Source organism: Prorops nasuta, unplaced genomic scaffold (genome assembly GCF_024137725.1).
Source record: "Prorops nasuta isolate Cenicafe-Biocafe unplaced genomic scaffold, Cenicafe_Pnas_1.2 PNAS00005, whole genome shotgun sequence".
Classification (NCBI taxonomy): domain Eukaryota; kingdom Metazoa; phylum Arthropoda; class Insecta; order Hymenoptera; family Bethylidae; genus Prorops; species Prorops nasuta.
Window position 1 is genome coordinate 3,392,276 of NW_027116802.1, and position 108,925 is coordinate 3,501,200.

Below are 108,925 nucleotides of genomic sequence, written 5' to 3' on the forward strand. Positions count from 1 at the left end.
CCTGCCTGCCCTTCCCCCTTCCCCGATGTCCTTTTCATGAGCTCCGCCACTTTCTATCCACGCTCCTCTCCCAGCCACCAAATATGTTTTATCGGCTTTTCTCATCGGATTAAATAACTACCAAAGTCATATCATCCCCCTATATAGCTGCCTCTTTTTCCATCTCTTATTTATATATATATGTATATGTATATGAAAATATCGCAACAACATTCAACTCCTATACACGCGTTCCAACTTCAACTTTACTATCTATTACAAATGGTTTTATTTTTAGTGCTCAGCTTATGGAATTACAGAGGTAAAATTCTTTCCCGGATTGTAATTCTAGAGTAAGGGTATCACGTTCTTAGATGATGGGTCGTAGATCGCTGGCACGACGAGTATAGTAGCAGCAATCGATTCGAAAAATTGTCCATAGGGTCTCATTTCTTGGAACGCGACTAATCCGCTTTAGAGAGCGGCCGTAAGCTCGGTGAAGGGAAGACAGGGGCCATTGGCACGTCCACCCCCGAACTGCGGAGACGCTGGCTCGCAATCAGAACTATGGCACGAGCCCTTCCAAAAGTAATCAATGTTCCGGTAAAGACTTATCAGTGCTCGCCAACCGCATCCAACCCCTGCTTCCATTACCTCTTACCATCCACGAGCATGCACGAACACACGGGAGAGCCTTGGTCTTGGTTATCCTTAACACCGACCAGCGAAAAACCGCTTAATTCCACCTATAATTCTTCCAGCTCGCCGCTATAAAAACAGTTTCGCTAATATAACTAACGTGTCCCTATAGAAGTCCTACCATCGCAGAATTTTTCCACTTCTCTTTCAACTTAATTTCTCGCTTCAGTCGCTTTCCTTTTTTTCTTTCACTAAAAATACCTCCGCTACTCCGTTTTCTCATTTTATCGAAAAGCGTTATTAATCCTTTTCAGTTTCAAATGGGAACTTGATGAAACTAGACTTAAGGAGCGGAACTTATTGACTGAATTTACGAGAGGTCACCGTGGAGAGCACGTAAAAATTACGAAGATTCGAGACCTGGAAAAGTCCGCAAGTAGTTTGGAGTGGAGTGGGGAGGGGAGAGTTTAAGGGGGAGGAGGGGATAAATAGGGGCGAGAAAAGAGGAAAACAAGATAGATTGGCGGGCGGGAGGGGAAGTGGAGAAAGGACGGTGGGAAGAGTAGGGTTGGGGTGGGAGGAAAGGGGGTGGATAGATTGCGAAGCCGCGAGGTGGGTTCGGTGAGTCGGGGTCGCGCGCGGCTTCCCGTTTGTTTCGCGCCGGAACAAAGGAATCTCGGATGACAAATGCCAAGCGTGCACGCGGTCAACCGGATTTCCAAGTAAAGAGAAAGAGGGGTAGGGGGTAGGGAAAACTGCGGCGGGCTGATTTCAAACAGCCACCACCGGTTCACAGAAATGCCCAGGAAAAATATCCCCGTTCTATTCACAGATGGATGCAGCTATTTGCGAATTATATCCTTCTGCATTTATATCAATTGTCACCGAAGCTTAGCGATTCTATACAAAATCAATTCTCTCGAAATGCGCTCATTTTTTCAAAGCCTCGAGAGGTCATCGGCAGTGACCATAAAAAACGATCAACCAAGTACGACGATTCGTTCTGCGAAATTTCTCCAATTGAAGAGGATATTGAAAACAAGTGGAAATGGAGGAGCCAGCCGCTAGCATGAAAAATGTAGATTAGATAGGGCAAAATGGAAGTGGCGCAGATTGATCCTTCTAATAGGGAACGAAACTTAACTCTTGAAGTGACTTTTGGATCGGTTCACGAGGAACGACCTCCGTCAAGAAGTCGTCAGATGCGATAACGTCGCCATGACGGATGAAACCCAGACCACGACTCCTGCTGAAGGACGTCGACGAGCCATGAGTCACTTGACCTAGTCCACTCACCGAAATCAGATGAGACCGCCATGCTCCATCTTAGGTCAGGTACGCTTCCTGTCACCAGAGGCTTTTATTATATCGACTATTCGATGCAAATAGAAATTCCACTCTACTTTCTTCCAACAAATTCATGCAATTGAAAATTCAATCTGCCTGCAGTATTTTCAGTTATGTCACTTAAAGGATGGACTTAAATTGTAAGCTACTACTTGCGAAGGAGTTCATTTCCGGTCGTTTCTATACGCAGGAATAATTATCAAAACTGAAGCAGTAGGAGTGCAAGACAGTAAGTGACACGCGAAAGTACCCATTTAATTTCCGCCATCTTCCTTTCACCCGGGCAACTTGGTCGTCTTGTTCCACCGCCTCCCTTTCATCTTATATAAAGTTAATTACATTCTTAGGAGAGCATCATCCTTCTCCTAGAACAGACACCCTTTACTCTCGTTTTGCAATATTTTCGTATTTCACTGTACAGAAAGTCAAGAGACAGTACTGTAGTAATCCTTTTTAGACCACTTATTCCTCATTATATATCTATCGAATAATCAAACTTTCTTCATCGTTTTCTCCCACTTCTCTGTAATTGCTTCAAAGCTTTCTCGGATCTCGATAAAAATCGCTCCCTACTGCTACTCTGTGTCGGCGTCGGAAAATTATTGTCGTGCCCTTGACCAAATTAAGTAGTAAATATATAGTATCTATATATAGAAAGGTAGTATATGTTATAGACTTTCGCTCGACGGTAATATATAATACAGTAATAATGTATTAAGAGTAAAGAAAAGAGGAAGGAGAGCTGATATGGTATAGGAAGGTTGCTTGAGAAGCATTCAAGGATGTGGAGGAGAAATGATATCAGCATTCTGTGCAGGTTATTTTAAGGAAATCCGCCTAATCGTATAAATCTTAGCGAGTAGGGTGCTCGACTAACGAGTAACCCGATATCCGCTCTGGGATCTAGTAGTGTCTGGTCTCGTCGTTAGACTCATGATTCAATAAGGAGTGCTCTGTCCACCTCCCGCCCATCCGCGACCAACTTTGTTTAAGTCCCACAGGGTCGTCTGCGATAACCTTCGGGATAAGGTATTTCCATCGAATAACTATTTTACCCACAGCGAAACGATAAGGACCATCCTTTTTCTCTTCCTCCCAGCTTAAGCTTCCGATAAATCTCATTAACGACGGTATATCCAACGACTACGCTTCTTCTTCTTCTATACTTCTTCCTTCTCTTTCTCTCCTCTCTGTCCTTTTGTTCTAGGCGAAATATTATTTACGCGTTGCTCCCCTTGCTCATACTAATCGTCTCGAGTGAGTAAGAAAATTTTCAAAGTCCTTAAACATCCTTATCGACCCCCCAAACCTACATCCCCTCCCTCTCTCTCATCCCCTCTTCCCAACTGCAGGCAAAATTTGTAAAGAGTTTCCCAAGAGAAATTATTTATAGGCAATTACTTCACTGACAAAATTTATTCAAAATAGAACGAAAAGTTCCAGTTAATACTTTTAAACTCAATTGATATTCCGGCACGGTAGAAAGGAATAAAACTCAATGAAAGATACGATAAAAGATTTGTTGGGATGGCTAAAATAACGCACATTTCATTCTTCAAAAGTTTCTTGACTGTTTTTGAAGTATAAGAAGTATAGAGGAGCAACAGCAGCAGCGATAAGAAAAAGGAACAAGAGGATGACGTCTTTTAACCTGATTCCTGCAATTTTGCAGTTTAAAGTATAGCAGTGGCTGAATGCTTCAAAAAATAATGTTTGCAAATGGTTGAACCTTTGTCAGTTATAACGTTTGTTTCCGGAAGTGCCATATAGTCTTGAGGCGGCTGCAACCGACGCTTAAGGGAGATATAAAGATCACTTTTCGTACAAAAGTCTGCTTTTTTTCAGTAGCGATAGAAAATCGTATCTTATACCCTACATTATACAATATGGCAACCCTATATTTTCTTTATTTCGACAAAGCCAAACTGAGATAAAAAAAGAAACAAAAGAAAGCCTGTCAACTTTTTAAAATATCGTTTAAAGGTAAACTTAAAAATATTTAAAAAATTTTTTAATTACGAAAAATCTGCCGCCGCTATAGTACAAGATTTTGTATAATTTGTAAAAATGATATATTACTCATCAAGGAAACTGTTTTATCGTCCCCATTATTGCGCAACTCGGTACTGTTCCACTAGGCGGCAGGAATTACCGGGTAAACGATGGCAGATTGCGTATAGAAAGATTAGAAAAGATCTCTTATTGGTTGATGGAAAGCTGACAAAAAAATCGATAGGATAAACGAACTAAATGTACGCGGATTTCCATTTAACACCAATGGAAATTCAGTCGGCAATAATCGTAGAGACTATGTCGTAATAGGTCGTTTATGAAGCGAGCCTCCCGTAGAAGGGAAGCTTGTTTCCATTTCCGGGCTGGTCATCTGCGACACTCAAGGGTCTCATATTAGAAAGTAAATGTCCTTTGGGTCCTCTGTCTAGGTTTTGCAGTACTCGATAAGCCGAGTACAGTATACTGGTTCAATAAGGATAGGTGAATGAACAGGGGTGGGAGATAGAAAGAGAAATTATAGGAGAGGTTAAAAAAAGGACAATACTGTGTTGTCGTTTCCTTTCGAATAGCCATGGTCAATGGCTGCAGTAACTATACTTTATTCTTTTATTACTTCGATAATTCCAAGAATTTGCGAATTTAATGTGGAGTAAATTCCCTGGTAATCACTAATTGTTCCACGATCCACTGCCAAAGCATCGTGTTTTCGTTCGAATGAATCTAACAATAAACATGTATAATTAACAAACGGTGAACTTATGATGAAACTTTGACATAATTCACTATATCGTCGATTATCTACCGATATACCGAGCTATTCCTCTCACGATTTTCGTTTGATGAATTACTCTTGATTATCGAATTTCCAAAGTTTCTCAATGTATATAGATATATGTCACTTTTACCACACGCAACAAGGGATTGCGTGTATGCTGTATAAGCAGAATGTATTCTTTGAGAGCTGTACAGGGTGTTCCAATATCTGGCATAGTTTTACGCCTCGAATCAATTGATATAATGAAAAGATTAATTAAACTAGAAACGAACTGGTTAGTGGAAGCGGAATTAAGCGAGTCTGTAAATCTGCATTTTACAGCGCTTGTCCATCTGGACAGAACGAAATGCAGATAAGCGAGTGGTGGACCGCGGAGGACTTGCAAATGGTAGTCGTCTGTTTCGGCGATTTTGCCTGGATTAGCCGAGTCCCGGGGTCGTCGCGACACACACAAACGCAATAAATTAACTAATGAATTTAAAGTACCGCCAACGGAAAACCAAAAACCCCGAATAAAAATAAAATGAATTCGGCCGCAATAATTTTCAGCGTTTACACGAATTTTCTGTTTGGTTCAATGGAAAATTGGTCTATTGTTAGCCTCCGTTACCTCTAATTGGAGAAATTACTGGCACTACTCCTCAGTTTATTGGCATTATATCCATCAGTCATGTATATATTAATATTATAATCAAACACAGCTGATCAATTTTAAGCTAATAATCCGATTACTCGAATAAATATTATCGGTATAATTAGTTTTATCCTTTGGACAAAGTATTTTATCGGAATAACTTGTTTCTGGAAGAAAGCGGTATAGTTTTCGGAGTCGTCAATAAAGTTCAGGAACGAGCTGTCCTCCGGCCTAATCGAGTGAAATGAAAAAACGCTAAGGCAACTAGGGTGCCAGAGTCTTCTCCCGAAGCTTCATAAACTTGTCTCTTGGCTCAAATTTAGCAAATCAAATAGCCATAAAGTACACGCGGTATATTTAATCGCACGCAGCAAGAAGTTAATTTACGAAAAAAAGACGGAAACAAAACGTTAGGCGTCGATGAATATAAAACGAAACTGACGCGTTCAATAAGTTATTAACAAGTATTTATTTACCTCCTGAAGCTATATATACAGACATTACAAAAATAGTCTAACATTGATCGTCTCGAATATTTCCTCTACGTCATTAAGATTAACTAAAAAAAATGAATATAGAAAGAAAAGAATTTAATGTAAACTGACTTGGCTGCCCAGACTGATCGTTCACTATGTATACTTACTTCAAAAAAATTTGTTACATTCCTGCATATATATCAAATATCAAACAAGAATCATGTTCAATTATTATGACAATATACTCGAAGGAAAACTATAGATTAGTCAACGAGGTAGATTTTGGGACGAGGAGATATGCAAGGAAAGAAGGGCGTAGCTGTTAGTTTGTTCTTTAGGTTGGGTAGCAGCGGATCAAACGGCTATAAAGCACACTCGCGGACAAAGTTAATGGCGCGTGTTGCACACAGAGAGAAATTTACACACACACGTATACGTGAGAAAGGAGCGGTGCTGCGTGTCGGTGCACATATTTACCGCGATGATTGATCTCGAAACAAAAGCCGTAAGGTCAGCCCAAGAGGAAGGTTGTGCTCCAAGGGTTGGCCATAAAATGCAAGCCGCCGTTTCCCCGGTTTGCCGGCGTGCTGGCTGAACGCCTCACTCCGCCTCACCTTGCTCTCCCCACGGGCTATTTAGCGCATCTGCCTCCAGCCGACGCCGAAAGTCGCTTTCCTTATACGTGAGTGAGATACGTGCTTCGCAATTCCTTTTTGTATCACTTATCTCCTCCTACCCTGCCATCCCCCCTTCAACATCCAGCCCCCAAAGCCATCAGGCCGCACGAAAACCCATTGCTACCCCAGTGCCGTAACCTTTCAACGTCGGTACACGATATAAACTATTGTAAAATCGTTTATTAAATAAACGAGAAAATATATATATATAATAAGGGATAAAACAATATATAGCTGTGCTATACGGTGCACTTGTTCTGTACTAAAACGATAACTCGCCGACGAAATGGCTGAAGGTGACAGGGCGAGATAGTTTTTTTGGATCGTCGAAGGAATAAAAGTGGCGAATCGCGGAAGCCGACAAGGGCGAGCGGTGCATAATTTATACCATCATAGATGTAATCGCACTTGAATATTCACAACTATGCGCGTCGGCGGAGCTGGTAACTTTATAATTACCAAGTAAATTACATTGCTGGCCCCACTGACTCTCGTGCGAGTCCAATCCCCCCCCCCCCCCCCCCCCGCCCTCGCCCTCGCGGCGGTTAGCTAAATTTATTGAAAATTAAGTCCGATTTTATCGTGTGGAAAGTTTCCAATCTTCCACGCTTACTTTCGCGCTCTCTTTCAGCGTCAGAAGAATTCCTGAAGGAAGTGCCGAAGAAGTACCCGGCAACCTTATCCAGTTCTCCCGTTTCTTCGTCTCTCTCTCCCTCTCTCGGAATCATTGCTAGCTAATTGAGTACCGCACTGTTCAAACCTCCAGTCAAACCCCTATAATTAAAACCACTAGCAGTTTTCGATTCGTAATCAATTTAACCAATGCTCGACGAAACCATAACTGATTCATTTACCTTTAAGCACGATCGCTGAAAGTGCCAATTCAGTTATCAAATTAATTAACTTTGGCCAATTGACAAACTTCGGTCATTGCTGCTGCGACATCCACCTGGACAAATTAATCCACGGGTTCGTTTAATTATGATGGAGTAAGAGCTGGCAGGAGATTTAGATTTCATTAGGGATATAATTAAAATTAAAGAAAGAAAGCAGATTTAATGAATCAGTTTGCATAGGGATTACTCCCCTCTATCGGACAGTATGCTAATGGTGGGAGTGAAGGAACGAACGGTAGCCACCCCTGTGGAAAGAACCTCCAGACTAATTGTCCACGCACTGGCACAGTATCGGATCACTTGTCACTTGGGATCCAATAGCCAGTGGACGTACTTCGTTTTTACGGTGCTGCTACATTTACGAGAAGAGAATCTAATTTTACTGGACGAAAAAACAACACGAACAAACGTAACAGAGAAAAAGTAATAAGGAGACGGATTAAAGTTGCTCGTGATGCAGCTAAAGTATTAATTTCGCGGTCCCCTCTCGACATTTTTCAACATTTTCGTAACTAGCTTTTTCTCTCATGGCAAGGTATATACATATACATATAAGCATACACATTTTTCAAACGAATATAACACATATACATATAAGTGCAGTGATATAGCTATATATCAACAGGATAAATTCAGTTTGCTACTGGATCGTTGAAATATGTGCGTTGTTTAGTCTAATTGGAGTGGTTTCGGGCTCAAAAGAATATACCAACGAATGGGTTGTTAGAATTGAAGGTGGGCCACAAGTTGCAGCCCTTTTGGCTTCCCAATCTGGATACACGTACCTTGGTCCGGTAAGCAATCATCTCGTGTGTACGTATATAATAATATCCTCCTCTCATTTTATCATTCCCTGCTCTATATGTATAGTTCTAGTATAAAATAGCAAAAAATGTTTTAATAAACTAAGAATTATCGTACACGTATGCAAATTTAACAGTGGCACGAGATAAGTAAGACTCGAAGTAATATGTTTGGTTGAAACAAAACAGCAAGCTGCGATAAGGGTCTGTGTGATACTCGCGCAGGTAAGTGGAGAGTAAGAACGTCTACCACGGTCGACACAGAAAGCAAGTAGCTGAGATGCAATTAAAACTTGAACAACTGCTTAATAACTTATTGTAAGCCACTTGTACAACGTCCAATTCCAGTTTAAGTTCGGGGGACCGTAGCAGGCAGGATTATAGCTCAGCCTCCATGCTTGTCCGAGAAACAGAGTAAGGGAGCTTTTGCGAACAAACTTCCTATTACGGAAGATCGCCGATTCATTGTTATAACCCGTGATAACATCAAATAATTCTTGGATAAATGTAAATCCTGGAAATTCTCTCCGCTGCTCCTTCGTAGTTCAGAAACTTCATTAAATTAATCATAAGAACGTAAAAAAAGCTTGGAAGCGAGTAAACAGCGAATATAATTCTGCAGATTTTGTATATATAAAGAATATGAGACTACAATCCTGATTCGGGCGAGCTTTCACATTTTTCTTATTAAAAACGAGACGAATAAATTATTTATGATTTGAGATAAATTATGATAAATGCAGATTAATTATTATAATAAAAGAGAAATGAGATTAAAGTGACTAATGCAGTTTTTAGATTAAAGCTTATTTCACTCCGCAGGAGCGTAGTACAAATGCTAACATTTGTCCCAGTGATAATCCTGTGAAAGTTAATCTATTTTCGAGTGTTAGCCAAACATGGCGCATGTGGTCATCCATATATATCAGGTTTGACGTCAATAGATTTACGAGAAACACTTTATCTCTGTCGTCAAACGATATGTTAACCTGCTCCATTTTATGACACGTGTTTCCTTCTTAATAATTTCAATGTTGGAAATGGAAAAAATAATATCACGTTGAGGGCAAACCATAGAATCGCCTGTATTACAGCGAAGTCACGGATTCAACTCTGACTTTTAACAAACAAGAAGCTTGCATTTTATTTCCTTCTTATAAAAATGTTAATACACTGCTACAGCTATAGGTCACGTATCCTCGCGAGGAACAAATATTACAATTGTTGAATGAAAAATATGTTTATCGTGGGATGTGAAAATTGCATTAATCAAAATGTTAAATATTAGGGAAATTTAACGAGACGACGAGAATTGTATAATTGCATACTAGCAGAATTTTAGACAAAGTAATAATGGAGATGAACGAGATCTTTGGCGAATAAGACAAATAAATATTTGAGTTTCTTTCGCGTTGTAAATAATATCGACAGTAGGTATCGATATACATATATATATATAGTAAAAGAGAAGGGGGTTAGGTTCAAGAGGCAGAGAAAAGGAGTGGGACTTTTGGTAAAAGGAATTTATGCAAAAGGAGAGATTTTAGTGGAATTCAGAGCTTGTGGGGTCATCGTATCCTGTAATAGCAAAGCTTACCTCAATTTCCTATGAAAGGATATTCAAGTTTCTCTGGATACCGCGCGCAGTGCGTGTAATGAATAGAGAAAAAGTCTTATCTCCGAGGAAGAGATTTTTCTTGGGATGGTCCTTCGGCTCTTTGAGAAAGGTCCTTGTAGCCCTTCTTTCTGCTTAAGCGTTTTACGTAGTTCTTGAAGGATAGGGTAAACGTATTTCAGACTTTCAAGAACTACCGATCCGAGATATACACGGGAAACACCCGGCCAAATCGTTTCCTCCTATACACGAATGTCTGCAAAGAGATTATCTCGGTAAGCAAGTCTCACAAACCATTCGCTTGTCTCTATTTTTGCTTTTCCCTTCTTCTTCCTCAATATTCCCTCAAATCGCTCAATGTTCCTATTCATTTTCCATATATATTTTCTTACCTTATCTTTCTATTTCGATGTTCGGGAGGAAATAGGATTATTACTCGGTAGAAACCAGTTTATTCATTCTGTATTACAACAATTTAATAACAATTCTCTTGAATAATACTTCTCCTATATTGCTGGATACGTTTGCTAAAGGTTTCTGTAGAACTAAATTGAATCACTTGTACTTCCGGTTCACTTTACTCGAATTCGGGTAATATTCTCCTTTCTCGATTAATTCTTCGTGTTATCATAGGATTTTAAGTGCTTCAGAAATTGGTGCAAAAGAACTATAATTTCGTTGCATATAGAAATTGAAAGTAAAAGCTGAAGTAAATGAAGTTGGTAGCATTTAAGGAGAAAAATTGATTAAAGAGGAACAATTCGCAAAAGAGAGCGTTTCGGTCCTTGGGTAAGATCCTCTTAGGAGTATCAATCCCACAGTCGTCCTTATACGGTACTTCTGGTCGGGAAGCTGCAGCAGCCAGACCTGCTGCAGCTGCATTGCTGGGCTTGCGGTCGGCCGCAATCCACGCTGCTCCGCATTGCGTGCCTCGTTTCTTACCCTTCACATCCCTCCACTTCCAACCACTTTCCTTATCCATTACCAACCAAATCTCATTCCTCTTCTTAGGCCAACGCGTAATTATTCCATATAATTAAACTACATTGAACGCAGATGACAGTATCCAAGTCAAATAAGGGCAACCTAATCAATGTATATTAATTAAACTATCCGCAGAGTCTGATTATTATTCAACGTTGTACATAGTCATTTATAAACTGATATCAGAGCATTCTTGAAAGAATACTTGTTATTTAAAATGAAATTCTATAACCGAGTATAACTAGCATAATAATTACAGATTTTACTAAATGCTTAAAATAATTCAAGAAAACATATTGAACGGAGGCATTAGCGATCATCTTATCACGTTGCTGGTATAATGGACTCGCGATGTGTGCGCAGCAAGTAACCAATATACGAGGTGCAAAACCTGGTAAGTGGTTCAGTAACCCAGTACAGAACTTTCAAAGTCTTCCTCCGACAATGTTATCACGTATCTTACACGAGAAGCCTATATTATAAAATGACTTGATTGCTCAATCAAGCTCAGCCGCGAGGCAAATTGTAACTCGATTATCGATAACCTGTTACGAAATTGCTAAAATTAATTTTCGATGCCTCTGCAAATCATTGTCCTTCGTCAATCTGTTTAATAACTATATCAATATACTTCAAGAAAAGTATAATTAGCTATAAAGTAAAATTAAACATCCAACTTACAAATATAATTATACGAAAGCAACAATTGTATGAGAAAGAGAATTATTTAATTCAAATAGATCTCTCTTGCTTTGAATAGTCGCAGTGGTATATCTACTTGATGTTAATAACATAATTTAATAAATTAAATTTATTTTGTATAATTACAATGATTTTTGTTCTCGGTACAATAAAAGAGCTGAGCAACGTTGCTTTGAACAGTTATTATCCTTCAAGAATGAATCGGCGTAAGATATCAGAAATGAAGCTGGAACTATTTTGTACAAGCAAATCGCGGATCTGTGTATTCATATCTGGTGTTGCGCATATGGTCATGTTTTATTCATAAAAACGTTAATAGACACGCGAGGGAAATGCGAAGGTTAGATTAAAGAAGAAATATCTCAACGACAAACCTAGATCGATTCCCCAGGAGCACGGAGTACCAATAACCAGGTTAATGTAACCTACAATTTCTTGATATAAACAAAAATTCACAACGGAGAAGTAAACATAATTATTCAAATTAAACAAGCATTACGATTAAGCTTTAATCATTTCTGAAATAATTTCGATTTACAGCAATCCGATGATTACGGAATAAGCATAAATATTAAAGTTTTAGAAATAGTCGCAGAATTCCCCATTGAATGATTAGAGTAGAAATATTGAGGCAATGGAAATCTTGGGGGTTGACAGGAAATTCTTGCAATCGGCGTTTAACGACGTACATTGGTAAATTATCGCAACCGATATGGAGGTTCGCTGATTCAGCTTTAGCGTTTGGCAGTAATTGAAATAAATGACGTTGCGTCCCGCTGAACTCCCATAATGAACTTCTCGTTACGCCGGTTGACAGATGTCACAGCGACCTGCAGCCTGGCACGCTTGCTTGCCTTCGTTAGTCTCCTTCGTGGCTCAACCTCAAAAAGGTTTAATCCGAACTCGTAGCTGCTCCTACGGTTTCCCACCTTCTGCCCTGACGCTACCAGCCAGCACATTTGCAATTAACTTTGCCACTTTTAGCTCTGACGCGCGTCCCACGTAATCCATTTTCTCTCAAAATTCCGATTTAGTAGATTGTCTTCACTGTAACGAGATCCCCGTAGCTTCAAACTTCCCCATTCCAGCCCATCTCCATTCCGAATCGTTCGATCCTTGTTAAACCTACGCCTGATCGAACCTTCCCTCCACGTATTTCATCAAACCGCATAAATCGTTTTTTTTTAATTTCGTTTCATTAGAAAAATTAATTGGCACTCGCGATATGTGCTCGCGAAGCAGCATTATTCCTCCTCATAAAGCTGCTCGAATTGTGTACTAGTATGCTACGCTCCCGCGGACTGTGGATTCAATTATGTACGTTAAATTCAGTGTGGAGAGTGGAAGTTTCGCAACTACACAAATTCATGCACAGTTTCTCAAATATCTGTAACTCGTGTTTCAGGGAAGCAGCGTTCGTTACACCGGTACATAATGGCAAACCGCTTAAATGAGAATGACATTCCTGGCTAATATCCGTCCTAGTGTCTAACCGTGGAATCTCGGAATTTGATAGTGGAAATTATTTGATATTTTTTAAGATTAACGTCAAGGATGTTTGGAGAGAATTGCTAAGAAGTTTTGAGATGGAGAAAGAGGAGGGTTTGCAGAGGGATGGATAATGGCTGGCAAGGGTAGGATAGGGACGTTAGGGTTTTCATTGGAAACTGACGACGCCTGCGACAGTTGGAAATCCGATCAAAACAAATGGACTGGGAAAATACTCTATTCCTCCCCTCTCGCCTCGAGGCTTCGGTTGGCCAAGAGTCGATGTTACCGAGAGCGTTATCCTTCCTCCCCCCTTCAATCCTCTCTCTCTCTCTCTCTGTATATCGACCACATCCGTATCTCTATCTCTCTCTCCCTCACTCTGTTAAGAGAACGCACGCTCTACCGATAAGACAGATCACTCGCTGATCGCGAAGTAATGACCGCCACTGATGTCTTGCCTCTATCTTCGGTTAGCCACCTTACATCCACAGGGACCCACGAGAATGCATTTTTTATCCGTATAATGCTTCCTCCTCGACTCCTTTCTCTCCCCACTCCACCTCAAATCTACCAGGCCATCCTTTTCAAACCGATTCCCCTCTTGCATTCAGCAATTACGGTTATTACTCATTGTATATCGCTAACTGTTCTGCTTTGTCGCGTTAGCCGGAAGATCGATAGGATGGAAGGTTGATGGAAAAATAATGACGAGAATCGATTTGTCATTCTGACTTTGCCAATGGCTCTATGCAGGCATTCCGAATAACTTTGTACCTCGCAAGCAAAAACACACCAAAAATACCTACTGGCTCGACAATTATAATACGAGTGGACGAAACGCCATTATCACGTACCCGACGAATTCGAGTTTGAAGCATTCCTCGTGAGGAATTTCATGGTTCCACCCCTCCTCCGTGACTAGACCATCCCTAAAGGACTCACGTACGTCACGAGTCCTTCCGAGGAATTTTCATCGTCAACGAAATTGGCCACCGTGTGAATGTACCGCCCCGTATTTACCACTACCACTGATATTTCTATTGAGACAATCATTTCTCCTCCACAAATTCATTTTATTCTATTTAGAAATCTCGAAAATTCTTTCCAATTGCCACGTGGAAGCATTTGCAAGTAAGATAACCCTCAAAAAAATACTGCAAGGTACGTTAATTCATCTAATTGCAGAATACGAATAACATATATAAGCTATTTTTGTTATTTAATAATTGACGTACCCATACTCGAATTAGAAGTAGCTCGTGTTGATATAATCTTTGGAGAGTAGGATAGAAAGATCTATGAATGATAGAAATGAGAGTATTAGGTTCATTGAGAAATAGTATTTAGTATGGTGCATCTAATCGATGATTAACAGGAGTAAAAGTTGGAAAAGGAAAATCAAGAGGTATTAGAACCAAGTGTGGCACGTGATCTGTTACGGAAATATCATGGTTTGGCTTCCCCCAGCTGAGTATGCTCCACCAGGTGGTCCCCCTACCACTCCTCGTTTTACCGTGCGCCAGAGACATATACAGATGCCGTACAAAAACGAAACCGAGCCGTCACGTGGCAGTCTGCGTAATAATAACAACGCGATACCCTATTTTAGACATTCGGCGGATCCCTAAAAGACTGAAGCACTCGTTTCGTACCATACCAGCTGTCCTTCCATGTTATCCTGGTCATAGCGTCCCTTCGTCATTCTCCAAGGGCAGCCCCGTCGCGACGTTGCGTTTCATCCCTCGACAATTTCTCCCCATAGAAGGGTGACTTTAGCCCCAAAGATTAGGGTGTATCCGCAAAACTATTTGCCCTATTAAATTCTTGTGATCATTATCATAATTAAATTGCTCTTATAGGAAGTGAAAAAAAATTAATATTAAAATGTTTTAAATTATACCTAGGTATTGGGATTCGACGAGACTTATATATGGTTAAAGGATAATCGAGGTATAGGCAATAAAAAACGAGGCGGGGTCCGTTTAACAAAGGCCTTAAATTCACACAGTAAGGTATGTTTGTTTGCATTATATTCATCGCAATTTATTGTTATTTTAGACTAAAAATGATGAGAAATGTTCATTTTTTTTTACTGGATGCTAACAATGTTTCAATTTCTGTTTTTTGCATCATTTATATTTGTTAGATCATTTGGGCCGACGAGCAAAAAACTGTTGAACGTCATAAAAGAGATTATATAATAGCTGGTTCTGAATCGGAAAAACCCTTAATTAGGGAAAAGCGCTTGCCATTATCAATCTACGAAATTCAATCTAACGGTAAACAACAGAAGAGCTGGTGGAATCGTATATCCAACAGCGAGGATAATAGACTTATATTTAATGATGAGCTTTGGGATCAGGAATGGTATATGGTAACCAAGCTTCACTTTCAAAAATATTTAATATTCATTATTTAAGTTATATTTCAAAAGACTAATCAGTAAGAGCAACCACGTTAAATTGAGTGTGAATAATAAGTAATATTTAGTACATTAATATTATTTAAAGTAATTTTGATGGATATTTAGTGTATTTGGATCACTTTGTTTCACCTTACAGATCAAATAATGCACTTTCCTTAAATTGAATGTAATATGTTTCAACTATAAATGTTGCTTATTGTAGTCAAAAATTGAAATTAACTTACAAAAATTCTTTTGCCTGTGTCAAGTTAATATCTTGGCATTGATCCTACTTAAATGTCTCTTTTCAATGAAATCTTAATCGCATAATTGATTTTTACTTCGCAGAGTGTGTATCTGTATGTATTTTCAGAGTATTATTTCCGGTTAGAATTCCTAATATGTAAACTGGAGACATCTACATTAATAACTGAGCATTTTTAAGGATAGCCAGAACTTTCTTACCCAAAAGCTTTTATCTTCTGTAGCAAGATACGAGAACGGACAAAGCTCTACCGAAGCTTGACCTCAATGTGCTTCCACTTTATCGACTGGGGATAACCGGGCGCGGAGTAAGGGTTGCTGTTCTTGACGATGGATTGGAACACGACCACGATGACTTAAGAAATAACTACGTATGTGGTTTAATCATTGACTGGATTCGTAAATAATTTTAAAAATTCAATATTTTATTTTGTTATAATTACTAGGACCCCGAGATTAGCTATGACGTAAATGAGGGGGACGACGATCCAATGCCACGTTACGATCAATCAGGTGAATACGATTGATTATTACTCGAAAAACGCATAGAAATAAATTATATAGATTAGATGAAAAAAATTTAAGAATTCTATAGACATTACATTGGATGTAGCTTTTCTTTTTATATTGCTACTGCTTTCCCAGGTGAGATGTAACGTAGAAACTACGCATGAGGTACTCCCGAGTAAACTATGGCAAATTGAGTCGAAGCCACATGGTAATGCATTTAAACTGAAGTAAGGACTAATTTAATTAGTTTGGCAATCACAAAGATACAAATTACATTTGAGCTGTTTGCCAACGATATAATTCGTTCAATCAAATCCACGTTTAGCCTTAAGGTGTACGTTTCGTTTGTCGCGTTAATCTATAGCGAAACAATATGTTAAACGTGTCAATCCTGGTGGTAATAATCGATTCATCTTTATCGTTAAAAACAATTATAAACCTGTTGTAATTTAAATTTGCTTGAAAATATTATATTTTAACGAGTAAGGAAAATTTGATTGGTGAAAAGTGGTACAGAAATGAGGAATTATAGGGAGAAATGGTAAAAGGAAATTCCGCATTGCACTTACTTAAAAGCAAATTTCGATTAAACGAGGAAGCCAAGCATGTAGTTTCCATAACTTTTTCAAGCAAAATTCAAGTATTTTCACGATCAGCCTTGATTGTTTTTAAGGTATGAATGGCCACGGGACACGTTGCGCCGGGGAAATCGCTATGGAGGCGGACAATCGTAAATGTGGAGTGGGCATAGCTTTCGAGGCATCCGTTGGGGCTATCAAACTTCTAGATGGAATTGTCAATGATCGTGTGGAGGGTGAGGCGCTAGGATTTAAACCAGAACTTATAGATATCTACACAGCTTCTTGGGGACCCGCGGATGATGGCAAAAGCTTGGAAGCGCCAGGAAGACTCGCTGAAGAAGCGTTAAAACGCGGTGTTACCGTCGTAAGTATCTTTATACGAGAGTTTTCATTACTGTCTCAAGTGAAATGTACCACTATATATAATTATTACTATATAATAAAACTGCGTATATATGCTTATTACAAATCTGGCAACATAGTCATTGCCCGCTATGAACTTTATCACGGTAACCGAACGGATACGAGATGACAATTTATTAGCGAGTAACTCTTTCTCTTTAAAAAGCAAAAATTATATCATATTTAAAGGTAAAAGCTTCGCTGCAACGTCAAACATTAGAGGATTGAAAGCCTAGGCGTTACTAAAGTTGCGAGCGAGCTTGCGAACAGCCGTTCGTATAAATTTTTAACAAGGAGAGATTTATGGGTTTGCCCTGAGAGTTCAAAGGGCAAGCGGAGGTCAGGCGAGTGGAAAAATAGAGCTACACGTTCAGCGTGGGTAGTGCGAACATTTACTTCGTATATAATACAAAATACAAAGGTATATTTCTTAAAAATCGTTAGAAAACGTTGGAGATTCAATGAGGAAGTATATACTTATAATAGAGTGAAGAAAAATTTTGCTGCCACACAGACGCGATGTAGAACTACATTTCCGCAATTTTATTCATTTCCAGGGTAGAAATGGTAGGGGTAGCATTTACGTTTGGGCTTCTGGAAATGGCGGTTCGAAATTTGACGATTGTGGCTGCGATGGATACGTTGGAAGTATCTACACCGTCGCAGTAGGATCGGCCAGCCAAACAGGAAGATTCCCTTGGTACGGAGAGAGATGCTCCGCAACTCTAGCCACAACTTACAGTAGTGGTGCTTATCAAGATCAAATGATAGTGAGTCTCTTTTTAGAATTACTCGTCTCGTTTTCCTGAAAAATTTCTTGAAAATCACATATTCCTGTTCTATATAAAAACAAATAAATATTTCTAAATCACAACGCGAGGCAACCAATTCTTATTGAATTGAAACTAACGATTGTGCAATGCTATTTCTATTTGCAGTCTACCTGGAAATCCATAGCAAAAGTCGTTTATTATTTCATGTCGTTGCTTTGCAAAAAAAACCTAATTAAATTTGCACGTTTGACCGAAACTTTTATATATTTCAATGGAAAACATTAAATTCTTAAATTTTCATCGAAATCGAGCGAAATATATCTGATTGCATTTAGCTGGATGATCGGGATGCTATTCTATTTCCAGGCTACCACGGATTTGAAAAATAAATGCACGACGAGGCACACGGGAACTTCCGCCTCCGCCCCTCTGGCTGCTGGAATCCTAGCGCTCGCCTTGCAAGTTAAGTAGGTTTCTCGTCAATATAAAAGATAAAACAGAAAAAAGACGGCGAAGTAGAACAAGAAAAATGAAAAGAGAATTTTTCACGAGCGAACAATTCGACTTAATGATCGCTGTGTTTCCAAAGCAAAGAGCTGACTTGGCGTGACGTACAGCATTTGATAGTCTGGACATCGGAGTACAGTCCACTCAGGTGAGAAGTCTCTCGGGGTGAGGAGCGGCCAACCAAGAAAACTGGGTCGACACTTTGGCTATTATATAGTATACCGTGAAAATGAAAAATCCCAACCGGCTCAAACTCCATTCAATAAATTAACTTTTTTTCTTCCATCTATATAACATTCAGTCTACGAAGCAAGTAAAGTAGTATTTGTGCATATTGAGCAATAAACCAGTAAACTAGAGAAGTGTTTCTGCTCACCGTTTGTCTTTATGCGCGTCTAATATAGCAAGAAATATTCTCGCTGCTTGTTAAACAAGGCACTCATGTTCTCTACCGAGGCCTTTCATTTTCAGTCTCCGTCTAGACTGTACTAATGAAATTCCTTAGACGAAAAAAAGATGAAGAACGGCAATTGAATTCATTTATATTCATTCTAATATAATGATGCTTTTTTATGATTAATTAATAATTGAAATTTGAATTTTTTAAACACCTCTACGATGAAGATCTTAACTCTGTTTATTTCTCCTTCGTCGAAATCAGCAGAATTCTAAAAGAGTTTAAGTTTAAGTTTCAAGGAGTTGACTGATTCGTTTTATTAGTGTTATGGAAGATTAATTTTTTGAAGGAAGTTGGGTAAAGTGGGAAAAATGTGGGTTCATTCATCGACGATCCACACTTATCGAGTTTAATGGAGACTAGTCGAGACGGCAACAGCACGTGTTGCCTACCTCCAATATTAGGCGCCTCATTGATTTTTAGCCTGACACAAAGGTATATCGACATAGCATACAATCTTGATTGGCCGATCACTTATGCCCTTGTTTCAAAAATACTTGCTATTAAAATTGTCAGTTCAAACTTCAATAGTGAGATATATTCTTACCTGTCTTTGTTTGACGATCTGAAGCTAGCGCTAATGCATACCCCTTCTTTACTGCATTATTAACCCTTAAACGCCACCAAGGGCTAATTTCTGTCCCAACCATTTTAGACGGTAATTGCACCTTTTCCGGTTTATCATCCTTTTCATTTTTTTTTGTTTTCATATAGAATCTAATATATTCATTATTTAATCAATATTCAGCTTCAAAATATCACTGAACAACTGTTATATAATTTATTCAATTGACTAGTTTGGTCATAATATTAATTTTTGTTCCCGGGGTCAGGAGTGGCCCAGAGTAGCCATTCTAAAAATCTGGCAGCTAAGACATGCTTCATAAATAATTTTAGCTTCTTACGAATAATTAACGTATCCATTAAAGCGAAATTCATCATGGTACATTTAAACCACCTTCTCTAATTAATACTCAAGTCTAATTACTCGCTTGCTGGTAATATTCTATTATTATCTGACAAGAGAAATTTATTCTTCTTCTTACGTAACTTAGCGTTTTTATGGACTCTTTGTTCCACAGTCTTCAATTAATTCACTTTCTAAACGAAAATTTCCTGTAGCACATATCCAAAATAAATCTTTCTTTTGCCCAGTTTTTGCACATAGATGCATAAATAATTTACTTAGCGATAATTTGCTTCACCTAACTTTAGAAACAACCCCGGATGGTTCATGAACGCCGCTGGATTCTGGTTCAATTCTCGATTTGGGTTTGGACTGATGAATGCAAATTACCTGGTAATGTCAGGCTTGAACTGGACAACTGTACCGGAGAAAAATATCTGTCGCATAGAGGCAGAAGATCTGTAAGTAAAAGCCAAAAGTCACTCTAATCGAGATACATTCTCTAGAATTAACAAAGAAAATATGAATGAGAGCAAAGAAAAGATTACGTCGCGTTAGGTTCTTTGAAATGAAAATTAAAAGAACCAGTGAAAAAGGCATCGTTAAATTCCCTTGGCGTTTGGTAAAGAGTCGTTCGAAATACACAGTACTCGGATGGAGGGTGAAACAAGGGAATCTATATTTAACATTTTTCCATAATAACCATCGAACACTTAAAAAACATCGTTCATAATATTGATCAACAATGTTTAACCTTAAGCAGCCATACATAAGTCTGGTGGACCCTAATGATATTCTTAGCCCATGTCGCAGAAATTTTCATATTTTTTACATATATAGCAGTTCTTTCTGCAGAATTTAATTTCTAAACAGTAATTTTATATACTTTTGCTTTCCTCTACACCCACTTTTCCAATTTTGATGTTCTAATATATAATTCAAAATATGCATTTAACCCAAACTAAATAGGATAATAAAATTGGTAGGTCTCGTAGGCAAGGTAACTAGAAATAGGTATATATATATATACCTATAGGGTTAAAAATATTTTATTCTGACAATAAATATGTTTACCAATGTTATGAATGATTTGTAGATATTTATTAATTATACTTTAATCAATACAACAAAAATGAACAATTATCGTGTAAATAAACGAGATACGTTGACTAATGTTGAAGAATCTGTGAAGGTAATTATTTTTTTAACGTTTTAATTAAATATCTTTATACTTTTATTTAAAAAAAAAATTGAATACACATAAACCATGATTATTATAATAATTTTATTTTTATCAATAATACATTTATATATATCATTAATTTTATAAATATTTGCAATAATAAATATTACAGCAGTATTTATACACGTATTTAATTACATATTACATATATAACTAGTGTACATTAATAAATGAATAAAATAGTTAAATGATATGAATGTATAGTTAGTTGGCTCTATAGAAATGATTATTAAATATATATACATAATTTGATTTTAATAATAAGATTAAGTGACACAATAAAAATTTTTATGGATACTATATCCTTTCTTTATTAATTACGTTACTAGGATCGAGTAAAGTTAAAAGCCTATGTATATAAGAAGAGCGTATATATAGCATGAAAGAGAGAGAGAGAGAGAGCGCGCGCGCAGAGGCATCGAAAAAGTAGAGCATCTCAAGGGTGCTCGACGTTTAGGTACATTTCCGTTTTGCTCGCAGCAAAAGATAACGAGACTAAACTGCGCTTTAGCCGAGTGTCTGATCTTTCAAGCGTTAAATCTCGTCTCCGCCACTCGCGGTGATATTTCTCGCGAGAAAAGCCCAGGAAAAGTCTCGTGAAAAATTTATGGTAAAGCTTCGCGTCATGCGGAGGGAGATAGATTTCCCATTGTTCTATTTTCCAGCTTTTGATGTTGAGGCTCATTATATTTTCAAATAAGCTATGCCCTTTCATTGTAATTGTTAGCTGCTGGCAGTATTTTACTAATAATTTTTGTGTATCTTTCCTATAACAACTAACAACCATGTCTTCATTATTAAAATTCAAATAATATCAAATCTTTCGAGTAACAATTATGTATAAGAGCAATATAACTCTCATTTTTCTCATATACAGCTTTGTACAAACATTACTTTCAGTAGTATCTCTACTTTTTCACGATGAGTTTTCATATTTGTAGCTTTTCTCGTTTCGCTTTTAATATTAAAATTAATATTTCAAAAAAAGAGAAAAAATAAAGATAAAGAAATGTAGGCAACATACACACTTTCAGATATTAAAATAATGATTAGTATATATATATATATAATATAGAGAGAGTAAGTTGTTAAAATAAAACCGTGCATATTTCAACCTATACTGGATATATACCTAACTTATTTGGATTTTTATTAAGTCCAGAATTTGTTATTATACGACCACAATGCAACTCTTTAAACATTTCAGAGAAATAGATTTCTATCGATCCAAGTCTCCCACTCTGCTTTTCAGAGATTATCATTTACGCAGATTTCTAATCATGCTAATGCTGGGAATAAATTTAATAGAATAAATTATGTTTTCTTTCTGTTATTATAGAGACGACAAAAGTTTGAAGTATGCAACTTTAAAGAGGCTGTACTTTCATGTTGGGAACAAGTGTAAGGAATTTGGGCAGGAAGTCAATTTTCTGGAGCATGTACAAGTTGAGGCGAGCCTTACTTATACAATGCGTGGCTCTCTACAGATGAATCTCACAGCACCATCAGGTATTTTCAGTAAAAATATCCTACCTTTCTCCACCAAGGCGAATCGCGAAATTAAAAAAATACAAGAAAAGGAGAGTCTATGGAATATGTCTGGCGTGAATAACACAGTATCGAAGATTAAAACTGAGCTGAATTTGCCAGCATTTGTTTGTATAGAGAGCATTTCAGACAAAAAATATACAGTAATATGAAACTATTGCTGGACGATTTATTCTTTACCCTAATCTAAGCAGATTACAGGGGATTCCATTAATTGAAAATATCTTATTCTGTTATGTGTGCATATTTTAAATGAAGAATTAAGTAGAATTTAAAAGTTTTTTATATTTCACATAATCAATATTATACATGTATATAGGTATTAGATAATTTCTCGTGGATTGAATCACGTGCCGGAGATTAAATCCATTAGATTGATTTGAATAAAAAGAATTTCACTTTTATATTTCGAAATACATTTCCTCTAATTACGGAGATAAGTGTGTTCCTTATAATTATTAGATTGCTAACTTTTAAAGAATAAACTTTACGATTTTAAAATATTAAAATCTAAACGGCATAAAATAAAATAAGATTAATTATAATGATTAACAGGAACGAAAGTTCAGATCTTGGGTCTTCGAAGATTGGACGACTCAACTATTGGTTTAAAGAAATGGCGATTCATGTCTGTGGCAACGTGGGGTGAAAATCCTAGAGGTATATGGATGCTCGATATAGCAGATAAGGTAGCTGAAAAATATTTTAATTTAACATTAAATAAGTTAAATGATCCTGAGTTAAAAACGAGAGAGAGAGAGAGAGAAATAGTACTAATCTTATATTTACATTCTTCCAAAGATTGGACCTAAGGATAATAATGGAACCATAGAAGAGTTTGCATTAATTTTACACGGAACTAAAAAAATCCCTTATTATAGGATTAACGGATCGAGAGTGTACAATCGTGAATATAATCTCATGAGACAAGCCGTAAGTGACAGCTTTTAGAGTTTCATATGTTCCTAGAAAACATATTTCATATTCAATTCTTTCAGGGAGACGAAGTGAATTATAATAATTTGGATCCTCTATATGACGAAGATATTGAAGTACCTACATCAAAGTTTCATATAAGAGAGTGGATTCGGCGTTTCTTTAAGCTATGATAAAACATCATTCAAAAGAGAACTGGTTGAAAACAACCTTTTTATCTTATATTCAGAACCAAGAGAAAAATTTTAATTTTTAAAAAGAAATACACTTTGGGTATCTTGCAAGAAGGTTTATTAAAAGAGATTTTGCTTGAGATAAAAAATCTTTATGGAATCTTTTCGTAATTCAAATGAAAATACTAGATGTGGCGTTAAACCGTTTTTTAAAGTTACAAATATGTATCTAATCTTTCCTTAATACATTTATATGGTTTTAAGGCTAGTGAGCATGAAGCATTTTATCAGTTATTAGTAAAATATGTACCAACATAAAATTCTATTACGTACCGATCCTTTATTCATACTAATACTGGGTGGTTTTTGTGGGGAAAAAGCTCCTTTGCGATTTATAAACGAGTAAAAATGTTAAAAGCTAACAAAACTGTTTTACGATGAATCGATTCAGGATTAGATAAGAGAGAGAAATATCTTCTCGCGTGAAAATGTCTTCGGTAGGTTTCGAAGGGAAAAATAAAAAAAATGTCAGTGAGTAAAAGTTCGTGATACGCATAAAATAAGGCATCAAGGGAATGCTCAAATGATCATTGAATTTGGTATGAGGTCGTTTTCGGTCAAAACTCCCTGGTTTATCTGGGCTTCAAAGTTCAAAGAAATATGCAAAGCTGATCTCAATAAAGGCAAGAAAAGCTTTCCCTGAAATGACTACGAAGAGATGTGATAATTCACTTGCTATGCACAGATATCGATCTGCATTTACAAAATTTTCCCTTAAAGTATCGGTGCCCCTCAACCCCACTGTTTATTCTTAAAAATAAATAATGACCTTGTTGTTGCATTATATTTTATAAATAATTCACGATATAGAAATAAACAGTTATTTTCATGATCCAATTATAAAACCTTAACTTGAATCTGATTTGGAATAATTTTAAACAAATCCTTTAGCGGTATTAAGTTTGGATTAAAACGCTTAGTTCTTGAAAATGGTCTATTTGCAAGAGAGAAGATGAAAGTAAATCAGAGAAAAATAATATTTGTATCACTTAACATAAATCCTGAGAATGTTGCTTGATAGAAGTTGAATTAAATGGCATCTGTAAATAGTTGAATTGAAACTGAAAACTTTGGAGCGTATGTAAAGGAGAATGAGAGCAGAAAAGGCGGTATATGTACAGAGTCTCTTAAAGTTGTGTGTCTTTTTTCATAGGAGAGAAAGTAGTGGTGGGCTCCTTCACCTGGCTGCGCTGGCGTCGCCGAGTTTACCACGCGCAGGGGGTTGACACAGGGGTTGAAACGAGCTTGGTCAGTAACGTGCCGCCCTCCGTTTTGTTAACATCGCCAAACCTCACTTCACTCTTTCTTCGTAACTTTTACCACCCCCTCGAGACCATTGCTAGCTGATAGTGGGGGTCAGACTTCCACACGTATTCCTCACATTCCCTCGGGAATCGCGCGTCAACGACAACAACGTAAGTATATACAGTAACACGTTTCACCATTCCACGCGATCTCACCTTTTCTCGAAAAAAAATAGCCCTCCAGTGCTCTATATCACACATTCATTGATAAATTACACAATGAACCTCCACTGAGACTCTAAAATCGTCTTCAATATATTTCCTTCTCCTTTTCACTTTGTTCGTTTTTTAATAATAATATATAAATAGTTTAATTATCACAATAGATATTTGCATGTTAAAGCACGATAAGATGAAAGTAAATGGATATTTGGTGTAAAATTACCAACAAATTATGACTCATTTCTAGGTTGCAGGGTATTTATCGCGCTCTCAGACAAGTTGAGTTTCCATGAATTTCAGGGTTTTCCTCAAATTGCATATCTGTGAATATCTTACCGTCTACTATATATTAACGCTCTTGACTAACAATATTTGACCCTAAGCTATTTTGATATTTTAATATTGCTGAATTTTTGTTATTCTTTTCACGTTAATAAAGCTACAAAGCTTGAAAGCACAACTCATTTAATTTGTGATTTAAGTTTTGTGTAAAATAGTAGATTTAAAACAATTTGTAAATTGGTTCACTCAGTGAAAAAATTTCTAAAAATAAAACGAGATTTCGAAATGATTTGTTGGTAATAATAACTTTATCATGTATTCTATATCATGGATGGGCCCAGCATGCGTTAAGTGTCACGGGATTTCCGGATGATTCCATCAAGCTTCATTAATAAGAGCTAACCACGCTAATTAACCTCTCTAAAGATTTCAACCAAACTCACATGCGTGAAAGCTGTCTCGACCACTATCAGTCAAGCATATACAAACTACTATACATAGGCACATAAGTTTGAGCTTTTAAGCTGCCATAACTTCAAGAGGAGAATCAATTAGGAGCTTTCATTATAACTTTCTATCGGAAAAAGCATATTGCACAACTAAAATATTCAATATGTAAATATTTATATCTAATTAACTTATTTAACATAGTATACAATTGAGATTTACTATTCTACTATGAATCAAATTTTTATCAATCATATTTTAACCCCAGATTAAAGTCACATTGAGTTTCTTTGATATTGTTATCGTAACCAGATCAAACTTTGCTTTTCCATAGCAAGGATGAAGTTGTCAAAGGCATCAACATTGAAGTACACGTTTGAATTGCAAGAGGATCGTGTTTCATCACGTATACAGCACTTCGGGATATCGTGTTAATCAACACGGGTGATTCCCCTGCTTAATCCAACATCTATGGAATGAAAACCTGTTAAACTCTTCGACGTTAGAGTAGTCGTCAAATTTATGGTTCTTTACCCAATTAACTTTACCTTGAAACTACTTTATTATGATTAAATAGGGCATTGAACTTTTTTCTCCACTTATACAAATTTAATTAAATTTATTGATATATATATATATATATATATATATATATATATAAATTAGGGTGGCCATAAAAAAAGAAAATTTTTTCCGGTGCTTTTATTTTATTAAGAATTATGAAAAAATAGGAATCGAATTTTTTTAGATTTTTTTGAAGCCGTTAAATGGTGCCGATATCGTTTTTAAAGTTAAAAATCCGATGTTCTTCCACTTTATCGAGGTTAGATGTAAACCAAAATTCCAATAAGCTTTTAATTTGTCAAAAATTATCAAAAAAAAAGATCCTCGAATTTTTAGAATTTTTTGAAGCCGTTAAATTGTGCTAATATCGATTTTAAAATTAAAAATTTAGATTTATTGAAAACGATTTAACGAAATTATAAATTAATATTGTGCTTTGAAAAGTCCTTTAGTTAAATTACAAGAAAATGTAATAAAAAAACACTAATCCAACATAATATTAATTTATAATTTTGTTAAATCGTTTTCAATAAATCTAAATTTTTAATTTTAAAAACGATATCGGCACCATTTAACGGCTTCAAAAAAATCTAAAAAATTTTGATTCCTATTTTTTTATCATTCTTAACAAAATGAAAGCACCGGAAAAAATTTTATTTTTTTATGGCCACCCTAATATATATATATATGTACGATTGAATTAAAATTTATGCCCCAACATGATGAATTTTTTGGTAATCTTATGACAATTCGTCGAATATCAAATAGAATGAGACATTCGTCAAAGTACATCACTTTATTTTTCTTATTCCGGAAGAATTTTCTTATTGTTTTTCAAGATAAAGCTTATAATACGCGACAGATAGACGTGAAAGGTTGATGCTGAAAGTAGAAGTATTGACTGGTGCTTCGATACAATTTTTATTCTCATTTCTATGTTCGAGAAGTGCTGGACAGTTGGAAATGAGAAAGAAAGGAAAAAGATAAGTCCTGAATGAACCCAATAGGATTTCAGGTATACCAGTTTATTCCACAAAACTACTTTGATAAATTAACTGTCTGGGAAGGTTCTGTTGAAGGACTAATTCGTTTTAATACGTCAGATATATAGAACCAACTAGTTTTAGCAAATCCAAATGCCACTAGCACTACCAATTTTATTCTCGCTTGTCTGATGCAACTCTATTTTTTCCTCTTTATCTTTACTCGTAACTATATATAACACAATTACTAACTGTGTTTAAATATTGTTTCAAAATTCATGAAAAAGTTGTTGCAATTAGAATAGAAACTATGAAACCAAGAAGATAATAAATATTTTGACACCAAGTACCCTACTGCAAATAATAGTAGAGAACTATAAATAGCCATTAGATGTCCTTTCATTCGGAATCTCGGTCATAACTTGGAATTGGAGCACGTGAATTTTGGAAGGGGTCGAAACATTGACATATAAATAACGCATCGCCACTAAAATCCAATCGATGGCGCAGTGAGATGAATATTTTCAGACGGACCTCGACGTAGTTTTAATCGATGAAGTTCCGCAGGAATGATCGTGGCCAGGATAGCCTCGAGTTGCCTCTAAACTTTTCGATGGCACTGGACCCTAGAGTGCATAAGTCAGGTGTGATAAAGATTTATAGCCGCTTCACCAATCTTGGTTCAATACTCTCCTTATAGAGGCCCCCAGGCCGAGCGTGGCTGCATCTTGCAATACATATATAATACAGACGTACCACTAAATTCTGATCGTTGTATATCGATCCTAGAAATTCTCTGATATCCAGAAATCAACCATTGGGAGGATAAAACAAAATTAATCAATGCACCACTCTTTCTCTTAGATAAAAAAATGCCTAACATTGCAAAATCATTTAAATTCAATTCAAATTTATTGATAGTTATTATTTCATTTCAGTAAAAATATAATGATGGGTTTAAATAATTTAAATAACAGTTTCAACATCAACGTATTATTAACTATTTTAGTTATTCTGCTTATATATTTAAATAAACGGTCTATTGATCAAAACTAATTTGTTTGCGTTACAATTATATAATAGCAAGTAAAGCGTATCAATATATATATAATGTATATTCGTACTGTTTATTATAAAGTATTGAGTAGAAGAGTATAAGAGAAAAGAAAAGCCGTTACATTTGATAAAACTATTGGTGTGTTTGACAAAAAATATTAACGATTGACGAAATCTATGCTCGGAATCTGGTCTTCTTCAAAATTCGTATATTTTCGTAATACAATTCATTCTGCAACGTTGAAAAGTATTTGATGAAGAATACATCGACTTCGAGTCTTAAGAAAGTTGATTAAATAAATTAGTTGAAAGGTAGATTGAATGTTTAATTATCAACCCTATGCTGTGTGCTTCTACGTGGTGACTTTTTGTTGTTAGCTTACCAAAAGCAACGTATGAATCAATGAGAATGTTTGTATTTATAACTCTACTAACAAATACCTTTTCTTTTCGTCTGCTTCATTCTTTCTCATTACGTTTACTATATTCCTTTATTTAAATTACCTATATTAGCGTCAAAATGGTTTTTTCATTTTACGCGGTCGACTTTATCCTATTTTGTTTTGGGCATGAAAACTGCATACATCAAGAAACAAAATATAATTCCGTACTCCATGACCAAGAGAAGCAAAACCACTTTTATAAGATATATGATATAAACCGGACCTACTTTGCGTAAAACCAATTATTTCATTTAATCTAAAAATGTAAACTAAATCTCTTTGTTCGTTGTTTTTAATTACACATAATATTATCGTAAAAGCTCCGTTAAAAATACAAATTGATTTACAAAAGTATTTTTAATGAAAAAGTGTTCAGACCCAGCCTAAAATTAGTAAGAAATATTTTTCTTTTTGAATAATTGATAAATGTGAAGAACGAACAGTGTGTGTGTGCGTTTGGTAGTAAATTTATTTCATAGTGCAATTCCTTTAGATGCATGTTTACAGCCAATTAAGAATGTGCTAAATTATTTCAGCCAGAAAATTCAGTATTAGTAATGGTAGAAGTTTATAGTAGAATCTTCGAGGTATAAACATTAAATTGCGCAATTTTGTAGAATACTCTGTTGGTTCTACAACTGGTCTATATAACAAAGATTGCAGGAATTGAATTACTATCATAAATCCCTGTTGAGCATACGAACCTTTTTGCCTTTTTATCCGGCGTTTCTTGTTGAACAAACGCTTCATTCGACACCAATTGGATTCGCCAGGAAACGAAGCTTGTTAGAGCCTGTCTCCAGTGTCTTCTTTTCCAATGAGTGGACGCCAACAGTTTGATGTCCAAAACCAACAAACTGTGCACTGGAATATTCTATTCCAAAGATAGAATATTTTTGCCAATTATTTTAAATATGCTAGTTAAAAAATTTCTTATGAAAAAAGAGCTTGTTAAATAATTCTTCAATCATACAAAAGAATATTTTAAGGAAATAGAAAAGGAAAAATTGCAAATGAAATGAGATTCACTGGAAGTGGTTCGTTTTATTTTGTTTAAAGAAGAAAAACATTTACCTCATTTCAAATGTATAATGGTATGGATTTATCTGTACAGTAATGAAATAATGGTAGCGCACCGGAACTAACAAAACTAATTTATAAAATACCTACTCTTATTAGAAACTATTTCTATAATGTATTATATTACATTTTGCAAAGAAACTAAAGTTTAAAGTAGAACGCTTCGAGTTGATACGGGCTCGCGATTGTTTTACTTATTAGCTCCATATAGTTTGAAATTGTGTTTTTTTGTTGCTGTATAAAAGTTAAGCTTGAACGAATTGTTTTAATAAAACGATATTTGAAAAAAAATGCTGCAAAATAAATGAGGCATAAGGGATGCACGGGAGCATAATACACTTGGGAGATGTCAATTCACTCTGTAGAGATGCATTTACGAGGGTTTAAAATCGATTTTCAATATACTATATTGAATTAGTTTGGTTTCGCATGGATTTTAGATTACATCTTTTGAAATGAGAAATTCAAATTATTCTCCGTTTCTCATACTGATTAAATTCGTTCGCAGGCATGGTTGTACAGTGTTCGCCCTATTTTGGTTTATAGCCAGCTAGTTGTTTCGGTAACAGACGTTATCAATATGCAAAGGACTTGAGAGGGCTCGGATAGCAGTCCTAAAGGGGAGGATGTAAAAAATGGAGGGGAAGAAGGAAGAAATTAGTAGTGGACAGTTTTCCGCATCACTCAACATTTGCGATGCGATAGAGGACGAAGTTCTGAATGAAAAGACTGCTAGAAGTAAGTAATGGAATAATGATTCTTCGAAAGAAAAATCCTTCGCTTCGCGACTGAATTAATTTCGTTTTAATTAGTTTTTAAGAATAACCTTCTGCTATACGAGGCTGTGATAAAGAACGAAGCGGACGTAGTTCGTAAAGTACTCGAAGAGACTGTCGATGTAGATTCGAGAAATAACGTAAGTTTTCAAACCTTTTATCAACGAATATGAACATCATTCTTTCATTTTGCCTTATTTTCAAGTACGGACGCACGCCTATTCACTGGGCAGCATCTAAGGGAAACACGGAAATCATCAAAATGCTGATCCAAGCAAAATGTGACATAGAAGCAAAGGATAAGGTAATTCCTGTTGTGATATGTAACGAAATTATTATAGATTTGTTGAATTTGGTTCGCTGATTTAATAGTCGAGAGCATCGATTCCTGCAATTATCATAAAGGAATGCGTTGAACTCTGATAACTCGATTTAACGCAGTAAACTAACAATAGCGGATGGTCAATTAACTCGATGGTCATCAGGCACTCAGATATCGGAATTGACAGAGTAAATAATAGGAAATGGGTTGGATTTTCTTTTGCTTTTAGTTTGAAATGCGTCCGTTGCACATGGCTGCCTGGTACGGTCACAGGGATGCAGTAAAAATGTTGATCAACGCAGGTGCAAATATAGCTGCAGTAACGAAGGTACGGTCTCCGTGATAAAGTAAAGAAGTCGAGTAATTGAGTTTTGGTCATGTTGTCTCTCTTAACAGAAGCAATATACGCTGTTGATGTGTGCTGCGCGCGGTAGCAACGTAAATCACATGAACGTGGTGGAATATCTCGCAGAGACCGTAGAGTCCCTGAATGGAGAGGCGACCGATTGCACCGGTGCTACTGCACTTCATCACGCGGCGATTACCGGCCATCCAGCGATCATAACGGCACTCAGCAATATTTTGCGTATTGATTTAAACGCCAGGGACAAGGTAATTGTTTCGTTCGACAAGCTATAAACGGTCCGGAAAAAAAAACAAATGTTGATTGACCTGTGGCATTTAAAAACGTAGAAGGTCTAGTAATGGACTGCACACTCTGATTTCGACCCAAGCCTACTTCTTTCTCCCAGGGATAAATAAGAGTCTATTGATTTCAACTTACCTGCTATTGACGCATTCCTAAACAAACACTATGACTACAGCAGCCAATACCTATACGTCCAAAATAGCTTAAAATGTTCCTGTAACAAAAGAGAATTCCTTTCTCCATTCCACTCTTGACAGGTGTCGATTTCATCAATGTACAATTGGAAATTCTACAAGATCCTTTTCCTATTACAAAAGACATTAGCAGTAGTAAATTGTTAACAGAAATTAATTTGATATATAGCGTCGCTTTAGGTATTGATTTGACAATATAATTACAAAGTAAAATCGTTGCAATCGTAATACTGAATTTCCTCTTTACTCTAGAACAAACATTAGCTTTGACTCAACCACTCTGTTCGGGCTATTTACGTTGTTGCGTTGGAGAGAATCCATGGATAAAGCACGAGTTGTACTGTGATTTGATTAGAGGAGAGAAAGAGGAAAATGTTCTTTTTCTTTTTTTTTTTTTATTCTAGAAGGGACAAACTCCGATGCATTACGCTTGCGAGAAAGGTCACTTGGAGGCAGTCGAGGCTTTGATAGGATTGGGGGCAGACATGGATGCTCAGGATAACGAAGGCAATACACCACTTCACGTAGCAACAAGAACCAGGAATACAACTGTCGCGCAATTACTTTTGAAAGCCGAAGCAAATATGGAGCTTACAGATGATGTATCAAAAATATTCGTTACAATTCTTTACAATGAATGAAAATTTACTTACGAAAAATACCGATTTTTTCTTCAACTTAGAGTCTTACAACCTCCATAAATATACACGAATCTGACACGATTTCAAGCTTAATAAACAAATCGATACGCAAGAGGTAGATGTGTTTTTTTATAGATGGAGTATACCCCTCTTCACGTGGCAGCTGCTCAGGGTTGCAAAAGAATACTCGAATCAATGATTCAGCACGGCGCTGCTTTAAACAAACAGTGCAAGGTAAGCTATAAGCATGATTCATTGTTTGTCAATTTTTCATTGTAAAGATTTATTTAATATTAATCGCAGAGTGGAAACACGCCTCTTCACCTTGCATGCCAAAACAACGACGTCGACACCGTAGAAATGCTGATTAAAAAGGATGTTGATTTAAACTGCTTAAATCTCGTATGTAAAAGGAAAAAGAAATAATGTATCTTAGCTGAATGTCAAATTTTCTATCTATTTAAAGCTTACCGTTTGCGAATGGTAAATTTTTGTCTAACGTTGACTCATAATTTCCAGAGATTACAGTCGCCGATGCATATAGCAGCTGAAATGGGTCACAAAGAAATTTGCGAGCTTTTACTAGCTGCAGGTGCTAACATTGAACAACGAGAGCAGGTGAGCAATGAAACCCTTTGCAATGCGATCTTACAAAGGAGTCACACGTGTTTTATAACTATCGCTATATATACTTCTTACCGGCACGTTTGTTCTTGGAAGGACAAAGATTACTGTGAACCGAATATAGGATATAGCTTTTTATGCATCGTAAATTTAATATGAGACTCCTGTGAACTTCTTCTGTACTTACAGAATAATAGGACACCACTTTACATTGCTGCACGGGGTAGTTTTACAGCTATCGTGGATATGATCATAAAAACTGCGCGAATGGACTATCCAACGCCTGTAAGTAAATTTTAAAGAACGAATCCTTGCATCAACACTCCATAACACCAGACGCATTGTACCGTTGGAGCTTTGGTAATTGCTTAATAAAGTAAAACGTTATATTTTCATCGATATATAAGAAGCGCTGTGTCTGTTTGGTTGGCTTTTTGGGACGAATGTGTGAAATTGGTTCGCTGGCTAAATTGGCGGAATAACAATTATGTAGGTAGATACGAACTCGAGCATCGAAGCGGGTGAATTAACACCTGCACGCCGAAGGTGGAGAGGAAGCAATCGTAATGGGAATGGGGCGAATGGCATTTTACCGGAAAATCTGCACTCTATTCTGTGGAAGCTGGCGTACAAACAGCTTGGTCCTGGAGACTGGAAAAGCCTGGCTTTGCACTGGGCCTTCACTTACGAGGAGATCGATGCCATTGAACACCAATACACGGGTAAAGTTTCATTTGATTTTATTTCGCGCTTGTGGAGAAAATCGTGATAAGCGGCTTTCGTTTCTTTGGCGCAAAGAGAGAGAGAGAGAGAGAGAGAGAGAGAGAGAGAGAGAGAGAGAGAGCAGCTTTTGTGAAACGGTCGATAAAGTCACGTTCGTAGGTCCGGCCAGCTATAAGGAGCATGGTTTCCGAATGTTGATGATTTGGGCATCCAATCTGAGCTCCGAGGTCTCGCTTGTCAAAGAGCTCTGTGATTCACTGAAGGCGGTTAAGAAGAAAGCCATTGCGGGTAACAACAATTTTCTTCTTGTTCAAATTAAAATCCTACTCTGTATATAGTTATATCATTATTATTTTACTCTTTCCTTTCTTATATTGCAGAAAGTGTATTCGATTATTTAATCTCGGAATAAGAACAAAATCAAATTGAGAGCTTTGTATTGAAAATAGTAAAAAAATGTTTAAACTCGCTCTCTAAAAAAAAAATGCAAATTTTTTCATGTTTATTGTGAAATTACTTTTACAGATTCCGTTCGAAAACACTTGGAGCAGAACGACGATAAAAACTCGGACAAAAGACGACGTTGCCACAACTGTACGATAGCCTAATTCTATATTCATCGGTAGAAAAAGAAATATCAGTGCATAGAGAAAAACATTAAGTTCGTTCACAAAGTTTCAGTTGCAAAGTAACGTTATATTCTTACTTAAACTTGAATGAAAGAAACTTCGATTATTGTACAAGTTATATAAAAATATTTTATTCATTACAAAAAGCCAACGAATCAATTTTTAATGTATAATGCAGCAGCTTTGATATGATAAATAATTAGTTTTTGGTAAGATTAATATTAGCTTATTATAGAAAGAGGATAAGAGAAGCCTGTGCAAAATTTCTAAAAGTAACCGAACCGTCCCAAAAATTCCTCGCTACCATAATAAGCTTAATTTGCAACATAGACTAAGTAATTTTCTTTATCCATAAATTTCATAACACGACAGAAAACAGCGTCCACGTATATTCTTCAAAAAAATCAAGACTATTGTCAATTTCAAATTTAATAATATTAAAAGAAACCTTCGTACTAACATTTTCATGCGAACAATTTCGTGCTTTAGGTCTCTAGTTTCAATTGGTCAATAAAGTAATGCAATCTACAAAATTTCAAACGTAATTTTTTAAAATAGAATCATAGCGCAATGGCCATTTTTCACTAATGAACGAATTTTACGACGTAAGCAGTGCCAAAGTTACGTTTAATAGAAACTTTAAACTTTTATTAATAGATTAGAGAAATAGATTAAATAAAGATGCAAAATCTTTCAGCGGCTCATAGAAATGAATATAACAATATGTAGTTTAGTACACGTGATTTTCGATTTAAATATTAAAAGTACTTACCGATGAATCCTGCGTATAATTTTCACAAATCCGCATTATAATGAAAGTACGAATGTACATACTGTACATATCCGGCACTTAATACGTAATAAACATATATCTAATAACATTTACAACAAAATTGCTTGTTACTCTGTAAGCTTCCTAGAACATTGTGAATATTAAAAGAAATAAAATAATATAATATATTAAAATGTGATCATTTATTTAATAAATAATTAATTTTTGGCAATATCCTGCTCAACGCTGTATCTAAACAACCAAAGTTGCAGATACAATGATATAGAATAAAATAAAATTGACAAAACAACAGCCAGTTGGAGTAATACTAGAATTTCACACACTCTACGGTCACCCTTTGTTACGAGCACAATACTATATATTCAAATATATTCTCTCGAATACGTGTGACCGTTGTGTGCCATTCAACGTGTTAACTTACCGAAGTGACCTAATTTGAATGAGACTCATCTGCCCGTATTCTTGACTTTTACGTAATATTCGACATTTGCTCGTTCTCGATATTTATTAGTCATATGCGTTGACTTTTTTTCTAAACATTTATTAAAGAAATTAATTCTATAAAGGAATGACGATAACCCATGCATTAATCATAACAAACAAGAGGTTGATCAAACGTAAAAGCATGTCATGAATATTCGAACAAAGAAATATATGGAGATTAGTTTGTAAAGTATTTATTTGCTCCCCTCCTGTCGCGTTCAGCTAATATTACAAACTGGTAAATACACTTGCGTTTTTCTCACGAAACTATCAGGCTCCTGGCTCGTGCGCTTCGTACCCTTGTTAAATTAAACTCATATGTGCACTGTATACATCGAAACGGACACAAACATATATAAATAAAATCAAGTGTTTAAACAATAGTGATTTTATGAAAGACAAGCAAATTAAGCAATTGTTTAACATATAAAAATGATTTAACGACTTATTGTTAGGTGTAGAATACTTTTCACTGGTAAGACTACTTATAATTTCTATTCCTTGGTCTATCTACTCTTTAATTTAGCAAAAACAAATATACAATGTAGATCTCAAAGTAGAGAAGGTATCCATGCAGGGAAGTCGAACTTGCAGTACTTCATTTATAAAAGATGACCAAGTCAATGTCATTTCTCGGTACTTGGTCTCCTATAGTATAACCCTGGATTAAGTAAGCGCTTCTTACGACGACGTATTTAGCGCTAGTTTTCTGGCGTAGAAAGGATTGTTCAAGTTGTTGTTTTCAATCAATGCAGAAGAGATATCATCTTATCTTTTAGCGGCGGTAAGGATGATAATTGTTGGAGTTGGAGCCAATATAAGCTTTTTGAGGTCCGCCAGGGCTGTAGTTGTCATTGGTTCCTGGTGCAGCAGGAACGCTTGATCCGTATCCGGTGCCTGTTAGAATCGCATAAAAGAACGTAGTACTGTGTGCCAGGAAATGAGAAGGATTTATGAGGCACGCGGTTCATGCGGAGCTCGCTCCTGGCCGATTAAAAATTTGTCTCTATTAACCACCAAGTTAAATCGCGAAAGCAAAAATTCGTGTATCGATTGAGAAATATTTCTATTTTTCATTAACAATGCCTTGTCTCTTTGATAATCTTTGTGTACAAGTGCAAATGAAAAAAACGATGAGAGATGAGAGAAGTCGGTAATCCAAAATTCGAGTATTTCCGATGGATTAATTTGATCGTAAATATCAAAGTTTATTGTTGATTTCGATTAAAAGAAAATAGATCATTGTTATAAAACCGATCTAGTTTTTCATTTTGAGATTGAAAATTAAGTGCGAGTATAACTGGTTGCAATAAAAAAAAATAAAAAAAATTGCTCCTCATGGAAATAGAAGAGAAAAATACTAGAAGAATAGTAACATTTGCACAGAATGAATAAAACTGATTATAATGCGAGATTGTGTAAATATAATTAATATAGTTTATTTTTGTCTGCCGATGATAATAGGGAAAGTAACGTGTATGAGTTATTTACGAGTGTATTTTTCGAGCTAATTTTATCGACCTAGATATTAGAAAAGATTACATCTTAAGAGAGTACAAAGGACAAATGTAGGGCTGAGGGTCGGGTAGGGGGTCTGCAGGAATTTCAAATGTTAGGACAATTTTGATTCATCTGAGCTAAGAACGTTTCCTTTTAGAGAAATCTAAAAATACATGATACCGTATAATTAATTGTTACGTAAAATTAAGTATTCTACGAATGTCTTACGATTAAATTTCTATTAAATTATATGTAATCTAACATAATGTTCATCTATTTACTAATTACATTAACAGTATTGAATTATGCCATATAGATGGAGCCAAGATTTCCCTTATTATCGTTTAATTCAACATTACTGACAGTGTATTTGTATAATATATTAAAAAATAGCGCACACTAAAGAGTATAAACTTAACGTTTAAAAATTAAATAATAAAAATCCAATGGGGTTTTATGTCAATGAAATCGCATACCTATCAGAGTAGCTGACTTAATCTTAATTTTTACTAGTATTTCGTGTCTTTATTACTTTTTTTTTTCTTCGATACAGTACGCTATTAACATTCTATGATTAAGCTTAATAGAATCATATGGAATAAATAATTCGTTCTATGTCCTTATTAACCATGAATAAAAGCAATCCCGATAATACTACACGATTGATCGTTTCTTTATTTTCCGAAATTCCTAAGGGCTATCTCCCCGCTATTTCTATCCGTTCAATTTATAAATCTTTATTTACAATGTGAAAAATCTGTTCATAGCATTCCTAACGCAAAACCGTATTCTGAACCCATATATTTGTTGTTTCCCCTCCGAATGACAGATATTTATATATACAAATCCAAATGCTCTGCTCTTATTCTAATCTCTTAGAGTCTATAGAAAGGATGAAGTAGTAGAAAATCTAAAGATTTCCTCTTGCACAAAAAGACTTTCGATTTTTATAATTTTGATATAGCTACCCTTCTCCGTTAGCGATTAATCATTATATACAAATCCTGAGATCTTGATTTTACCATTACTTAGCGCCTATAAGGATGATAGGTAGAGTGTTGAGTTAAGGAAAATCGTTGGGGACCAGGAGCGTCACCATTAGGGATGAAAGAAGGACTTCCGATTTCCGTGTTTTTCATTTTGGGTATGAGAGGAATATCTGCAGGAAAAAAAGGATATAGCATTACTAAAACTTCAGAAACTGTTTTTGCCAGACTGAAGTTGTTTCAGCAAAGAAATATAATAAGATGCTTGGAAAAGCATATCCTACAGGATAGGGTATGATAATGCGGCTCTGCGCTTACTTACATTACTAAATAAAATCTCTGTAAGCCAAGCTATAGATATATACTTATGCTAGCGAAAAAAAATTGTGATATCAGTCGAAACTTGGTCAGTAATAGCCTAAGCTTAAATTTGTGCTGTTTTAACTCTTAACTGATTAGGAAAATTATAGGTGAGGCTCAATGATTTATTAATACTGAAACAATAATCAACTCGTTAAACTTTAGTCGAATCGGTAAAAAGCAAGGGTTTTCTCGTAAACGGTATTATTCAACGTTAAAGAACTCCAAGTGTAGGAAAATGTGTATGGATTCAATAGATAAGATGCAATATTCTTCATTGATGTTATTTTCTATTTAATCATTCTCATAATCTATACCAGTATATTATACGAATAATGATCCATTTTTTCTCTATAATATAATTACGTCGTTATAATAATTATCAGCATGTCAACTTATCATCATTATATATTTTTTTATATTTATATATCATTATAATCATTATTATTAATATTAATATTAATAATATATAATATATATATGTATATCTTAAGTATCAAGTAATCAATTAATCCACTAGAAACACCGTTAAGTATATTAATATATATATATATATGTTTACGTGTCGTGTATGCATATGTCATTTTGTCTCCAATGAATAATATCGATATAATAGTATAATAATAGAGTAGTAGTAGTTATATTAGTTGCAATTATAACAGTAGTGGTACTACTAGTTTTCCATACATCGTTGAGTAAAAGATGAGAGTGTAGAGATAGGAATTGTTTTTGGGATAAATTGTTGGCTTAAAACAAAAGAAAGTTTTACGTAGTTATCGTGTACCTAATTAAAAAGAATCAACCACACTTCCCAATGATAAATTCACAGTTTTTCAATGGTTACCACTCACCCTTCGCTATCCGCGATCTTTTTATTATAAATAAACTACGCGCCAGTGTTTTGACATTTCTCCAATTAGCGCCTCATGATCAAGCACTAATGGCAAGTCCATTTCACTCGTATTACTAACTTCGTGTGGTTATCTTAATTCATCTGATTAATTGTAATTCTTGTAACCAAGTGTGTTTATCGTTAAAGCGTTACATTGCTAAAATTAGATAACGAACGTCAATTCACACTCAGCTAATTGTTCTTTATTTAACATGCCTCTTCCATTCTTTGGCACGTCACTTCTTCATCTTGCTCTCTTAAATATGATCAAAATAATTTATCGCGTTAAATAGGATTGTAAAATTGGAATTAACAAAATGTTATATAGTCCACTACTGTGATAAATCTGTTCTCATCTGGCAAAACTCGAGGATTTGCGATTTGATTTGGAAATATTGCGACGGCACTTATCATCACATTGTCGTAATAAGCACTAATGGTTTAACTAGCATTGTTATGCGAATACTTCCCTATGCACTATATGTAATTTACTTTGTGTCTTGTTTCTTTACTTATCAATGAGATTTGGCAATCTTTACACGTGGTTTGGCGCGGTGTCTCGCCGGTACCTCGTAAAAATTATAGCTCTTTATCACTAGGATTGTGTGTATGTGTGTGTGTGCGCGCGCGCGCGTCCACGCGTGTTTATGTGTCGAAGCGTGGAATCGAGTTTTTCTTCATCGCGCGTCCCTCTTAAGCCATCTTTTATCCACACAGTTCGCTTAGCTTCAACACGTAAATATTTGCTTCCGGTCTCATTCATTTCAATTATTCATATATTAGCCAATAAATTACACCCTGCCCAATCGCGAGCTTAGCACTCGATTGTATCTCTTTGCCTTGCTAAAAATAGAGAACTCCAAATAATATTTTATTGTAAAAATACAATTGTATGTTCCTTTGGTCATTATTGCTATTCCGTTGCTGGAAATGCAGCGGCCTCATTTACGAGTTACGATAATTTTATCGGGAATTAGACGGGTTGGCAAAATTACTAAGTTAATCTCACGCTTTAGGAAGATATTCGCAATTATGCGTTCACAAGCAGTAAATCAACAAACCCATATACACACAATATTCCGAATTTCTCTCGCACGTAACACACACACACACACACACGTAGAAGATATCTCAAATTTTAGCTGATTACTTCGCGTTTACTAGTTCCATTATCGATCATAAAAAAAGAACATTAATTGCAATACTAATCAACGACTTAAATACGCCTTCTCTTTACTTAAAAATTATGGAACAATTATGATTCTAGCCGGAACACAATAATTGGCATTGTTGTTTAAAAATATTATTTCCTTGCTACTTTAGTACTTTACTATTAGCGATCTTACGTCAATTTACGCGTTAATTAATTAAACAGATAATAATGAATACCTTAATTCTTGAACCTACCAGCCCCGTCCGTGGACAATCAATCCCGATCCACCGGAGCCAACTAGATAACGTTATGTTTATTTAAGTAAAAACGAGTCAAGCTAATTTTAATTTTTTTTCTGCACGAAGGTACTTGGATATAATTGTTAATTTATAATATACATTTGTACACAACTTATCCGTTATAGTCAATAATTAGTCAATTTATCTAAGGTGGTTTCTAGAAAATAATCTCTCTCTCTCTCTCTCTCTCGATCACATTTCACTCTCTCACAGTCATACTTCATCTCTCAGCTGGACACAGCAACGACACTCCGAGTGCCGTACGCGATTTTTTAAAGACACATTCAAAAAGCTTGGGAGTTTTTAAAGTATTTAATTAATGTATACGGTAAAGAGTCAAAGCAGGCACGTGAATTCTTATTAATTTAATTTCAACGAAGATAACTTCCGGTGCTTTGCAACATCTATCCGAACGTTAATCCTTCAATTAGTTCATTGGTCAAAAATCGTATATATTTAAATGTAAAATTATTGTATAATTACAATGGTACAATGCACTTACTGGTTTTCACTGTTTTACAAACTCTCTCTTACACTCATTGCCTTACATTCACCTTTCTCACTCGCTCTCTCTTTCTCTCTCTTTCTCTACCCGTCCCTTAGCCAATTATTCTTATTCTCCCTGATTTCACTTACACACATGCGGACATTTGTATTAACGCTAAGCTTCGCCTTTTTTATAAACTTAAGCTAGATTCATATAGGAGTTCAATACTTTGTAGCCTCGAAAAAATGTTAAGTTCAACAAAAATTTATTCGTACCTTCAGAAAATATTAAAGTCATTACTCGCGATTGATAAAGATCAATTAATTACTTAATAAAATACAATTATGAAATAATAACAACAATAGCACAAGTTTGCTCGTTAAATGATTTGAGTCGTAAGGGTTAATGATAATAGTTTCGTGATAATTCGTAGCAGTATTTTGACACCTTTTGTTATTTTTAATAGTCTCCATTTCGTTTTATCCTAGGCTTAAGTGCTTTTGCAATATTTCCAAATCGAGCAAGCGTATATCAAGGGGGAAGGTAAGCAGGAGTGATATAGAATATCAGGCAGGGTCTCCGGCGAGGTGACTCGATTTTATCGTCTACCTACCTAAACTATACCAAAGAGCAACTGTTGAAAGGGACATTCCGGAGGTTTTCCCTAGGAGAGGGGCAGTGGTCGTTGGACGTATTTCAAGAAAAATAAAAATATGAAATAACGAATATGAGAGCTTGAGAAGCAACCCAAGGCAACGATGCTGTCTCTCCTTCGTCTTGTAACTTAAGTTTTACCTCTACCAAATTTAATTAGAGAATTACATATATACTCTATGAAGTATCAGTCTCGTCAGGACCATTATCTGTATTCATTTATTCTTTTTTCTAATTTTTTTTTTTTTTTTTGTTAAGAATAGCAAAACGACTGGAATGAGCAAAGTGACTTGAAATTTATTCTAGTTAAAATTACGCACTAAAACTTTGATATTGAGCACAGTTGATGGAAGTGTATAAAGTACCTATTTATATAAAAAGAGGAAAGCTATATAATTAAATTAATGATTAAGAACGTACGAAAAGTTCTATTGAAAAATTCGTTCCAACCACCATCGACCCTGAAATCGGTATTATACTAATTGTATAATTAGTGTACAGTTTATTGTTTCTTCTCATGTACGAACATACAATAATGTATGTTGAACTCACGTCGAACATTAAATAGTAATCACGATAGTGATATACATATACAATTACGCTATTAGTTTGTGTGTGGATGTGTCTGTTATCCTGTGTGCGTGCGTGTGTGTATATGTGTATACAAATCCGCAAGAATAGTAATCACACTTAGTGGGCACGTTTGCTAATAAATAAAGGTGTACTATGTTCTTCTAGCAAGAGTAGCAGGATTAACCAATGGAAAAGGCGTATATTTTTTTATTTTCCCATTTTCTCCCAGAGATGCACTTGATTAAAGGCATGGTCACGTTCTATCTCGTGCGTGTCGCATTACGTTTCGAGGTGTATCAATGACCGCGTACTTGGAAATATTATTTAATCATCCTGCCATAAACGCGGCAGCAAGCTATCATCGAACTCGAATTAATAAAATCGAGCAGCATTCATATTCACACATACTCGGGATAGACGTTTATTCGCATAAATCGTCAATCATTTATTAGTCGTAGTCCCTTAATTAATTAACCGTAATAATGATCTAATAAGTTCTGTTACCCATGCGTCCTCTGGATGCGTAATCTAATATTAAACTTTAGATCCTAGATAAAGAGTAAAATAGCGTTTTTAAGGCTCTGTTTATGGTTCTTTTCTCGCGCGTACTTAATTAAACATCTGTCTCGTTCCTTCTCCTCGAAGCCCCATTGCGATGTTGCTGCGGCTCTAATATACTGTACCCCCCAATCTCTCCATAAATATCTCTAGAGATAATTATGCACTAACTAGCACGTTAATTGAAAAACTCTCTCGGGCTCGGTGTGACTTAAAGACTTATTAATTTTACATTTTACCAAAAGCTTTTAATATCCTATTATCCTTACTACGATAATTTTTCATCAAAATTATGTTCGAACCTGATAAATATTCACGATATTTTCGTACTTTCTTTAGTGTATTTGACTTCTTAATCTGCTTCTCTAATAGTAAGTTCCTGCAATTCTCTGTTTGATTTGCGTGAATTTAGTGCGCGAGGTGCCGCAGCTCACAGCCATACGATATATAGAAAATGATCGCTTTACGGTAGGTATAGCTCTACCTATATACTATGATGCTGAATGCGATGCTCTTCGCGACACTTTAATCTTACTCGTTAATCTCGACTCGAATCGTGTAATTACAATTAGCATAGCTCCAACAAAAATAGGATCGATGCGCCGTCGCACGATAGTTCATTACCGCGTATTAAGATATAATAAATATATATATATATATATATATATATATATATATATTTATAAGAAGAATTCGCAAGTTTATCGCGAGAAAGAATGACGTAGGAACCCCAGGAACGAAGGAGAAATTACGCAGAAAATACGTGCTCTACCCGTCCGCGGTCCGACCGATGCTTTGCTGAGGTATAGTATTTTCGAGAAACTCTACTGTAATAGTCGAGGTCGTTACTGCGTTGCTTATATAATCCGTCTCGTGTTAAATCTAAAATAGCCTAGGTCTCTGTAAGAAAGGTTTATCGAAAAGCAGTCCTGCGGCAAAAGCCTTTGTATAGAGGAGCAAAAATCGCTAACAAGCATCCCGTATTATTGGTATTTGGACAAACGCATCGCTCCGCGCTTTTTTACTTATTCATTTATTTATTTATCTCTCTCTTTAATTAAACAATTCATTCCCAAACTCATTCCATGCACAAATTCTTGTTTGCCTCACGGAATACATTCGTCCGCCCATTTTCTCGTATACCTCGATTGCGAGCCACAGGCCGATGATACGCGTACACACGCATACGTTCCTCTTGACGCATCTCAACCACGATTTATTTTAACGAGCACGGAGAAGAGAAGTCTAACGATTGGCGCTCGCCGTAACGATAATTACGAACATGGAATGAGTCGAGAAGATCGTGCGTATCAATTGACGAACGTTCTATTTCACTACTAACGATTTAACATTTGGTCTGCATTGTTTCCTCGAGCTTGTTCACTCGTCAGAGAAGTGATATATCCATGGATTTTGTCGGCCACGAATCAACCGTCTCGCGTAATGCGACCGCACGTGTGTCACTTGTTCTTCCAGCGCACGAGAAGAAGCTCAGCAACGACGATTGCGCACACGTTAAAAGTAGACTTTGATAATGGACGCGTGTCCGAGGAAGTTATACTTTCATACTGTGTCATCATCAGACTCCTAATCTAGCACACGCGATAGAACGAGCTTCCAAGTACGTCTAACCTATCGTCTAATATACAAGTAGTCCACATTGGATGTGTAGCAGTAACAGAACCGTTGATGATAATATACTAGAAGCATCCAAATGACGATATACCGCTGGTAATCACCAAACAGCGATTACCATTCAAAGTGGATCTTTAATATTTATTATAAAGTTGCGAGAATACTTTCATCCACTTTATACCACTTGCTCTTTACTCGCGCCTCGCGTTACCTATCCTCGCCTTCTCCTCGAAATTTCTCTTCATAATTATGTGAATAATAATTTTCTGGACAAAGTCGCTCGTGAGCGGAATCTTCGATAGAAAAAAGGCCTTCGCCTGCACAGTACTGGCAATGATATTCTTTCGCACTCAAAGAAAGCCCTGCTTAAAAACCCGAGCCCACGATGCTTTTACCCGAATAACACTTACGCTCTCTCGCAGTGTTCCCACTTCCGCTGAAAATCAAGTGATGTGTGTCTGTGTACTGTATACATATACACGTATGCGTGTACCCGAGCATACGCGTGCACGGACGACTGTAATTGTAAACTACATACCTTTCAAAAAATACCATTTAACGTGTGATTCGATATATATTTTTTAAAGGTATACACTTACACGGACAGATATACGAGCGCGTGTACATACATACGTACATACATACATATATATATATATCATAATGAATAGACAGATACATGATAGGACTTCAACATGTAAATAGCATTTTCTCAACATCTCGTGCGTATAATCATCGTCATAATCGTTCAGTAATTATCCTTTTTATTATTGTTATTATTATTATTATTATTATTAATCATTAAATACTATTGTTAATCATTATTATTATTAGTAACGCGCATAGTAAGGTCATCGCGACAAATTCTTTTCGTTATATTTTTTTTTCCTGCGATTTTCATTACTCATTATACTCATGATTTTGTTAATATAACTCCTAAATCCTTCGTTCTTTTAATCCTTCTTACTCTATCCTGTTTTTCAACCTTGTTTTTTTTTTCATTTTTTTTTATTTAACCATAAATTTATCGAAAATACGGAGACAATGCGCTCTTGGCCTGGAACACGTATCTCAAACCTAAGTTATCCGACTGTCAATTGTTTTGTTTCGCTTTATGCGCCATAAAAAAATCAAAGTGGATTACAAGACTGATTTTGGATTTACGCGTCGCATTGATCGGAAATTCAGCAGTCGAATACCCTAGTTTTGTACAATGAAAGACGATGGACAATTCTTTGGGCACTGGGAGTAAGACGAACAGAAAGCATTATGAGTGTAAAGATCATCGGAATCCCATGACGCTGGGCTTCTACGGGACCAGCGTCACGCGATGGATGACAAACTGCGGTTTGTTTAATTATTCTCAATAAATCTATCGACTCCATTCTTTTTTCTTTCGTTTAAATCGTTTTCACTAAAATCTATTTCAGTTAGCTCGTAGGGGGGCACGATCTTACCAATACAAAGCTAAAAGTTACAAGTATACAGGTCATGTCATTACAGTTAATAATTTCAATTATTACCGTTTATTATCAATATCGACTTTATGTTTATTACCTTAGACCTCTCACTAAAATATGGTAAAGTAGATCGATTGATTCTCATTTAAACGTGCAGGGTAGCGAATTAATCTGTCCCCTATAATGTACATTGTTTAGAAATTTTCATTCGCTAAGAGACCTCTCGGTCGTTGTTTCAGCCAAATCAGGGATAACAGCCAATGCGTCAATATCTCACGTCAAAGAAACATTGAAACGGCTCTTGAATACCAATTTAAGCCTCTCATCTCTTTCATCCGACTAAGATTTTCGCTCTTCTCGATTTGCACGTGTATTCCCAATATATTCCTCTCTCACCCCTACTAAACTATTAATTTCTCGCATTAATTCGCCATCGACATTTACTTCGAATTTCATAATGCCCTCTCCATTTAATTGAGAATTCCTATGTACTTCCACACTAACCCCACTCTTATTTTCTTGTTTTGCTCTTAATCTGTATTTGTTCAAATTTCATAACATGCGTGTCCCTAATGTGTTGTTGTATTAACATGTTGTTTGTGTAATGAGATAAGTAACGTGGATAAAGCGTCAACTTCCGATTACGATTAGACTCTCAAGATCTCCACCTTGTTGTGTATTTATATCCCTACTAATGTAAATTATAACGAAAAGTCCGAAGGACTGAGCACTTTATTCAACATGAACAATCAAACTGGAAGCTGACACCCCCCCCCCCCTCCCCCATCCTCCCAAATCACCCAGAAGGTCGTATCAATGAGTGCTTGTGTAATTTCGGCCACATTCGTCGATTTCTATCAGTATCACGTGGCATGTATATTTCACTTAAGCTTTTCAACTAGTCAGTTATTTTTCTTCTGTATAACATTATTCGTTAAACACTTAGCACAGGGTACTAACATAAGCATAGTTTAGATTTTCTCTTATATAAACTCACTTGTTTAATTCCTATTTTTGTTTTTACTATATATCTTTAAGATCATAATTACTCTGCTTTATCAGACTCGTATCGATAATTACTTTGTAATTATATTTTAATTCCTTAACGACTCCTATGTAAACATAATTTAGAATATCTCGTGCTTCAACACATCTTGCATCTTATATTACGCAACGTTCGAGTTTTTAAAATTATACACAATTTTCATTTACTTACACACCTTATGCTTTATGTGACATTGGCAATAAATTTAATATACGAACAGTTTAGGACATAATAATAATAATCTCTCCCTTTCTCATTCTTTCTTTCTTTCTTTGATGATCTTAAATATCAAGAAAACATTATTAAATTATCTCTCATTTAATTTAGCTTTGTACTTATTCTGTAAAAACTTAGATTTACCGTAATCCGGAAAGCAGTTTAATTTTTTGTTCCTTAAACAAATTCATGCGCGAAACTAATTGTACATTTAATATATATATATATATATATATATGTATAAAATGACCTTTCCTTTGTTAAATTATTTATTTACAATTGTGATTCAAATCATTTCGTTATAATATAATAAAGAGTTATCGAAAGAAAAGTGATCTAAGAGCAGGCCCTGGCAGTGAAAATTCAAAAGACCGTTGCCTTTCTCGTTGCACTTTATAATAAAGGAAGAAAAAAAAGAAACGATCAAATAAAAATATTAGTACCTTTGTTATATCAAAAATATTCCATATGAAATTCTAATTATTGCGGATAGTCTTTTCTTTATGGTTATCCTTATTCGAAGCTAATCTGGCTTTTTCCTTACGTACAACTTTTGATTTAAAAGTGGAAGAAAAATGCCCAGTCTCTTTTTCTATCTAACGATTAAAGTAATTACGATGAAATACTTATGAACACGACTTACGAACAATTAACTATCGAGGACAAATGGGAAAATGCTCTTATGTATCTCTCTTTAAGAAATAGTAAAAATGCAATATGTGTATATTATCAATATCACACTGTCATTTGTAAATGTACACTAATTTTTAAAAGAACCGATGACTGCTGTCATAGTAATACTTATCCAACCAACAAAATTTCTATAATCAGTTAAAATTATAATGGGGGCAATAAATATGTTACGCGTAATGTAAAATTATTTAAACAGTCTTCAGTAAAATGAATAAAATATTACAGACACGTTTAAAACTAACAAACATTATAAATAAACATGTACAATTATGCAAAATTAATAACGAAAGGATAAAATTAATAAAATTCGGCATTTATCTTTACTTTTATTATTCATTTTATGATAGCCTACATTGTGTTGTATAATTATTTTTGTATTAAATTTCTAAATAATCACTTACTAAAGAATGCACAGGTCGAAAAAAATAACAATATATGAAACGTGACGATGGATTACGAACAGGGAGAAAGCCAAAATCAGGAGTATTTTGCAAAACATTTTAAAATAAAAAGTTAAACCATTACAAATATGAGGAAATATTCTACAAAACGATTTAATAAATAAAGTGAATTTATTTATAATTCATCGTAAAAACATATAACAATTTGAGTCGTGACTATCATCATTTCGTTAATTCTTAGTCCAAGAGAAATTATAAATATATAAAAAAATGTATTAGAAAAAACAGTTTTCTTTTTGGTTTTGGATACTCGGTCTACTAGACTTCGTGTAAACATTAGAAATTTAACATTAAACAAATGCGATGGTACAGCTAGCGTAACGTAGTGAACTATTGGAATAAAACGAGTTAAGAAAAGGAATAAAGCAAGGAGTGTCAACCCTGAGATTAGCCATAGTCCACACGATCAGTGAACTGGGTAAATATTAACAACAGCTAGAATCAAAGTCTTTTCCCTATTTAATATCTATTACATTAATCAGACGAATTGTTTATGTATTTAAAATACTAATAATATCCCATTAGATATAAATATATTATCTGATACAATTGGTAATCTTTAATTATCCAAGTAGTTTCACCATTTAGTTTCGGTTTTCTGACTCCTTTCCCGCTTTTTCCTAATTTATTATATCATTTCCTCTCAAGTTAAATGATGTATATACAATTGTGTTGTAGCAAGGCAAACGTCAAATTTACACCATTTCTTAGCATAATTCATAGTATCGTCTTCCCGCTGAGACTCGTTAATAAAATAAATTAATTTCTCTTAGTCATACCGATCAATGTGCTAAACAACTTTCTATGCGCCTATAACATAAACTTGGTACAATTATATACTTTATTCTTTTCATATCTATTCAAATATCACTGAACTTCAAATTTTACAACAAATCGACAAATAATAGAAAGTACCATAGAGGTAAGAATAAAATCAGTAATAATAAGAATCATAAACGTATAGTAGTTATAATCTAATGGCTCCATCAATTTTCTATTTGTTATCGTATCATTTTTACTTGAAAAATAAGATCGGCTTTAAAAATCTCTCTGTACAGAGAAAATATTTAGTTTATATATTTATCCTTTAAACGCTGCTCCCGCTTTGCGTTAAAAATCACAAAAATTATTAATTTTTATCTACTTATCACGTTACTACTTAGCTGAATGATCAGTAAGCTAAACACTGCTTAATTTTTCTTACCTTATTTTGTGAATCTGTTTTCTCATTATACGCGCGTATTGTTTGTGTTTCAGTGTGTATGTGTGTGCTCTCTGTTGGGGTAAGTGTACGTAACCGTGTCTGTTACGTGTGTACCTCGTTTCACAGTTATAAAAAATTAGCATAATAAGGATTATTTGATTGAGCTCCTACTAACATTCGTCGTTAATTATTTTGTTAATAAATGTGTTATGTTGATCCCAAAACGTTTTACGAGTCGCGTTTCCGATTGTTATTTGAAAATTATAATGAAAATTATGTATACGATCGAGATATTAATATCAGAACATGCACTTTAAAAAAAGAATACCTTCCGAATCTTATAAGATGATATGATTGTCGATGCACGTAATAAAAAAAAATATATACTTTGTTAATACGATGTAAAACGTATTAATTTTTATTTCACAAAGATACACAATGAAGAAAACAAAAGAAAAAAACACATTTGAATGAGTCAATATATATTGATTGCTACAAAAAATCTACTCTCTGTTCTGATAAATATATTAAATAGTAAAAGTGAAACTGCTTTAGCGTGACATTGTAAGAGTGATAAATATTTTAAAAAACAATGGGAGATAAACGCGACTCGCTCGGTAATAAACTTGAACATTGAAGAGCATTGTTCTCAAATATTTGTTGTTTAGATCTATGGTAAATCCTACAGAGTAAATATAATTAAGTCATATATTTAATCAGGTAGACTTTTCAGATCGATGTCCCCCATCGAGATAATCATACAATACAATTATAATTATATAAACCCACCCTCCATCTTCGATATTATGATCTCAATCTAGTTGTCTAAAATTTAAACGCTTATAAGGATCATACAATTATTGTAATTATATTATAGACAGTAATAATAGTAATTGCAGCAGCAGCGGTGGTGATGATAGCAATAATAGTAGCAGTGTTCTGATAGTAATAGAATAGAAATAGAGTAGTAGCAATAGTTTTGTAGTAATAGTAACAATAGTGTAATGTTAATAATAATAGTAACAATAATAATAATTGTTTTCTTAAGCAAGCCTAATTAATAATAACTATTATAAATCCGAGGTAAAAAATAAACCAGTGTTCATCTGGTGTATAATTATGGTCGCACAGAAACCAGTCCGACAACCGAGAAGTTCTTATATTACAATTTATAAAAATTCAGTATCGTTTGAAATTTTCTGCCGTCTCGCTTCCCACGCTTTAATAATAGTCTTTATACCCTTAATTAAATTTTGGAAGCTGATGACTGAACAGACGAGCTCTAAGTAGAATATAGGGGGAACATTAAAAGAAAATAAGCTGAAGGAAGAAGAAGAAGAAGAAGAAGAAGAAGGAACTGAAACATATTTATAAGATACTACTAGTGATATGATATGAAAGTAAAAACGGATGCCCGAAAAATTTGCACCCTGCTGTCAAAATTTGTAATTATACATACATCATTAAAATGACCTATATATTTTCCACTATCTATGTAATTTAATCATAGGTATGTCAGCCTGTACCTTACTTAATTATTTGTTATCGTTCTCTCAATAACAGTTATTTAATAAATATACGAGATCATGGAGGGATGGGTGAGTTCGAACGTGCTAGTCACTCGCTGATCTTTTATCAGAGACCATACCGTATAAATTATACTTCTTTATTTTAATCTTATCCATTTTGTTTAGCTAAAACCTTTACCAACGGTAGAAGGTGAATAAGTATCAAAACTTGTGCAATCTATTGACGAGAAGAATTTTCTCATTCACCCTAACAAGACAATATTGTCTACCGCGATAACAGTAATTAGCAGTTTCTCTTTACACTCAATTTTACTATTTTCACGTTTTGCATTTCACACAACTGAATCTTATAATACTTCTACAATTTGCTTTCTCCCTTCCTACCGAGTGCCATACAAAATTCACTTGCACCATGGGTTTGTGTATTGTAAAATATTCTCATTAATTAATAATTATACGTTAAATACGAAACATGATTGACCGATTTTGCGAGCGATCAAAACAATCAGTCTTTCCTACAGTGTCCTTAGTGGAACATCTTGGAATCAAAAATATTTCAGCAAACGTGTTGAATATGCCACATAAGATATGTAAATAGATTATGATTCATTGATTAACTTTACTGATACGACCGCTCGCATGTATAACTTAAAAAAACAGGCATTCCTCGCGCTACAATAATTCTTATATTTAAAAATGCTCGATTGGATTAACATTTAATTACATACTTACATGAAGCATTCCATTAAAAATATTATTAAAGTGCAATAGCCAAAACATGCAAAGAAATTCTCTTTCCACGATATTACTAATTGTATATCGAGCAAGGAATGCCCGAATATAAATTTAATCAAAATAATATACGATGCGATTTCCTCAAAGACGAATTAAAAAACAACCCACGAGCAAGGCCAGGCTATTTAGCGCATTTCTCCATCACGGATCAATTAAAATGGTCATGAGGTAGGCCATTCTTTGAAATCAAAACCTTGCTGGCCAGGTTTAGGAGCGCTGGCGGCATACCCACCTTGGTTGCTTTCTCCTCCTTGATACGAACGCTGCTGGTAACTCGTATCCGCATAACTACCATATCCAGAATACCCACTGTACTCCGGAGTCTTAGCAGAACTGCTGCTGGACCCAGGTGCACCTGAGCCCGTAGTCGGCCTCGAATACATGTCACCTGCAACATCCATTCATACCAACATTATTTTCAATCATACCAATTTAAAACTAGATACGCGGATTCAATCCTGTATTTTAATATCTGCAATTAGATCATAGTTCGTACTAAAATCGCTACTTTCTCATTTGCAAAATTCATTTAATAATCAATAATAACAAACAAATTGCGCTTGAATTCTTCATTTAAATCTGCAATTAGTTTTTTCTCTTTTCCTTCTTGGTTAATAGCCAAACATAAATTTCTTCAGACTTTACATATACCCAATATATTTATTTCAACCGTTAGATAAATATTATAGCAGACTATTGTTTTATTATGTGAACAAGTAAAAATAAAATATCAAACTACCATATTTAATAATTATAAGAAAATGATTGTGTAAGAAAATATAACAAGTCATATAAAATAGTAGACTTCTCTCCATTTTGCACGATGTATGTAAAAACCGATGTTTAATCAATAGTAACATGGAAAGATACATTTTCTTACACAATTAAACTATATGATTTAATAAAAACATGTAGTATACATAAATGTTTAACACACAACAAGCAAGAAAAAATGTACTCATATTTTTAGGGTATAAACGACGAATTAATGTCCTCCCTTTTTAGTTACGTTATAATGTGATATTATCATAATGTTTGTAAAGAAACTGAAAAGAGAGATATTTTTTAATGGAAAATACTTAAATCAGACATTAACTCATCAGCAAGTGTGTTTTAATAGGCAATCCGGAAAGAGTGAAGGGGAAATATAGGAATTGACTATCCTACGCTACGTTTTATTTTTTCTTCTGAACTCGTGTATATCACTTACATAATATATAAAGAAATTTATAGCTAATAATTTTATGATACATTTTAAATGCATTAATATTGACAAAATGCGTTGAGGGCTTATCTGATTCTTTTTTTTTTCTTCCTTTTTTTTTTTTTAACAATTAGCATAGAAAGAAAATACTATAGACAAATGGTGAAATAGTATATTCTTAACCAGTAAGCAGTGGTGGTGTATGTTTTTGAAATGTAATATGTTCGTCTTTTTGTGTAAACTTCAACCAGAAATATAAAAAAAGATCAAGCGGATTATTGTAACAAGCGTTTAATCATCTCATTTTTTCATACTAAACTTAAAACTCTTATAAATCTTAGTGGAAACAACAGACACGTCTATTTAATTAGGTACTTCTAGTAAATACAACTTTCAAATCTAGATTTAATTTTGCTAAATTCCTAAAAACATTTGTAATAAAATTCACTCTTGCAGGAAACATGCTCTTGAAATTCTACACGCTAAAGTTAGCTTAAAAAGATGGAAAAATGTTTATTAATTACTAAAACGGATTAAAACATTTTTATGTAATTGGTCTTTGGGAATAACGACTTGACAATATCAATAACATTCAATAATATTAAAATTTTACAGCATAATCACTTTCTCAGTCTTTAGCTCTGCATATATGTACATGTATCAAAATATGCATGTGAATAATAGAAAAATAAAATAAATTATCAACTATTGCAATATAAAAATAGTTTCACTTTAAAACATAAAGTATATAAAATGTAGGATGAATTTAATAAGCTCGCGATAATATTTGAAATGCAATGATAAGGGTAAAAAAAATCATCAAACTAATAAAAGGTTTCCATTTAGTTGAGAAAACGAGACAAAAAGATATGCTTTTAAGCTCGACTTATACTATACGGCACCTGACCAGCACGACACGGCACGACAGGTTGGTTGAAGGAGTATGGAAGATACGTTTACGCTCCTTCAGCTAATGTATCGTGCCGTGCCGTACTGGTTCAATGCCGTATGGCATAAATCCAGCCTCAGACTGGTCTAAAGTGGATTATGTTATCTTAAAAAAAAAAATGCATTTTAATTTGCACCAAGGAGAAGATTGAAGGATCGCGTCTGATGCCGAAGGGTGGAAAGAGGAAAGAGTTTGTTTGACTGAGCTTGAAGACTCACCCTGCGGACCAGAGGGGTTCGAGTTGGAGTTGGGCTGCGAGGAGTTGGGCTGAGGGGGCTGGGGTGGGGGCTGGGTTCCAGGAGGGGGCCCATTCTGTGGCATGTTCCAGGAATTCCAGGAACCCCCGGGCCCGCCCCCCGCAGCCCCACCAGTACCCGCCGTGGGCCCGTAGCCCCCTGAAGCGGCCGCCGCCGGCCCACCTGCGATCATTAACCACACAAAACACGTGTCACCGACCACCGTTACACCTCACCTTCCTACCACTTTCTCATTTCTTTCTTAATTTTTCTGCCTCTCAGATTATAAGGTTATCCCAACTACAGGCATTTTTCATCATAACTCTTTGCTCTTCCTTTACAAAACTGTACAGATAATCGTGACGTAAATGAACCATCAACATTAGTGTACCATCGACGACTATAATAGCTCAAGACGGAAAACGTGGCATCACGCTATACCATCTAATTCGTAATAATAAATCGATGATACTGTCGAAGTCATTTTTTCAACGATACTTTTTTTCCGCCCTTTCAGGAAACAACGAAATTTTATTTCTTCGTATTTGGGATCACCTTAAATCAAATGAATCCTATACCTCTGAAACGTCATCTGGGTTCATGCTTGGTTCCTATTTAAATGATATAAGAGGAGACAACATTAAAATCTACGAAAGAAAAATTGAACAGAATAATATACTTGATAATTTTAGTGATTAATCTAAAAATTATATTTTTGAAAGTAGAGATTATTTTTTTAGCAAAACAAAAAGGATTCAGTTTCAAATTATATTGGCACAACAAAATTATGCAGATGATCAGAAAGCATTTCCTTATTTATCTGTAAGATACAATGCAACGTCATTGTATTATAATTATACCACAGTGAAGCAGATAATCAAATTTAAGCGTCAAAATAGCAGATTAAATGCGTATTTTAAATTTTAATTGAAAAATTCGTTTAATTGACAGCTACCTATGAGTTTTTAGAGAATCAAGCACAAACTTTACAGATAGGACTACGAGGTTTTATTTTCTCAAAAAATAGAAATAGTTGAATCTCATGTTACGTCAATCCAAACACATACTATACTTTCATTCATTCATTAAAAGAGAAGAAACGAAAAGCAATAGTTTGGAATGTAAAAAGATATTACGAAAAACACGGGTAATTAGAATTTATGCAAATTTGAGCTGACGTAACTTATTGAGATTATTTTTGTATCGTCCTATTGTATTTTCTTTCCGCATAAATCTCCAGGGGGCATTAAAAAAAAAAAAGATTTATGAGCAATGCTCTCTTTTTTTACTCCTATTTCATAATTTTCTAATTATGGTCGTTATTCTTAAACTAACCTCTTCAAGCAGGATGGAAGGGAAAGGGTAGGTTTAAAATTATGTTAAATATTACAACTATGATCTTATCATATGTTTACATAAAATAATGTAAATGATGTTTCTGTTGTAAATATGTGTAAAAAATCTTATATTATCTAACAAACACTTTTCATTGAAACCACAAAAGGAATACCAGTAGCTTTACAAATTAGCAACATCATTTATACTAAGAACTGTATGATTTTAGATCTGTTTCTAAATCTTTGATGTGAAGATTGATAATTATAATAGTGACAATCACTATGAGAGAAAAATGTAATATTTTTTAAAATATATAAACAAAAAACAAAATTATATAAGTTTCATATAATATTATTGTAATTTTTCGTTTCCTTCGATCAACGCTATAACCAAGTGATAACAATCTGGGTTTATTCAATAGATCGTTTTTCATAGAAATCAATAGCACTATCTTAAGACTGAAAAAAATCAATCAAGCATAATTTTGAGAACTCACCATAGCTTCCATAGCCTTGCGTTGCTGCAGCGGGTTGCACGTTATAGCTGCTACCCCATTGATGTGGCGGTGGTGGTGGAATCGTTTGCTGCTGAGGTGGCCCTGGTGGTGCTCCCCAGCCTTGAGCATTGTATTGGGTACTGTAACCAGCATACCCACCGGTTTGCGGGCTGGTACCCCATCCCTGATACTGTTGGATCATGTTGCCAGGAGGACCCATAGGCCCACCCATCATAGGTCCACCCATTTGTCCATTAGGACCACCCATTGGTCCCATATTTCCTGCCATTCCCATTGGCGGCCCACCTTGCTGAGGTGGTCCCCATTGACCTTGATGGCTATCGTTCATTTTGCTTGATGAATCCCGTGGTTCTGCTCTTTTAATTTCAACCTACAAGAAATAACAAAACAAGAAGTCTCGCACAAAAATTAATGGATTTCCTAAACTTTTAGATTCTCCTTAAAATTATTTGTAGAATAGTACTAAGATACGATATCACGCTTCAAGTTCTTATGAATAAATAAGTATAATATATATCTATGCTATTACACTATGGAGACTTCTTGCCCTTTTCTTAAATAATTATCAGAGTAATTAAAAAAATGATAACAATTAGGCATGTTGGTAAATTCTCGTGCCATATATTTATAACAAAATAGCGATTAGATGATTAGATGTGTTTCTTTATAATGTATTGTATCAAAATAAAATACTGATTAAAAATAGATTTATGAATAAATTATGTTCCATCCAATGTACATTACTCTTAAAGCTATCACCCTTCCAATTTTCAGAAATGTACTGCGGAGCATGGTTGCTATACCTGTTTTCCATTAAGATTGACGAAATGTTCTGCAACACAGCGGTCTACTGCATCTTCATCCTCGAAGCTGAGAAAGCCGAATCCTATTGTCCAAATGTGAGACAAGACATCAAAAAATTTGGTTGATTTTTGTCAATATTTAAGTACTAGTACATCAATAACAAAGAATTGTTTTAAAACAATAAGAGAAGAAATTCTCTGAACATATTACAAATCGTATTTCTTAATAAAATAAATAATTTTATCTAACTGTGTGTTATGATGGCTGATTAAAAGAAGTTTCATATCCAGCATTATATTGCCAAAAACTGTTGTTTTTTAATCAAGAAAACAGAACACCATTAATGAATATAAATTAATTTAAAATTAAATTTAGATATTAATGCTAATATTGAATAATAGGTACTTGATAACAGTGAATCATGTACAAACGAAATATTAGTTCAGCCTTCTTGAATGCAGCCACCAATATTATCTCAAGTATAAATACATACATGTTATTTCTATACCAAAATGAAAAGCTTAATTATATTGATTATTTGCAAAATGATATTTTTGTAGAAAAACTTTCAATTAATAATTACTAGTGCATATAATGTATAAATGTTATTATGTTTATATACTGCAGAAAATTCTATAATTTAAGGGAAGGATTGGCTACTAATAAATTTAAATAGAAATTTATAGATGACCTTATATTAAGAGTAAACTTTTACTTAAGCTATTTAAATATAACTTATAGGATAAATTTAAAGACTTAAGTTATACTTAGTATACTTAGCCAAAATTGTAATAATTACTTATGCTCTTATAATACAATTTGATATTAAAATAGTTTAAAATGAAGAATTTATAGACTGCTTTGACCAATGTGTGATATCTAATTAATTTAAATAATAAAATGGAAGTACAGTTAATGAAAACTATTATTTGCATAATAAAAAAGGAGGCTAAAAGGGCCAAAGGTTTAAAGGGAAAGGACATAAAATTTATAAAATAATCCTAAAAACCATCTTAACCTCTAAAAAATTTGGAAAGTTCTCCACAGTATAAGCACTAATAAAACTAAATATAGGTAATTTGGTATTATCTTTTTAAATTGGCATAGTTAATTTATATGGTTGGAAGTGTGCTGCATTCAAGTCAGAATTTTTGATGTACCCATTAGCAATAGGAGAAAAATTAATTTCATTGTGTGTGTTTTTTAAATAGTTTTTAATATTTGACATCTTCAATCCAATCTAATGTGCAACATTTATCAAAAATTCTAACTATTTGATTATATTATTAATTAATAAAAAGGTACTAACCTCTAGATTTTTTCTTTTCTTGGTCATACATAATAACCACCTCCATCACTTTACCAAAGCGTGTAAAAAATGACCGTAAATCTGTCTCTGTAACATTACTTGGAAGGCCACCAAGAAACACTTTTGGGAAGCCACCACTGCGTTTTGGTTTTTGCAGAGTTCTTGGGTTACATGGTTTTGGATCAATCTAAATCAGAGTATTATTTATTAAAAAATTTAGCTGTAACAGAAATGTCCTCTATCTATTTAAAAAATACTTACCGTACGTCCATCCAGCTGATGTGGCCCATTTTGCAGAACCACAGTTACATTAGCTGGATCACTAAATGTGACAAATCCAAACCCACGGCTTCGTCCAGATTCACTGTTTTTCATAACAACACAGTCAATAACTTCGCCATAGCGGCCAAAGTAACGTTGCAGATTCTCCTGTGTAGTTTCCCAAGACAAGCCACCAACAAACAATTTACTAAAAAAAGCAAATTTTTTTATTTTATAGCACAAATGAAATATAAACAGTATTTATTTATAAAAAATAAACTAGTTCAGTAAAACATTCAAGTGAAAGTTTTATTAAAAAGAATTCTTATTTAAAAAAGAAGGAAGAAATGAATTTTAGCAATTAAAGTGCAAATACCTATGTATTTTAAATATACAGCTATGTTAAAATGCAGTTCCTTGGGAATTAAGAATGGAAAAATTAGATAAAAATGTATGCATTTATATTTAATTTCTCCATACAGAAGTAGAAAGTAAATAAAAAATCTAAACCTAATATTTTTACCGAAATACAACAATTTTATAAGAACTAAAATTCGTAGGCAAACACAAGTAACTAATAAAGGTGCAGAATGGAAAACGGTCAACGATGCCGGCGAGTTACACGAGAATGCTGCCCGGAGCCGGCGTCATATTTATTCTCTACTTAGGAAACCAGCCTTTAAATTTGGTACATTAAAAAATCATAGCAACGCCTTTACCAAAATTCCTCTAGTTCCGCACTAATCTCCGTTGTGCACGAGGAAATTAGCAATATTTAGAAAAGAGCTGAGCAATTTCGGAGCGGAAGGTGATAATGAAAGAAAATAAAGTACGATACACGAACGAGGATCGCACGCAATAAACCAAATGGCTCAGAAACGCGGTGAAAGGTTTTTATGGAAAAGGAGCCAGTTGGCCGGTTAAAACTTCCATATTGCACTTACCCCTTTTCGTCGTCGTCCATTTCGGTCTTCACTCTCATAATATTTCACTTAAAACTACAAGAATGTTGTTAGTTTTAGGGCGCGTGTGGGAATATGGCACGATGCTTTAGCGCGGACGAGGGTAATGGCTCCCTGCAATCAACGCGACGTCCAGAACAGAATGTAAACGTAACGAAGCGACGCGCGTCACTTCCGACGCCAACTAGTCAAAACAGCAACTATACTTTTCGCTCAATTTGCACACTTACACCTTTTTCTCATTTCTATCCTATACAATACCATCAATTCAGCAGATTCTCATCAAAACTATCTCACCCGCAGTAATAAACATTTTCCATTTTGCTTAACCTCGGTTGAATTTCAAATATAATTGTTTCACAGCTTTTGTAAGATGAAATTCTATAACAATTGTGATAAAGTTTTAGAATGCATTAGAAACAGATTTTTCTAATTAGATATTCTAATAAAATTACTACGCCAAAGCAATAATAAATTTCAAGTTACGCACGGATTGTGTCCATATATTTATTAATAATTGAAAATAGGGATATATTTGATGTAACAGGAAAAATAATGTTTTAAGTTTTCTGTTGAACGCAGCAGTTCCTTTGGGTTCAACGATCTGTCACACGTATATGATTTCCGCCATCTTGACTACTTAGACGCGGCAAAATTCAAAAAATTTGCGCTCTTTGCAAAGTCTAAAAATATTTTATTATTGTATATTCATTGCATTATCGTTATTTACACATCACTAATTTTCAACGAGAAAAGTAATTATTAAAAATAAAAATTCCTGGCAGTTATGCAATCTTAGCTAATTGAAAGTCGATTAGCGTTAATTATTGGGTCATTAATCTTACAAATATTCAAAGTTTACTACAATCTTCTTTCGAAAGGTTCGGGCGTTATCGAGGTCAAGACCGATGCTGAAGATGAAATGACATTCCAGAATATAAAAAACCTTCATAGAAAAGAAAGATAAAAAATATGTTCCCACGTTTACTGTCGTTGAAATAAACCGAAGATATTTCGTTAAAGAATTAAGAGAATAAAATCGACTATAGCATTCGATATAAAGGATAATTTTCGTTTACAACAACCACAGGTCATTAATTAACGCAAAATTAATTATTTCTAGTTTAGCGAAAGCAGAGCTGGGAAGCTAGAATTTAAAACTTAATAGTTAAACAGTGTTCGTGAGAATTAAGACCCGAAGGTCGAGTGGTATCACGTGTTGAAAAATATGTAATCGCGGATAAAATCTAGACCCGCGTCAGTCCTCGGAAGTCCTAAGGGAAGGCACCGAGTAGGCAAGGGAAAAAATAGATGGGTATATGAGTGGAAGGGAGGATATGGAGGGGGAAGGGGAGCTTAGTTGCTGCGAGGAGGGGAGTAAAGATGAAAGAAAAGGAGACTGATGGGTTAGTAGTTGGGTTGGAGCTGGAGTTGGTTTGGAGCATGCCTGGCTTGGCGGTGCCGCGGTGCCCGGTCGCCCCCTGACGGCTCTGCTCGTGGTCGTCGTGATCGCTTTAGCCTCGGTCAGTCGAGGCTGAGGCATCTTGCTCATAGCACACGTTTTCCTGCTTTCTTCACCTCCCTCTCTCTTTCTTTCTCCCTCTCTCTTTCTTTCTCTCTCTCTCTCTCTCTCTCTCTCTCTCTCTTTATTTCTCTCATCACCTCTCAAGAAAATGGTCTCGATGATCTAGAAGGGCCTGTTGGACCGGTGCTAATCGTTAGACATGTGCCAGGGCCGTATACCGCGTAAAGACTCAACTCCCAAACACAACGCATAAAACACGTGCGCGCGTCAACCACCCCCTTTACCTCCCCTCCGACAAATATCACACTCCGCAAATCCTAAACTCACCATCCTTGCTTAGCACGAACACAATCGCATTGTCCAATCCATTTTTTACTCGTTTCTCTTTTATAAACACATTGATTTTTACCTTTTCCTCTTAAACGTGGTTAAAAGAACTTGTGTTACATTGGTGTTGTGAATTTACTCGATTCCAGCGCAGAGTTTAAATTAATGTTTGCTCGGTTGTGATATATGCTTGTTTAAGCGTTGTGCCGTCATGGACCAGAGCCTCGTAATGTATATATCCTTTTGGAGCTAGGTCAAAATAATCATCGCATCCTGATCAGGTATAGCTTATCTTCTGCACAAATATTTTATTTACAGTAATCTTATATACTTTTTAAATTGATTGGAGTTATTTAATCGATTATAACTAATTAAAAGATGCTGTCGTGTAGTACAATCTTGATACATGCATATACAGTATAAACACTTAATATCAACTCGTTTATCACAACTCTCACGGACTTATCTCGAGTAAAGTCAATTCGATGCAAATTGGTTCTCCGCGTTTTGAAACATTGTATGAAAAGTTATCATTTGTATGTCTGGAGCGTAATTTCTGGCAATTCATTGTAGAGATTTAAACGATCTACTAAGTATTAGCAACTGTTTTATTGGATCGAACACATCTCTCCGAATGTTACAGAAGAAGAGAATTCGCGAAGCGTAAATAGATAATTCGATCACACTGATTTTCTAGGATTGTGGAAGAAGAAACGGGAGTTTGTATATCTTCCGCGAATAATGATAAATAATCGTCTATCGAACAATGCTCAGAAAGGCGAATAATTGCATCCAAGAAACTCTTCTTCTCATCTTTCCAATAGACATAGGATCATTTTAATGGCACGGTGGAATCTTAGAGTTCCGTTGCATTTAGCCGCAACGAGTTGACTGAACAGGATTTGACTTTGCCGAGGTTTGCTCGGCAACGCATTAATTCGTATATAACTAACAAACTTAAAGTAGCAACGATGTAAAACTGGGCGAAAAGTGCGAAGATGCCAATTGTTACAAGAAGCTGGTATAAATGGCGAATAATCGGGAGGATTTTGTAAATTAGAGTAAAGTGGCTTCGGTATAGCTGGCTAGACATACTATAGCATATACATATACATAGTTGGCTAGCGTGAGAGTGAATTGGTCTCGGATGAACTCGTGTTCACGGTAATCGGTTAGATGTGGAGACCTCTCGTCAGAAGCTAGCGGAGCTCGGAAAGCCGAGTTTTGGACGAAACCGGTTCTATACGTTCAACGTCTACCGTGCACGCGTGCGTTTGCGCGCACGTCACTCGACTCGTAGAATCCTTTAACGGGAATTCGTGGATTCTCGAGAGACCTTAGGAATATCGCAGCTGACGACAAATGCGCGTAATTCGTGCCGACGCTACGAATACCGAGAAATACCACAGGCGGCACGTGTTCAACGAGAAAACACCGCGTAACTTTGAACTCGTTGCTGCGCGCAGCTATATGCGTGATTAGCCTAAACCATTATCCACGATAATATCATGCATCGTTGTAGCAAAATTACTTTAATACCGATTTCCAATTTTCTTATTTGTATTATTGTATAAAGCGGGAATGAGACTGGATACAACGAGCGATTTCTATATAATTGATAAAATATGTTTGCAAACCCGAAGGAAAACCCAGAATCAGCTATATTGCGCAAGAGCCGATCGTTTGAAACTTAAAAAACAATTAACCTTTGCCTCCGCGCGAACAGAATGTGGAGAAGGAGCCTGTGGGCCACTTCAAGTTTTCAAAGGACTTTAACGGGAAATTTCATCCGCGATGCTCCTGTAAGAAATAACGTGAGAGCGGAAGTGAGCGTGCGAACTTTGGTTGCAGCCGTTCGCCAATAACCATACCGACCTCGACATTGTTAATATATAAATAATTTGATAAATAATTCAATGATATATGCATATAGCTATTGCATTAACATCGATTCGCTTAGTTCGCACTCTGCAACTTTGTTAAATCGTGTGTATATATATATATATATATACTATAAAACCAAAGTCAAGAATCATTTGAGGAAAGCTTATATATATATATATATATATATATATATATACGGCGAACGCGTAAATCCGTTATGTATTATTACACCGGAAACCGGTTTCATCAGTTGGCGAAACGTGTGTTGTTTCTCCACTATGTATATACATATAGTTAATTTAAGATTTATTTTCCAAAGGAGCTATATATTAGGTTTCTAGCAAATTATTTTGGAAGACTTATCGTCGAGAATTTTTCGGACGATTGAGCAATCGGTGTTACCTATTTTTAAATATACATCAAGACCAGTGATATAAGAGCACACGATGCGCTTATAAGAACAGATTATCGGGTTATCGGATGTGGCCATAACGAGAGAACGAAAATTGCGAAGTAAAAAGAGCAACGAGCGACTCGATATAACGGAGCCAAGGTCCCATTTCTACCGACAGCATCTCACTCGCCATTGCTCCCCTGCTTTCTAGATTTGCACAGTGCTCTCTTTGTTCGTATCCTTATTATCGCAATTCACGTAACTGAACGTAATGCACCAATCGTGAGGAAATACCCCCTTAAAGCAAACCATCGACAATCGACAATTTCGACTCATTGTCAGGTCGAAAAATCTGCATCGGAAGCCAAAACTTCGTTCTCGTTTCGTCATCGCTTCAAGAATGTCGTGACACGATGAATAAAACAATTGCTTATAAACGCGTAGCACTCTTATTGCTGCGAAAACAAAACTCGAGGATTCCTGTGCGTCGTCGCATGTCAAATAGTCAAAGTTTATTCTCGCTCGTGTTCGGTGAATTTCAATTAAAAACTCGCACCAGTACTTGAAAGGAAAAATTTGCATAAATCTATGCATGGAATATCCTCTTTTAAAAGTCGTTTCTTTAATTTCGGTTCACAGCTTTCGCGCAAAGCGTTGTGTAATTGCATCAGGCTCAAAGTGCACTTTTACAATTGACGAGAAAAGAAGCAAGTGCAGGCTATAGGAATAAAGATATAGAATTAAGAAAAGGAATATAATGAGAAGGGAAGGCATTTTAGGTAATTGTTTCATGTTCTTTTTTTTCTTTTCATCTTTACAAGTGCAGCCGATGCAGAAATAATGAGTAAAGAGGCGAGGAAGGCGGAATCGAACGTATCTGAGGTTTTCTTGAGGAGGATGAATCCCACGGGAAGCCGGCGGATACCGGAAGGCAAATGTCAATGGGAGAGGTGACGGATCGCCCAGTGATGCGTAAAAGACGAGGATTGTCCAGCGTGGTTCTGGGCCTGACACTAGGTCTGCTTCTCGGTTTCCTGATTCTCAGTTACCGGATGCTAGTCTCTACACCTCCGCAGCGCTCCAGTGGCGTCTGGCTTTCATCCACCCAAGCAGTTTCCAGGTAAAATGCCCAAAGGCCGAAATAAAATATTCAGCAGAAAATCGCATCTATTAGCCATTCAACTTGAACCGTGAAAACATTATTATGCAACAATATAATTATCTCGAAGGAACTTTGTTAATTTTTGCTCCTTCTTATATCGTCAGGTTGCCATTAAGACCGGCAGCTAAAAATATGCCGAAGATCAAAGAGAACGAGTACATTAATAATTCAGCGACGAATCTCGTGTTCGTGGGCGTGATGACTGCCAGGAAGTATCTGGATAGCAGAGCAAAAGCTGTGTACGAGACATGGGGCAAGGAACTTCCGGGAAAAATCGCTTTCTTTTCCTCAGAGTTTTCCACTGTGCCGGAAAATTGTCCTGATTTACCATTGGTACCATTACCACGCGTCGATGACAGCTATCCCCCTCAGAAGAAGTCATTTCTTATGTTGCAATACATGTGGAACAACTTTGGTGATCGCTTTGAATGGTTTTTCCGTGCCGATGACGATGTTTACGTGAGAACCGATAGGTTGGAAAAATTGCTGCGGTCCGTCGATTCTAAAAGGCCCATGTACATAGGTAATGAATTCTTGTGCAAAAGCAAATCAACTGCAAGCTTCGATACGAAAGAAAATTAGCATAGTTTTATCACATAGATATTTATCGGTAGGTCAAGCTGGCCGAGGGAACTCCGAGGAATTCGGTTTACTCTCATTGGAGTACGACGAGAATTTTTGCATGGGCGGACCTGGGGTTTTATTGTCCAGAGAGACTCTAAAACGAATCGTTCCTCATATCAAGAAGTGTCTGCAAAATCTATACACTACTCACGAGGATGTGGAACTTGGCAGATGCGTGAAAAAATATGCTGGAATACCGTGTACCTGGAACTACGAGGTAAGACAAAAATAGAATATGCACTGTAGTTATAGTTGAGTGGAAATAACGTTATTATTCGTTATACGGAAACTTTCATCAGATACAAATTTAACGACCAAATGATTGACAAATGTGATATTTTATTGTTTATAATTTTCTGAATAAAGCCATTGTATCATATCGCGACGCGGCACTCTTTTAACTGAAATTTGATAAGATACAGAGACAGGAATTTAAATTAATTATTCAAATTTGTGGGAGGAGAATGTATAGCGTATCTTTGGTAAAACGTATCATAACTTTTTAACGACCAGGCAATGTTTTTATGCAGCATTCGTATAGCAATAAAATCTATTTTCGTTTTATCAGTCGCCCTTCAGTCCCTCTGGCCTATGTCGTTTCGCACACATAGTATATAGTACCAGTATACATGATAAATCATTTGTTGATCAGCCTACACAGTATACTATTAAGTCATGTACATACAGAGACATACTCCAGCCAACGCGAACCCCAGTTGGTAAATATAGTTTTATAAGTCAATGGTGGGAAATAAAAATATTATCCGAACGCATTTATTTTTGTATATTATTTGAGCTTCCGAGGAAATGTATCGAATAAAAATGGAAAACAATTGAGCCTGAAAGGAATCTTAATAAAATTTATGAAACCAGGAAAATAATGGTATTAAGAAAAAAATAAATAAATAAATAGCTAAACGATCGAGATAAGATAGATATATATATATATGAGAAGGATGTTAGTTATAAACGAATCGTACCCTGCTAACCCACTGGAGAAATGAAGCCTCTCTTTCTCTGTCTTGACATACGATATGAGGTCGCATGAGTTAAAGCACAATTCACGTACCCCTGTGTATCATCATTGCACAAAGCTCATAATTGAAAGCTAAACTTCCTGACTAATGAATTCTCCCTTCCTCATCGTAACGCAACAATAAACTACTAATAAAGTTTTGTATAAATAAAATTGTTAAGAGCCGAAAATTTTTAAATAATTATATCTTATTCTTCTCCATTGCGTATCAATATCAATATCTTGAAGAAGATATTTGATTGACATATAAACGAAGCAATTCATTATATCATTTCATTTAACTGTCGAGAAAGGTCCTTGTGATGGCAAGCACCATTAAAAATCCTGACACTTAAATTTGGACAAATCATGTTCTGCTAACCTAGTAATCGTATCTCGTTCATTTCCATCTTGACATTCGACGTAAGGTCGAAACACTTAACACTCTTAACAGCAACTCGTTACTTCGAAGACTCGCTTTGCTCTCGTTGCGTTAACACCCCTTTAAAGTTTGTTCCGATTTGTGTATAAACTTTTAAAAGACAGCATTTTTTATCAACGATCGGCCACTATTTTTCGCACAAAATGATATATTATTACCCGAATAACCATTGTCTCTCATTGCATCATTCGTTTTATTTGTCTGACGATATAAATCAGGAATTACAGCTGCGTCGGTACTTAACAATTATAAGTGGTAAGAAAGAGCTCCTTGTAACAAGAAACCACCACACCCATAATAGTATACGTATAACAATATCCTGCGGCTCGGTGAATCCACCAGCAGCAACGCTATGTTCTTAATAACAATTATTATCGGTTATAGTCTCTAGAGTCCGACAGGAAGTTCATACTTTAACCTTAACTCCGCTTCTACGCGTGCTAATTGACATTTGCTGACTTTTGCTCGCGTACACATTTTTTATTTCAATAAGATTATATTAATTTAAACCGATGTATTATTGCAGACTGAAACAAAAAAAGAAAACTATCCAAACCCTAAGCTCGAAAAGAAAATATTTTTCTTCACCGCCGTCACTATATCGCTCATTCTCATTATTGTTATTACAGATGCAGTCCATATTGTACCATAATAGTAGCGGGGACCAGGCGTTTACCGGAAACTTGAAGAAAAAGGAAGTTCATCGTGCCATTACTTTGCATCCTGTAAAGAGCCCTCCACATATGTACAGATTACACAATTATATGAGGGTACATACGTTTAACAGCTATGCTATCTAATTTTAATCGTCGTCTCTATATTGAAATTCATTCGATCATTAAATTCTGTAATAACATTGTACAAGTTCGTATATAGAAAGGACTTTTAATTAAGTCTTTTTATTATTTTCACAGGGATTGCATATTCAAGACTTGCAACAGGAAAGGCTGCACCTTCACAGGGACCTATACACAATGGCGAAGCAACTAGGTATAGGTCTTGACAATTTGAAGAATAACGAGATAGCAAAGGGCGTGCGACTTTTTGCAGCCGATCCCTATTCCTCCAGGCATCCAGGAGACACCGGGATATTGGGTGAGTGGACTTGCTCTCCATTGCTTTATTCCTTCGATCCACGCATATACAATAATTGACCTTTCTTATTAGTCCGAAGCAGCGCTCCTTGTTTAATCTTTAGCCTTGAAAGTGTTTCTTAACCGTTGAGAGATCCCTGATTCAATTACGGCAATAATTTGAAATGCGCATGTATATATTTTCCTAGACGTCGCGCGGTTAATATTAGACCGAGTTAGTACGATTGCTCTCTGTACAAATTGATTGTTATACCGAAATGCCGGGGACGACACGAACTGTTTCAGCTCGTTAAGCGAGACCGCATATTTTAGCCATTTTCAATTCTCGATCCCATTTGCAGGCGTTCCGCCTGGACTGCGATCTTTCAAGCCAATGACCAGCGAGGAGGTTATACCATGGGACTTCCTCTCTAGATCGGAGTACAGCCTGGCCGATTCAAATCCCAGAAGAAGAGTTCACAGTGACATTAAAGAGGGTTTGGATGACATTACGAGGGAAGTTATGGCATCGATCAATGCGTGTTCCAGACAACGAGGTCGCATTGTCGAGGAAAGATCGGCACTTTACGGATATAGAAGGGTGGACTCTTATGGTGCTGATACCATTCTGGATCTACTGCTGGTTTATCGAAAATATCGAGGTAGAAAGGTCACTCTACCAGTTAGAAGACACGTCTACCTTCATCAGCACTTTACTGGTAATCCAATCCTTCCTAATCGCTCGTTTAATAATAACAAAAATTATAATAGGTATGTACCATCGAATTTCACGAAAACATTCAATTTTTCAGGTCTGGAGATAAGGGAGGTGTTAAACGGCGAACAAGTGATTTTAAATGATACGAACAGTCAGGGCTATGAGAAATCTCTGCAAAATATTTTACGCAACACTTTCCTGAATCTAAACTTTAATCCTGATGCAGAAAATGATCCTGTTCAGGGAAAGACCATTCACTTCGTATTGCCGTTGTCAGGAAGATTCGAGGTTTTTCAAAGATTTCTAAAGAATTACGAAGAAATTTGTTTGACGACTGGGGAGAAAACTGAGCTCACCGTAGTCGTTTATCCTCATCCTACCGAGGATTCTGTGGAAAAAACGATAAATTTAGTGGAACAGCTTAGATATAAGTATAGAAATTCCAGGATAGAGACAATCACTGGCAGTGGGAACTTTTCCAGAGCCAAGGCTCTTCATGTAGGCATTTCAAAACTGAAGGACGAGGATCTCCTATTTTTCATAGACGTAGATATCGTATTCACTAACTCGGCGCTTAACAGGATACGCTTGAACACTCTTCTCGGGAGGCGAATTTATTTTCCTGTTGTATTCAGCCAGTATGATCCAAAAGTGCTATACAAGAACTCTGTTAAACCGGACAGATTCGCGATTAGCGATTTTTCTGGTTACTGGAGAATATTTGGCTTTGGCATAGTGTCCCTTTACAAGAAGGATTACAATGCTATCGGTGGTTTTGATTTGTCGATTCAGGGATGGGGCAAGGAGGACGTGGACCTGTTTGACAAAGCTGTCAAATCAAACTTAGACATTTTTAGAGCTGCTGACAAACATATGATCCACGTTTTTCACGAAGTTGAGTGTGAAAATAAATTATCTCGCACCCAGTACACAATGTGTATGGGGACGAAAGCTGCCACTTATGCAAACCGAGAAGTGCTCACTAAAATTATAAACGAGAATCCTGACTACATGCGTTTTGCTAGAGCCAGAAGATTAAAATTAATCAAGCCTGCTTCGTAGGAAAAGTATTATCTCTTCTTTAACTGAAAATAGAAAATTTCAGCGATAATGTGTAAAGCCATTTGCAGTGTGCTTCTGCGAGCTACAAATCAATTCTCAAAGACTAATCTAATCTTATTTAAGTATTATCAACGCTGAATTTTACTTTGCAAAAGGCTGTTGATAATTTCTTGTAAATTGTATACACTTTCACTAACTTTCATCGTCATTGATATAAATTTTATCTGTCAACAGTTCGATAATTATACATATATTATACATACATATATATAAATAGCGTTACGGTCATTGTATCTCCATCCAACAAGTCATCAACATACCAATTATTGTACTTTTATAACGTAACATTAATATTATAATTTTCATAGTAATAGCTCAGCGATCTGTTTATTATAGTATTATCAAATAACGAAACGAACTTGATACACACTCATTTGTGAAAACTACAAGTAGAAACAAATAACATATTTGTTGTCATTCTACAGAAATTCGTTGTAGTACTATATTAAATTTACGAATTTGTCTTGTATCCTCAAAACTTGATTCTGTTAACAAGTATAATGATATTTCTATTAAACTCTGTGTAAAGTGTAAAATATATGATCATAATTAGGTAAATTCATAATTTCGATATTTTATAGAATATATAATAAATACACAACTGGAAAATCATCAATCTAAATAAATGTGATAATATCGTGCCTTTCATAACTTTGTATCTTTCACTTTTACCACATTCTCCGTTTGCTAGAAATGGTCCAAACGATGCTCTCAACTGCCTATAAATAAGTGTAATACACCATAAAAGGATTAATTCAAGGTTCTTGCAAAAACCAAAGATATGACGAAATCTTCCAATTAGTTAACAGCACCAGATAGCAATTGCAGAATTTTGCTCGTCAAGCTGATGATCGTCATAAAACGCTACGGGGATCCAATAGAGAAGCTTGCGAAATTTTCATGCGCTTATATTTTATCATCTATCGATGATCGGTTAATAATGTTTCAACTTCACGATAAATTGTCTAGTGTAGATAAAAAACAACACTGACACGATATTCCCATTAATCATGATTGCTTTCAGGAAGACTGAAAGTCAAACATTGTAGAATTCGTTGATGATTCTCATTTGCATAACAGTTATTAGCTTATCATCGGCGCTTGACTCAAGGTTGAACCAGGTCGCAACTATATACAGAACAACTTCAGACGGCGCGGGTGTAATCAAGCAGTTGATTAAAGTATCATTGAGTTTCCGCGTTTTCCTGCTCGTTTGTCTCGAGTTATCTGCTCAAAAGTTTCCATCTTTCATCGCAATCACATTATTTATGGTTATCGGAGAGATCGGAGGCATCGCAGAATCAAACATACCGACGACAGTGGAACCAAGAAAACTACTCAGTCTCGGTTACGTGGACTCACCGAGGTAGCATCGAAAAGATAGTGTTAAAAACTTATTTTGGAAAATTTACGATGAAGTCGATAGTTTTCTTCGCTCTGACGTTATGTCTGAGCTGGAAATTGTCAGAGAGCAAAATTTTAACACCGTGCGAGGCAGTGCAGCAGCTGACGCGTGCCCACATTTCGAAAACTTTCATGAGCAATTGGGTGTGCCTGATGCAAAGCGAGAGTGGAATGAACACTCGATTGATTACCGGTCCAAAATCTGCGTCCAGCTATAGCTACGGGGTCTTCCAGATAAACAGCGCTAAATGGTGCACGAGAGGTCGACGCGGTGGTGTCTGCAACAAACGCTGCGAGGATTTTGCCGATGACGACATAACCGATGACATTGAATGTGCCAAAATCATCCAGGATACCGAAGGATTCAAAGCTTGGGACGGTTGGATGAAAAAGTGCAAGAACAAGCCACTTCCAGACATTTCCAACTGCAGAAAGCGACGCTCGGTCATAGATCTTTTCGATACGACGATGAACAATCCATAATACTATATGATACCTGTAGAAAGCAAAAATTATCGAATACTTGAAATATATCCCCGATATCACGCTCCACGTCATAAAGATGCTTCATTTATGCAAATCTATCCACCATACGCGATTGTAAACCTTGTAATAAATGTTTCATCATTTGTATCAGTAGCTTCTCGTGCTGTGCTCATTTTTCATCATCCATTTTTGCGAAGCGAGAGGAAAAAACTACGCGGAATCGTGCGATATTTAGCTCGAGGTAAATAAAGAAGTCGAGAGTGTGATTTACGACGATGAATATTCCACACGGAGGATTGGAAATTTTTGCTTATCGATCAAGGCTGTATAGCTATATAAATATATATATATATAATACTAATGTATATCGAGCTGTGAAATTTTCTTGCACGAGGAATTAAAATTTGATCATGCAAGGCCATTGCTGTAACATTTTCATGGGTCTGGCTGGACGTTACTCTAAAATGCGAGAGGAAGGCAATAAAACAGAGACGCGTGAAGGGTTCTTCCTGTACGCGATATAGCGAGCGCGCATCTTTCCGCGTTTCTCTTTTTCTCCGTAAATTCGATCGGCATACCTCAGTTGGATGTTCGCTGGACGAATGCAGAAATAACGATAGCGGGTGCGCAACCAATTATATAATCGAGCGACACACTCTCTGGGATCCTCCTGTACACTCGGACTACGCCACCGTTATACGCATCGCACGAATGACCCGTGCAATCTAAATCCACTTGATATTATATATATATACATTTACCATGAAACTTTCCCACATCATTACCAACGCTCACATCATTTTCTAATTTCCTTTAAATATTCATACGCCGCCTTGCGCCATGGATCGGATAAAATATTGAAAAGGAAAAAAAGATATTTTCTTGCGCAATTATATACAAAGTTCGGCATGTAATTTATATTACAGCTGTACCTACCTGCTTCTTTCTTCATTATCGCGCGAGTGGATCGGTGTTATCTTTAGATTGTGCGTGGACAGAGATAAGGAGCAAATATTGGCAGCTAGCGCTTTCGTATTTTATATGGATAAATGAGATCAAAGCATTTTACTGTTTTTTAATCAGTATGAAATACCCCCAGTTTTTAACAAATTTGCACAATTTAACAAGGTTTTCAAGCGAACGTTTCTGCCATACAATATACAGATCGAGGCACGCACTTGGATTTCATCGGTTGTTGCATCAAAGTACATGACGATGTACTCGAGTGGTACAAGGAATGCGTTTCTTTACATTTGGAGAAAGAGTATATAGTATACATATATACATATATATATATATCTATATATATACCCGCATATATACTTGCAAATACAAACTCTCGTTGACTCGATCCAGTCAAGTGTGTTCATTGACTACAAACGAGCGATAATAAAATTACACGAAGCTCGCGAAAAAAAGAAAAAACCATTGGGTAACGAATTTTTCACGATATGGGATTCTCTGTGTTATTTAGGTCTTTGTGCGGAATGTCGGGAAGCTGTAAAATTGAGAGGTAGATTTTTACGGATAGAACACCCGATAGAATCTGAATGAGAGTGATGCACATCCCATGTACTTTGCGGACGAATATCGTTGGTGGAAGCGAGGAGGCTCGTATAGACAGGCGCATAGCATTTCACACAGGCAGAAGCGAGAGTGCAAGCACCTTTCACTAGCGGAAGTGAGCAGCTGAGAGACAAATGCGTGAGAGCGACCCAGGTCATCATCCGTTCGTTAAAGACTCACCGTTCCTTCTCGATCCTACCGAATCCTTATCGCTCTTACTTATAGCTACAAAGCCATCTTAAATATCCCTTAAACATGTTTACTCGTATCAGCAAATTAGCCCATTGCAAAAAACCCTGCTGATTGATTTGTTCCTATAATTATCGTCAAACGGTAAATGGACCGGATTAACGCTTTTTTAAATTAATTGCAGCATGCCAAAAATCAAATAAATGTGAATTTTCCATTCAACGTTCAACCATTCTTTAAAATTTCACTTATTTTCCACTAAATTTTCATAGTCATCGCTTATCGACAGATCGAATGATCGATGATGACCGCACTTTTTCAACATCATCCTAATCATTGTGTAGTGTTCCTTGAGAATTAATAAAGACTCGATGCTAATTCGATGCTATTCATACAACTGTTATGATAGTTGCACTCGCTAAAATTCAAATGTTTGTTGATAGGGGTCAGAGTGCAATGATAGAACGCTTATAATGCGTTTCCGACTCATGTAACTTTCAATATTTCTACCGTCATTGTAACGTAGTTTCTAAAAGCTTTGGATTGGTACCTATATTGATGTCTCAGATATTGATTCGAAAGACGGCGCCTCTGGAAATTGGCAAAATTAAACGATAAGCTTTATTTCACTTATTATTGCAATTGGTTAATCGTGGTGTCTTCGGTATATATATATATATATATATATATATCACTCGTGGCCTCTTAGATTGTATTCTGTACAGCAACATAACATATTATCCCTGATAATTTACCAGTTTTCCTTATTGTACTTATCCAATGTGGTTGCATCCAATCGCAACGCGACAAACTTAATGGGAAACGTTTTAATGAAAGAATTATTGAATTTATTCCTCATTCATCTATAGTTGGATCGTTGCGAAAGCGTTGCCATAACTTGGTAAGCAGACGTTGCCGGATACTTTGCAAAGATAATCCAGCTAAGTGTTTCTTGGTTGTAGCAATTCTCTCTTTCCGTGCACAGGAAGAAGGAAGTGCAATGGCTGAGTAAAGATGGATCCTGGAATAAAGAGAGAGAGAGAGAGAGAGAGAGAGAGAGAGATTCCAGCAAGGGTTTTCCGCCAAGATGAGCGTCGGTGAAACTCGAGCGTCGCATCTAACTGACCCCTGAAAAGGTCGGCTCCACGAAGAAAGTTAACCGATAAAGTGCATAACCTGCCTGGGTCACTCCAATTAGGCGTTACATTTGCACCAGAACACTTTCCGACTTACTACTACTACACCTACTATATACCTATATAACTTATATGTATTACCTATTGAGCTTAATCTCTAATCCAATTGCTCAATGATGTATTTTTGTTCCTTATCTACGACGTACTTAATATTCCTGTTAAAATTAATAGAAAAATCACCTCGCCCGAAGAACACGATAAGTTTTAATGAATTCAGTATGAATGCTATAATCAATGATTAGGCCCGACGTCCAACACGATTAGAATTTAAAGAGAGATAATGATACGAGGGACAGAATTATTTTTGGGAAAAAAGAAAGCGATAGAATAGGAATACTTGATTAGGAGGAATGTAAGCATCGAGTAATAATTATAAAGAAGAGAAACGAAGATATTTGATCTCGCGACGAATTTCGTAATAATAGCGAATTACCAAAGAGTCGACGAAGGACTTTTCATTCAAAAATTTCAAATTGCAAAATAGACACGTGCCTAATAAGTGTAGGGGCAACGATGGACACGTAGCCTCCTTAACTGCTTCCTTGAACTTTCATCCGAAGAATCCCGCTTGGGATAAAAAGCTACCAATACAGAGGACACGGTACTTTACATAAAAAGCTATAGGATTTTTATTATTTCGTTTTATCCTCTTAACTGATGGAGGTTACTTTGGAAAATGCGCGTTATAGATCCAATGGGAGATTTAGCGACGGCTGAAAGGAAGTATAGTGAAAAGTGAAATTGACACGTTGGTACATCTGCGATATGGTATTATTTAATTTGCTTGTGCGTGTGTCGTGGTAATGTTGAAGCGTGTCCCATACGTGTAGAGGCCACGTACCGGGTGATCGGAAAGTAAAAGCGTCGAGCTGTGATTTAACGGATCTTTCGTGGTACGGTATATATCTACCGGAAGAGTTTCTCCAGTTTTCTCATACCACGGTGATAATTACCTACATGGAAATATCTATACTTCAAACGGAGCACCAGCTGTTCATAATATCCTAATCCAATTGCAACTTGGCATCAGCTGTATATCGATTATCTAAACATCCTTTTCTCTTTATACCAATGCCAGAATCAATCTTATCTATAAAAGTAGTAATCTCGACAATTATTGGTTGCAGATTGAGAAACGCAGGAAATCCAAAAGTTTAATTAAGGTAACGGCTAGTTTCTGCGCTTGCACCTTTTATAGACGATATGATAATAATAGTAATAATAATAATAATAAATAGTGATAGAAAGCGACTGAAAGTCTAAAAGCAATGTAGCTGCTCAGTTGTTAAGGCAACATTGTAAGCAATCGTATAGGCGCGGTTACCCAGTGCCTAAATGACCAATGTGGTTTCCATTTTCATTGTAAGCCAACGAACAATTAAGTTCTCTTCCCAGAGCTGTGCTACTTTGCTAAACAAACTTCTCAGAGGCCTAACAAACAATATAACTGATTTATCGCAATACAATTTGCCCAAGCAGATCTTCCAGTTATCTGATACTTTCATCATATAACCATCTTATGCACATAGATTATTGCCCCGACTAATCTGGGTTATGAGTTCAACATACTGCAATTCGAAAAAAAATCTTCAGCTCGATTTATCCATGTTGCTTTATTCGTCCCCTGAGAGCCTTTATTAATTCATTAATTAACGAACGTTTCGTATTTAGCAGCTACAACTTATATTTCAATAGCATATAAGCATCTATAATTTCAGTGTTTTCATTTTCAACAATCTCAGTTTGAACGATGCGAATGAAACGCGGTTAAGGTGTTTTCAATGATAATGTATCTATGACTGTTTTGATTGATTAAACTGATAATAATTATCAACTTTTTTTCAAGTTTGTATGAACGGTGATTGAATCTATACAGCAGTATTTCAATGTATGCAAGATTAGTATCATTTTAGAATTGAATGTGCGAGGGAATGAATAATTAAATTAATAGCGAGTAATTGGTGTTTTACAAGCACGCTGGACGTAAGCATTTAATGTACTGCAACACGTCACGTGTAGAACATCCTCTCTTGAGCAAGAAAACCCAGTTAAACGCAGTTTTGCTCCGTTTCCCATAAGTAATTTTGCGTAATCCCATTGAGGTGCCTACCTACTCTTGCACGAGGTTCTCTCTCCCTCCACCTTGTAATGAATCTTCCACTCCTGTTACTATAACTCAACCTGACCAAGACCAGGTTTCGTCGTCAGTAGTTGCTAGTCGCTCTGTCACATCGACCTATTTTTACTTAACTTTTTTTTCATAATCACTAGACTTTGAGTCTTTACGCGCAATAGAGCCTTTTTTTTTTTTTTTTTTAATTTATTGACTTGAAATAAATTATAGAATATTAGTACATTCAATTTTTTTATTTATGGCTGCATCAATTTGTAAATTTTTAACAAATATTTTGCATCAATCTAGTGAATTTCAAAATTATAAATTTTTAATAGGTTATATATAATGTTCATAATGATCCAGATTTTAATTATTACTAATTAGCATATTTATTAGCGCATCAAATGCTCTTAATTTTGTGGAAACAACTTTTCCAATTTAATTATCAAATGTTCCAACTACTGTTTAAGAAGTTTCCGCGATTCTTCCCATCTAATTATTTTATTAAAAATTTAATACTTGTTATAAATATAATTATTTATGATTGCTTATACTAAACGGAAGGAGGAAGTCTTGTTTCTATCGCTCATGCTCCACTTATACTCAGCTGCAAGTTTATAGATTCAACAATAAATATTTTCCTTTTATTATATGCATTAGCATGCTAATGTTACAAGTGTCGTTCTGATGTTATGAGAAGTCTTTACATGCTTTACGACTTTGCCTTGGTAAACAGTATAAGCTATACCTTATGCAGGCAAGAGTAGCTTCGCTAAGCTTCCATCAATTTTGTATAAAAATACAAGAAATGATGTATGATGCCAGACGAAAATAAAATCATGAATTTATTACCTTCATACACATGGCGGTTCACATGCAAGTTTTTCTAGTTAGTGCATGTTTAATTAAACATTAAAACTATTTTTATAAGTAATATAGTGAATCTTTTTATAGCCCTGTCCTCGTTTTCTTTGATCATCTTAGATGAATATATATAATGTAATAGATCAATCGACTGCAAAGCAGGATATAAAACAATTTTTCCTTTCACCTTTCACTATGAAATCGACCTTTCACCTTAAAGCTTCGGAGATATGTCTAACGCCAAAGTTTTTCGGCTTGCTAATACCAAATACAGTAGAGGCAAAGTAGTTCGAGCGTTATATAAATGAACAACTACACGACTTACTTAAATGCTTATAGAATTTCTAAATATTAATCCAAATTCAATTAGTGATTAATTATAAAGTCCTTGAAAAGCTTTCAAGCGATATTTTTCATACTTCCCGAAACAAGCATTGTTTCTTTCGAGAAGGAAGTATAGAGCTCATCTACAGATAATGAGGCAATAAACGTGAAATTTACCGTAACCCGTTATATCATGTGAGTAAAATGCTGTACCCTCTTGTTGAAAGCTTGTACATCCATTCCATTCGGTCGAAAGTAAAACTGAAAATATGTTATTTTAAGCTGATTAAGAAATCGTTACGAGGAAAAGAAGCAGTATCATGAAAGAAAATTGTTTCTTTTCAAATGGAATACGAATAGCTCGATTTAATGTAAGTGTAACATTGTCGAAAGAACAGATTTATTACACCTGGGTGACGTAAGTGACTCTTATAGGAGATTCAACAATTTTTTCCAGGAGGAAATATCTGGGGACAATAAAATAGGACGTATCGCGTGAGCGAAATATGCTGAAAGTTATAATAAAAATAACAAAAAGTATCGAGCAGATGAACCTTGAGGGAAAGTCCTGGCCCGAGGCCCACAATAATATCCGAGAAACTCGAATGCAACTCTTGACAAAACGTGACTCGGGGGACCCAAGAATCTCTCGAGTCATCGGAAACATCGCCTCCAAGACTCGACTCTTACCATTCCTTCGCCTAACGCAAGAAATCCAAAGCGTCCTTTGCGTAACTCGATTTCAATAATATCCGAAAAAGAAACTTGAAAATTTCCCAAATACACAACGTCCGAATACTAAAAAGTTTTTCACTTGCACTGGTCGCGAATACGGCTCGTACACTCACTGCAGTAAACATGTATTTATACACTTGTAGCTTCTGTGTGTGTGCTCGTGTAAACACGCACGACGAAGCATTTTTGGAATAGCATATTTTCCGATTTAACCTTTACCGAGAGATATGTTCCGGTGTGCATTTCGCAGGCAATAATTTCTCGTTAAATTTCACGTCACCGTTGCTTTTTGACTTTCTCTTAATTGACACACGAGGCATCTCGAGGGACGAATAGCCGCAAGAAGCTATACGAGCATCTTCGGAAAGCTAGCAGTAGCGTATAACATAAATTAAAAAGTTTCAGCTTTGTCACGCCTGGTTCTCGTGATTAACGTCGACTGCTCGAACATTAAAACGCACCTTTCAAGTATCGCACTTTGCGGCTCGGCAAATTGGCGCATTTAAATTCACGATACGTTTGAGGATTAAGTAGTACCTTGGCATTACTGTCACACGACGATTCATCGCTCGTAAATCGAGCCCCGTTGCAAAATAACCTTGCACGGGTTGCACCGATTCTTCACCCAAATCTTGTTTCTCCTCGAGAAAATTTCTCACCTTTATTTCGCATTATCCGAGCCGAGTGTCTTTTCTCGCTGTACCGCCGCCGCCGCCGCCGCCGCCGCCGCCGCCGCCGCCGCCGCCGCCGCGGAAAGTGCAAATAGGAGGGCATAAAAATTGCGAAAAAAAGTGTTCCGAAAGAGACATCGAGTCCGTGCGAGTAAAGTTGCGGAGAGACAAAAAACAGTAGAGAGGTATTCGCGCGACGAATTACGGCAATTCCGTCGCTTTTAGTTTCGGGACAGTGGTTTTCGTGCGAGTCGCGAGATATCAGCTTGCGCAAACCATTCGAATAAAGCAAATCTGACGTAAGGGATCGCAGCGGGGACTCGACGCTCGCGTTAGGAATTTTTGCTTTTTACAAGCTGATCGAGAGAAGGCGATTCAATTTATTATTGTGCAGGATCCGATTCATCAAGATTGGATAAGGCAAAGTAAAAATAGGAAATTAAGAGGAAGCAAAAAGCATCAGAAGAGGATAAAAAGAGCTGAGCAAGAGTCGCGAGCGTCCTTATACGCACTGGGCTTGTGCGACGCGGCCAGACCAGGCAAGGACACGTGAAAGTATACATTGCCAAAAAGTTTACGCGTGTACGCCATCATTCGTGCGAGAGCAGCTCTCTTTATATACACGAGAGAGAGAGAGAGAGAGAGAGAGAGACTCTTATTGCGATCATTGCCGGCCATTTCAAAAATGGGCCAGAGAGAAAAGAAAGACTGGCTCCGCTCGAAATTTTGCCTTTCTTCCGAGACATTTCTGTAATTTATGGATCCGCCTTAATGGCACTTGAACTTATAGACCTCCTTATCTGACAAAGAACAATCGTAAGAATTCACGAATAACTTTGGCCTCATCCTCGTCTCTCTGATCCGACTAATTAGAAAAACTCTGTAAATTCTCTCGAGTTACGCAGAGACTTAAGAAAAAGCAGTAATCCTATAGAAATTTGATATTTAAATTAGATAAACTCATATTTAAATCCACGAAACACATTTATTTGCTAATCGAGTAAACGTAAATTAATTCACGACTCTATGTGTATATATACGAAACTAAGACTTCATGAGGCGTCCAGCTGGGAAGTAAAAGCTGAATCGAGGTTCGAAAAATTAAGGGTGGATGCTGGTTGAGAGAAGAGGAGAATAGACTACAAAGTAGGCCGGGAGTTCACAAACCGTATAATTGAATTTCATGGCGAAGAAAGCGTTTTCCCTCTCGTTTCGCGCCGTTGGCGACCGGACATCATATGATTTCGCGAGATCGAGAATCCTGTCTGGCTGGAAACCAAGACGAATACACTCGCACACGGTTTGCCATGATTGTAGTCGACCGGAACCCACTCTTCTTTATGATACAACGATGGCGTAATAAACACCCAACCCCTTTCATTTTCCTCATTTCACTCCACAGTCTATATACATTATACCATGGCTGCGCTATACATATATACAAATTCGCATCAACCAGACTAAAAATTAATTTTCAGGACTTTAGCAGGATAACTAAGAAGACTCTTAACTTTCTTACGTAATACCTCTTATGTTTGCATATTAAACAAATGCAATTAGACCTTCCTCTATATGTAATCACTGAATTTAAATTGGCATTGACGAATGATTGTACAAACGGAGCTATACTAGTACGCCAGTTCAATCTCTTATGTATGCACCAAGGTTTGCTTCATGCAAGAAAGTACACAAGATATGTCGTCGCTTGTCCTATTCAGCTGTGGTCCTTCTGTTCAATTGCACGGAAGCTCTTTTCACGATGGATACAATGTTAGCGAACCACTACTTTTCTTCCTACTGCAATCTCTCGTATAGACTATATGCCTTTCGATTCATTCTCATTGTATACCCAGTGGCTATAAACGATAAATCAAATCCAGAATAATAAACTTGCTATTTCAATCTTGTCTGTATTACAAAACCGCTTCTCAATAACGCCCAAAACGCGCAAGAATAGTTAAGTTTACTATATACGTAAATAATCGAAGCATTAGAAGAAATTAAGCAATTCATAGGTGTAATAGAATCATTTACGTTATGCGATGGGTAGATGAGCGTGAGAGGATTTAATCCACTTTTGTTACGATTTCATGTACATTTCTCCAGGAAGAAACTTTTGCTGATTAGAGTTGCGTATCATCGTCTCATTAGTGGAATTAAGTCTGACATACTCGTCGACCAACAGAATTCTGTCCAGAAATTACTCTCGACTTTCTTCATTCGAGCCTTTAAACTTTATGGCCCATTGCACCATTCTCGAAAATTATCCCTTCCATAAAAGAATTTGTGAAATCTAAATAGCATCATTTCCACATTATCCAACGCGAACATTGATTTTTTTTTCTCTCTTTCTTCGTATCTACTCTCTATTTGCTGCATATTATATTTTACTGTTCGGTCATATTTGGCGAAAGGAGATTCAGAGATGCTTTGTGGGAGTCTCATTATGTATATATTACTATTGAAAAATAGCCATCGAGAAAATCTATGTACGCTTTTACCTGCAGACTCGAAAATCTATCAAAATTCATTAACGTCGTAGAGTTGATCGTGCAAATCGAGGATTCACCAAAATTTGAACGATGTAAATATGAGAAAATTGAAAAAATTCGATTCCAGCGATAATAACTTGAAATATTCCACGGGGGTGTTACTCGAAGAACTGTGAGATAAACAGGTGCACGTATAGTCTGGGTCGAGGACGCAAATGGGGATTGGTATGTTTTCGCAAAGAACGGTAGGATCGAAATATTACGGTGACCCCGCTGAGCAGAGACTTTGGGAATACGGGAGGCTTGGGGAAGAGAAGAAGAGAAAGAAGGAAAAGAGCGGCAGGCGCGAGAACGATTACGCGGAGGAGCAGTCGATTCCGGAGGAGGAAGAGGGACAGAGCCAAGTTGTAGTGGAGGGGTGGTAAAGAATTGAGAGAGGTGATGACGAGAAGAGGAAGGGGGAGGGGGGGGGGGAGGCGAGGCAGAATCGTCTTCGAGTCGAATTACTCTCACTCGAGGTGGCCAGTCTCTTCTTCGTGGGGGCTTCGCATACCCCCCTGCTTCTTTCTACCGGGGGTATAAAAGATCCCGCTCTACCTTCCAACGAGTCACAGAACTGAGCGGCATCGCAGAAGCCGACATGAACCCTCTGATCGCGGTAAGCACGCTGAATTTTCATCATTCTTACTTTGCCAGAGTGCAACTATTACCCGTTTGTGAAGTGAAGTGGCCGGTTACAATCCGAAGTGTCTTATACTTTTCAACACTCCCATTATATCCTACGACAGTCGCCGAGTGATCCCTTATAGCGCTATATCGATATAAATTTATCAATTGAACGCACGCAGTTTCTCGAGACTGTGCAACTTCCTTTTGTCCCACCCTTTTCTTACTCTAATTAATAATTGTTTGGTCACTGATCGTTAATAATGAGCAATTTGTTATTTCAGTGTATGTTACTCGGCCTGGCAGGGTTCGCCCTGGCTGAGGCTCCAGTATCGGGAGGCTACAGCTACAGCAGGCCTAGTGGAGGAGGCGGTGGTGGTGGATACTCGCTGGGAGGTGGAGGCGGTTATTCCGGTGGTGGTGGCTTCGGAGGCGGCGGTGGCTTCGGGGGCGGCGGTGGATACTCCCAAGTTTCGACCGGTGGACAGACAAGCGAGGGAGCATCCGTCGACCAGGCACTCCTCGAACAAATCAGACAGATCCTCCTGAAGGAAGAGGCTCAATCGCAGAGCTCCGGCGGCGGCGGTGGTGGTGGTTTCGGAGGCGGTTATCCCTCCGGTCCCAGCTCCAGCTACGGTGCCCCATCATCCAGCTACGGAGTACCCAGCTCCAGCTACGGTGCTCCTTCTGGCTACCAGAGCAGAGTAGTCGGTATCGATCTTGAAGGAATCAGACAGGCCATCCAGGTTGCCCAGTTCAACCAGGTATCTCAAGGAGGCGGTGGCGGTGGCTACCCAAGTGGACCCAGCAGCAGCTACGGCGCTCCCAGCAGGCCAAGCAGCAGCTACGGCCCAGCCTTTTAAATACACCGCCCATCAGAATGAACGATAATTAAGGTGTGAATGCGAGAGTAATAGAGTAACAGAGTATGAATAAACTGTCGCGACAACCTTACGAGAGAAACGAGAGGAAAATCCACACTGCAACGAAAATAGAAGAAACTATACTCAAGTTCTGTGTCAAGAGTCACAAAGGTATATCGTATGCGAAAAGAATTTGATCCCAATTGAAAATTCAATGATTCTCAAGGACTCGTATCTCGAGGAGGATGTCGAGTCAGCATCGTCATGTCGGAGATCGTCATCGAATAATATCAAATACCATTTCCGCTCGAACCGATCGATAACTGGGACGTTATCACGGGGAAGTGGACCGTACCAAAAGCAGTTTTTTGTCAACTTTACGTCCAGGGATCGTCGCTAGATCCATCAGTCAAGTGATACGGGAGACTCGGAGGAGATGCAGCAGCCTTCTTGAATATTTGAGCGATTAGGGGGGAGGGGGCTGCAGTAGAAGACGTGATGCGCTTATCGCGCCTTGTAAATACAGTTTAAAATCTCCCTGGGAGAGGCGTCCTTGCGCAATGGTCGCTGCCACTTTTGCGAAAGGATCGAGGAGAAAGTCTTGGAACGATCGAAGATGAAAACGATTATCCATCCTGCCAGGATCATCCACGGGGTGACTCTTCGCTTGCGAAACGGACGCCTGCCCGCGGTCGCATATACTCATACACACACACGCATACAAACACGCAACCGCCACACACGTACATGAGAATACACACTATTTTTTTACGTTTTTTCTAATGCTATTCTTAACCACGCATTTTTGTACTTGTATAAAGGCTTTTTTGTAGTAAAAAAAAATAAAAAAACGTCGCCACCGTTATCGAGAGTTTATGAGATTCATTGAGCCATCCTCGATAAGAACCACATGCATTTTTCGCATTTTCGTTTCCTCGTTTTCCATTTCGATGCCAGAGTCGTTGGATCGGTTTGGCGTTCTAAGCGGGGGAAGGGGGGTTACTTTTTTTTCTCGACTCGCCGCACCGTTGCGCCTTTCTCCTTTCACTCGGGGAGGATGGAAACCTGGAGGCGGAGGGACGCCAGGCCAGAGTCAGGGGTCTCTCTCCAGTGCTGTGACGTAAATTCCACCGAGACGAGGAGAGCTGCCGATCGTATACAAAAGGAGGGCTCGAACGTTGCGGGATTATAACTGACCGCCGGTCAAGATTGGAAAGTGGCCGGGTTCGCGATGCCTGCTCAAGCTGCCATTGATATTCCTATAGCCACCAACCTGTAATCCTCCGATTACGGAACGCCAAACATCTTCAACGACCGACATTGCTAAACCAAAATCCAAGTCGATACCCCGTAGTACAAAATCTGCCATTTCCATGCATAAATACCAAAACATTTTATCATAAACTAGCGAGATAGTCTATATCACGTTACCACTGTTGCAATTATTAAACACATTAGCTGACAAATAATATATACCAATACCTACAGCGGTGAGCCGCTGAAATATTTCGTTTTTGGACCCTGGGTCATCCTTGGATATTAAATATGGTGCAATTATTTATATAAGAATGTCAAGGTTTGGAAAATCATATAGCAGTGCAGAGCAGTATAAATAATGCATGGTATATGCGATGATGATGATTTTGCGAAAAATGGGCTGGGAATCTGAAACAAAAGTGACTCTCACGAGAGAAAAGTTACGCTCTGTGTGAAAAGTGTGCGAGATCGAAATTCGAAAGTAGTGTTGGCTTCACGCGTTCTCTGCGAGATCTTCGAAATTGATTGGTCAAAAGAAGCCAAAGCGTGTGGTTGGATTTCTTTTCGGAGAGCAGCCCACACACGCTAATGAGCGTAACGGGGAACCGGAAATCCCGCGGGCACTCTCGCGTTGACATATATGCCTCGTCATTTCTTCGCATCCCGATTATTGCCAAAGTTGGCTTCGACCGTTCGTCCTGTTATTGATACCTCGATGAAACAACAAACGGACGAAGAAAATTCCTGACAGGATTGAGAAAATAAATTACACGAGAGGCATTTATTACGACATCGATGAACGCGCGGCACAGCAGCAATCGCTTTACTGCATACTCTATAGTAAAACTTGTGCGCTAACCGCGCGCGATTAGATTTATCTCTCTCCTCTTACTAATTAATACGCTAATAGTTAAAAAGGAATGCGTAATAAGCTTTCCCCATATTTTCCTTCTATTCTTACAAAACAATAGAGATTCTATCCAACATATATTGCTCAATTTTTCGTCGAATCAGGTGGATCAGCTCCAGAGACAAAAATAAGCTAAAACCCAACGCTGTGACTTGATTTAAAATGATTTTCAGGAGAGAAATTTGAATTTTACTCGGTAACATTGCAACATTAACGAATCCCATTCGAGTAATTAGCACGATTATGCGAGATATGTAAAGTTCCTTTGAAGCAGCGTTTGAACATTTTTTCAGGCCATTGTTAGACTGGAGCAATGCTTTATTAAAGCAATTAACGAAGGCTAGAGTGGTAGGGAGCGTTGGCTTTGGGATTAAATCATTAGGAGGCTTTGTTACTCGATCACGTAGCAGCCAATTGCGTCACGTAAATACATCTGGCAAATGCGGTATGTGCACAGTAGTAAGTCACAAGAGACGAATTTTCGATGCACAACGTGTGCCGGTGGAATGTCATAATTGCCAAGTAGGCTTTGCAAAGTGCTGGATGGGATTCCGAGGAGTTAAAGTGCTCGGAATAAAAGTGGAATGAAGGTATATGATTGAAAGATAGACAAAAAAAACGACGATATGGCGAACATAGAAAACGATTTTCCGCTGATGCATGACCAGCGCATCTATTCCGTCTTTCAACTCCCACCGTGATTCTACTTACAATTTACAATTAAATGGCTCTGTCACGAGTCTTAGGTAATGGACATCGTTCGCTGCATTCACATATTCTTTCCTTGCACATAACTATACACCGTTGAATACCGACACCACACGCATTTCGTGAACGGAATAGGAATAAAAACTTGAAATGAGAACGCGAATGGTGCCGTATATTATATAGCAGTAGTATTACTGAAAGAATTTCGCACAATATTCCTCTGGAATGCACCCTTTTAATCAACATATATTATTCCATGTATATTATTCGGTGTAATTGTATGCTCTAAATGAAACAAATTTGCCAGATTAAAAATTGTTGGCTATTTTTGTTAAGCATACTATTATGGTTACGTCGTCGGATAGATGTAGTTTGGCTAATCTTAGAAAAATCCTCCAGTCATATCCTCTCGGATGAAATCATGGAAAGTTATGATTTCTTTATGGGAGGATTATGAGAAGTAAATCATGTATCCAGAAAAAAAGGTATTTACAATGGATTTACTTCTACTTTCGCTGCTTCCGTCGGTTTCCGCAGAAAATCTTTCCAACGTGTAGGAAAAATAACTCGACTTATTCATTAATAAATAATATGCTGGTAATTTCAATTACCTTTCTGCCCGCTGAGATTTTATTTTATTACCACCAAGATCTATGCTGACTGCTAATTAGAGAACATTTTAACCGACCGCGTTGAGAGGCGTTGGCAGAAAAACTAAATAATTATGTACAAAAAGTAATTTAACAAAAGATTTTTAATTAGAAAATTGCACTGCTCTAATTTTTTGTCGGGTGGTAATTGGTCTGAAACTGGAAAGCATTGCAGCAGCTTATATTGTGTTTCTTAGATGATCCAAGGTAGTCGAGTGAATGGGACTGCGTAGCCAGAACAAAATTGACCGTAAAGTTACGATCTTACCTCACATTTCCGTTGTAAGACGATAGCAACGATAATTGACCTGCACGCACGTAACTCCTTCGGCGGCCATTGATCAGCTTTGCTTATGATTTTTCAAAGGTAATCGGTAGAGGCGAGAAAGTAACGGGAAGCTCGTTCGTTTTGTGCATATATTTACATTGGATATAAATAAACTGCTGGACTTAGAAAGTGCTTTATATGCACACATGTTTGGGCATAAGAGGCACATTTGTGTTTGATAGAAATATCAGGAGAGGTCGTGTATTTTAGCACATGTTTACGAATTATCCCACGGCCCGAAGAGATGGTGGCCTTACTGAACCAATTTGGCTTGTAGGTCAACACTGGATGAAAGTGGAGAACCAGTAACAGCAAACCAGATAGGGTACACTGCTGGCTGCATAGCACAACACTGGGTACAGCAAAAGAGTGAGAGAAGAAATTCCGGCCGGCAAACCACAAAAACGAAATTCCTCATACGATTTCGTAATGTGTTCAATTAATATTTATTTAGTTTATTGATCATTATATAACTTTGTAAAAGAGAAAACCTTCTACATTTTAATTTTACACGTGATCACTCATCTTTTTGTTGGTATCATCAAACACAAGTGACCAATTTTTTATTGCTTAAAACTGATATATAAAAATATCAAAATTTACGCTTAGAGCTACATGCATAATTTACAAAATAGACTTAACACTGATTATTACAGTACACAATTCAACAATTGTTTCGCAAAGACATGTATGTATGATTCTTACTATGAAACAGAAGTATCAAATGTAATACATTTATTTTTATTTAGGAATAGATTATATAATTTGGTTTGCACAGCACTTTTGATATTTATTCATAAAAAAAATTGATCATCCTAGTACTAATTTTATAACGATAAGCAGTATATTTAAGAAAATCAATGGTACTGAAATAGAGATATAAATATATAATTAGTTGAGCTTAGTATCATATATACAATTTAGTTACAATCTTTGTATTTACCCCTCGCTACTGTCCTTATAGATCTTAGAAGATTTAACATCTGTGACTTGGCTGAGGGTGGTTCACCAAAACCTTGTACATTTTGCCACGATGCCCATCCAACTGAAATTCAGTAAAATTAATATATTGCTCCCAATTTATAAAATTATTAAATTTTTAAAATGCTATAAATATTATGACAGTATGTCAACAAATTTCAATAACATAACCTAGCTAATTCTCAAATGTCGATCTTTCTCTGTACGGGATACAAATAGTTTGAATTAATGATAGAAAAATAGGTTTTAATGAAAAGGAGAAGATTATATGCACATTATTAATGCTTAAATTCAATTAAATATTAAGTAGCTAGACAATTGCTGCATGTGACATAGCATGACAGGGCAACGAATTTTCCTCAAGAAAAAATAAATACAAACTATTTACCTTTAGCAAGAAATCTTTCTTCATTTAATACGCATACTGCATTCAAACATAAAATAGTAGCTTCTAAAAGATTCCACAAAGTAAATGCCATTGTTGTTACAATTTTTAGGCTATGAGCTGCTACCTTTATCGGCTTTATCCGCTGTTGATATTCTAATTTGTACACTGACCGGCGGCATATTATGTCTACATATGTATGTGGGCATGGCATTCCTCGATGCATTTAGGGACCGCGCACAGACAGGGTGTCCCAGCCCACCACTGATAACTCAAGTCGGAGGAACGCGAGCTAGCATATATTTTTGATTAAGAAAACTTTAAATTTTATTATTGAAAATTGTTCTAATCTAAAGTGTATGTATGCTAACTAGCGCTTTTTCGCTTTCAGTTACAGATGGACAACGGTGGGTCAGGTGGGTGGCACTTCGTCAATTGTGGCTCCTAAATACATCGAGGGACACCATATGTACATACTTATGCCGATCAGTAAAAAAGGACAATAATGTGGTTTAGGTACTTTAGGTGGCAGCACAGTACTGCTCCAAGTACATACTCCACCAACTCCAATGATCCAGTCTACTTTACCAAATAAAAGATACTTGTTCTGCTTTAGCCTGAAAGGCCTGAAATCAGTAATTTGCCGATGATTAAAAATAACACTGAATATTGAATAACACGAACCAAGTTATCAGTGTTTTAAGTTTTGTTTTGTCATCGTTCATAAATTTTTTGTATACAACTTCTCTTCAATTTTGGTTTAAATTTAAACTGTAAATCCTTTAATATTTGATATTTTTTTCACGAAATTGAATTTAGTTTGACCTTGTTTGCTAACTGAAAATCTGATGAATCATTAATCATAATTAAAAATACTAAAACGGAAGATACACATATATGTTTACTGTCAATTCTGGGTACTAGAGGTAATAAAGATAAGATTAATATAAAACTTGTGTCCACAGCAAATAAATAGGAGTAGGTAAGAGTAGGGTGAACTGTTATAGTGGGAGCTGATATAAATATTTTACTTAATTATAAGAATATTATGTTATTATGGCTCTTGCAATTTGCCATTTTGCTCGTAGGACTACAGGTAAAATCGCTCTTGCTACCATGTCACAGGCAATATCTACTGATGAACGTATACTTAAGGGTATGAGGAAAGCACTTCCAAATTTGAATAATGTAAAATACAAAGGACAGGATGGTAGAATTGGAATATTTGGAGGTAGTACTGAATATACAGGTGCACCATTTTTTGCTGCAATGAGTGTACTGAGAACTGGTGGAGATGTAGTACACATATTCTGCACAAAAGAATCAGGAACTCCCATTAAATCATATAGTCCTGAACCAATCGTTCATCCAATCTTAGATCAGTTGGATGCTATAAAACATATAAGACCATGGTTAGATCGCTTGCATATAATCCTAATTGGACCTGGCTTAGGTCGTGACGATAAGATCTTCAAAACTATAGCAGAGCTAATTGCTATATGCCGTGAAAAGAAAAAACCACTGGTCATAGATGCAGATGGTCTATTTTTATTATGTCAAAAACCAGATATCATTAAAGGATATCCAAATGTTATTTTAACTCCAAATGCTATGGAATTTAGCCGCTTAGCCAAAGCCTATTTAGATAAAAATATTCAACCAGCTCCAGTAGTAAAGACAGAGGACATAAAACAATTGGCAGAAGCAATTGGACCAAATGCAATTATTTTACACAAGGGTGCAAAAGATGTGATAGCTGATAGTCAAAAAGGAACGGATATTATCTCTTGCGGCTTAGCAGGCTCAGGTAGACGCTGTGGTGGTCAAGGAGATCTTTTGTCCGGGGCAGTTTCTGTGTTTTGGTGGTGGGCATTGTCTACAGGAAACAAAGAATCTGATGTACCGCCAGCAATTCTAGCATGTTACTCGGCATCACGATTAACAAGGGAATGTAATGCAGCTGCTTATAAGTTGAAGTTCAGAAGTATGTTGACCACAGATATGCTGGAGCAGATACAACCAGTGTTTACCAGAATTTTTGAGACCCTTAATAATAAGTGAGCTATGTGGTGAAACAACTAACTTTAATTTTTTACCAAAACAGAAACGTAAAAAACATTTATTGTTTTTTATAGAAGCTCTACTTATCGAGCTCAAGTTAGGAAGCGCAGCTCCGAGATATCCGAAAATATGAGCAGGTGACTTCAAGGATTAGTAGACTATATAGAATTTGAAAAAATGAAATAAAGATTTTTTCAAATGACTTAGCAAGAATAATCTTTCTCCTGCCATTATTTATTAAATCTGTTACATTTGCTGTATACCGCTGATAATTTATAATCATTAATACTGTTATTAATACATTGACAGTAAAATAATGTGGGTATTTTTACACAAAAATTATATACACTTAGAAACTAATTAGTTTGAATAATCATATTTTACATTGGTAAAAAGGGTATATTAAGTATTTTTTAATCTTCAAGATACTATGTATGGTCATATAGTATCATATTTACAAAGAACTTTTTTGAAGTTTGTGCTGCTCTTTCCCCTTTCCCAGAAACATTTCTTCCAGTTCATATATAATCATCTTACGAGAAGGAATGTTATTCACACATTTAACATCAAACTTGGAATGTTCTAGGCGTTTAATCTGGGAAAGAACTACACTCATTTTCCATTTTATTGCCTATCTTATTTCAGTAAAAATTATTACTACGAAATTATTAAGGAAAAGCAGAGTAAATTAAACGCTAATTGAAAATCATATTTTCAAGAAAGACACCTCTACATTTGACATGTTCTATGTAGGAAGTGCTAATACTATAAAAACTCATTTTTAATAGTGGATTCAATAAATATTATAAAAAATTCAGGCATGGTGCCCATATCGCAACCTGTTCTAATCCTAACTGTTAGTCGATTAATATTTTAAGTCTTTTGCAGTTTGTCAGAATTAAGAATATTATACATATGTAGTACACTAGGTATTTTTATAAAACAAAAGGAAAGTAATAATATTATTTGTTACCCTATGAGAAAAAGTTTTGTCTTGCGATAATAACTAGGTTGAGTTTAATAAAGCCTATAAATAAATTAAAATTATGTTACCGGTGGACTACGAGTAGAAGGTGAGTACTGATGTATGATTTCCACGTATTAATAATGTCGGTGGCATATCCCTCGTCAAGGTTTCCAGCCAGGCCATGTAAAGTGGTGCAGAAACTGCACCTTTCCTTGGCATTGGCAGAGACCTAAATACAAATAGTTAGTACCAAGGAAAATATTTTAAAATTCACGAGAAGTAGGAAATGCAAATAATTCTCACATGACGACCAATGTGGACTGACTCGAGTTTTCTAAAAGTAGCTCGCGAAGTCTTAATTGTCTGTGCGTTTTATCTCGTAAACTTTGAAGCTCAAAGTCGGTGACGTAGCATTCTAAAAATTCACCAACCATTAAAGCTATTCCAGCATGCTGTAGCACAGTAATAATTGAAAATGCTCAAAGCAACACTTTCATACTTACCCGTTGTGTCCGCAGGATCATTTTTCCTAAAATTACATATCAATTGGTCGAAGAATTGTTGAGTCTCCGGTTTCGGCTCCAAACTGATGTCGTCGACCATTTTTAAGCTGGTATATTTTATTCGAAATTTGGCCATGATCTCGATCATTCTATAGAATTACAAAAATCATTTCTATTGAAATACTGAAACCAAATGAAATAAGAAAGAGCAAAATTATGCTTACTCCTTTTCTTGTTCCCCGATATCTTGTTTGTGATTTGCCAGGGCGAAAATTCGCATTTTACAGTGTTCCCAATTTGACCTCGTACTTATGATATATGGCAGAAGAATCGTGAGACCTGTCGAATGAATGCTTTTCCACTTACAAATGAGGCAAGGATTGTATCGAAAATAAATAGACGATTGGACTAGAGTTAATTGAGATAATGCAGATGCATGTTAACATGATGAATTTATAAATTTCATAGTCCAATCGTCAACAGAGTATTTACAGAATTACCTCCATCATCGTAAAGCCACCAAACATCGATGGTGCCATTCTTGTGTTTTTTCTGGAAGATAGTTCTGTACTCTGGCCCAGTAGATGAGCTAGGGGTACTTACATTATCATTCCTCTTATCACCAAAACTAGATTAACAATAACAAGTAAATGAAATTTGTTGTCTTTGAAGCACCGTTGATATGATATATTTAAAAATTCAACGTACAAGAGTAGTTTGTCCGTAACCAATTTCTTTTTGTGCTTCAAGTGATCCTTGGCACTCCAGTGTACGGGTGAGTCTCTTATAACGTGTGGTCCCTCAACAGGTGTATATTGAGTACCGATGGATGGGACACTTTGCACTCTTGGAATTTGGCTACTCATAGACAAGTCGCTGTCCGCGTGCATCAATGTGTTATTGCCTGCCAAATCGTAGCTACTCTGTGCCAAAATTCCATTTTCATCCTCCCCAATTGAATTGCTAACGCCTGAACAATCCAAACCATCCGATATTCGCAGCATCGCTACAGCCAATTTGTGATCAAACGCATTGCTGAAAATTTGTATAAAGCCATAATTAATTTAATTAGTCGATGCAATGCTAGAATATAATATACTTCTCACTGTAAAAGATTGAAGTATTCCTGCAAGTCCTTGTGGTTGCAGGTAGACCAGTGAGTCTTGTATCCCATGAGTACCACGTTAGGAGCTAATTTCCCAACCCCGGTTGCCTGCATCAGAGCGGAAGCACCACGCTCAAGGCTCAAATCCTCGACGACGTGATAAAAGGACTTGATTCTGTAGCGTTGAAGCCAGGCGTATCCGGTGCGCAACCGAATGTTTCTCAATCGATACGACAGGCGTGTCTGAAATAATTTACGAGATCGTTGATATAGTCAAGATTCGCGAGATAGGAGTAAAAGCAGCTTCGCGTTCCAATGAACTTTGCTGAAACATCTGGCTTTGGTGTGAATCAGGATACATACCGGATAAACTTCACCGCAAATCAGGAGAGAATTATTCTTCGTAATGAGATTTGCCAAGTGTAACAAGGATGGCCTCGTGCCAGGAGATCCGCTGAGTGCCAAAATTTGGGGAACGTAATTCTTCACGTGTTCGTCAATGGAGTTCAATCTGGAAAATACTTTGACAGTTATTTCTAGCTTAAACTTAATTGGTTTATTCTTATTAACCTTATCTTGTTTCTGATGCCAACTCACCGATAGACTATAGAGAGTGCAGTCTTGTATGTTTGTGCTTGGGTACTGCTACCCCAATTGACACCTGGTTTTCGATAAACCACTATCAAATATAAAGCGAAGATAATGACAAACGTAACTAAGGATGTCACCCAATCAATGAGGAACATTATGGCAACGCAAAGAATAAAACCCATCAAGGATAGCCATGTGTTGTAATACTGAAAAGAATGTTTATATAGTATATACCGGTCTTGATTATTCATATTAATGTTTTTGATAAATTATATATCAATTATCTATTAATTTTAATTATAATTATAATATTATACATCGTTAGACTTACTTTAAAAGTTGGTCGCCAGCCAAGTGGTCGCACGAATGCAGCGTGGAAGGTGCAAAAATTGATAAGGGCATAAGACGCAAGATAAAAATTGGAGATCAGCGGTGCCACTGCGTTCAAATTAGCTAAAAGAGAAAGCGATTTGGTAAGATCCAGTGTGATGCGTTTTTATATATAGAATAGCTGCGTCGGTCGATCTTACCAATTAATAAAAAGAGAGCAGCGACGAGAAACGTGAGAACGTATCCTCTGTAAGGTTCACCGTGCTTTCCGTAACCTTTGCTAAAAAATATCAAGCCAGGATAAATTCTGTCCTGCCCCAAAGCTTGGATCAATCTTGGAACGGACAGCAAATTTGTCAATGCAGTTGAGAGAGTGGCGGCAAAACAACCAGCGTAAATAAACGGACCCCACAATGACATAAGTTGCATGACCTATCGGAAAAATGATGGAACAGTTTATTTCTTCGAAAGTTCTTAAAACAAGATACATGGGGGATAAAGAGGGAAAAATTACGGAATAGCTGTTGTGCAGGCCAAATGAGCAATTGGACCCAGCGATACATTGGACGATCGTATTATTTGCTCCTACAAGGCCACTGGCGTCCCTTGCTGCTGCACCCCCGGCGAAGAAGACGAAAGTTACGTAACTTATCATTGATAACAGGAGGGCCAAGAGAGTTCCAATGGGAATGCTTTTGGCTGGATCTTTCAAGTCTCCGGAGATATTGGCGCCGGCCTGAATGCCAGTAACGGATGGAAAAAATATCGAGAATACGGAGAAAAAAGTTTGATTCTGATTCTCCGAATATCTGTAATCTGGACCCCAGTTCTCCTTGAAGATTTCAGCTACGAATCACAAAGTTCCTTATTATTCTCCAATCACCGTCCTTCGGAATTTTCCTCGTAGTCTCGCGTGTTCGTACATCAAGTAAAAAGATACCTGAAAATCCGGTGAATCCTGATGCCACGTCCTGAACGGTACGCGGGCCAACAATGGCACCGATCAAGAAATCAAAAACAGCAGCCACGATAATAGCAATGAGGAAATTTTGTGCCTATAAATTAACGTTTGTTCGTTAAATGGAGAAAATATAATTACATCTGCTGTAAAAATTAATTTTGATCTCACCTTTGATTCCCACTCCATACCGACGGCGCAAATGAAGATCATCACGAGCAGCGCGATGACACCGACAATTCTTACGTCATGTACGCCGTTATCGATTATCTTCAGGCCGTGCTCCCTCAGCAAATCGTTTAGCGAATCACAAAAGCCTATGGTGTTCATCGAAGCAGCGACCGCATTCGCGAAAGCGAAAACGATTCCTACGGAGGCTCCGAATTCCGGCCCGAGTGATCTCGATATTATAAAGTAAATACCGCCTGGATCAAACATAACGGATCGATTAATTTGAAAACTCTTGATAACTCTCTGAAAATATATTCATGACTCCTCTATCTATTTCGCTATTTGGCAGAATCGTTATAGATCTATACTTCGCGTAAACTCAAATTGATCGTACTGGAGGAATGAAATTTTAGTGGCAGAGCACACAATAAAGTACGATTAGTTGTGAGACATGCTTTCATGTTTTTCATTGTTTAGAGGTTTGAGGTTTCTAAAATTAGGTTCACATGCGGAGGAGAGAGAGAGAAATGAGTGCTAGCTGGCATTATAGCGGCTGAAAGAAGAAGAACGGCAAGGTGAAGACTGTGCGAGGAGGGTGGGTGGTAGTAGAAGGATGGAAGAAAGAAAGAAAGAGAGAGGAGGGAGGGAGGGAGAAAGACGAGAAAAGTAAGAAGAAGGGAAAAAACAGAATTGCTTTCAGGTCGAGCAGTGTGCGGCGATGTTGACCGTTGAGTATTGACAATAAAGTGTGCAGTGCCACTCCTTGGAAAAAAAGGGTGGGGGGAATAAACGTAACGGCAACACACCTCCCTTTACTTCCCCATTAGTACTAATTGCGCTGAGACTAAGCGTCGTGATGACGCAGACCACTGCCGATATTCCTATAATGATGGAGCTTTGCAAAATTCCAGCCTGTGCCACGACCCAGGAAAGTCGCAGAAACAGCATGACTCCCCAAATGTTTAGCAGACATGGTATCAACACTCCTTGTATCCATCCAAGCTTTATCCCATTGTGGGCCTGCTGACCCACGCCAATCTGTCCCATTTCCAAATTGGCGTCCTATGATAAAAGTAATGCTATATATTTATGAGCTAGATTACGCAGTGATAACAGAGATTTGATAAAATGCCAGATGATCGGATGAAAGATACGAATGAGATAAATATATATTTTCAAGCGGTTTTAAGCGATTAGAAAGATATTTAGCAAGGTAACTCTTTTTCTGAGAAAATATCGATTTTCTGCGTTACGTAGGATACACTCATTGTTGGGAAATAAACGCTCGAGGTAACGATAACGTGGGTTTGTTAAAAAAATACAGTTCTTGGAAGCTGGGTGAAGAAGCGTGACCGTACCATTTCACAAACGTCTGCGGGGAATGCAGAAATTCGCGATCGGCTTTTTAATCTCGTCTGCGGCCGTCTGTGTTTACTGCTCTGTAAACTTAATAAACCGTCCCCTTTTCCAGCTTGATTTTCGTTATCTTCTCCACTTCGATCGTCCTGAAGCAAGAGGGAAGTGATCATTGTGGCTCTCATTGCCTTCAACGATGTCAAGATTCCAAGATTTACGATTCTACTTTTATTTCTTACACAGACTGTGATTTATATCACGCAATTGCGATTACGCGCCATTTTTAAAAAATCTCCATCGTTTACAGGACATGGATACATAATTATTTTTGCTTTTTTTTCTAAATCAACTATATCTTTGATTCGACAGAGAATCATTGATTGCCACAACACACACACACACACATATATATACATATATTTTTCAATGTCGTTATTTGGTATTTTTGACAAAATTTTTCCCGTCAGAGTTTCATATTACGTGACGGCATGCGTTATTCATATATCCCTCCCATTCTTAGCATTATATTTTCTTATGATGACTCCTCGACCAATTGCATTAGTTAATGAAATATCTCATACCATATCAAAATTCGTCGTAGTTTCGACTATAAGAAATTTCATTGCACTCGACTATGAAAAAATTATGAAATGCGAGTACTTCCACGATTATCGAAATTGAAAGACAGATAAAATGAGATCTTTAAAAGATTTCATTATTATACTATATCCCAAGTATACTAATGATACATCGATCCGTTTTTCACCTCACTTGGTCCCCAAACATCAGCTAGCATCATTTATCCAACTCTTTTGAAACGTAATAGTTATTTCAACGCATCGACATTCGCGATACATACATGTTTAATTGCTGGAAAAGCAGTGGGTAAAACTTAAGGAGGCGCTCAATGAAAATATACAAGTTTTTTCGCCTGACACTATGATGGTTTTTCTTTTTTTTTGAAAAATGCTATTCTAACTGTGAAGGCTGATAAATGTTTAATGCTTAATGATGATTCTAATGAAATAGAGGAAATTCTTACCTTAACGATATTTCCCTCGTGTAGCGTACTTAAGGACGGTCTTTTTGCGCGTCGACTCAATCTGGATGAAAAAGCATCGTTTGCAAGCAATTTACAGAATATTCGTATTTAAGAATAAAGATTTTCTTGAGGAGATACCTATAATGGTCCAATCGTGGGACAACGTCCCACAAACCGCTCACGTTCAACGTCATTGCTGATCTTTTGCTGTTCTGCATACCATTCACTGTGTCATCCTCTATATTCCTGCTCTGGTACCGACTCTCCATTTCACAATTTCTACAAAGAGCCAGACGTAATAATGTAAAATAACTGGAGACATTTAATTACCAGTCGAGGGTTCAATATCAAGGGAAGCGATCTCAGCTTTTATTCGTGCTTCGATTATCCGAATCCTGACGTACGAGCTTCTTTTTTTTCCCCATTAGTTACTTTAATTAATTAGAGCAGTGTGACGTCACACTAATAACGATTCACGGAAGTACAGGTATTTAATGAGAAATGCCCCAGGGAATTTTCACGGCCTTCTCTCGATACTCCTCGCTAAATTAATTACTCATTTATTTTCGGTCTATCCCGTCTAATTCGTCCTTTAACAGCGTTACAAATTTATTTCAAGGTTGGAATTTGCACAGCAATTCGTCGCTCCGAACCTATGCTTCATCTAATTAGGACCTTCGCGTAAGGGCAGATAATTGCGCAGTTTGATCTATCAATTTCTTAATGGATTGTGTATTTTTCTATATTGATACCATCCGAGAGATAAATAGAGCAACTAGTTACACGCGTAAATATTTATTTCGCTTATCGATTTAACGCGCTCGATTTTTATAAAATCTCATTGTACCACGAAAAAGCTATCTATGTAGAATAAAGTAGAATTATTCGATGGAGAAATGAGATTGGTTAAATAATTCTCTCGAGGTTATAGTGATCAAAAGGTGATGTATGAAAATATTCGTGTGCTTCGGATCAACATCGATTAAGGAAATTGTTCCAAGAAAGTGGTTTCCCGCTGCTGCCACGCGTACTTATAAGTGGTTCATGACTACGTCTCATGGCACGTACCTCTTCGCTATCCTATTTGGCCGAGATCCCAAAATTAAGGCCGCGAGATCTCTCATATGCATGGTTTCTCACCTCGAATTTTCATTCATAAGTTCCACGTATTAAATAACTGTCACCAGTAGCCAATTTCTCACAAATGTCACGTACTGAATTATTTCAAGGGAAACGCGCGAATCATCCTCTAAAAAAAAGTCTCGTTTATATATACATATGCTAAAGGAAGCAAAGAATTCTGCATTTTTTCGTAGGATTTCTTGGACGGAGCTTGCCAAACGCAACAATTCCAACGAAGGTTTAAAAATAAGACTCATCGAGGAATCTAATTGTTTCATAATAAATCAAATGGCTATGTGGATGTGTAATATCTGCAGTGCGATGATAATTAATTTCGCGGAAATCAGTGAAACGATGAGATAATAAGATAAATAATTGATCGTCAGAGATTCTCTTGTTGCAGGGCTCTCGTGTGTCTCTCGCAGTTTGATATAGATCGTTATTTAGAATGTGTTAGGGAGATTACGCGCTGATTCTCCCGTATTTCTGGCACAAAGTGTACGATGGATTCCGCAAAGCTGGCCAAAGCAAATAAATCATCGAAACGTTTCTAGCGCCGGCCTTTACTATGGTATTTATAATTCCGGTTGTAGGGTCCTTACAGCGAACGCTAATCGTCGATTAAAAAGCAACAGCTGTACCATTTAGCACCAGGAAACGGGCTTCATCGTTTCCCATTCGATATATATATATATACATACATACACGTGTGCGCATAGTTCGTCCTCCGGCATGGAATTTCGTTCAGCAATTCAGGCTTTATAAGTGGATTGCAAAAATCCTATTGCAGAGATGTTCGATGATAAAATGACGACTCGTGCATGCTCTCTATACATAAATCCTATTGGTCTACAATACGCCGTTTCCACGCGAAATAAACGTCGAAAGAAGATAACGGCCGATAAACGGATTTCGTGCTGAACTACGCGACTAGTTGAATCAATCTTGGCGTAATTTGATTATACCGAATCGTCAAAGCTGACAAACTTGATCGATCATAATGTATGGCGACCGTGCAGTTCGAACGACAAACCATCTCAATTCACGGTAAAAGCTTTGGCAAACATACTCCATTTTCTCCATCATTTTTCTCAGCGAAGGACTTTACTCGCGACCACCAGAAAGAAATTGTTCGATTGTGATTCTTGAAATATCAACGATGAGAATTAACTCGAAGGTATACAAACACTTGCAATTGGAGGATGCTTGTAAGAATTACAAGAGGTAAATAAATAGATGGTCGAAGGGTAGTTTTTCGTAGGGTAAATGCTTGAGACGATGAGAAAGATTTCCACTTACGGTTTTAAGAAATCAAGATAGCCAGGAGGAAAGAATGGTGGAAGTTGGTTTAAAAGTTTACGCGAGAATCGATCGCGGATCTTGAAGTTTATACCGCGAAAGAGATGTAAGCACTGGAGTAGCGCGAGTCGGTTGATCAAACCCCTATGGAGCGCGAGTATCCAGTGGAACCGAGAAAGCATGCGTCGTGGCATGCGTCGACCTTCCCTTCCATTGCACGAGACACGCGTGCACACACGCACAGATAACCAAACTCACTCATGGATCCCCCTCTCGACTCCTAAACTTTTCTTCTACCTCTCCTTTCCACGCTCCACTTATTCCTCCCTTTCAACGGAAGAAAAAACAATTTCCGAAACAGACAATCTACTCTCAATGCAATTACTATTCTATATCCATAGAAACTTTCGGTAACCAGAGAAGATATATATATATATATATATATACTTGCAATGTTTATAAACGTGTAATATATTGTAATATAGTTTTCTCTATACTATAGAAACTGTGACGACGTTATTCATCTGTTCGAAGATGGAAAGTATTTTTATCATATACGAAAATAATTGCAAATATTTTCAATTGTTTTGTACAATTTGTAATCACCTTTTGTTTATCGTTTAATTCGCACAATTTGGAACACAGCTATTTCCTAAAAGTCACGCTGGAGTTTTCTGAAAGGAGACGCCTATCACTCTTATAAGAATACAATTGAATGGTAAACGTTTCGGAAGGTCGATGATTCAGAGCAGGCCGGACATTCAATACTGAATGCTTCGGGAATTTCGATCGGGATGGATCAACCCCTCGTTCGGCTTTTTCTCAACGGAGAAAAGAAGCATGCGTATCCGCTTCCTCCTCCGTGTTGCGCGCACACACGGCGAGTCCCGCACACTGCTACCCATCCAAACAACACGAAAGTACAGCGTACACTCACTTTTTTCACCAAGCAATTATAATTCAATTAAATGAGCGATTAAAATTCTCTCCATTCATTAAGGGAAGATCATATACATTTATCGCGTATATAAGAATAGAATCTAACGAATCTTCAAAATTATCTCGTTTTCGAGTGAAAACATCATTTCCAACGTTCGATTAACTTTGGTCGAATCGAGTTCCAGTCCAAATTGTCGTTTGATCGAGTGTCTGAAGATAGACAGAAGCGTGATTAAAATCCAATTGAAAACAGTCGAGTTTAGCCACGAGACTCGAGTCATTATTGATTGTTAATTGTGAATGGGGAATCGATCGAGAGCAAACGATTTCGTGTAGGGTAGAATGCTTTTTGGTGAAATTTCCTGTAGGTTGGAGAGATTGATGAGCGTGGAGTTATAGATGTCTTGAATTGTAGAAACTGTGGCGCCTTGGCGCGCGTCTGCGCGCGTGTCGAAAAATAGCGCGTGGGCGGTTTGTTTGTGTCGGTGCTTGAAATGAAAATCCGAGAGGGAAAGAGGAAGCGAGGAAAGTTGAAATTCCTCGTGATTCCAGGGATGCGTCCTGGTTTCGCTGCTGGAGTGTGGGGGGGGGGGGGGGGGGAGGATACGGTCCGAAATTGGCGATGAAGAAAAACGAGCTTTCCTGCATGCGAAGAAAGAGACGCTCTTCTCTCGTAATAACCGCGAGACGTTCGTATACACCGGGTGGGTGCGACGAATGATGCACTCACAATCAGGTTCATGCACAAGGATCATTATTAAAACAATTGCCAGCTGCAACTCGTCGAACAAAGATTTATCAGCTGTACGCAAAACTCGAATAGCGGGAAATACAGTCCTCGAGAGACTCGTGGAAAACTATAAATAAAAATAATAGGCGAGCATCGATTTGAAGAAAAAAGTGGGAGATTTCTAAAATAGGGCGTTTAAAGGAAAGTTGTGAATGGAAGATTGAAAAAGGAGTAGAAATGACATTTTGTAATTTCACTATAACTCGGGGAAGTTGAGGACTGACGAGTATAAGACTGATATTGGATTATGGAGGACTACAATCGCATTTGCAGCAGCTGATGAGGGGACAGCCGGTTTGGGTCCCGTTCGACAAGTCGATGAAAAGCTGAACCTTGCAAGATCATGTTAGACCAGTCGGTTGTCCATGCTCGGAATGATGACGTCCGCGATCATTCCAACCTATTTCACCCTATTTTATCTTACTATTATAATAGGATCCGTTCCCTTGCGTTCTAATAAATTCGCCGACACGGCTAAGAGCTTGCTAAAACGAATTGGGCGAAAGAGATCCTGCTTGGATTCCTCTATCTGACAGACCCTCCTTGGTTTTGGCATAAAAGGTGTCGAGTAAATAGAAACGTGGGCGCTTGTGATGTTCCTTCAGGTAAAACAAATACGATCATCCCTACCAACACGTGTATCACAACTGTTTTTTATTCTTCATAAAAAACGCACGATTGCTTAGCGGTCCGACCATAAGAATCATTTTCCCCTCGTGAACCACACTATCTAATCACTATGAAAATTCCAACTACAGGGAAATCATTCGAATTTCCTTCAAATATTAAAGAGACTGACTAAAATTGATTTTCAATTTGGAACGAGAGAGATTGTGTTGAGTAGTTAGATTAATTTTATTGTATCGAAATTGCGGCATGAAAACTGTCAAATGTCAAAGAAAATGTCATAAGAATGCCATAGCTGGTGCATGCAGCTCTTGTTATAAGCACACTCCTGTCCTTGAAATCCGTGTTTCGTGCAGTCTTTATATTTTCAATAGTAGAGTTTTTCAAGTTTTCCTTTCACTAAACTAGACGCTATCGTGGCGTTGCTTGCACGAAATTGATAAGATGGTAATAAGACAACTAATCTGCTCATAAGAAACCCGGCTAATTAAGTAAAGTGGTGAGGTAAAAACTCGAGGCGAAATTTCATTGTTTGGACACTCACGTTTAGTTTTGACATCGCAGGAAAATCATAGTTAACGCTCTTATTATAGGAAGAAAGAAATTTAAAAGTGGAACAGGGTGATAAAGAAAAACGATAGAAAGAGAGAAATAAAGGAGACGAATTATTCGATCAATTGAAACTCACTATGAGAATATGAAGCATCGCGCGCAAAATTGTTAAAAGGTTGCCACCATCACGATGGAAAGTTCGAGTTCACTTTAACCGTGTGAGCTGGCAGAGAATCCTGTGAACGACTAGTCACCTGCGCACTGAAGGCCTTCATTATATATCAACGCACTCGAAGACCTGCCAAAGCTCGACGTCGACTTCAAACGTCGACGCCCTTGTGTAGCCTTCGTTATCAGTTAATGTAACAAGACTGCTCGTCGCCTTATCAACCTCACCTGAACATTGACAGTTGTATAGTTGTAACGAAAATCCAAACACAGGTTTTCCCAATTTTTTCACAATTTTTCCTCTAATCTCTTCAGTCTTATCACGCGAGATTCTCCTTTCCAACTAAACCCCCCCTCCCCCCCCCAATAGCTACTGGAAAAATTCCCCCCAGAATTCTAAATCTATCAGAAAAAATTGTTAATGAAGTAAAATGAAGAAATACGTTCATTTTGATACTATCAGTATTAACCTTAAGACCGTTAATTCGTTTACTTTATTCTTGAAGAATAATAAAGTGATTATCCTCGTCGAGTTTACCACGACAGTTTATTTGTTTCCCTGAAACTGAGACACGTGTGACGATTTTTATGATTATCGTTGAATCGCGGAAATGATATTTATGGAAACGGAGGTAAAGGACGGTTGTCATTGAAAAACTCATGCTTTCCTTCAGCGAGAGGATGTCACGGCCACCCTAAATAAAAATATTAAATAATCCTAGCGTTCTTGCGAATTCGTATGGAAGCTCAAAGTGGAGAAGGCTAGGAGTGGTAAGACACGATTTGTCTCATTTACCTTACGATTTTCCGTATAATCCGGTGTAAAATAAAGTTTCTAATGAATTTTCACACGTGTCGTAACTTACATAAGCAAATCGTTGATTCATTGCACTTTTTAAGTCGTGTAGTGAACGATAATCAAATTCAAATTTTAAATGGCAATGTTATTGAGAAACATATTGCACCAGTTGTGCACACATACACTCGCATATGGTCTTTTTCACGAATAACTGACAGCACGAAATATTAACCTACAATTCATCTAGCATGACCTTCTATTATCGCTTACCTAAAATATGGGAATTAATAATTGCTACTGTATAGTTTCTGATGTTCTGGCGTAATGGCTCAGAATATGAGGTAGCAGAATATATGATACAATATAAGGCTATTCTTTGCAAGAAGAAAGAGAACCGTTGGTGGTTATACTTACCGGTTACACAAAGGGAGTAAGAATGTCGATCGCAAGTAGTAAAGGTACGTGTATAACGAAACTGTGGTATAGCATTCATGCATCGAACCGATTTTGATTGCTCCCTCGATCGACACGGCAATACCATTATTTCTTACAGTACAGTAGAATTTCAATTTTTCATAAAAGATAATAAACGATTTGTTGTTGTGATGAAGCTATGGAGTTAATAGAAAAACCTATCTAATCAAGATACTCTGTTAAATCATATTCGAGGTCAAAATATCGCCCATGACAACTAGATAAATATGCCAGACTGATTTAGTTCGATCTGGATTCAATTTTTTCTTAAATAAAAGCTTTAATAGCCTAGGCCCTCTAGCCTTTATTTCAAATGAAGATTGATACATTTTTTTTATTTAACCCAAAAAAGAGTAGTACAATTGGAACGATGTTTTGTTGATACTAAACTTTACTGGTCGCATCCAGATCTGCTTCGTCATATTTCTAATTAGAGGTGAAGCAAGCTGCGGCTACTTCATGTATTGTGTCTACTGATATATATTTATCTTATTCTTGCATGTGATATAAATCGGCGTTTGCACTCTCCTTGATACAATAAAGTTCAATCTCAGAGTATGAGATTTCATATATACTGCCTCTCCTCTTAATTATTATCAATTTATACTTAGAATCAATCCCTGCCTTAATTTATCTAATTTATGATTGATAAGTCTTTTGATAAATCTATGGACTGCGTGATCATCATTTTCTATAACTCGTTTAATGCATGATTCGTGCATAAGTGAAAAATTTGTAATTAGAATGAACTATTATACAGTTTGAGGAATTGGCAGAAAATTTTCTCTATAAAACTGGAGGCATTAGCGAGGCAGTGACAAAAGTGTACGTAAGAGATTGACCTTTAAAAATATGTGAAAATTGAAAACGTAAGTCCTTTGGAAGTGTGCGTGCAAAATCTGTTAGGAAGGTCAATCGCAGACATGTGCGACACGCCACGAATCTGCTGAAAATTAAATAGCGTCTCTTCACGGTAACGCGTTACCTCTGTCACCCTGCAAATTGAAACACGTAATCTTGCTGCTTCTAATTAGCCTCGGTAAAATAACTCAAAAGTGACCAATTATTAATACTAACGTTATGTAAAAAATTATAACAATTTGAAGGCGCAACTGAAATAGAAACAACAAAAGTAACTATTTAATAATATTCTTTAATCCTATAGAGTATATATCGTATGAATTGACTTTGTAGTGTCTACGGAAGTGGATAATTTGATAAATTTTAACTTATCGTCTGCATCGCTGCATCAGGTGCAAATTATGCTAGCTATTATTAGTCCTAAAGGAAAAGAAATCATATTCTATGATCATTTTTTTGTCCAAACAGGAACTGGAAGGGCATAGTGTTAAGTCAAATTTTCCATCATCATGTAACAGACGTATAGAATTATTTTAAGGGCCTGGCTATATCATTTCTGACAATTTAATTGCTTCAATTTTTTTATATTAAGTTTGTAATTATTTTCTAACGATAAAAGCCTGTATAAGCACGTATTCATTTACGTGAAATAGATACCATATGATTTGGCAAGAATTGATACTCAGGGTTAGCATTGTTTAGTGCTTTGTGGCTAAATTCGATGACCAAACTGCATTTGCGAGGCGTTAAGGTGCCAAGTATTTGGGCGAGCAGGTTGTTTGGATAGCATCAAAGCACTACTAACATTTCCCGCGTGAAAGGATACGTTTCGCGATTGATATTGCGTTTGGGACAGGAAATGCACAGCTAGCTTTCGGAACTCTTTAAGTTTATGTTTACTCTCAGCGCTTCGTAATACACATGGCCAGTCTACATACACGCGCGCGTAAATTTTATGCGTTTTCGAGAGCAGTCTAAATAAAGCTGGAATTTACATCGAGTTCTGGTCCTGCCTCGCTCTCTTCTTCTCTATTCCTCCCCCTCCCCCCCCCCATCTATACCTCTCGTCAATTCAAAAGGTTTTCGACATTTTGAAACCAGTTTATCGTTCGCTTGTTTAAATAGATATTCAGACCATAAAGATTAATTGTTACGAGACTGTCACACTTCTGCCATTCCTTGACGATGCGTAAGCACCGATTACAAAAGTTTTATACGTTACTCTGTACTTTAGAAAGACCGAATTCCCAGAGATAAGCAACAACAGCAGATATAATACTCCATTTACTTTCGCAGAATAAATAAGACTGGATCAATATGTTTTCCGTTCCGTTCATAATCGAGCTTTAATATACGATTTTACAAGAAGCAAAGCAAACTAACCTGAATGATATAAAACATAAACTTAATGTACAATATTAGCTCTTATAGTTTTACATAAACGAAGGGACATTTAGTATAATTTTATATTATTTGTAGCATGTAATTTTTGTAAGCGAGGAAAATGTTGTTTGATAGCAAATCAATTACGGCAGCTACTAGAAGCCTAGAAAAACAGCATTTGTGTTTTTAATGAAAACAGAAAGTGAGGAGGAGACAGAGAGATTCTACTCGTCTCTGGAAATCACTCAGGGCAAAGTTATCCGGTAGAAAAGTAATATGGACATGTGTAGCCCACTATTTGCCGTTTTCAGGAAAGTTGCCACATTGCCTGGAGCCTTTCAAGATCAATATGACGCAGCTTACATACGTACTTAAGGATTAATCAAGAAACAGGACAGCGGTTGGTCCCATCGAATTGATTATCCTCGTCGTTATCTAATCGTCGACTTTCCATCGACTTACTGTCCTTTTTAAATTAGCCAATCCCAAGGTCGAGCTAGATCACAGTTTTTAATTGTTCCATTCACTAATGAAAACATAAGGAAAGATCAACATTGCTTTACGTTAAAATCAATTAAACAAGAGGGAGAGAGAGAGAGAGAGAGGGGGGGGGGCAGGGAAAGGTAGAGAGAAGGGCTAGACAAAGAAAAACAGCAGCGAGCCATAAATCATAAGCGAAATGCCAATGTAACGTCATTGACGTTTACACAAAACTGAAATAACACCCTGAAGATAATTCCTCTTAATTCGCTCTGATAACTGGTGTTCCAAGAACAATTAGAGAGGCAATTTGCTTTTTGAAAATAATCTGTGTCGCTACCAGTGGAGATAAGCAAGTTTAATCTGGAATAAAAAGGATAATTAGCAGGATTTAGCAACTTTTATTGAAATAAATGCCAAAATTCCAAAGCAAATCATTTGCAAGATTGCCGTCGACTTTCAAGTCCTACTTGGATGTTTCCTTTGCTTAGCCAGCAAACCCAGACCTCTCAAGATCCAACAGCCACTATCCAGTTCGATCCAGTCGAATCCAGTGGATCTGTTAGACCACCTGGATTACAGACGCCTCCAATGCTAAAAAGCTTCCACGTATCTTTTCCTCGACGGAATTCCCTATAATGATATATGCAAGAAAATTGTTGCTACAGAATAGATCCTTTAAAAATTAAATATCTATAATTTGTCAACCTCACATGTCCTTGTCACTTTTGTCCCTCTGATCCTAGCAATTATTTCAAAACGTTTACTTCATTGCTTGGCGGAGTTCAGCCTTAAACCGAATTTTACCAGTTTCTTTCACTTAAAAAAAATTCGTTCCTACTTTCAATCCAAACGGGTTTCAGCAAGTACGACGTCACGACGCGATCAGGAATTCATTGTTGTTGCAAGTTGCGCCGACCTATACAATCGATATTAAATTTTGTAATGTACTACATGGAAAGTTTCTTCGATGAAAATATTGATTTTACACAATAAACTGATCCGATAGGCTTCGTCATTTATGCTGGAGTTTCTTGTCCTCCGGCTGTCTTAATTACGGATAAAATTTCAATAATGATCATACACAATGACGGGTGATTCATGCGTCTATGCAGTTTTTCCGTCGTGCTGGCTGCATTAGAAATACTGCGTTAACGTCACCGTAGATTATTTCTGTGCTTCCTTAATTTCCAATTGAAATCTGGTTTCGTTCAGTACGAGTCCAACGATTGTGAGAGC

The 108,925-nt window shown here is 36.6% G+C and overlaps 9 protein-coding genes across 18 annotated transcripts; 6 read left to right on the plus strand and 3 right to left on the minus strand.

Annotated features, from left to right (window-relative positions):
* Positions 1-7,854: 7,854 nt before the first annotated feature.
* Positions 7,855-24,189, plus strand: LOC136773508 (neuroendocrine convertase 1-like). The gene is made up of 15 exons (XM_066727240.1): positions 7,855-7,971; positions 8,062-8,230; positions 14,936-15,043; positions 15,178-15,405; positions 15,924-16,070; positions 16,146-16,212; positions 16,883-17,154; positions 17,750-17,962; positions 18,332-18,432; positions 18,555-18,620; positions 20,145-20,297; positions 22,419-22,588; positions 23,183-23,316; positions 23,429-23,560; positions 23,626-24,189. The coding sequence occupies exons 1-15, from the start codon at positions 7,964-7,966 to the stop codon at positions 23,734-23,736; spliced, it is 2,079 nt and encodes a 692-aa protein (XP_066583337.1). The 5' UTR covers positions 7,855-7,963; the 3' UTR covers positions 23,737-24,189.
* Positions 24,190-24,860: 671 nt separating this feature from the next.
* On the plus strand, positions 24,861-35,592 carry LOC136773323 (ankyrin repeat and death domain-containing protein 1A-like). Of its 2 annotated transcripts, none has more exons than XR_010822592.1 (14): positions 24,861-25,211; positions 30,626-30,855; positions 30,930-31,033; positions 31,099-31,197; positions 31,445-31,543; positions 31,612-31,827; positions 32,463-32,660; positions 32,835-32,933; positions 33,003-33,101; positions 33,219-33,317; positions 33,513-33,608; positions 33,817-34,045; positions 34,216-34,334; positions 34,572-35,592. XR_010822592.1 is itself a non-coding variant. In XM_066726907.1 (14 exons), the coding sequence occupies exons 2-14, from the start codon at positions 30,753-30,755 to the stop codon at positions 34,652-34,654; spliced, it is 1,653 nt and encodes a 550-aa protein (XP_066583004.1). In that variant the 5' UTR covers positions 24,864-25,211; positions 30,626-30,752; the 3' UTR covers positions 34,655-35,592. The 2 variants fall into 2 exon arrangements, 1 of the variants encoding a protein (XP_066583004.1); XM_066726907.1 differs by having other exon boundaries at positions 24,864-25,211; positions 34,206-34,334.
* Positions 35,593-35,681: 89 nt separating this feature from the next.
* Positions 35,682-60,160, minus strand: Hrb27C (Heterogeneous nuclear ribonucleoprotein at 27C). Of its 2 annotated transcripts, XM_066727923.1 has the most exons (8): positions 60,014-60,160; positions 59,070-59,277; positions 58,809-58,995; positions 57,499-57,581; positions 56,675-57,065; positions 54,823-55,023; positions 52,684-52,839; positions 35,682-36,848 (listed from the first exon to the last, which is right to left on the minus strand). In XM_066727923.1, the coding sequence occupies exons 1-8, from the start codon at positions 60,049-60,051 to the stop codon at positions 36,727-36,729; spliced, it is 1,386 nt and encodes a 461-aa protein (XP_066584020.1). In that variant the 5' UTR covers positions 60,052-60,160; the 3' UTR covers positions 35,682-36,726. The 2 variants fall into 2 exon arrangements, with proteins under 2 accessions (XP_066584020.1, XP_066584021.1); XM_066727924.1 differs by lacking the exon at positions 54,823-55,023 and having other exon boundaries at positions 35,688-36,848.
* Positions 60,161-61,467: 1,307 nt separating this feature from the next.
* Positions 61,468-70,953, plus strand: Chsy (Chondroitin sulfate synthase). Of its 2 annotated transcripts, none has more exons than XM_066727088.1 (8): positions 61,468-62,164; positions 64,983-65,281; positions 65,428-65,846; positions 65,938-66,164; positions 68,034-68,174; positions 68,319-68,499; positions 68,840-69,196; positions 69,290-70,953. In XM_066727088.1, exons 2-8 carry the CDS (start codon positions 65,097-65,099, stop codon positions 70,255-70,257), a joined length of 2,478 nt encoding a protein of 825 aa, XP_066583185.1. In that variant the 5' UTR covers positions 61,468-62,164; positions 64,983-65,096; the 3' UTR covers positions 70,258-70,953. The 2 variants fall into 2 exon arrangements, with proteins under 2 accessions (XP_066583185.1, XP_066583184.1); XM_066727087.1 differs by having other exon boundaries at positions 64,988-65,281.
* Positions 70,954-71,465: 512 nt separating this feature from the next.
* On the plus strand, positions 71,466-72,360 carry LOC136773418 (lysozyme-like). The gene has a single exon (XM_066727089.1). The coding sequence runs from the start codon at positions 71,731-71,733 to the stop codon at positions 72,202-72,204; it is 474 nt and encodes a 157-aa protein (XP_066583186.1). The 5' UTR covers positions 71,466-71,730; the 3' UTR covers positions 72,205-72,360.
* A 10,622-nt stretch (positions 72,361-82,982) lies between these two features.
* Positions 82,983-84,740, plus strand: LOC136773424 (uncharacterized). The gene is made up of 2 exons (XM_066727106.1): positions 82,983-83,018; positions 83,311-84,740. Exons 1-2 carry the CDS (start codon positions 83,001-83,003, stop codon positions 83,887-83,889), a joined length of 597 nt encoding a protein of 198 aa, XP_066583203.1. The 5' UTR covers positions 82,983-83,000; the 3' UTR covers positions 83,890-84,740.
* Positions 84,741-88,469: 3,729 nt separating this feature from the next.
* Positions 88,470-89,448, minus strand: LOC136773449 (immediate early response 3-interacting protein 1). The gene is made up of 3 exons (XM_066727145.1): positions 89,112-89,448; positions 88,686-88,787; positions 88,470-88,608 (listed from the first exon to the last, which is right to left on the minus strand). Exons 1-3 carry the CDS (start codon positions 89,332-89,334, stop codon positions 88,553-88,555), a joined length of 381 nt encoding a protein of 126 aa, XP_066583242.1. The 5' UTR covers positions 89,335-89,448; the 3' UTR covers positions 88,470-88,552.
* A 230-nt stretch (positions 89,449-89,678) lies between these two features.
* Naxd (NAD(P)HX dehydratase) lies at positions 89,679-91,380 on the plus strand. Of its 3 annotated transcripts, none has more exons than XM_066727268.1 (3): positions 89,679-90,090; positions 90,197-91,165; positions 91,244-91,380. In XM_066727268.1, the coding sequence occupies exons 2-3, from the start codon at positions 90,225-90,227 to the stop codon at positions 91,308-91,310; spliced, it is 1,008 nt and encodes a 335-aa protein (XP_066583365.1). In that variant the 5' UTR covers positions 89,679-90,090; positions 90,197-90,224; the 3' UTR covers positions 91,311-91,380. The 3 variants fall into 3 exon arrangements, with proteins under 3 accessions (XP_066583365.1, XP_066583366.1, XP_066583364.1); XM_066727269.1 differs by having other exon boundaries at positions 89,679-90,034; XM_066727267.1 differs by having other exon boundaries at positions 89,679-91,165.
* Positions 91,381-92,213: 833 nt separating this feature from the next.
* NKCC (sodium potassium chloride cotransporter) lies at positions 92,214-103,758 on the minus strand. 5 transcript variants are annotated; one of them, XM_066727263.1, is made up of 18 exons: positions 103,658-103,758; positions 98,331-98,471; positions 98,193-98,253; positions 96,601-96,856; positions 95,795-96,048; positions 95,606-95,720; positions 95,180-95,511; positions 94,866-95,097; positions 94,667-94,788; positions 94,342-94,541; positions 94,108-94,255; positions 93,746-93,987; positions 93,348-93,674; positions 93,140-93,267; positions 92,864-92,978; positions 92,640-92,788; positions 92,440-92,551; positions 92,214-92,365 (listed from the first exon to the last, which is right to left on the minus strand). In XM_066727263.1, the coding sequence occupies exons 2-18, from the start codon at positions 98,459-98,461 to the stop codon at positions 92,230-92,232; spliced, it is 3,060 nt and encodes a 1,019-aa protein (XP_066583360.1). In that variant the 5' UTR covers positions 98,462-98,471; positions 103,658-103,758; the 3' UTR covers positions 92,214-92,229. The 5 variants fall into 5 exon arrangements, with proteins under 5 accessions (XP_066583360.1, XP_066583362.1, XP_066583361.1 ...); XM_066727265.1 differs by lacking the exon at positions 103,658-103,758 and adding an exon at positions 101,220-101,435; XM_066727264.1 differs by lacking the exon at positions 103,658-103,758 and adding an exon at positions 100,614-100,706.
* Between the last annotated feature and the right edge of the window lie 5,167 nt (positions 103,759-108,925).

What these genes read in the sequence shown, in the direction of transcription:
- LOC136773508 (XM_066727240.1), top strand. An exon ending in GCGCTCGCCTTGCAAGTTAA is followed by an intron (nt 18,433 to 18,554) that starts GTAGGTTTCTCG and finishes GTGTTTCCAAAG; the next exon opens with CAAAGAGCTGACTTGGCGTG. An exon ending in TCGGAGTACAGTCCACTCAG is followed by an intron (nt 18,621 to 20,144) that starts GTGAGAAGTCTC and finishes ACCTAACTTTAG; the next exon opens with AAACAACCCCGGATGGTTCA.
- LOC136773323 (XM_066726907.1), top strand. Translation starts at nt 30,753, where the DNA reads ATGGAGGGGAAGAAGGAAGAAATTAGTAGTGGACAGTTTTCCGCATCA. An exon ending in CTTTAAACAAACAGTGCAAG is followed by an intron (nt 32,934 to 33,002) that starts GTAAGCTATAAG and finishes TATTAATCGCAG; the next exon opens with AGTGGAAACACGCCTCTTCA. An exon ending in TAAGAAGAAAGCCATTGCGG is followed by an intron (nt 34,335 to 34,571) that starts GTAACAACAATT and finishes TTACTTTTACAG; the next exon opens with ATTCCGTTCGAAAACACTTG.
- Hrb27C (XM_066727923.1), bottom strand. Translation starts at nt 60,051, where the DNA reads ATGAGAGTGAAGACCGAAATGGACGACGACGAAAAGGG. An exon ending in ATCAGCTGGATGGACGTACG is followed by an intron (nt 58,996 to 59,069) that starts GTAAGTATTTTT and finishes ACTCTGATTTAG; the next exon opens with ATTGATCCAAAACCATGTAA. An exon ending in AGGAGGAGAAAGCAACCAAG is followed by an intron (nt 36,849 to 52,683) that starts GTGGGTATGCCG and finishes CGATTCTAACAG; the next exon opens with GCACCGGATACGGATCAAGC.
- Chsy (XM_066727088.1), top strand. Translation starts at nt 65,097, where the DNA reads ATGTCAATGGGAGAGGTGACGGATCGCCCAGTGATGCGTAAAAGACGA. An exon ending in AGGAGACACCGGGATATTGG is followed by an intron (nt 68,500 to 68,839) that starts GTGAGTGGACTT and finishes TCCCATTTGCAG; the next exon opens with GCGTTCCGCCTGGACTGCGA. An exon ending in CCTTCATCAGCACTTTACTG is followed by an intron (nt 69,197 to 69,289) that starts GTAATCCAATCC and finishes TCAATTTTTCAG; the next exon opens with GTCTGGAGATAAGGGAGGTG.
- LOC136773418 (XM_066727089.1), top strand. Translation starts at nt 71,731, where the DNA reads ATGAAGTCGATAGTTTTCTTCGCTCTGACGTTATGTCTGAGCTGGAAA.
- LOC136773449 (XM_066727145.1), bottom strand. Translation starts at nt 89,334, where the DNA reads ATGCATCGAGGAATGCCATGCCCACATACATATGTAGACATAATATGC. An exon ending in AGAAAGATTTCTTGCTAAAG is followed by an intron (nt 88,788 to 89,111) that starts GTAAATAGTTTG and finishes ACTGAATTTCAG; the next exon opens with TTGGATGGGCATCGTGGCAA. An exon ending in TATAAGGACAGTAGCGAGGG is followed by an intron (nt 88,609 to 88,685) that starts GTAAATACAAAG and finishes TCTCTATTTCAG; the next exon opens with TACCATTGATTTTCTTAAAT.
- Naxd (XM_066727267.1), top strand. Translation starts at nt 90,165, where the DNA reads ATGGCTCTTGCAATTTGCCATTTTGCTCGTAGGACTACAGGTAAAATC. An exon ending in TTTGAGACCCTTAATAATAA is followed by an intron (nt 91,166 to 91,243) that starts GTGAGCTATGTG and finishes TGTTTTTTATAG; the next exon opens with AAGCTCTACTTATCGAGCTC.
- NKCC (XM_066727262.1), bottom strand. Translation starts at nt 99,322, where the DNA reads ATGCATATGAGAGATCTCGCGGCCTTAATTTTGGGATCTCGGCCAAAT. An exon ending in CCACGATTGGACCATTATAG is followed by an intron (nt 98,254 to 98,330) that starts GTATCTCCTCAA and finishes TTTTTCATCCAG; the next exon opens with ATTGAGTCGACGCGCAAAAA. An exon ending in TAATGGGGAAGTAAAGGGAG is followed by an intron (nt 96,049 to 96,600) that starts GTGTGTTGCCGT and finishes TGTTTGATCCAG; the next exon opens with GCGGTATTTACTTTATAATA.